We start from the raw sequence: 111,217 nt of genomic DNA on the forward strand, positions 1-111,217 counted from the left end.
GTAGCTTAAAAACTATCTTACAAGCTGACTGGAAAGATAGAATTTAATTGCCATTTTCATTTTTGCTACTTTGTTTATGAAAGACTTAGTCACTGTTTAAATATTTAATGTCACTCAGTACTGTACTGTATTTAGGCTGTGTTCTTCCAACCAAACGGGATTTTTTGTTACAATTGATAGAATTCCGTTTTACTCAGCTAGTCTGGTGTTTGAACTGCTGAGAGTTCATGTACTGTTGGAAAAAATCTTGAGCATAGTATAATATAAGTGCAAGTGATATAAAACAATGAAGGCACAGTCCCTGTAGGGGGGATCCAGAGGCAAAATGGCACAGAAAAATTGAACAATAAACACTAGAACATGCCCTGCTTAGCCAGTGATGTGTTTAACTCTTGCTTATCTAAAGGGTGTTCTATACAGCTTAACTGCTATCTAAAAAATATTGCTAAGAACTTTGCGAGAGACTTCTGCTTTCTGCTATGAAGCAGGAGTTGAGGTTAACCTTTTGTAGTAGCAGAAGACTGCAATTGGAGACAGACCTGTGCAGTAACCAAAATATTTTTTTCTTTTTTTGTATGTTTTGTATTCCTCTTTATAGCTAAGGAAACCTTATTGGTCTCCAGTGTCATTTTAGCAGCTGGATTAGTTCCAAAGGGTTTAGGCTCAGACAATCAGCATTTTAGACTCTCAGTGAAACTCTGCTGACAGCCACAAAATGTATGTGTCTCTGTCTCTCCAAACCACGATGTCATTCAACCCAGTATTTGGCCAGTGTTGGGTTGCTTGTTTCCTTCATTGTTTGTGCAACTTTTCCATTATAATTTCTGTCAGTGGTGAGGTCAGATGGCAATGATGACATTCTTGGCATAGCTTCTTTTTTTCATATCCTTAGAAAAAATAATCCCATAGTAGCACTTAATTCAGTTTCAGTATTGCCTTATTTGTCCTATTGGCTTGATGACTTGTACGCCACATCCAGCTACTGTGACTAAAGCCAGGCAAATGTCACAGGGTGGTATTTGGTGTTACTTGAATAAAGTTATCCTAGACCTCTCATATTCACTTTCTGTTGAAGATTTTATAAGCAAATTCTTGTTCCTGGTAAGGGAAGAAGTGGTGGGAGCATGGAATTGCACAAATGCATGTATCAGCAAAATAGTAAGTGTGCCAATTAGTGCAACTAGAGACAGAAACAATTACTACCAGAACTTAAGACAATCACACAGCACAGACCTGAACAACAACTGTTCTAAGTAACAGGCAGTTGTAAGGATTAATGTCTTAGGAGCAAGCACACAGTGTACGTGTTGAATTAATGGCAGTTAAACTGGAAATCTGCACACCTGCTGTTTCTGATTTCTAAATGGTTGCACCTTTATTATGATGCATTTCTTACAATGCCAGACCTTAAACTAAAACATAATTCATTAAATCATAGAAAACGAGTGCTTTGGAGCAGGCTGTGCAGCAGCTTTGAAGGCACTTGTTCAAATGACAGAAGATTGGAAAAAATCTGTTCTTGCATCATACTCACAGAATTTCCTACTTGAAAACAGTGACTGATTTCTAAAAGTTTGTCTTGTCCTTTTCCAACACATTGTAAGAAAGTCTTGGCTGGTGGACACACCAGGGAGTTCATGGATTATTTACAAACAGATCCTTTTATTGCAATGAGGAAAAATTTATCATGCATGCAAGAGAACTGGGAGAACGCTCAGCTATTCTGTGTTGTATATATTGCTTGCAGTGTTGCTGCTTGGCAGAGAGAATCCACCACACCTTTTGTACCAAGCTGTATTAAATTTAGGAAGGCAACTCTGATCTTTCATGCCTTGTTCTAAAAAAAATGCTCAATACCAGACTAAATCCTGAAAGCTGATGTTAGTGTTAAAGCCAGCGCTATGCTAGCTTTACTCTTGCTACTTGCAGAAGACCTAGTATGTTAAGAAGTTTGGCTTAGGAACTTGCATGTTTGGTACTAGATGCTACAGTTGTTAAGGTGTAGAGGTGCTTATTGTTTTTTAAACTACCTGTTTTCTCAGAAACACTGGCCTTACCAAGATTTTCAACAGTCTGCTTCCTTGTCTTCTCTGCTCTTTATTAAAAGAAAGACCTTTCCAAGTCATCAGTCATTTCTCATTCCACTGACACAAGAACTTGTAAAAGTAGTTGCTCCCTTTTCCCTCCAACTTATTTCATGTGATGCCATTGATTATCCAACACTGCATTCCCAAGCGGTATTTTCATGAATGTCTGAGTCCTTGTTAGGTGCATTACTTTTCTTTGAAAATTATGACACATTGATCAAAAATTACACAAAAGAACAGACTGACAGTAGCTTTTCTCATGTATTAGAGGTCAGGTGGATAGGAAAGAGTATGACTGCATGGGAGGATGGAACTGCATTGATACTAGAAACAGAAGCGGCGTCTGATATTAAGACTGGTGGAAAAAAAAACCAAAAAGCAAACACCCAACAAACAGCATCTGGGGTGCAAATACTCACTGTCAATTATTTGCAATATGAACTATCAGAGAGTTTTCTGTTGGCATTGAACTTCTTGATGCAAGGGGCAAGACCTCTCTGATCAGAACTGCTCTTTATTATTTTCAGACTGTCTTGCCTATATCATTTTCAGGCCCTTTAGCCCATGCTCCCCTCCCTCTGACCTAGAGAATCAGTCTGTCCAACCTTCAGGAATTTTCCATGCTGTACATCTTTTTGATTTCTTCCAGAACCAACTTTTTATACTTTCATTGGTTCCCTTTTATCTTTATGGATAGATAACACAGCTCCTACATGCAGAAGTGTTTATCATAAGTATATTTTCCTTTTTTATTGGCTTTGTCATGGTGAATCTTTCTGTAAGAAAGTTGAATGGCAACGTTGTCTTTTGAAATAAATCTGCAAGGACTGAGGCCCTCAGGCATCAAATGGCTGATTTGAGAAAGATCTATATGTGTGTTTTCTCGATGTCACAAAAACTACTTTGATTGATCTTGCACCAAAGCATGGCCTTGCTGAAAAAACAGTGACTCTCTAAGATTTTTTTGTTCTTTGCTTATTTGCTCTCCCAGTTTTATTACTCTCCTTTTAAATGCTTGTGTTTCATTATCACCATGTATATGCGATTGGGTTTCTGGGAGATGTTCCAAATGTTTCTTTATGGAAGGTTTAACTCTTTCTGCGGTGTATTAAGAGGTCAGGACTAAATTACTAAATGTGCACAGAAGTTAACATAGCTTGCTAACAGGCTAAGCTATGCACAGGCAGCTTGATGTGACTTCTGTCTGGCTTATTTAGGCATGAGCTATTGAAGTTTTCTTGTGTCTATGATCGTATGTATTTCTCTGTGATATACATCAATTGCACCAGCACTTAGCTAGGTATTTTTATGAGTAAAGGTGTCAAATGAGAAATGTCGTAGAATGACTCTCTTTTTTGAGGGACAGCGCTTGTAATAGGTGTAAGCACAGACTACACTCTTCCAGCTCTTACCAGCAGATGTCACAACAATGACAGTAAGGAACTGTCAGATAAGTACTTTTTTTTCTTTTTCCAGTTTCCAGACAATATTTGAAGATGATAAATAATAATAAACCAACAAAAACTTCACTCTAAATTTGCAGAAGCAGCTCGGTGAACTTGCATAGCTTGACTTCTCTAGTAGATCAATCTTTTCTAAAACAAAATTCATAGTACATACAAGCCTTTGCAAAGCAAGTGTCCTATTTTTATTGCTTCTTTAGCTTAAAGTCTCGTTAATTTTTTTCCTTCTGTTCTTTTACATGTAGCAGATGTTACAGGTAACAGAGGTAACAGTAGGTTATTGTAAAAATAATTCGTTTCTTAGAGAATGTCGGCAAATGACAAGGCTTTTTGCGTGTTAAGAATGACTGATAAACATTATCCTGTTTAGTAGGCAGAATAAAGTTCAGTGTTAACTTCCATTACCAGAGAAGTCTGTATGCAAAACTATGCATGAATTTAAATATATTAGAAATCCTTTTTCTTTTCCATGTTGGACTGAGTACGTACACTCTTAATGGCCTTTCACATACCTTAATACTTTAATCACTACAGCTGTTGCTAGTTCCTGAATATTATTCTTGTAAATTAATTAAAGCCAAGGCGGGGGGGGAAAAGGTGGGGGGACCATTTGGAAAAGATCTCAATCCTCACCTAATTCACTACAGTGGAGTAAGCGTTGGATTCAAAGCATACAGTGGTATTGAGTTCGGGTGGTAGAGATGGCAGGGAGAGGGATAGAGGTCTGTAAATAAGCAGAGGAAAGCAGATAGCACATGTATCGCTGTGGAATATTGTGAGGAAATACTAGCTACAATAAGAAAATTAAAAGGCCTTGATTTCTGCCAGCACTTCCTTTGGGTTTGGGTCCTAAGTGAAAAGAAACTTCCGAATACTTTTCTAAAGGCGCTGACTTTAACAGGACATTCCTTCCCTCTGCTTAGCTGAAATAAAAACCAGTATTTTGCAAGGTAAAAGTGATGTTTTCACAATGCCTGGAATAAAGTCTCCTCTCTGCAATACAGCACATATGGGTGTCAGTGTGAACGAGCGCTCGGGGTTAGCCATGCTCAGATTTAAATGCCCTGGCGTGACTGCATATCCTCTCATCTCTCCTATCCTATCAATCTTAGTGAATCAGCCTCCAGCCTATTTGCATCTGAAAGGAGACTTGAATTGACAGTGAAGTATATGCAGTCAATCCATGGATTATTAATAGTGTTGGTATATGCTAATTATATACTGGGTAATCATACTAGAAAACATGTGGAACAGCTTTCAAACTCCTTGTACTATTTTTAGTAAAACTCAGATATAATTACTTTGCATTCAGTTACTGGCACTGTAGCTACCCCTTTCTGCTATATTTATAGATAAAAAACATTGGTGAAGGTAATCGGTCAGGACATGCACTCTAAATAAAGAGGCTAATCCTAAACTGGCCCATGTTCTCACCATGCAATACGAGTACGAGATCGCTGTGTGATCTCTGCTCCTTTTCGCTCTTGGGCATGTGTTTATTGCTAACCAAAGGCAAGACCTTTTGCTTCCATGTTGAATTTGGAACACCTGCATACCTTAATACACCCAGGGATTCCACAGGTAAGTAAAAGACCCTGTAACAAAACTGCAAGGGAGATAAAAATCTTGCAGTAGCACTAATTCCACTGAGATGAGATGTAGATTTTAAGTACCATTCCCAAAGGCATTTCCCTCAGAACTGCTTGAGCAGCCAAGATTTGGCAACTAATTTAGACTTTGTAGGAATTTTACATCTATTTCTGAAACAGTTTAACTGCATCTTGCCCTTTGTGATAATACCCTTTCAAGAATGGAAAGTAGTATTTATGATGCGGTCCCTGAATAATAATTTCTGGAATAATTTCTCAAAATGATCTTGTGATCACCCAATTGAAGCAATGATACTTGCAAATAGGAAATCACTCGTTACCGTGTAAACTGATACTCTGTCAGCACTGCTGATCATTCATTACATATGCAGAGGCTCACTGTTATTGGCTCTAAGTTGAGCCCCAAACTCTTATCACATTGCTTCAAAATCACCACTCTTCTAGGGGGAATATTAAGTGTCCCTCATTTAATACGTCACAACTGAGCACAACTGTTTACCACTGCATCGCAAATAGGGGGTTTCTTCCCACTCTGCATTTGGGTCTGCATTTTAAATAAATGACAACTCATTTGCATTCTTTTTATTTATTTGAACACTATGATTTAAGAGCCTAAATGCAAGTTTTTCCCTTTATTTCTGCAAGTAGCACTGCAATCATAACTTACAAAAATGTTTAAAATACAAAATGTACATGAAATTACAATACAAGGCTCTGTAAACATCTAGAACTTAATCTTTATTGTCCCACATTTTAAAATATAAAACTTCAATTTGAACGATTTCCGAACCTCAAGGAATGACATCCATTATGAGTATCAAAAATAGAGTTTCAAAGCTTTGTTTGTATCAGAACAAAACTGTCATGTTATTTTCATTCTTTGGTTTAAAAAGGATGGCAGTTCCCCTGATAACATGAAAGTTTTACTACAGAAATTCAGATTGCTAGTTTATGGTAATCTCAGCAATCACCCCCTCCTCCCCCCCACATTAATATACTACCCCTTAATTTTTTTAACATTGATGTTTGACCCTCCTTATAGAAAAGCTACCTCATCATTAAGGCTTTCCTTCAGGGTAATCTAAATGATTAAAAGTTTGGGAAACTCAGGGAGAAGAAAGGACTTAAGGGCAAGGAAGTGGATGCCAACAAAAGATCAACAGTTGCTGCGTTCTGTTGTTTAATTAAATTTGCATAGTCCAATAGAGATTGTGTGCTTTTTATATCACTAAAATTATACAAGATTAACAGTCTTTACCTACGTTATCACACAAGCTAAAATAAAATTAAGACCCTTGTATTGAAGCTTTTACAAGGCGAATACAAAACTGCTTTAGTATCCAAAGCTATATTTTTTTTATTTCATTTTTAAATAGGAAAGCGTCTCTATGTCTACAGGCATCAAGGTATTTAAAGGCATCAGAAAATTTAGTGCATAGCAACTCCGGATTGTTTGGGCTCCTATATTTTAGGTACAGTGTGAATTCCAGCTACTTGGAGAACTTGCAAGGAGAGTCTGTACCAGCAGGATAAAGGAGCATAAATCCCATACAGTATAAAAAGCTTTTAAGTTAGAATTCTCCTACAAACAATGGTTAATGCAAAAGACCCAATACATGAATGAAAACTGGAACATGCCTTGCCACCAGCACACGCTCTGAAGACAATTACATAGTTTACAGTGTTGTGGGTTGTTTTGGGTTTTTTTTAAATATTTAAAAATGTAAGTAGATGTATTTCTGAGCATGTGAATCCTTTTCTAGGATCTTTAACGTAAATGAGTAGAGGACAGAGTAAAGCACCATCGCTGAGGGACAATTACAACATCACACTTTTCAGATTACAGCCCTGCCAATTTTTTTTCTGCAAATTTTAAGATTTGCACCATTGAACAATACATTCACAAAAAAAAGATGCTTAAGATTCCCAGCATGCACATAATGGCCTTGCATTAAGTTGTTTGAAATAACTATGAAACATCAAGATAGTAGCTTAGGCTGCACTCTTAAAAGAAGTACATGATAAAGAATTGTAATTTCACCTGCTTAATGTATGGTCCTGTTAAAAGTTCATGATTCAGCTATTACAAAAATGCGAGTATAGCTACTTTAATGGTATTGCTTGGGTGCCAACTTAAATTTAGGTGTAATTTTGCCTGCAAAAGGCTCAATGGAAAGTTTTCCCCATGACTGCCAAAATGCAACATCAGTAGAATCTGTGTTTACTCTTAGAGGTAATTCAGTAATGGTATCCACTTTAAGACCATTTTACTTAATTTTCTACAGAAAGAGGCATGTGCTCCACATGTGTTAAACCAGTAAAAATGTCCACAATTGCCTGAACAAGTTTCAATGCAAATAATACACTTTCTGTATTTCAAAATTTTTAGATGTATTTGCTCTTAATTTTTGTCAGAGCATCATGGCTCACCCAAATGAGGAACTAAAACTAACATCTTAAATGTTTTCAGGTTCAGTGTATTTCTGATCTTACTTTGCTGTGATTGTTGTACCCTGTATTTTCCATATCAGAAAGCTTTGTAAACGACAGTGTCTTCTGGGGGAGGGAAATGTTTGTGGCCTAGGCGGGCAGTTTCAGATCCTCTCCTAGGTTTCTAATCATAGATGCCTGAGATTTTTAATAACTGTGTAAACAGATGGTTTCAAATGTATCAGATTATGCGGGTAAGGGAAATGCATCCTTTGAGCACAGCACAAAGTCTACTGCGTCTATGAATCTTGTGTATTTCTTTGGTAGTTTCTGCTTCACACGTTTACAATTAAACATGGGCAAAGTATACTACCTAATCACTAATGCACAGTAAATTCCTTTTTAGCAAACTGACATTTATAAACAGCTTAAATTTAAGGAACTGTAATTGTCATCTCTTGATTGGACTTCCAAGTGGCATGGTCAGGCATACAGCATATAAAAGATACAGATGTGATCAAATGATTTATTGCATGGAAAACTTGAATGCCACTGAATTGATGATTTCCGTATTCTGTAGGGATAACAGAAACACTTAGATCCTTAGCAAATATTAAAATTTCTCCTGTATCTAACATGGCTTTGATGTTGCTGTTCTTTAATCTAAAATCCTACTGCTCAAATTTGATTACAAATGTAACTTTCTAAGAAAAAGCTATTTCAAGAAGGAGCCTGTGCTAATAAAGAACAGGAAGATTATCCACAAAGTTATAAAAGTTAAATTTTGGAATGTCATTTCTATCCCAACACTTTCATGATGGAATGGTCTTTTTGCAGCCTATCAAGTAACATTTTCAGTTTATAAACAAGTGCAGATCTACATTTGGCTTTGCTTCCTATGAATCTAAGAAAGAAAAAACTACAGTATTTGTATACACAATGGCTTCCATGGCACTGGCTTCAGATGACAGGTATGATTTGCCACTGGAAGATTGTATTAAAAAAAAAAAAATTAAACAATAGAAGCTTTAAAGGCTTTCCAAAATGACCAAAAGGTGTTACAAATCATCAGTTACAAACTATACTATCTCTAAGGGAAAGCAGCACACTGAAGATGTGTATTAAATCTTTTTCCACATTCAGTACTGTGAATATTATAAGAGCAAACTAACATCTCCACACATTTGAAGCACTTACAATATAAAAGTATTCTATTTAAATGCAAAAAGCAAAGCTTGTTTGTAACTTTAAAACAGTTAAAATATCTGGTGTAGGTTCTGTGTGTCCATTTTAAGAAGTCTCTTTACAGCATCTGAGGAACTATAATTAAAATGCTCTGTCTCTACGTCAAAAATGTAACCCACTAAAAGGGCTTTGCAAGGATCCACTGTTCCAGTTCATAAAGGCCACAGAGTTGGAAGCACAGTAAGTCTAAAGAGGAAGAGGACGAAGAAATAGTCAGAGAAACTGTTAAGTTTTCATGGATGTTTAGTTGCAAGCTTATCCGTTACTGGATTCCATCAGATATTCTCGTCTCCAGAGATCCAGGACACGTACGCGCAGACTGGCTGGCCACTGTTGTTCCATGTGACACTGAGATCTGTGACATATCTCTTCCTATGATCTCATTCACTACAAAAAAAAAAATTAAAAAGTGACTGTTTTTATGCTTTCCAAAAGGCAGAACTCATCAGTGTATCCCTTTTAGAAAGAAATATTCCAGTGCTAAGCCTTGATGCAGTTAAGTAACAGAGGATGAATGAGGAGCCTAACTTCAGTAACAGCTGAGCAAGGGGGTTGGGGGGAAAGTCCTAGTTTCTCTTAATATTACGCTTTGTACTTACCATAATCCATGTTGGAGAATTCCTAAAATACTTGAAGGAAATAAGGACATACATATTCATGACAACCAGGTAACTGAAAGGCACAGCATAGGTCAGTTTAGTACAGATTTCGCCAAAGAACTCCTGTTCAAGAGTGTTACAGGTACAGCAAATAACTCAAATAACTCTTGGCTTTTTCAAGCTATTTACAGAACTTCCTCAGGACTTGGATTTGGGTTAATAGAATATTATTTTTAATACTATATACCTATTTAATCGGCCAGTTTTCTGAATACTTGCATTTCTGAAACTGCAGTAACAAAATCTTCCTTAGTTATCCGTCAACTTTTCTATAGTGAAGAATTAAGATTGACTAATATGCAGGTCACATCAATTTGTGTGCGTCTGTGTGCGTCAAATTCAGCAAAGATTAGTCAACTAGTACTATTTACAAGTGAGGGACACCACTGTGAATATGATGAAGTAGCACTTAAGATATCAACAAACGACAATTTTGGAGCGTTACTTTACTATAAAGCCTAGATAATTGATTGCAGTACAAATGAGTTTGTAAGATGACAAAAAAGATTATTTTAATGGATAAGTGTATATAAATGCAGTGATATAAATGTCCATTTTACAAAATGGGTAATAGTAAATTTAACTAAGAAAACTGAATAATATTTTAAGTGGAGATGAAAAATATCACATTAAATAGTAACGACAAATTTTAGATAAATATTAGATGATAACCAAAATATAAATTATTATTTAATAGTTAGAAGACGCAGTCAATCATGTTGTTTCCCATGATTGAGTGGCAGTAGGTATACAGTATGTCTTATTCAGCAAGACTTTGAATATGCTGAATTATAGTAATAAAAGAAAAGCCTCTGACATGAGTTTGTTTGGACTTTCTATAAACAGGCATTTAATGGGATCCTTTTGTCAAGTAAGGACCATGCCTAGTAAAAACAAGAACTTTTTGTTTTGCTAGTAAGCTGCTTCTATTGAAAATCTTCCAAATCAACAGATTTGGAAGCTAGGCTTTTGCTCTTTTGTTCTCCATTGGGTAACTTTACAGAACAATATTGAGATACTTCATCACCCTTCTTAATGCTTCCTTAATTTTCCATAGCAAGACTTAGCTTCCTACTAACCACTTCTGTCTGGTAGAAGCATAACAAAATCAATCTACAGGTGGTGTAAATTGCTCTTTATTTTTATAGAGTGTTCAATAGCCTGAACATTGCCTTTTGCTGCAGCAGTAGCAAAAGTGGGTCTGAAAGAAAATGTAGTAATATTGTGAATGCTCTGAAGTATGTCTAATGCATATAAAATCCAACTCTGAAAACAAGTTTTGTCCACATTCTTTTAGTTTATTTAGGAAAGCTTTAAAACCACCTTATGTCATATACCCGTATGTAACCACGGAGGAGGAATTTGTTATCTAAAAGTCAATCAATGGCAATGGTATTTCTCTTGCATGAATGCAAGGACAGCTTGTTAAAAATACACATTATGGCAGCCCAAAGGTTAAAACAGTTCAGATGAGCTATGTAATAACCAATTCCCTCGAGCATTACAAGACTTGCAATTTATTGGGCTTCAAAAAAATCTTTCATTCAATGAACTTAACTGGCACTATGACACTTTAAATTGCGTGATTGCAGGTAGGGTATTTTTTCAAGTATTTTTATTATGCCAACACAATGCATAAGTAAACAGCTGTTAAAAAACAAGACTTTTTTTCTTTGTTTTTTTTAACAAAATTTAGATGTTCACTTACAAGAACTATGTTCCACCAGTTTCTGTCATTAGCTTGCTTTAACTATGGGACCTCTAACAGCTATTATCTACTGTATGCTACTGAACAGTTGCTTCGTGCAAATCAAATATTGCAGCTGTTCAGTACTACTAAAACTTTGATGAGCGGTACAATAAAAAGCAACTAACTAAATACCTTGTATATTTTGAAATTATTAGATGGTTACTTCCTTTAAGTTTTGATAGATGATATATATCTGTACTGGCAACATCAGAACAAACTGGTCTATACTGTTGCAACGTTTTGTAGTTCCCACAGGCAAAGGTGTTAAACTGAACAGCATGTAGCCATGTGGCATTAAGTTTTCCTTAAATCACATTACACTGTGAATACAATAGCTGGTCATATGATGTTTTATTTGCCAAAGTTCTGCATAATTCATTACATACAGTATTACATTAAAGTTACAGGTTAGTTTGTGTTGTGTGTGTGGTTTTTTTTTTAAATAATCATCGATTTGTTTACAAGAACCTGTTCTATAGCTCAGTGCGATAGCTCTGTCATATCTTTCGTTTTGCTGTTGGAGAACCTTTTTTGGCAACATTTTTAGCACGTGGCCTATACAGATTTTTCTAGTTTATACGGATTTACATTAGAAACATCCACCAATTCTAAGGGAAATGCAGTGCCTTGTCTTCTTCCCAACATAAAATTCTACAGGAGTTGTTTTACTTGCCACAGTGGTTTTGTTAGGATTGCTAATTTTTAAACCCAATCAGTATTCAAGTGAGTGTGGTGGGGTTTTTTTTGGTTTGTTTTGCTTAAATAAGAAGTATCTAAATTGGTGTTTCATCAGAGCACCATGCAGGCCGAAATAAAAGGCCAGAATCCTTTTTCAGCTGTGTCTGGCAAAGGTGCTTTTTCACTTTTTCACAGGCCATAGCCTCCTGACTAACACATCTTCCTATTTGATACTTTCCAAGAGTGCCCATTTCAGCTGTCAGGAGATCTGTAAGCAACAAATGGATGGGGGAAGCCTGCAGACTCCGGAAGACTATACATTGATTTAGATTATGTACAGATGATGGTAAAAATGCTTCAAAGAAAGCACAGCCTGCAGAAGCCAGCAGCTGACATCAAAGCGCTCTAACCTTTCGCGGTGCAGCAGTCTGGCTGCCAGGTTTGAGACAACGGGGCAGGGCGGTACCGGGCTAAGAGAGGCATGGGCCGGCAGCCTGACTGGCTGTGCCCAGCAGGTGAGCGGTGGAAGGGATGAATGGGGACAGTGGGAGTACCCATCTAGCATGCAGGCTAGCAGATGGAGAAATGGGCATTTAAACCAGGAAAGCAGCTCTTCTACAGAAGGCTGGTCAATTAAAGACTGAAAAAAATATTGTAAAGAAGCCATCATGAGTATTTACCAAAATTAGGCAGCCTGGAAGTCCTTTGGAACAGCTCACTGAAGAGGTGTACAACTTAACTTTAAGGCAGCACATAGTGAGATGCCTGCATATATCTAAATTGGGAAGCATTTGGCTTTATGTGAAGGTGGAGTGGTATAAATTAAAGAAGTTTAAAATGTAAATCATGTAGTTGGTAAGAAGAGTTAAAATCCTGCATGGAAATGTACAAGACTGAAGGTGAAATCATATGGCATTTTCCTTTTTGTATTAATTTGTGATGGAGAAAATCATACTCGTTTAAAGACTAAAATAGAAATCCAAAGGTTAGTATTTGAATGCATGACACATTACCTTCCTCCCCACAGGATCAATCACAGAACATTTAGTGGTCTGTGATTAAAACTGAAAACTTAATTCATGAGCATAAACACAGGTTTTCTACGATGTTGTCTAGCAAAACCCAAGTTCTTAGGTGACAAAGTGGGAGAGGAAGTCAATTTCAACAGTCCTGAGACAGGCCAGAGCTCAGCCTATACTGATGATGCTTTACAAACAAAAGAAAACTTCTCTTCTGTACTTTCAGAAGAACACTTTATCCCACCTTTCCTACTTTCAACTATGGGGTGCATCAGTTACGCTGTCCTAGAAATATAGCTAGGAAGATTTCATATGCCCTTTTGCTTAAACTTAAAAGCCACCCAGTTAGCAACTAGATATTGGGAAACCAAGATGCATCCTTTTTTTTAATACGTGCACTTATTTTTTCATACAATTTCCTTTCCTTCTTCAGCAAAAGTTTCTAGGGGAAGGCTGCATAGCTTGTTCAGGATTCAGTAATACAGATCTCGAGTATGTTGTTAAGGTTCTCTATGGTACGTCTGCCAGGTTCATTTGTGTTGTGTAGTTTATACTTCTGTTGCCTCTTTAAGTGAGCCAATCTCTTGAGGCTTAAGATGGCAGTGAACAGTTACGTTAGTAGGACCTTGACTCAGCCTATTGCCTTCTTCCCCGCCCCCCCATATTAAATCACTGCCTGTTTGGTGCCAGGTGTTCTGACTGCTAATCCCATACCCTGGACCTCTACTGTCAAGAGACGAGGAACCAGAAATATTTTACATACTAAACAATTACAGAGATCTAGCTAATATTTAGTACTCATTTAGTACCTACTGATCACCTAAAATTGTTTTGGATGATCTGCTGAGTCAACTGAGTGGATAACATCAAAAGTGTTATCAAATGTTTTATGTGCTAACAATCCAGGTTGCTACTCTTGAAATAACGAAATAACGACTGGATCAGATCAAAAGAGAGAGGGGTGGGACACACTGTATAGAAATGTGGCAGATTCCTCCACTACAAAAGTGATAACTGCATTTTGAAAACTTGCTTGTCAGATATGGCATGGATCAAAATACAATACAGCTTTTTTTTTTTTTTTTTAAAATTAGGCTGTGAAATGGAAATGATTTTAACAACTTTCCTATGTCTATTTAATTGACCTCTTTGGCAGTTATCCCAGATTTCAGAATTTCAGCTGTTACTTTATTTGCAATAGTTTCATCTTTTTCTTCCCTAGTATTTATACATAGTGTAAGCTGGCTGGTAAATTTATACTAACAGTTAAAAATAGATTGTGCAGAGCAGAATTTAACATGGTGGAGAGAAAACCTTCTGCTACAGACAGATTAGATTCAACCTGTCAATACTGGTGATACTGTAGTATTCTATTGCAAAGATTTTTGTGGGTTTTTGTTGGTTTTTTTCTTCCTCCTCTGTGCTGCATTGAAAAAGCATGAACATGCTGCATTGAAAAAGCACTGAAAGTCATCTGGAGGCTCAAGCCCCTATAACTTTTCAAAAAAATGACGCAGCATACTAGCATCAATACCAGCGGAACAGAGTAGAAGATAACTAGCTCTGACTTCTGGATCTACTGTCAAGCTTGTAAAACAAGAGCAACCACATATTCTGTTTTACGGGGTTGTTCCCACTGTTTTGATTTCACATAGTGTTCTGTTTGCTTTTTTAAGTCCCTACTGACTGCACACATAAAAGACAGCGAGCCACTGAGATTGACAGAAAACTGGGCCACAGCTCCTTGGAGGCCTCCTCCCCCCTCCCCCTGCCCTTATCTTTTAGGCCGAGGGCTTTGCCTCTTGGTCACTGAAGCCTTGCACTAGGACAGCTGATAAAGTTATTGCTCCAGCTGTTTGCTGCGTGAACAGCCAGACTGTTCACAAAGATCTCTTAAACTGTTGCAATTCGTAATCCAGAGTTTTAAGATAGATAAACTAAAATTAGGCTGAACAGCTCAGCCATTTGTACAGTGAGTGACACATACAGCTAGGGGTAGTAACCTTATCAGCGGTTCCAACAGAGAGGCGTCCTGCGAGCAGTACTGACCAACCTTGCCGGAGAAATTCTCACCTACAAAAAGTTATCCCTGTTAGCTGATTTGAACAGAACAAAGCTCTTGTGTTAACGAAGCATGACAACATCATGAAAGCTGGTGTTTTTAATAGTAAGTTGCTGAGTGTTTTGGATAAATTTAAAAAAATTTACAAATTTAGAGTAACAAGTTCTTAAAAGAGGAACTGGTGCTTTGATATGTTTGTAATATCTATGCTTTTTTCACACTGGTTTGCTTAATCAATTCTACAATGTCACCGTAATTTATTCTCTTAATGTGAGACCAATTCATAATTTGTCAGTCAACTTGTATATCTGTACCACCTTACTGAATATTTTATATTAGAATGAAAACACATTCAGATGTAGCATGATCTCCAAGATAGGTGTTTGAAGTTCTAACATCAGAAGTAAAGGCAGTATCTTTTTAAATCAAATGCCAACCAAAGACTAGCATGCTTCTAAACTGCTCTGTACTTAATTCCTCCTATCTCTGTGAATGCTAAGAGACAAATATTTTGTACTGGAGCACAAAGGAAAATATAAACAATTCCTGAACCTAAAGGCCTTTCTGGGAATAGTGCAAGTGACCTCTTTTCCCTTTCTGGAAGCTGATGATCTATAATCAGCAGCTATACTTTCTACAGGGCAAGAGAATCTCTCTAACAGGCAGTTATCAAGAATTTTGGGGTTTTGTAGGTCAAAAATACTGCCTGAAAACCTCCATGGAGAACTACAAGCAAACCAGTTCAGATTACAAACCATTAGGTATGTAATAGGCAATAGTAGAGACCTAGGGAAAACACATCGTGATGCTTCCCCAGGATGTTCTACCAGCCTCCAAAATGTCTTTGTCCTAGGGACTTCCCAAGCCAGAGACAGTATCTTTTGTGCTAAATGGTCCCAACTCTACAACTGCCTGAAAGGAGGTTGTAGTGAGGTGGGGGTCGGTCTCTTCTGCCAAGTAACAAGTGATAGGACAAGAGGAAATGGCCTCAAGTTGCGCCAAGGGAGGTTTAGACTGGACATTAGGAGAAATTTCTTCACTGAAAGAGCGGTCAGGCCTTGGAACAGGCTGCCCAGGGAAGTGGTGGAGTCACCATCCCTGGAAGTATTTAAAAGACGTGTAGATAAGGCCCTTAGGGACATGGTTTAGTGGACATGGTGCGTTGGGTTGACGGTTGGACACGATGATCTTAGAGGTCTTTTCCAACCTGTACGATTCTATGATTCTATTCTATGATTCTATGATTTGGACTTTTTTCCCCGGGTCTTTAAGGTCTGTGCAAAATTCTGTCATCCGCAACATTCTGAGACAGTAAGTTCCAAAGCTTAACTACGTATAGCTGTAATGATGCTTTTTATATGTGTTGAACTTGCTGCGTGATTACTTGGTGAACACTTTTATTATTTTGTCTCCCAAGAAGTATTTTCCGTTACTTTTTCCATGCCACCCATTCATTTTATTATCCTTAGCATATTCTCCTCATTCATTTTTCTGGCTGGAGAGTCCTAGCTGATTCAACATAACTTCTATTCCAAACCTTTGGTCATGCTAGCTGTCCTTAACCAAAACACCCCACAAAACAACATGTATGCATCTAATTCTTTTGTGACATCAGGGACAGGATGTGGGCACATAACAGATCTATATAGTAGCATTTGTTCATTCTCTGCTTGTTTCCTAAATATTCCTAGCATTTATTCACCCTTTCAAGACTACTTTTTACGCTACTGAGCAAATTTTCACAGAATTGTCCATTTAAATTCGACAGCTTTAAATGAGCATAGTTCAGAGAGCTTGTCACTGTATGTATGGAATTAGGGCGGGTTTTTTTTCCTTCCCTTACCCTAATTTCCACTCCTTTTCTTTATTCACAAGGTCTTCCTGTAGAGGAGTCTAGACGGTTTTTGTTTTTCACTACTCTGAACAGCTGAGCAGCAGCAGTGTCACATTTACCAACTTCCAGTCCCCTGGCTCCAAATCAGATTTAAGCAAAAGGTTATACATTACAGTTAATAGTTCAACTGTTGCTTACTCTTTCAGAGCTGTTGTCTGGCATGTCATCTGTCTGTTTATCTCTTCTGAAAACTTTTTACTGACACTTCAATTTGAGACAGGTCCTGTGACATGTCCCTTTTTCAAAGGACTTTGGCATGAGAATCTCTAGTTCCTCAACTGTGAGCATCAATACAAAAAATTTTCTAAATTCATTTATCTAATTTTAACTGAATTCCTGATTTGTCATCTGTTGGCCAGGTTTCACATTTAACCTAGTAATTTTCATGCTCTTTTCTGTTTTCTGCATTTGGAAGCAGCTTGTAGTCCTCTCACTGCAGAGCAGTTGTACACTTAATTAGAACCTTCATAAATAGTTCGCAGACTGCTTGCAACCGTTTTACCCTTTTGACCACCTATTTTTCCTTAAGTTTTATTGTTTTCCCATAGTTCCGCTTCTGAAGTTTGTCACAGCCTGTAACGCTGAAACTGCTACAAAACAAAGGAAGATTTTTAAAATTTTTATATTTTTTGAAGCAGTTCCTGTACGCTCCTTTGGACCAAATAGAGAGATGTTTCCCCTTGTGGGTTCTTCTCATGACTTAGTGCTCCATGAAGCAGTCATCACACTTACCCATGCTATAAAGGATGACTCAAGTATTCCATTAGTGTATTTCCTGCCTTTGCAGATTGTCCGATCTCCTGCAGCACGCTATAGTTACGGTTGCTCTCCTGTTCAGCAGTATAATTTAGAAGCTATACTCTTCCTAACTTAAGCCTGAAAGTTAAATCTGTAAGCATTCTGTACTACTAACTGATAGTTAGCTTGTCTGATTTGACACTAAGCATTCTTCAAGGTGCAGAACCATTTTACTAACTTTCCTGTGAAAACACCTCTTGCATTAGTACCACGCTATTCTTCTTACAGCGAATACCTAAAATACCCATTATTTTAATTTTAAAAAATGCCATGTTTCTCAGTTGTATTTCTCAGATGCTAGCATCTGTGTGTAAGCATATTTCTCTCTGGGTTTGGTTTTCTGTTTGTGTGCGCTTTTTAAAAGGGACCTGTTGGCATACATTTCTTAATTCTAAGTTTGGGGTTTGCCAACCTGTGTGTCACTCTTTAGTTGATGATACTGGTATTTGGGGGTTATTTTATTATTAAATTGAGTTTTCATTTTTCAAGAACTCCTGCTCTTCAGCAATTATTCTGTACCTACCAGATTCTGAGTTGCACAGGATATAGTCTAGAACACAGAAATAATTAAGCCATATCTGGTATTTTACTAATTGATTTGCTGTTTCAAGATACAGAAATGTCAACTTTGTGTACAGAGTCCTTTCCCTAGTTTTGCCATTCTGAATAGTAGCTACTTACCTTACGAATAACATTTTGATATGTAAGGAAAGCAGAACTAAGTCAGTTTTTTGAAAGATGGTAAAAGACCAACATCGTGATTTATTTTAGTTTCATGGGCAAACTTAAGATGAGCCTACATACTAATTGTGTGAGAGTTTTATTAAGGCTACACACAGAGCTTGGTTACTTTACTGTTAACAATCCCAAACCTACTGTACACTTACAGGTATTCCCCTTTAAAAAATCTATAATGTGTTATATGTGTTTATACATATGTGTGTGTATATATGTAAAAAAAAAAGGGACAGTATTGTTCTTTGGCATTTTAGGCACGTTTGTAATAAAGTGAAAAACACTTAAGAAGAATGAGTATAAACACAAACACGACCAATATACCATCCGTCAATTTCTAGTATTGTTACTATTTTAAAGTCACAGTGCATAATTATCTTGTTTATATGTGAAATAAAGAAGCTGAAAGCATCTTAAAATAAATCCAGACAATCTTTCCCAATTATAGTGCACATTCAACTAGAAATCTATTTATGAATCTGTATTCCTAATACTTAGATTGGTAGTGCATGCCATATTCCATCTATTTAAATTGACATTGCTTAATCTTTTTAAAAAAGGAGAAACATGCTAAATTTCTCATAGTTAACTGATTCGGCCACTCTACAACCTTGCCCGTATTTGGCTTAAGATTTTCATATCCCCTTCTGTTTACTAGATCCTACAGCACTCGGGAAGTTCTGTGGCAGCTATATATACTTTAAGTGGAGGTTTTTACTGAACGAGTGTACACCTGCTTCACAACTTCTGAATTTCCAACTATTTCAGAATACACAGGTGTCCAATTGTAGCAATACTTAAGTATTACATAGCACTTTTCACTTGTAGATGTTAAGACTATTAAAACACTTTCCCCTTTCCTTCATGCTCCAATTTCAAACATTGAAGCATTTCAGTAAGCAGACTCACCCTCTAGATTTTCCACATAGGAGTTGGACATGAGTGCTGAATGTTGAGTCCATTTCTCTGTTGAACCTGATGGCTGGTATTCCAGGTCAGAGATAAAACTGTCTGTGTCAGAGAAGAAGACAGACATAACTACTGACTGGACTAAACCAAGAAGTTACAGTTCACTCAACCAGGAAGTGACTTTCAATTTTCTTTTAATAGCACTAACTTTAAATACCCAGTTTCATTCACAACTACTACATATGTTGACATAAGTAACTATTTATAAATTATCAGAGTACCTATTAAAAACAATATCACTTATCTTGTATATTTAGTTACTTTTCAGTTAGCAGCCAGAGCCATAAAGGTAATGGTTAATATTTTTGGATGTCTGCCTAGTTGTATCATCATGAATTTTATAGTACATAAATTTCATTTTAGTATTTGTGTTAGTTTAGAACATTCCTCCTGCAATTTTCTCAATCTGCTTTACTTACTGTGGTCAAATTAAAAGTGCTAATGCCCCTTGACAGCACCTCCACTGAACAAGGTAGGCAAAAGGGTACTAGTAAATAAACCCTTTATTTTTATTTTCCCTATCCTTTAAACAAAGGAAACTGTTGCTGTAAACAGCTGTTAGCGTCCCCTTTACTTGTCACACTATCTGAACGTTTTGCCCAAGGTACTGATCTGCAGTCAGGCCACAGACAGTTTGACGTGTCGGAAAACCAGGTATTATCTTGGTATAGGCGGCTCTATCAGACCAAGGCAACGTGAGAAACCAAGGAGGAAGTGGAGAACTGTATTCTACTGAACTGTTTTTCCTGGAGGAAAAATGAATGTAGAACAGTGTATTTATTACTTTAACCAACAAGTGCGTGTTTATTCAGTTGGGATTAGTGACTATGCAGAGCTCACAACAATATACCGGGTTGGGTTTGGTTTTTTTTTCCCCTGCCCCAGACAGAGCTGCAAGTTTAGTAAATTAGGCTTTAATACAATTAACAACATTACTCTGGAAACTGGCTAATTTGTGCCGTCTGGATAGAGCCACACATTTGCTTTGCCAGCATGATTTCGAAGCCCTGCTTAGGGATGACTCCTGGGAGAATGAAAGAGTCTATTCTTACTTCCTCCGGAAATTCAAGCAGTTCAAATTGATAGCATTCAAATGGATGACTTCTTATGCTTAATTGTTTGAAGTGTAAAGTTACATGTATTTGAACAGGAAATGGAAAGCATTATCTGGGTTTCAATGAAAATGTCCACTGCCATTTTGAAGGAAAGGAGTAGATGAAGGACAAATTCTTGTCAAATAATAGATGAAGAAAAGAACATTTTCCCCACCAACTATGGTAGAACCAGCAAGAAAGTCACATTTAAATAAAGATCTAATGAATCCAGGGAGATGGGCAGAAAACTACCTTGGGATGAAACAAATTAACTTTTACAGGCAATCTTCTTTAAAGCTCAGGCTTTCAAAGAACCAGACAACAAACACTCTGACAAAAAGCCTCCAGAGAGAACGGTGGAGTTAATTAGCTCTTTTAAGCAAGTCTCTGCACCGTATGAGGATTATCTGTCACTTTAGCTGAGAAATATGATTCTGAGCAATTTTTCTAATTAATTTCATACAGAGAGGGATTCTGAGGTTCTTGCATGTCCTAACAAAGCTGCTAACAGTATTGAGTTTTTGCTTTTATAAATCCTTGACAAAATGTGTTATTTGTAGCACATGTAACATGTCTCCAGCCAGCACCTTCTGGAATGAAGCATGCACTTGCCTCGGGCACACAATATTTGTTGTTTGTGAAACGTGGTAAATAAAGCAACAGCCTTTTCAAGTGTGTAATATAGCACAAAGATTTTGTTCAACGCACACTGAAGTTAGATAGAACTTGAAGTACCAGATAAACATACATTAAAAATACCTTTCTACCTCATAATTTCATAAACATTTGAGAAAGGTTTTTACTTCCTTAAGCAATACTACAATGTGTTTTGTACCCAAAGAATATAATGCTAACATGAAAACTATTAAATTAAATAGAAATCAAGAAAACTGACATCCTCTAGATCTGTTTAACTGACCAAAAAGTCATACTTTTATGAACCACCTCTTTGTCTTGGCTCCTCCCTTAAATAAAGAAAGGTTAAGAAGAACCCTCAATTATCTGCACCAGATTTGGGTCATAGCAGTAAGTCAACTTAAAATTAGAGTTCTAATACGGATACAGGCAGACCAAAAAAGGTACTGGAGTTATACCATTTGGTTTTCAGGATCTCTTCCTACAGGAGTCAAGCAACTTCATTTTTTGTAGCACTATCTGATTAAAAGTTTAGTCTGTGTATCCTTTACTGCTACTGAACCGAAGTAGGATGTGTGGGCGATGGGACTTAAACTAGAAGATGTACTGTTTTTAGAACAGTAGATCCCAAAAAATATTCTAGAATGCATGATTTTTTGCAGCGTTGCTAGAGTAATAGGCAGAGAGTGGGCTTTTTTAATACGCTTTGCAAAAATAAGTTCGATATAATTGTATGGCAGATCATATCAACTGTTTAGGTTTGGTAGTATTGCTACATGCACCTAGGAATTCACATGTTTTAGAGGACAGATAAGTGAATTGCTGTATTTACAGAGGTAATGAGGATCAGTAAACCTCAAAGAACATTATGGATAGACTGCAGCACACGCTTCCTTGGATATAGGCCTTCTTTTGTCAACTCCATCAGCTGCATTTATGTGAAGAATCCCTGCAGCTACATCACATTGGTTAGTGTGGTATATTTAGCCTGGTTTTGACTCCACATGACCAGCAAGTAGTACAGTGTCAACTTTCCCTTAAAAAAAAAAAAAAAAAAAGCTGCCAGGCTATAATTAACCCTCAGTCTTCTGTGCTGTGGAGCAGCCAGCTGATTCCATTGCTTTGTGATCAAGAACAGTCATATGGCAGGCCATGTCTGCAATGGGAAACTATCCAGGACATGGTGGGTTGCCTTGCAAGTTACCATCTCAAGCCATAAGACAGGCTTACTTTTAGTAATTTCAGGTTCAATGCCACCTTTACTAAGAAGTACTTTTTTTTTTTAATTGATAAAATAAGGCTGTATGAAATGTTAGGAGGATTATAGTTTTCCTGTGTACATTATGTTTATAGCTATATAGACAGACTGAATGTGCCTGCAGAGTCACAGCACAAGCTCTGCAGTTATTTGGTACAGTAACAAATATCCCTGTTCATGTCATGGCTATGATGTCATACTCCGCATTTACGTATCGTAGTGAAACCAACTCATTTAAGTCATATGTTTACCCCTTTCTCTCACGCAAGAGGATAGAGGAGTCTAACATAGTAAGCATTAAGCGTGAACATTGGAGCTAGAGGACACATGCTGCGCAGTGGAAAGCAGTGCGAAAGTGTCTAAGCGTATTTTTGCCAGCGTCGCAAGGGAATGCCTAGCTCCTTCTAGTTCCGCTACTATCGCGAGCGTCTGCAGCATGATTTTGTTAAATTTAGCATTATTATTTTGTCAAAATATTCCATTTTTCATGAAAACCTAAATCTGAGTAATTGAAGAAGTAGCTGATAAAAACATTGAAATAAAATCTACTTGCATTCACAGAATCAATTCTCTTCTAATAACCTCTTCCAATTCTTAAACGGGAATCTTTTTGCGATGGTGCAACTAGTTGAGCTTACTTTGAATTAGTTACAAGGTGTTGTGTGGCTCTGAGGCAAATAGGAAGTTTCATACATTAGCTGGTCAGAGATACCTGAGGATTTATCTGAAGTTCTTTACACATCAGCAGTCTATAACTGGTCTTCTCAACAGATGCCTTGCTGGCACAGATTTTATGAACAGAGTGAATGAATCCACTAGAAGATATGGTCATAGCATCCTGTAACTGTTGACAACCTCAGATAGAGAACATTCTCTTCACCTTTCCTCACTGTTCCAAGCTTTTCCTTTTAATCTACTGCTCAGTCTGGATCTTTCTCTTATTTCATTCATAACTCTCATTTCTGAAAGTAGATTCCCGTTCTCTTCCAATACATTTCAGGTTCTGCCTTATCACCTTACTCAACCTCAACATTCCACTGCAGGAGCCCATAAGCTTATGAGAAGAATTAGAATTGTAAGCTGCTTTTTATGGCTATCTCCATACTGCTTGACAACATGTATTTAATATACAGAAAACTAAGAAAGGAGGAGTTTGAACACAACCTTACTGAACAATTTATACTAGTATAATTTTCGGAATGCCTTTTATCAACAGGAATATTCTGAGAGTTCCGTGTACAGTGTAGGCTAGAATTCTCGTCACACAAATCCATGTCAGGCATGCTGCAAGATGCAACATTTTGTTCTGTGCTTAGGAGACAGTAAAAAACCCTTGAGTTTTGAGATGTACATCTCAGGAACATCTCAAGTTTGAGTTGTACCGGCAAGACGACAGGCTTTTGAGCCGCTCTCCTCCATACTAAGCTAGACTTTGGCATTCAGTATTTTTTGTTTCTGTAGACCTTCAATACTCTGTTTGGCAGGATGCTGCCTTAATTATGAATGACTTGTTAATGCGTAAGTTTTAAATATAGAGAGAATTACAAAGTACAGTCATTCTTCAATACTTTCTTATTAGTTATTACTGTGATTCTCCAGAAGTTTCTACAGAAAAGCCACCTGCAAAGACGTACAAATTTTCTAGCAAAGTTCAGAATAATCTCTGCGCTCCCGAGCAAGAGAATTTATCAACTAGAGAGTTATCACAGAACTATTAAAATGAATGAATGCAAATGGCTTAGAATTCTACATGGAATGTGTCTGACAAAGCAGACTTATTGCTTTATGTACACAAAACGGTTAGAGGATTTCTAGTAATGATTTATAGTAAATCCACACACTGGATTTTCTAATCTCCAGCTTTATGTAATGGAGATGCAATGAGTAACAAAATGTAAGAGGATTAGTAGAAGGTCATCCTGATTTGCTGAATACAGCCTAACATAATACCTTAAAAATGGTTAAATACACTTGTACATGTTAGAAATCTCATCACTGTAGAAAGCCAAGAAATCCAAGGTAAACTCACTCCTAAACTGCAAACCACAAGAGATTAAATTTTAGATCAACAGTATTGGAATAGATTTAATCTAAAACTTGACAGTGGGATAGGTAAACCACCACACTAGGAGCACTTTTTAAAAACGGAGTGGGGAAAAAAAATTGTCAAGGCTTCATCATATAACTAGACTGAGTCTAACTTTGACTAGCTTTTTTTTCAAGTGGGGAAGAAATGGGACCTTTATTAGATGAGTATACGACAGAGCACTATATGGATGATGGATACGGGAAAGGACAGAGAGGACCAACTGCCTGTTTCTTGTCATTTCAGCTGCCTTGTTTACACCTGTTTGCAGCCCTAAATATTCTGCTGTCTATACAGGGAAATGTTAGCCTGGGGAGTTGGGCAGAGGGCAGACTTGCTGAAAAATGTTAAGAGAAAAAAAAGGTCCAACATACCGGGGGGGGGGGGGGGGTAAGGGGTAGGAAAAGCAGAGAGGACAAATAAAGAGCAAGAACCTGCTTTTACATAGTTCCAGTCCAAAAGTTTACCAGCTTGTGCAGATTGACTAGTGCAAAGACCTAAGCAGAGAAAAGTACTGCTTTTCAGAACACCTTTTAAGTAGAAGCACAGTACAAATTACTTCGAAATTGTGTTATGTTTCAAATGTTTTCTGTAATATCATTTGAATTTCCTATCTAGGTGTCCTTATGCATTTTGATCCCTTGTTTCTTCAAGTGAATTAGAAAGTGTCTCCTGTAGGAAGCAAGGATGGGAAGAGGGGAAGCCAAACAAAAGAGCAAATTCAAGGTGGAGATTAGAAAAGCCTAAATCGGATCCTGTTGAAAAAACAAGAAAACAAAGAGCCACACAAACCTCAGTAGGGGGAAAAAAAAGGGGTGTGGGGGAGTGTACTGCAGGTAGACAGTCTGCCTTTAAATTGTGTAATGCTTTTTCACTCGTAGTCTGAACAGAGCCCAGCTTGCTCTAACGGGTAAAGGGGAAAGAGATACAACAGAATTTAAAAAGATATTCCATTTTGGTCATTGGCAAGCACATTTGACTTCGCAGAGAAGCTATAAATGGTGAATCCAGATGTGTTACACATTCCAGCAGATGCTGGATCAAGACTAATCCAGATGCTCTTGGCTTGAGCATCGACGGATGAAGGAGCTTGGTAACCTTTGTAGTTCTGTATTAAGTACTGGATTTGGGTTTTTTTTGAAGAAAAAGCCTGAATGTTGGCTGAAGAGGCAATAAGATTTGCTCTTAGGAGTCTTGCTTAAAGGAATTTATGTAACTACTATCCAGACTGCCACTTCTGTAGGTGGGGTGGTTTTGTGGGGTGGGGGTTTTTTTGTTGGTTGGTTGGTTGGGTTTTTTTAACTTTTATTTTAAAGAATTTTAAATCATACTCTGTCAAGGTAAACAGCTTAGTAATTCCAGGACTAATTTTGTCATGAGGTAGCACTTCCATACTACACTCAAATTTTGTTAAAATTTCTTAAAGTATCTACTATGCTAATTTTGAAATAGTTACTTAAAGAAGATTATTTATGCTGTCAGGGTTTTTTGAGTTTTTTGTTTACTTTTTTTAAGACTACTGACTTAAATATTTAAGGTCAGTAATTCAGACATGATTTATAAAATTCTCAGTTGGCTTTGCCTTAGTGTTTTATTTTGAGATGTTTATTCACCTTAGTTGGTAACCCTTAAAAACCTATTTTCCAACTAAATATAACTTTCAGGTTGGATATATTAGCTAGAAGAACATACTGTATCAACATTAATTTATGTATGCAATTATGTTTGGATTTTTTCCCTTAATTGTTATAACATAAAAGTAGAATAACTGATTTGCTATTTGTATCTAGCTCTATTTGTCCAGAAACTAAAATTCAACTATACACAAAAGAAAAATTTTGAAATTATTTTTTAAACCACAGTAATGCATTAGATACATTATACAAAAAGTGTTCCTGTCTAAACATGTTTTTTATTTAAAGCTGATTAAGCAGAGGAAGCATTTACTCATGTTGAGAGAATTGAGCAGCTTGTTTCTTGTCACTATGCCCTTCAAGATTTTTGGAACAGCAGGTTTCAGGCTAGACATCTGATTTGTATTTGCAGATTGGAAATGAAAAAAAAACCCGAACCCAACTCCCCAAGCAATCACTGAATGGCAGTAACATGAAACTGAATTGAAGGTAATCTCTATGCTTGCAAACGCATTGTTGCTGCCGAGTGCTAGTTTAGCATTTAAAACCATATTCAATTTTCCATATAGGAAGTGCATAGTTTAATCATCAGTTATCAAAGCTTCTTTAAACTTCTATAGCAAGCATTATTTAAAAAAAAGAAATTAATAAAGCTGTGGCCATTTGACTCATACGTATATTGGTTATACTTCTCTGAACTATGAGCAAGTGGCCACACTTTAAGTGTGGCTCTTGCAGCTTTTCCTGTGATTCGATGTCTTTGTCAGCACAGGAACAACTCAGTAATTTCACTGTGTTAAGCAATGGAAATAGTTTCTAAAAGCAACTAATACTTGTGATATAGGGCAAAAAAACTGGCCTTCTTTTTGCTGTCCATTTGTTTTAATTTCTGAACAAGCATAAACAAACTGCCAAGATGCTCATAAATGCTAAACACTCCTGCTTATATTGTGAAAAGTTAACTACAGTATTTAGTTGTAGTTTATTTATTTCTACATCTTTTTTGTGGGTGTGGCGGGAAGAAGGATGAGAAAAAGTAGGTTCTCATAACACTTCCTGAAACATTAGATTTCCTTCTCACTCCTCTAGTACCGAAGTAGAAAATGACCGTTTTTTTGTTGCATTCTGTTTCATAAAGCCTTGCTCTTCTCCCCTCAGCAAGTCCTTGATAGAATCAGTCTGTTCCTTCCTTTCTAAATAAAGTTGATCAGTGTTTCTAAAAAGAGAGCTTTGTTTAATTAGGGTAGCCATTTAACTGAAAGCCCAACTATATTATCAGTTTCTCTCATTTTCTTCCTAGTATGCTGTGTCTTTAAAGGCACTTCTTACTAAATTTTCGTACTACTGACAGGAGGTAACAATAGCAAAGCTCCATTTATGCAAGGAACTGGGACTGACATGGGTATTTAACAGATGGCCTACACTTAAGTCTTTACACTACTGCTGATGCAATTAAGTAATTACTAGGGATGACTTTAAAAAAAAACCAAAACACCAAACTAAAACCACAACAGTTAAGGCTATTGCTCAAGAGAGATACTAGTAAGATTCCCATCATCAATACCCAACACTTTTTACATACCTTTTAAGGCCAGGCCTTCCGTTTTTCCAGTCTTACTAACATGACATGTTCTTTAAATTGCTTTGCATCTATGCCTCAAATAGTCTGACGTTTAGGATCTGATATCTCTTTCTTTTCACTTGGTTGGACAAGTTTTGTAAATTAACACTGTCCAAGTATTTAGAGAACTTTATAGCCTGGCCTTTAGCACTAGAATGTCCTTGTTCTGTTTATGTTGAACAAGTGAATTTCTCAAAAAGGTAGCCAGAGTGGTAAGGAGAAAGCAAACAGCTACTGTGAGCAGAGGTGCTGAATGATGACAGCGTATCTATAGAATGTCTGTGAAGAGACTAAGACAGTGCCAAAACGCATGCGATGTATTTTCAGAAAAACTAGCCTGCCCTTCAAAACTGGGACAACTCTAAGAAGCAAGACTCCAAACTACATTTATGCAACTTAGATATACTATTATGACTTTCACTGAAACGTACCAACAAGACAATTGGAAAAGGCTTCGAATTAATTCCTTGTATATAAGGTGTCAATGTGTAATCCTGTAATCCTCAAGTCCTGTTTTATGACAAAAACAAAGTCTATGGGCAAATTAGACTAAAGTACTTGAAATGTGTAACTACAAATTTACAGCTGGTATCATTAGTTTTAAATAAGTCGTTGCTTTGGACACAAAAATACGACTCCATTTTAATGATACAAATTTACTTCTGTGAAGAGGAGTGTGTCCTAAAACAACCCTCCCACACCCACTTTGTAGTTTAATGTCGATTATATCCCAGTATTAAAATATTATCTCCACTTACCGTCATCTAGTGTGATGTCTTGTAGTCCTATTGTTTGAAAATTCAATTCTCGATCTTCAGGTTCTGGTTTAATGTTAATAGCTGCCCCATCTGGTGAAAATGGAGATGAATCGCATACGGTATGGTGTACTAGGGATGACGCTGCATTGAGACCTCCCAATGCTGGACTATGTGCTTGAGGGGAGTGCTGTCCCGAGTGACTTACAGTGGTTGGCGGGGAAGATGAGGCAGGTCCTGAGCTAGGAGATTGATAAGGCATAGGTTGTAGCTGGGGTGAAGAAGGTCCAGACAGCGGTGAATGGACCAAAGGGTGGGAAGCTGTTGGGGATGGGGATGAAGCGGATGCTGGATTTGTAGAATGGTATGGGACTTGCTGCAGCTGGGGAGAAGACTGCCCAAGGGACCGACCCATTGCAGAAGGGATGGAGCCCTGCCCAGCGCTTGGGCAGTGGTATCCCATCGACGGTAGGTGAGAAGATGACTGTCCTGAATGAGCTGGGTGTGCTAGCGGGTGCCCTGCTGTACTTGATGTTGACACAGAACCTGGATTTGAAGAATGAAACTGCATTGGTGGTAGAGCTTGGCAGCTAAGATTTATCAAATGAGGTACAGCTGTGTCTTGCTGAAACGAAATAGTATCAAATCCTTGGCTGGAGGCAGAGTTCATAGGAAGACCAGACTGTCCATTGAATACATCGTTAGACTGCATAGGCTGGTAAGAAGGCCTCACAGGAGGTGCTGATGTTACCTGAAAAGACTGAACCACAGCAGGAGGCAAAACATGACACTCTTCACTTGGACTAAGGTTTCTACCTTGCATATGTGGCAGGTGCGATACTGCTGAGGTCACCATTGCTGTGTATGGTGGTTGAACTGGACACACAAGGCTCCGGGGTGACGTAGACAGTAAATTGTCATGTGGATGCCCTTGCTCTGGTGAAGGCAATTGAGTTCGGATAGAATGCAGGCCCTGGACGTTGCTTGTGTGAGGCAGGGCCAAAGATGGAACAGCAGACAAATCCACCTCATCTCTGTGCTCTTGCTTCATTATAACTAGAAAAAGTAAAACACTGATTACAATTCCAACCTATTTGTATCCTGTGATAAATACACACTAATTGCTGTTTAACAGCCACAACAGTATTGTTAATGTCCTTGCTCTAATTTCCCTTCTTTTGCTCTGCTTTCTTTTATTTTTTTTTTAACTTTATGCCTGCTATATTAACCCTTAAAAGCCAGAAGAACTCTCCTAGCATTTATTCAAAGGCAGTTGTCTTCCCTTCTAAAATACCCTCCTATGCAATGTATCTTTTCAAAGACATTTGCAGCCCAGCCACAGAAAGTCCAGCACACCTAAAGGATACAGCTCACCAGAGGGGTGTGTGCTGGGGGGGCTGCTGCTGGGCTCCACTGAAAATAGGCAGACAAGAGTTCGGTATCGGGCACTAGGAAAAGGGGAATGAAGTTTTTAGCTGGCTTCAAACTTTCCTTAGCCTCTGATCAAGATGACAGCTGAACTTCGGCAGCACGGTTAAACTAGTTTGAGTAGTGTGTGTTGTTTTAATTTCGGCAGCTCTTTCAGCATGTCCCCCAATTTCAATGATGGCAACAATATAATACAGAGAGTTACAAATTGACACACTTTCAGTTACAGGATTTTTTTTTTTTTTAAGCTATTGGTAGGCTCATGAAGATACTGATTTTAAGTACAAATAGTAGAAAAATGCTAACGCTTTTAACTGTTCAATTACTACTTTATACAATATACTGTTAAAGAAACTGATATATGTATTTACAGATAAAGTGGATTTTAAAACGTTTGTGCAATAACAGCTGCAGATATAATATATGGATTTCTCAAACAAAAATATAGTTTAAGATGTGTCTTGTAACTATCTCAGGAGCTGATATTCTTAAGAATGGTTGAAAAAATACCACATAAATCTGATAACACAATTTATGTATACTTAGTGTACCAAATATCCAGGTAACAGTGCTTAGATTGTGCATGAAGGTATGAAGTAGGTAATTTTAGAGCACAAGTGAGCAATAGTGTAAACTAATGGTAGTTGGCTTTGTCAGCATACACATTAGCTTTAAGAAGTTTATATTAATATCCATATCTGACTTTAAAGACTCTTTCAGATACCTGACTTCAAGTCCTCGAAACAGTACTAAAGGGTCTAGTGCCGTCACTGGTACCTTGTGAATTCTGACTACTCTAAATGGGTATGAATTTCTTAAAAGAAAAGAAAGTAAGTGGCAGGCAAAAGAGTAGGCATTGCATATCTAATAGTAACCACTTCCTCATACCAAGTAGAAGGGATTAAGATGTTTTAACTACATGTACAGTTAACATGTACAGTTTTTGCTTCTGGCTAAGTTACAAACTATTTTCTCTCAACGTGCTGCAATGTGTCGGGGGGGGATATATTTTTTTTATCTTCCTTGTATCTAAACCTGGGGGTTTTTTTGACATTTGGGGGGGATGTGTGTGGAAAAAATGCATAAAACCTGTTCTTCTATGATCTCACTCTATGAAGAGCAGCTTCTGCTCTATGAAGAGCAGCTTCTGAGATTCACCATCATTCTCAAAGAAAAGTAGAATGGAAATTATTCTGTAAAGAGTGTAACGAAAAAATACCTGACTATAATCGTAGCACTATAGCTTGTTACTCTAAATTTCAGCTTTTTAATTAAACAAGCTTAAGTAAGCTATTTTACAAACAATTCAAAGCTAGTCTTATCTACCGGCCAAAGGTACAAGAGTGTCTGAATTACTTTCAAATGTCTACTTCAAAAAACAAAATAAAGTGCAACTGTTTTATTTTTTATTTAATACCTGGTGTATAAGTAAAACGTTGAGACTGGCTTTTTTTCCTCTTGCCATTGCAGAGATAAAACTGCACCTGAACTGCAGCTGTAATAGTTTTGTTATGGTATGGAGGAACTTCAAGTATGATGTTTGCCTATATGAAAGTTGAAACAAAAAAGTTTTACATACCAAATGCAAATGAAACTGTTCTTAATTACAGAAAAACTAAAACACTTATTGCAAAACTAAAGCAAACTGATATTTTGAAATTGGTAAACTTCAAGTTTATGCATATTGCATAGTAAAACAGTACTATAAGCAAACTTCTGTTTGGAGACTTTTTTCTTCTTTTAAACACAGGTGTTCTGAAGGTAATGCTTTTAATTAAATAGACACATCATCTAAAGGATGCTTTGTTTATCTGCCGGAGCATAAAAAAACTCTAGCAGTCAAAGAATTGCATTTTGGATCATTAAGTTTTTAAGAAAAATTTTAATGCACCGGAAATTATTTGTCATCTTAGCAAAATTATCTTCAGTTTTCTTTTTTCAATTTTCAATTTCTTTTTTCAGTGCTTTCTCAACAAGCATGCTATTTCCAGTTCCCTCAAAGCATCATCTTAATGGCTATTTTATAGTATTAAGCCAATTTAGAAGTCTCCAGTTGTCTGCCTGAATCAGCCAATGATCTACTTCCTTTACTAAATGAAGTCTAAATTTCAGAACAACAATGAAGATGTCTAGTTTCTCATTTTAAAACAGAAAGCTTTCTAAAGTAAGAAAAGTTGTTTCTCACCCCTTGACACTTCTCCCTAATTATTTTCCCTTCTACCTCCCACTGAGGTCGTCCATCTGTTGAGAGAAATTTACAAATAATTCAAGCAAAAAGCACTTTCTAAAACACTTACATACTTAATCTTAAAAATACTTAAATACTTAATATAAAACTGCATTTCTTTTCAGTCATGCTTTAGGAGTTTCAAGACTACAGACATTGTCAAGTTGACTGTTGTGCAGGATTCTGCATTTTAACAGAACTTGCTGATTACATAGTTAGATTTAATTCCCAAGGAGGCAGTGTGTACTGTAGGTGTACAGAGGGATTTTCCCCTCATTTTTCTAAACACATTTTTGAAAGGTAGTTAAATTACTACTAACACTTGTGATTATTCAAACAAACATGCTGATGACTTAACCTGTAAGTCACCATGTGAGAGATAACATATGCCATATCTTCATGCACATACCCACAGGTTATACATTCAAAACAAACACCCTCCCCTGAACCGAAAGACACCGTAGTTCAAATACTGGGCAAATTGTCTGTGTGGTGAGGGAAGTAAATCACCTTGGTGAACCTCCCTCTGCTCTGGCCTAGCATAACCATTATCCGTAATCTAACACTCGATTCTCTCTGCTATTGGCTTTTGTACGGGTTAGCAGGGAACCTATTGTCTAGCAGCAGTACTTCTTTAAAAGGCGTTCAAGTTGTGTGTCAAAATACATTAGCACATAAACCCCCCTTTAGGTTGTATTTGCTAATAAAAAAAACCCCAACTCTTTTACTTAAATATTTAACGAAATAGTAAGATGTAGAATAATTGGACTTGGTTGCAAACTTTTATTTGTAATTATTTACTTTTGCTACTGTTTTCACAGAAGTTCAAATCAGGTATTCAAGTTGCAGCACTAATAATTTAAGTTGTTCAAACTTTATGCTCTTTGTATTAAACGGACAATCAGGGAAGAAAAGGAACTCTATGCATTAAGACAGCTAGTCCTAAGTTTTCAACTATTTTTCATGCATTTGAGTCTAAGTAAGAAATACTAAGATCAAGATATATATCCAGAAGAGCTACAGAGCCAGGAAGGAATGCTGAGAAACTGAACATCTTTGAGTAATATGTATATATGTATGTACCTCAGTGTGTGTGTATGCGCATCGATGTATGATACAAAAAAAAAACCAAAGAAAACTTGCAAAACATTCATTATATCTGGTTGTAGTAAACTAAAAATGAAAAGTATTTGATAGGGGATTTTTTGTGTTAAATTCTCTAGTTTATGGAGTTGCATCATTATGAAAGTGATAGAAGAGAACAAGAATATGGGTTTAGGGGGAAAAAAAAGCTTTCAAACCTGTACTTACATTTAAAGAAAGACGTTTTAGAAATATTCATGCAAAATCCGCAAGTTTCTTGCTTACTTGGAGATTTTATTTCCTACCTATTAGACTGAAAAATTTAATCTACTACTCTCCCAAAGAATAATTTGTTCATTTCAGGAGATCAGTAGGAAGCAGTTAAATTTTTCTACAGATTTCACTGCATGAAGGAAACACTGTGTCTTCAGTGTACCTAACTGAAATGCATGCCCGCAACACAATTTTTAACTCTACCTTGCTAATATACAAGTGTAAGCCTGCTGCAGTTCTCACCCATGACTAAGTGTTGCCTAGAAGACTGCACTTGGATTCTACAGAATGAGAATCATGTGATACAACTGACTGTAACATTTCTGATTTCTTGGCAATTAATACTTGACCGGCCTGTCAAGCACACAAATGTTTAATACACGGACAAAAGGTCGCTGCTGTTCATACCGCTGCTTATTGCCAGTATTTTACCTACATGCACACTTGCCTGTTTACAGATGCAAATTAGGTATAGACACAGCTGAAGCATACACACTGCACACCAAATCTGAGCCAGATCGCCACATCTTGACTTTTTAAAAAAATGCATCCCTTAATAGTAACTTCTATAGAAAATCTTATGCAAATATATGGGGAAAAAAAATCAGTAGTGTTTTCTAACTAATATTTATTTCATTAGCTTGGAGTAAGTCAGTTCCTATGCAATGGTTAAAACAGATGTAACATGACATCAATGCCAAATAGTACATTTCCATTAGTTCCCATTTTCATTTTTTTATAATAAGGAGAAAATACATGGTATGATCTGTCAACAGCATCTTTCAAATACACACAATTCAAAGTTAGTTAGCCTGCAAGTGTCTTCTGAATCAGAATTACTATTTCATTCATAATTGCCAACCAGCATATAGATCAGTGACCAAACTGAAGTTTCAGATTACTACTTGTGACTTAACCTTTTTTTTTTCTTTTTAAAACATCCTTACTTCCTAAAATCAAGCTCAGGTAGTGTTTTCGGTTTTGTTTTCAAGGAAAAAAAAAGTATTTACCTTGTCCTTTTTCAAAAAATATAATTTTGGATTCTGGAAGAAAATTGGATCCTGTCACCACCATTTCATGGCCTCCGTTTACTGAGCAACTATTGATGCTGTACTTCTCAATCTGAGGAAGTTCTTGAGCAGATCGCTGAGCTTTAAAAAAAAATTAAGGGAAAAATTATTATTCACAATTTTGATCATAGTGACATTTCTTTTATGATCCCAACTTGAAGAATCAGGGGTGAAACTAAAACTTATTTACATATATAAATCATATTTGTGTACAATTTATTTTTGTTTTTAAAATTACATTGAAATTATATAATTATAGAAAAGAAACACATAGAATCCTAACGGTCTCTATGTTAGAGCAAATGAAGTTTTTAGCTTAGGAATATTTGTTTAAAAATTACTTTAGTATTTTATAGACAAAAAGAATTCTAGGAGAAATTCAGATTGTTTAAGGTCACGTTTTGATTCCTTAGTGCCAGCATTTAACAAATCAACTCTCTAGAAGTTCAGCTGTTCATTAGATAATACTGTATAAAGGCAAATAATGGTATAGAGTCTTGTAAATGAAATGGTGTTAGTTCTTCCTGAAATGAGTATTTATTTTCACTGAGATACATCAGCTGCCTCTGCTCATACACAGGAACTACTGAAGCTGCTAGCTGTGTGACTGCAGTATTAGGTTTAAAGCCTAAAACACTGTTTTTCCTCCAAACCTTCAGGCTGCCACTTGGCAAATACCATCTTTAAATAAAGCTATATTAATTTTTGGTAAGTTAGCTCTTTACACACAATGCTTTTTACACACACTTGTTATATATAATTCTGACAATACTACCGACACATGCAGAAAACATGAGTATAAATTATGTATAGTTAAAGCAATCTTACAGCATTCAACAGGTATGGAAGCAGTCTGCAGAGATAAGACTTTTCCACTAGGTTGTGGGATGTGAACACGAAACACAAGTCGCACTCTGGTATTCTTTCTTCCAATATCTGTCTCTCCTTTACGGAGCTCTATATCTGAATTGCGAAGTTTCAAAATACCAGCACAATCGATACTAGAGATAGGACGGATGGATCAGAAGAGAAATGGAAGAAAATGAATCAAACTATTGCCAAAGTATACTCTGTAAGCCTTTCTTTTGTTAAAGAATGAAGAGCGTTCTATTTTTTCCCCATGTTACACTATTTTAAATGTTATTTTGAATGTCCGAGATTAAAAGATCTGTTAGTGTCAAAAACGGCAGCACGTACTCTGTTGAAACATTTTGTCTTGTAAATGTCTAGCTGCTGCTTTTTTTAACCTTTAAAAGATTATGTGTTATTGCACATTGTTTAACCTTCGAAGTAAGTTATTTAACATAGTAAACATCATTTACAAGGAGCAAGAGACCTCTATTTAATTCTGCCTTAGGAAGGACTAGAGAATGACAAAAGTGTGGCCATCAAATCCCAGCTACCATTCCACATAATTATCGATTATCCATACGAGACACACGTACTTCAATCAAGTAACACATATACATAAACTTGTGAGGAGTGTTACCTTGCACATCATCGTGGGTTCATAGCATTCAATGGAACTAGCATGAAGTCTACAACTAGGAAAATTTAAGCTGACTTCAGAAGTTTACATAAGAAATAAATGTGCTACATAAGCAAATAATTGTGCTTTACTCTGTTCACTGACCCTCCAGCTAGAGCAAAGCAGTTTAACTGTTGCTATAACTAACCACTGAACTATTATTTAGCACATTCTATCTGGCAAGACCTGAAAAGTCAGAATAACGCAACTGCTAAAAACAGAAAAAATAATTAAAACAAGGAAAAGGCCTACCAAGATACCAGAAATTAAATCACTGCATTCAATCAAGAAACACACAACTAAAGCGTATGACTGTATTTTCATAGAAAAAAGTCTTATGTCTTTGTAAAATCAAACAAAAACTCTAACGGCCAGTAACCCACATGCAATTTTACAAACATTGAGTCATATTCATATGTGGATTGTATGAGGAAGTATAATCCCAGAAGCACTCATCTATCTCGCCGTCAATCTTATGAGCTTCCCTGTCTCGCTACTCCTTTACTTCTGACTACCTAAACATTGGCATGTTTAAAGAGATGTATCTCTCCTAATCATGAGCCACATTTGTGGAAAATATGCTATTCTGCAAGATTTTTCTTTCACCTTTGCACAAATGGGGAAGAAAAAAAAAAACACAACAAACAGATAGCAACTAAACAGCTAACTTAGCTGTTGCTAAGTACCTGGCTGACATGTTATTTTCAGGAAGAAGTGGTATTTCCAAAACTTTTGTGCTGGCAATTATTATCTCTTGACTAGCTGTTGCAACTGTTTTTCCAGTGATTCGGTGCACCTGGTAGAATGCATGAGGTCTTAAGTAGCGATCATCTGCTGTTCCGATGAACATTTGTAGGTTTACTGGCTTTTCACTGTAGCCCAGGAGCTGATGAAAAAGTAGATGTGATATTAAAACATTAGTTGACTTTTACTGCATTTGTGTATGCATAATATAAATACACAACTAGTTCAAAGACGTAAGAGTCATAGCGTAGTATTTAATTACAAGCTTCTTCAATCTCTTCAGAAATCAGAAAACTGAGTACAGATATCTGTCCCCCAATACAAGTATCAGTAACATTTACCAGAACAAATAATATCAAAATATATTTATATATCTTTTTTACTTTTTAATCTCTCAAAGAGAAAAGAATTGTTTTATCTACAGAATTTCTACATCAAGCTATGCTATGTTATAGGTGCGTTTCTGATATTTTCTGATATTGTTTTTAATCAAAGCCAAATTATCAATTTCACTGAGATGCACATAGTTTCTAGAAATCCTAAAAATATTTTGAAGTTTAGTTTTTTTACTACGGAATGCAATAGTGAGTTTTGTGAATGCAAATGTATTATGTTAGGACAAAGAAAATTTAATTCATAGCTAGAAGATCAAGTATGGTTTATTTTTGGCAAAGAAAATGTTTTAAAAACCGAAGTTTGATAACTGTTAATTCATGCATCTTTCATTTTCTTAAATATAAGACTAACCACCAATGCACTCAGTTGTCATAAAACCACCTGTTGCTTGAGTTAACAGTAGTAATTCTAGGGACAAAACATGTTGAAACTTCAAAAAAAAAACCCCAAACAACAAACTCTAAAAGAAAAAGCTAGTAGTTTAAAGGAAACAAATTTAACCAACAGTAACATGCAAGTTTCCTTTAGCCACTGCAATTTTAAATCCGAAGGCTATAAAATATGTCTCTTAAATCCATGAAGTTTATTTCACTTCCCTGCAATTGCCAGACTGATGCATTCTGCAAGTTATATAATTTCTAAAAAGCAATGCAGCAAATTTACATTTCATCGACTTTGACATCAACTTATGTTCAAACTGGAGGGAGGGCCAGACAGTCATTCTTTAAATGTGGTTTTGTCATGTCAATATTTTTGTCTCTAGGGAGAGTTATTTGGTCACACAACAATATTATCCAAGCTCTTTACAGAACTAACACTTAAAAAACAAACAAAACCATGTCAATTTAACCTACTTACAAGAGTAATTTAATGCCAGTAGTCAGCAGCACAAAACCCCGAAGCACACCCACACCCAGAAATCAGAAGCACCGCTGTAGATTCCTTGCATCTTGATGCACTACTATTGGCAGTCAGTTTTATGTACACCAAATGAACGCCTGTTTTCTATGTTCAAGTTACAGCTATGGCAGCACCTACCAGTGTTGTCACTTTTATTAGAGCTTTCTCAATCAAGAACAGAAATTTGGTTTCCGACAGAAGTCTGGAACTTTATAGAGCCATTCTCAAAGCTTTCAGCCTTACATGAATGCTTTTGTCCAAGAGGTAATACTCATTAATTAATCCATCTACATACAACAGCATGGTTATATTTCCTTTCATTAATTTTAGTTTGTTCTTCCCATTTGTCCAACGAGGTTAAATGTGATAGGGAAGCAGAACAGCCAAAATCTAAACCACCTAAGACAAATAAAACTGACTTACTCAAATAAACCCAGAACAAAAACTGAGGCTTGTTCTCCTCTTCGTATCCAGCACACACATGCAATCTAAAATAATTCCTGAGACATACTGCAGACAAGAATCTACAAACAAGCTACAGCATATAACTGTTATTGAGCAACAACATACATATCTTGAGCAGCTGACACAAAAGCTCGATAGATCGAATACATTATTTGTTACAATCACAGCATTATGAGATTGCTCTCACAGACAATGCCCATTCTACTCTTTTTTTTTTTTTTTTTTTTTTTTTTTTTTTTTTTTAAGTGAATGGAGGAAAGAAAGGAAACAGTTCAGAATTACTGCTGTTACTGGTTTTCTGGGCTGGGAGATCTCTGGACGATTACCGCAGTAAGGAGACTGTGCTGCTTTTCATGGTTGTAGACAAAGAATTCTGAATTCTGTTGTCCTCAACTCTCCTAGCACCTTTCTTGGGATATGTACAGCATCTCCTAGCTGTCATGCCTTTAAGACGCCAGTCCAGTTCAACTTTTACCATAAAATGTAGACTACCTTTGTACTGCATTGTACATAGACTACAAATGAGGTTGCGCTAAAGCAGACTGGTTTCTGTCCTTAAACTCAATGAATTCTTCTGTCTCCCCATCTGATTCCAGCTACCGTTGAGAATTCATGCATGCACAGGCAAGCAGAACAAACCGACTTAATAACGTTAAATCAAAAAGTCAGATCTCCTCATGGGTTTAACAATCCTTACCCCTTCAGACCCTCATTATAATGAAGGAAAAATATCTGCCACAAAGAGCCAAGCAATCTTTAAAAGTCATGGTAGCTCTTAGCACATAGACGTCCTGTCCTATAATTGATGTATTTCCAACTTATTTCTTACATAATCTTATTTATTTGCATTTATATATGTATGTCTATTATTTGTAGGCTTTTGTTCCGTCAAATATGTAAGATCTTTTTGTTCCCCCGGAGTTCTCTGTACAAACAGAGCTAAATCCATCAAAAAAACCCCAACAAACCAAACCAAACCAAACCAACCCCTCAGCCATTGAGTGCAGACAGGCTAGATACCTGAGTTGATTCCCATGTAAATAAATGTGATATTCAAGCATTTACAAAAGTTGCAGTGGAGACAAAGAACCTCCTGTGACCATCAGTGTACTGACAGGTTTCCCTCCCTTTATCTGTCAGAAGTCACTTGTAAACTACAGGAACACGACTGGACCACAACAAACTTTACTCTTAGTTATTGTCACGTTGATAGTGGAGCACAGGGACTCTTACCTCAATTAAATACGTAACCACATAAGTTCCTTTTTAGACTTGATGCAGGACTCCAACATCTTTCCAAAAGATTTTTTTTTTTAAATACCAAATGAATATTGTCATATTTTCTATGTGTCTGAATTATTTTAGGAGTTTAAAGAAAATTTAAGGACATGTATTAGTTTAGCACTTACAGCAGCCATCTTGTCCCAAGTTCTCAACACTGACTCCACCATCCATTTTCCTCAGAGTTAAAATTAAATCTTAACACAATGGAATACAGCCTAAAGTGACGTTCGTTAAATGTGTTCACTCTAATACTGGGAATTATATAAATTACAAGCCAGACCTATGCAAAAATTTGAATAACTTCCAAATGGGGTCACTGTGACAAAGCTAATTTCCAATTAAAGCTATCTTCCCCTTCCTTAACAATGGACATGTACACAACAGTTCTAGAGATACCAGTGATATGAGAGAGAGAAGGAGGGGTGAGGGGGAGGGATACTCCTAAAACTAAGCTGGTCTGTCCAGAGTCAGTGGAGAAACTGTCCTCTGCTGAAGCCTACACAGAGCAGGAGCTTAATTTAGCATAGCAAAATATACCCCATGCCAGCAGTTGCAATGGTATTGCCTGTGAGACTCTACGGCCACATACTACATTTGAATTGCTCAAAGCCGTGTCTGACACTAGTTTTGCTTCCATTATTCCTGAGCAAAGTTCACCCTCTATGCTTGCCCAGAGAGGCTATTATGGAAGACATATAGGGCCTGGTTTTTGCAAAGCATGTTGTGGGAGGGGAAAGTGGTGGGAAAGTGACAAAAAATGCCCACCCCACCAACAGGTTAGTTGTGTATCAATAGGTTATCAAGTGCATTTTCTGTATGAGGCTCTTGAGATAAAAGCTTGCGTGCTTGTTGACTGTCTCACATCACTAAGGACATTAGCTATACCAAAGTAGAAATTTGAAACTATGTTACTACAGCTTCAGAAGAAATAATAAAAACCCCACAACAAGACCCCACACAGTAGTACCACCTTTAGTCGCTTTCCTTCTGGTTTATATATTAAATTAAATGAAAACAAACAAGACATCCAATGTCCCAAGGAAACTACAAGGAAAAATATTAAAATGCAACAGAATACACTTTTATAGTAATTTAGAAGAAACCTACGCATGTTATAATATAGAAACATTATATATAAGGCATCTCAATTAAAAATGATCTGTAATAACATCAGGACAAAACCCTGAAAATTTCTTGCATACTTAAAAGCCATGCTCCTGTAAACCAGTTTCCAAACAAACCAACCAACCAACAAGGCACCCCCACCTCCTCGCCCCGAACTATGTCAATCGGATGCTTACACTGTAGCTTTGTCGCAAATGAATTGCTGTAAAGGATCTGCAATGAAGTCATGTTAAAGGTACTGGAATACACATATATGGTTAGGCAGAGTAGTAACATATTGGCAAGGTAGCAGAGACTTCATAAATTTATAGTTTGCGTTACAGATGATTTATTGCATTTATTCAAGGTCTAAAATAAAAAGAGAACAGCATAAAAGAAAAACAATTTAAGCCATAAATATAACCAATGGGTGCAAGTAAGTGTGGCAATTAAGTAAGCTGGCGGGTGAGGAAGAAAAGAATAACCTGTCTCCCACATTACAGAGTGTAATTCAGGGCCTGATCACAGTAACAGTGGCCACATAAAAAGGAAACGTATCAGTCTTGAGCAAGCAATGAGCAGGTTGCACAGTGTCCTGGTGTTTCCAACAGCCGTATTTACAGCAAAAAAGACAGTAAGCTTAGTAGGCTATGGACACTAATGAGACAGCCTTATGTGCTAGCTAAAACTTCAAGGCAGCTGGAGAGATTGTCAAAAACCACATGTTGATTAAAAAAAAACCCAAACAACCAACCAAAAACCCCAACCTTTATTATACAAATTTGTGCTTTAGAATTGACATTTTCTCCTTAAATCTTGTCTAATAAGTGAGCTGACAACTCTAGGCACAACATGGATTCTGCAAGAGTAAAACGGAAAATTTACAGTGTCTGTAATCAAAGAGAAGAGTCTGTGGGGGCCAGTGAGCCAAGGGGTAGGTAGCAAACGATCCGGCAGCTTGTGGAGAGGATGCCTGCACATCCCACGTAATTTCTATTACATAATCATTCAAAGCCTTCAGTGAAACCAACACGCTGTGCCTAGCACCACACAACTAAAGACAGCCCGTGTCATACCATTCCTGAGAACAGAGGACAATACTGGATTACTTTGTAAATTCACCTTTAAGTACTCCGACCTTATTTAACTGCAGGTGCATTCAACAGTTTGCTGAAGAGTATGAAAGTATTCTGAAGTCCATTATATGAATTATCCTGGTGAGAGCAAGCCTTGGATGTCTCTCCCTACACAAAACCTTTACACAGGAAGCGAAGCAGAACTTTCTGCCCACCACACTTGGTCCCCGCTGGAGACTGAATTATCACAGAATCTGAACTACCTTCCGTCTCCTAAGAATGGTGTCATCCCTCCCCCAAAAAAAGGTGGTATTTGGAGCCTGAAGTGCCATTATTGATGCAATACCTGTCTTGTGAATAAGAAGGAGACTTAGTACGCCAAATCAACTTCAAATCAGGAAAAATGACATATTTTGGAATTTAAAATGCATTCCTTTTAAACAGTTTTGTTCTCCTTCAAAAAAATGTTTATCGTTCTTAGTTTCATTGACAGCGGGGTGACGCTTTCTTATTACCTCATCTGCTTTATGCACAATTCTGTACGTTGAACAGCTTGGACATTTAAGTCAATTAAAAAAAAATTGCCAATTGTTCTTCAATGAAAATACCTACATAATTAACTTGAAAGAACAGATACTACGTTTTGTTCAAATACCTAATGAAGCCATGGTATCTGTACCTTTATTCATATTCATATATTCATCTTAATAAAGAATACAGAATATATACAAATAAGAACATAGTGTCTCTCTACAGACCATAGGTATTTAAATTAACAGCATTTTACAACCTACTGGTAAGTGCTGCAGAATCACCACGATGAAGATGCATTACAATAAATTGCTACAATATCAGCCTGCCCAAAATTTAGTCACAGGTCACTTACAGAAAGAGAGTAACTTAAACTACTGGTTGAGCACTAGGTCTATTTTCAAGTATACCTTCCAGCATTTACTCTATTAATGTGCAACCCTACAGCTGCACACTACAAAAAAAAAGTTACTAATTTTACTTTAAAACAAGATATACCACTTTCCCAGGAGTAGCGAACAGTGTGCTGTAGACAACTAGTAAGTTACTGCACACTGTCACTACTGACCTCTAGAAACCCTCCTCTGTAACAGAATACTGATACACCACCCACTGCTTTGCCGAGGAAACTCAGCCAAGTTGTTTTTGTGTTTCTATATCGTTTCCATAGCAAAGGTCAGTGCCTGCGTAAGTTAAACTAAAGCTGGAAGGCTAAAGACTGAAGGTCACTACAGGATAAGCCAGAAGAGCTTCACGCCAAAGCAGTTCCAGCCCTATTACTATACCGCATACAGTAAACTCATGCATGCATGGCAATACTTAATTTACAATTTTTACCAAGTAACTACAAAGACAGTAAGTAAATGAAAGAATTTTTGGATCATCAAGAAGTTGTATTTTATATTACAAAAACATTCATAATGTTCTTAACGCACATATGGAAAATCCTTAAAAAAAAATGTGTAACACTAGAGACTATATAGATTAATTTGATCACCGAAGACAGCAGCATTTAAACTTGGGATTTTGTGGCAGTAGTGAGAACCTTTTCCTTGCTGAGGAAAGCAAATAGGTCACATTAAACAAGAGGCATCAACCTGGGAAAAAGAAGTTAGCATTTTTCCAGATTACATGCAGATTATATTAGGGCCACATCTGGCTCCCATGTCACCAATTCCATGCTCTGATCTAAAGGAAAGCCTGCAACACTCAACAAACTTGCAAGAAAACTTTTTTTAGTCTCTAATATTCAGAAGTTTTACCTCCCCTCCCCACCTTTTTTTAAATTAAGAAGGTTCTGTCTATGTTTTTCCATTTACTGTTGCAGGCCAAGTATTACCAATCTCTATTCAAATGTAAGTATTATTTATCCACAAGATGTGATTTCTTAAGACCTCTAACAAGACTTGAGAAAAATATCCAAAAGAAAATATGAACTTCACAGTAAACAGGTACTTATCACACAATACTAGTATACTTTCCAATAGTCGGTTTTTCTGAACCAAAATCCCCTTTGTTTATTTACAGAAAACCCAATATCTAATAGCATCACTGAATCCAGAAGTGATGTCAGGGTTTCACGTGCCTACTCTTTCAGACTAAAAACTAAAGAAAAAAAATGGAACTAAAATTTGGGCGGTGGGCAGAGGTTAGAAAAATCATTTCATTAGCTAAGTTTTATGCTCAGCAATCAAGCAATACTATGATACTAATGACATTCAGACAGTGCCAAAAACCCATTTGATTGTATTTTTAAAGCAATTTTCCTGCAAAACTTTCCAGCATTTATTAGGAAATTGACATGTTTAACCAAACTTTCACTGGGGTTTAATACTCATGTTTTATCTTTTATGTGCCTTTTCTTTCCTTGCTAATTGAAGATGAAGATTCTATCAACACTTTAGCACTCCTTCGCCTTTGCACAATTAATTCGCTGCTTATGGCATTACTGGATTGGTAAAGTAGACTGATTAGAAAGAAAGCTTTTACATACAAATAGGCCTCCCTAAAAATAAGGCATAGTCTTGAAATACAAGACATGTCAGGGTAAAAATCTGGGATAACTTCAGTAAACAAAAGACTTGATTAACAACTCTAGCTCCACCAAATGCAGCAGTACCCATACAAAAATCCTCAGTTCAAACATGAAGAATGGGGAAGGAAATACACGGCTGTGTAAAGAACTATAAGCACTTACTAAGCATTTACTTCAGATAGAGATTTCCGGGGCTTTTCAACACCTCGCTATGAAAAAAGCATGTTGTAACTAGTTATGTCCTCCTTGATAGTCTCATGGCAGCTGGATGTATTTCAGTGACCTCTGTATTCCTTAGAACAGTCCCCAAAGTTAAGGGTGTAAGGTAAGGAAGGCAAAAGAGGAGAATGAAGGCCCCATTACATGGAGGTGAAAGGAAAGATTCTCTTGAAATAGGTGTTTTTACTTTTACTTTGGAAGACTGTATGAGTAAAGATATGGTATAATTCACCATGAAGCCTAAGCAATCCTAAGGGAAAAGAACTTTCACGGATTAAATTTTAGTCCACTTCTAAAGTAAAATAGTATTTTTTTTTTTAAATTTCATTTGAAGAAAAAAAGCAAACTACGCCTTTGAAATGTTTTGCCCTCTGAGACAACGGAGATGTGACCCACAAGCTTGGAATCTTTTGGACAGCAATATCAAAGAGGCACCGGTGCATGGCTCTGAAGAACCAAACTTTTTTCCTCAGGTATTTCTCCACAAGAATTTCACTTTCGAGTGCTGCACGGCTACCTTCCTAAAGAACTGTAAAGACTGCTGGTTTAAAAGCTGAAGGCCTAACTCTGCCAAGCTGAACAGCACACCTATTAACAACGACCTGGGAATAAAAGCAGGGGATGACAAAGATCCAAAGGCATGAAGACGAACTTATTTGAAACAAAAGACACACCATGACTAACACCAGTGGTACAATTTATCATGAATTTACAATTGCATTTTGAAAAGCTTGAAACAAACCATATATATAAACCCAAGAAATTAGAGTTCGGGGAAGTTATTGAAAGTCTGACTGGCCACAGTCATCCCTTGCGGCCTTGCAGAGGTGCGATGAGAGCTGACCTATAATCTTCAATGGACTGTTTAAAAGAAACTGGAGAAATTCATGGAGGAGAACTCCATTCAGATCTATTCGGCAATACGCCAACCACTGGCTCAGAAAGTCTTAACTGCACATGGGAATTTTTTTGTTTATTTCATTCTGATTCTGCAAAGATTGTAATGTTACAAAAAGTTCAATTTCTGATTTTAAAATTAAATATGTTAAACCAAAACACATCTATGTCCCCTTCCTGAAGTGCAGTACTATTTTCTGTCACTTGATTAGTTGATGTACCTTTCCATCAAGCGAGAAGGAAAAGCATGCACATCAAAAAAGCATCCTCCTTCCTCTTTTGCTAAATAAACTTATCAAGTAGACTGACTTGAAGACTTTAAAATAGTACAGACCTTTGCAATTCTGAAAAAAATAGTGAGACATAAAAGGAACAAAACTTTAATAAACTATTAGATAGTGGCACAAGTCCAATTTTAAAAACATTTTAAAGGTCATCACAAAGACAAACGGGTCCTACAAAGGACTAAAAGCAAACAAGTAATTGCAAATATCAGTGCATTACTGGTCATGATACCGTACATTTACACAACGTACAGAATATCCTTCAAGGTTTAAAAAATTTCTATTTCTGAAATCTCGCACTCTTACACACTCACTCACTGCTTGCAGACAGGATTGAAAGTGTTATAAATACTAATTTCAGGCATATTTTGAAGAGTGTTTTAGCTCAGAGCCCTGTCCCATTCTACGCTATCCAAAAAAGGAGATCAATTCATAGCTAAAATAGTGTTAGACTAATAGCACAACTTCACACAGCGCAGAACTGCCAGTCACATCTAACTAGCCATCACAATACACTATCCATCTGCAGTTTGCTCTACACTCTTGAAAAAATGCGCTAATCCCAAAATACCAACTCCCAATGCCAAATTATGCTACGGACAGTTTTTGGACAAGCATTTCCAGGATAGAAATATTCCCACATAACCTATAGAAAAAAGACATAAATTGGTTTTACTTTGGAAAAAAATGACTACTCTTCCACATTTTAGTAAACATATGATACAAAAAGCAGACGACTGTGTTGTCCAGTGTGCCATTTTAAATGTTTTTCACATTAATTACTGCATTTTCTAGGTTGAGTACTCAAACATACAGCAGACGCATCAATGTGGCTTTTACTATCTATTTTGGGAATTCTGGAGCAGGAGACACCGATATAGTCATCAAACAGTTCCTGAGAGACACGTATTTTTAGAATCTCATCCAAAGATCAATGGTTTTCCCACTACAGCCCACTACATGGTTCACACAGGCTGAGACTTACCTTCTGCCTTCTAGATTTATTTGCGGGTTGTTATCACCAAACAACAATAGGCAATTAGAGCTGGGATACAGCCTGCCTTCTGGTGATGTACAAAATAGGGAAGAATTCAAGACAAAAATAAAAATTGAAAAGTAAAAGGCAGGAAGAATGGGCAGGGTCATGAAACACAGAAAAAGCGTGCTGTTTATTGGGCTTAGAGAACAGGGTAAACTCTGATATTATACCTGTTATTCAAGTGGTTACATGAATTGGCCACACAGAACACCTGCAAAAAGTCGACAGCCACAGAATTAGAGGCCAGGACACATACACTCATTTAGACAACCCTTTGTTCATTTATTTTTATCGGATCATCTCTGACATGGCTCGGTTAGATCCTCTCTTGTAGGTTATAGTTTCTTCCACCAGAAGTCAGGCAGAGTTTGACAGGCTTTTTGAGGACACGTTCCCATTTCAGAATTTTCAAAGCAGTTCAAAGTTAGTTTACTTTAGCTCAGTTAGTTTACTTTTTCTTCCATTGCAGCTTTTCAGTCACAACTTCAAGCTCTGCAATCACTTTAAACAAAGCTGACATTCAGTCCCTCTTTCACAGGTCTCCATTAAACCTCATACAGAAGGTTACTGTTTGCTTGTCAGTGACTAGAAGTGTATAACCATTTAAATAAACTAGTTTTTTTGTAGTATTTTTGATCTTACACCTTTCTTCAGCTGTAATAGTGCTGAGTTGTCCATATGGATTACACGATTACTTCTCTGTTACTGCAGAATCAACTACAGTAAGAATTTTGCTTACGGCAGAGGAATTCATGAATGATTCTATCCTTAAACCCCTCGTAGTATGGCAAAAAGACACTTCTAGTATAGGAAAATTCTTAATAGCTACCACTGTCCCAAATCTATCTTGCATGCATGGGGCACAAGTGGATTCTATACACCATCTGTTGCAGATACGTCCTCATGTATTTTTAGAATAAATTACCCTTATCATAGTTCACATCTAGAACCGATGTCCACTGCGGTAAACGGCCACAGAACAGATACTGCTTCTTGCATAGGGAATGGTGCTAACAAGTAGCTGTTAGCTCAACAGTCCCTCAGTACATCACATTGTATGGTTATCAAGAAGAATATCGTGTAGATCACCTTCTTCACTAGTAACAGGACAAAAGATAAAAACAAAATACTTCTTGTTGAGCACACCACAGCTTATGGAATTTACTACCAAAAGATATCATTAAATTTAAAATACTACAGAAAACTCAGAAAACTGCAGAAGTTGACATGAACAGCAGGAACACAGTATAAAAAACAAGTTTGTTTGTTTGTTTGTTTCAAAAAGAAAAAAGTAATTTTAGATCAGAAAGCTAAAATAATAAAAAAAAAGTCCCCGCAAAATCCTTATCATGTGCCCACCTGCTCTAAAATGCTTATATATTTTTGATCATAAGCATTATCCAAGTGAAGTCCCATGAAGAACCCTAACCATTTGAGATAACAGTAAAATCTCATTCTAGCAAATTGTAAGTGTAAACATTATTTTTATTATGTACAATTTGACCTATGGGAAGGGTGGGAATTGCAAACAATGATGATCACTCATTTAGAGTCAGAAGAAATGTGGCAGCTATTTGTTTAAAAGGCTTCGTAGATGGGTAAAGTAAGTACTCCAACCTACTGAATTAGAATGGTAAAGGTAGACAGTGCTCAGAGGCTTTCTATGTCTTCTGATAATGCAGAACAAAATTTCCACATAATTTGGATAATAAAAGTTCAACATGCCACCCTTCTTCTTGCTAACCATTCTGCCAAGCTATTTATTCCTGTGAAAACTGTCAGCATTATCTTGCTGATTCTTTACCAAGGTAAAATAAACTGTTCCAGATGACATGGATTAGCTGGAACACACTCCCAAGAAAGCAGAGATTAAAAGGACAGGTATCTGCTATTTAGAACATTCTGCATTAAAAAAAGCTGAAAACAAGAGAATTTCATTACAGAATTTGCTTCCATAAAGTCAATGGACTTACAAAGCAAAGCATGATGCTCCACTCATTTCATTTCCTCACATTTGGAAATAAGCTGATTAAACGTACTCACAACAGATGATGCCAAATTTGTCAGAAGCTTAGTCTCCTAGCAACAGGTATGGTACAGTATTAGTAATAGGTTAATGACATGCACTAATAGATTAATGGCTTGAAGCTATGTACTGTCTTAAAATCTTTATTTTAAATCATAAATACATCAATTGCACATGCAGAACTACAGAGGTTTCACAGTTTGGAAATTAAGTACTCTAGCTTTCTATAAAATAACGTTCAAGAGCAAAACAAATTGTGTAGCAAGCAAAAGCACACAGGCCTTTGGGCACCTAAAGACATTGCAGTTGGACTTGATGATCGTTGTAGGTCCCTTCCCACTGAAATATTCTATTCTATTCACCCACCTCCTTTCTCGTCTCTGACGCTGGTTAACACACAGTTATTTCACACAAGAAAATGCTGAGTGCTATACTGCAATGATCACACACATGGAAGTGACTGGTGTAAAGCTAAGAGCACCAAAAAGAAAAGTTAAGTCAGAAATAAACAGTAATGCATATTGTGAAATGGATTTGCATAATAAGCTTCCAGAAATGCTGGAAAAGATTTCACTTTTGTTTTTAAATAAAGTAATTTTCGTCTACTCACAGCTATTTAGTATTTACCTTTCACTAAACTTGGCCCTCAGCATACTGTTTTTCCCAGCAGTGAGTAAAAAGTTAATACAAATCGATGTTTTGTTTCATAACAACTTCCTCTCTCCCATCAAGCACAACAATTAATTTCTAATCCAGCTGGAAGAGACCAAATTGCAAAATAGAATATTGATTTGCATTTGTATTCATTTTAATTTAGAGAGGCATAGTACAATCCATGTGCTGAAGCATGAGACTGTCAGACACATAAATACTATCCCCATTTTTAAAACAGCATTCTTGTCATAGCAAGGTATTTCACAATTCTAATGCAAATAAATAGCTTTTAAAATCATTGGTGTAAGTCACATAGCTTACAGATCTGTTTTTTCTAACTTGCATCTAGTACTGTAGCTTAGAAGCGTCTGGTTCTGGAAGCAAAAGAAAGCCTACATATATTTGTCAAATCTTGTAAACATCAACAAAACAAGTTCCTTTGATGCAAATATTAGTGCAAGACACAAGAACCCAGGGCAAAAAAAAAAAAAAAAAAAAATTGAATGCAGTTCACAAAAGCTCAGCAGAGACTTATTTTGTCAGCTAACATCTCTCAAGTTTCTGTCCTCATTAATGATGTGTTAAATTCCAGTGCCAGCACCTTGGCATGTGAAAGTTGTGTTTACTTGTTCTCCACTGACTAAAGCAACACAATGCTCCACATGAAGAAATGTGCCCGGCTGACTTTCAGATTCCAGCCTAGTTCAGGCATCCTCAATTTAGTTTGCAGCATAGACTTCCCCGGTAAGTACCCAACCCTTGCCTCTACTGTGCTAAGAAATCTAGTAGGTCTGACAATAGGAGAAAGTTGGAGCTGGTTAGGCCATGGTACTGTGATGAGAAGGAAAACATTAAGCAACTTTGGAGGGAACCTGAAAGTTGGATGAAGAGCTCAGAAGGATACGGAAAGACACTCAAGGAAGAAGACAGGATGAAGATAACCAGTCCTTTTTTGGAGGAAGAGAAAGGAAAGATACCAAGACTGAAGAAGAAAAAAGAAGGAATGAAAAAGTTCAAGGTAAGCCATCAGAGAAGAAACAGAGTTTGATAAATAGTCCAAAGAATATGACTAGGAGTCAGGTTGAGAGAAGAACTTCATCAGATGAAGAGCTTGGAGGGAGGAGATTGCTTAGGCAAGGAAAAAGGAGCAGATAGTCCAAGACATTTAAATTCTGCTGGTACATCTTTACTTATGTAGGTATAACATTACAGCTGTTCCAAAACTAATGTAATTACAAAGCATGACAGAATTCGCTTGTCAGAGAGGAGGAATAAACTATAAGGAGAAAAAGCAGTAACATGTTTATACTACAGTCTGAGTAGAAGAAAGAGAATGGGGACTGATTATGTGAATCCTATTAGCACTTTGCATCTGGTCCCAAATAGTAATGAGTTACTTCCAACTATTGGAATAGGATAAATATATCAAATACATTTTTAACGTATAGACTGCTATAGTGAAAGACTAAGGACTGACCCTGACTGCCATTTTGCTGGAAAAGAACAGTAAATATCCTGGATTTGGGGGAAAAGATAAACCCTGCTTAATGTAACCAGATTAATTCCCCCCTCCTCCCCCATTTGTCTTATAAAGATTTTATAATTGTTGTCTGACTTGACTTATAAATGAACAATTAAATTTTATCTTAACCTGGCCTGGGATTATATGCTTTAGATGCCGTTAGCATTTGGAGTATTTCACACTAGTGAAAGATGCAGCCAAAGCAACTGTTAACGGCAGGTACCAGTTATCAAAACCGTCAGTATATCACCACCCTTGCTAGCCAGATGAGGACTGTTGCCTGCACTACTGCATTTTCTTGAAATCGATCAAAACCGTTCTAAGAGACAATAAAGCTTGCATGATTCTGTTAAGACAATGGAAATGATATCAAAAAAAGAAAGGAAGAAACAAGTCTTACTTGCCCTTACAAATAACCACTCCAAATCTAATGAAACTAGGTAATGCCTTACTTTTTAAGGAGATAGCTACCATTACACTGTGAGTAATAACCTTTGGTTCATGCTGAAGAAAGAGAATAGTCAAGTTTAATTTACTCCAAACATTTAAGTAAAAGTTAACAGAATTTATGGGTACCATTTGAGAGAAATAACTTAACAAAAACATGAACAAGAGGCATTTATAGTGTTCAGAAGCTGTCTCTACACCAAAAGAAAGATGATTTCCGATTCAATGAATCTACATCATATTCAGTATAGCTCCAACTAACCTATTATCACGACTTTTCTTACCTGCCCCCATGCACACTCCTTCCTCCTTAAAGCTCATGTTGAATACACTAATACACTATTGCACTGTGAATCCATTCACAAGCATAAAACTGCATACAGCATAAAATTGTGACATGCGCTGTAACTGTAGCAAACTGTAAATTTTTAAACACCTAAAACTAACTTTTGTATCGAACAAGTTACATTTAAGGGAGAAAACCTTTCCCAGGAAGGACTGTAAGCTTCACACAAGGTAACAATTCACAGCATTGTAAATACCAATAATTGTAGTTAAAAAATTATCTTCTATTCAAGAAAGCCAGACTTCCTACCTTCACTACAGGGTGTCCTCCAGTAGATGCTTTTACTGCTCCTCTGCTTCCTTCTGTTTCATAGTGAGCTCTGTGATGAGTTTTAGGCTGGACTTCTATTTTCAGTTCACACTGCCCGTAATGACTTGGTAAAGGCCAGTCAAGCGGTGGCAATGAAGATGTGCTGCAATCAAGACGAGCGCACTATGGTTAAATGAACCATGCCATTTGGCCACAGTACAAAGTAACTTCACTGTAAAATACAGATAATGATGTCGCTTTCCTAACAAATTATGACCAAATAGGAATAGCTATTAGCCTAAACCTGTTACTTGAAAATTCCAAAATTTTGCTGGTGCATTAAAATCTTCAATTAAGTATTTCTTTTGGGTTGTTACGAATGGAATTTCTTCCTTCCAATACCTGATTAAAAGAAAGGTACTGTATGGCCCCCCTCCCCCTCTGCCCCACATTACCAGTGCTATTCTATAATGCCTTTATATTAATTTTTTATCCTCAAGTATATAAGCAAGCAAGGTCAAATGTTGTTTAGAGGGAACAGTCTAAGTTCAATCTGTTATCTTCCAGCTTGTTCTTTTTGTTTTTCTAAGATTGGTAAGCACTGCACTTTGTTAAATATCATTAAAATGAACACTATATGATGATCCAAAATTTTAAAGCTAGTAGTCCTATCTAAGCATAAAGACTTACTGCAACAAAGACACCTGAAGTACATGCTTAGCTTATCCACAGATTATATATATCCTTACATACAATAGCAAAGTCACTTCAGGGAAGGAGAACAAAATGCCGTAATAGAAGTAATATGGAAGAACCTCAAAGGGAAATAAGCCACATGATATCACCAATGTTTTCAAACCTACCCTTTTACCTGCATAGATTTATAGACTTATGATCTTCTAAGATGAACAGTCAGATTCAAGTCAGTAATTACCTGGTAGAGCAAATTAATTTATGAACATTTAAAAGTGAATGTTTATAGCATTGTGTACTAAACAAGAACATTTACAATAAAAATAAGCTTCCATTAAAGTAGTTTTGTACTACCTTATTCTGACCAACAGGGAAAGCAAATTAGGTTTTAAAGAGATGGGTTAAACATTGGTTTGTATCATCATCTGAGAAAGCTCAATTCCATTTCTTTCTGCTTTACAGGAAATCAGGAAAAAAACCCACCACCAATCCAAAGCCATGCAAATTTCCACAAACATGAATAGCCACAGGTCCAAGAAAGATAAATCATACCTTCTGGATAATTTAGCTAAGATATATAAAACATATCCACAGTTGAGAAAGAAGACAATGTTTGGACTGGACAAAGAAGAAAAGAAAGCTCTGTCTTTAGCAAGTATCTGGACGGACTTGGGCTCAGCCTGCAGCACCATATATCTACCTTTTACTACAAAAATCATTGTCACTAAGCATGGAAAAGAGGGAGAAGAAATGGCACCACTGGCTGGCCTCCTCCTACAGGAGAACAACCTCCGAGCCTGTTGACCTGCTGCTCCATGGAGTACCTCTACTGTGCACTTCAGGAGAGAGCTAACATTATAATGTATGCCTTATCTCCTGAAGCACCCTTCTGAGAGCAATGGGAGCAACAAGAGTACTTCCCTTTCTTCTTACTGAAAGGAAGAAATGTGAGCAATAGATCATCTCCACAAGCATTCAGTGTACAGCAAAGACTCTTCTTCTCCCAGTAAGGAGGTCTGATGGCTGGTCCTTCCGCAGCAATAGTACTTACTGGGTAGGAGAGGACTGGTGACGTCAGCAATAAAAGAGGAAACTGGCAGGAATGCAGTATAAGCCCAATCCTTCCAGATACTTACCACAGGCCAAGACGTACTGCCTAAACGCTACTATTGGCTATCAACTAGACCTTGCCATTCACTTTTATAGCTACTGAAGGAGAAGAGGACTCAAGTCTTCAGTCTGAAAAAGGAAAGAAAACGTCAGGATTAGAAGATACTAAAAAGAGCTTAAAAAGAAATGTAGCACGCGAGAAATTTTTCTTTAGTATTCCTGGAAACGTTTTTCGCCCCCCATATACCCAAATATTCTATGTCAAAATAGTTGGTATACACAGTGGACAGATATGGTCCCTAAGAGAACTTGGTATAACACGTACACCGCAGACTATATACCAATTACTGGGAGGTATTACTGAAAGTTTAATAATAAACTCAGTCAACAAAAAAGTATTTGTTGCTTGTGACCACTCTCCATATAGCCTCTCGGAGAAGTTTACTCCTTCTGCAATTAACTAATAAAAATGTGGCACAAGCTGTATCAGCTCCCATTATCTCCTGAAAAAATATTTGGAATACTAGAACAAACCGGAGACAGGAAAATAACCAAGTCTCAAGATTTTGTCATTCTTTGAAAACAAATAGAAAATATCAGCATGAGAGAGCAAGCAAGCACACAACACATGCGCAGATGCCCAAAACATCAAAAAATTGGAAAGCTTTCAAAACACATTTTTCCAAATAAATTACATAGCCTTTGAGGCTGTGCTGCATCAAACTGATGTTTTCTAGATATAGCAGGCTAGAGAGTTACAGCTGCTTCCCTTTGGAGTTTGATGTTGGATAGCAAAACAGTTGTTTCTCCCGGAATATTTTTCTTGCTGTCTCCATCATCCTCAACTTCTCAGCAGCAGTGGAATCTTAAAAAGTTTTAGGGTACACTGTCATGCATCTTTCTGCCCTGTGAGGATATCAGTTTAATGTATTTCTGCTTCCACATCACCCTTTCACTTTTTTTTGAGACAAATGCTGTAGAGATAAACTTTAAATTGGATCAGTGATCTAACTTTATTTCATTTTGAAAGATAAATTTTTGAATCCTATTAATTTACCAGAGTCCCAGTTGTCTATACAGCTTCTTCAAACAGAACTAGTGGGAGAAAGGCAGAGTGGGAACTTCCTAGCCAGCACTGTCACCTTCTGAAAGTCACATGAACTCACAAGCTTGGATGCTAAATAAATGAAAAAAATCTCAGAATACAGTCTACAAACTCTTGGGTTTTCTCCACACTATGTAAAAATCAGTATCAAAACAGAAGATTCCTGTCAGTGTTTGGGGGGCAAGAGGTAACAAGTCTGCATATATTTTGAACACTTTTCAATATGAAGCGATGCTATTTTCGTACCAGATGTTACATATGGGAAAGTAAGTCTAAAGCTGCTAGCTTTGCTGCATTTAAGGATCTGTTCTCAAGAAAATATTGCTCAGTCTACACTATTAGGTGAGGACCAGCAGTAAAACTGTTAGACTTTTAACTCACCACAGTTATTTTATCAGTTGTAAACTGTGCATTGAACTCCAATGATCTCTGATAGTTCGGAACTTATGTAAGTTCAAAATTTAGTGCTGCATTACTCTTAAAATACCTGGAACATGTTTAAGAATAAGCAGCTCAGCTGCTTCAGAAATGAGCAAAAATCTGGTGTTACAAGAAGATTTCTGTCTCCCTCAGCTTACACACAGCACGACAGCATTTTCATAATTGATACAGCCACCTAACTTTGCATTTAGAACCCAGAATCCAGATCAACTGCTCACTGTGGGGTTTTTTCAAGTCATTTCAGCTCAAAAGATTAAAAGAAATAAGAATCTTTGTTATTTAAAACCCCTCACTTTTCAGACTTGATGGGGGAGGAACACATTTGTAGACACTTCCACACGTTTCATACAAAATTCTACTCGCTTCATCACCAAATTACTGTTACGATAGCTTGTGACTTACTCTTTTACAGACATTTCTCTGATTTTTTTTTTCTTTAAATGAGTAAAAAACCTTATTAACAATGCAGTAACCTACTAGTAAAGCACCAAATCACGTCAGGAAACAGAAATAGTGAGTGACAGTCATTCCAAAACTTTCATTAAATCAAATCTTAGCATGTTGTTGAAACAGCACCAATCTGTAAATCTACAGATGTTCTTCCAGTAATACCACGAGAGTTTTATAACTTGATTAATGCAAGCCTCCAAAAGCTCATACTCCTATCATATCAAGATTAAAGGCTTCAGAGAACAGCAGCTATTAAAGGAAACTCAGAAGTAAAGAAGGAACCCCTCAGTAGCATCTTCAGCAGAAGCCACTGCATTTAAAATTATCACTGAAGTGATAATTTTATCAATATTAATTTAATAGGTACCTTCTTCCTCTGCAACTATCACCTCTAAACCAGAACTGATTCAAGCTGCACAAATTGATAAAGAAACACCTAACGTTCAGCATAAGAACAGCGAAACGTGTCCATATGGACTTCAGTATTCAGACCTGTAGAAGTCAGGGCCCAGCTCACAGGCTGACTATGCCTCTCTCGCACAGGAAGAAACAAACCCCAGAAACAAGACTGCTTGTTTGCATTTGGCCGTGGCCCCACAGAAGTACATGTGGGACAGAAGGAAGAACAAAGCTTATGAGAGCCACTAAAAATAATCCAGTTAAAAACTTAAAACAGTTACCTTCCATTTGTAGCACTCTTCCTGGGTAATTCATTGGACAAATATCCGGGGCTCTGTGCAGACAAACTGCTAACGTTGGTACCTCAGCTGAAGCACATGTGCAATTAGCTCAGTTTTAGTCTAATGCTCTCCTGGACTCCTTGCTTAGAAAGTTTTTGATCACAGGTGGAACTGATACAAAATTCATTTTAGTCACTCTATGAAATGTTCCTGCCTCTTTGTTGTCACTAATTCTAGCAATAACCTTTTAAAGATATCCACTAGGATCTCAAGATGCTTGTGGAAGCTCCTATTTCCTTCGTCGGTTGAGATTCACAGATCTCCTAAAGTGATTTTTTTATTATTTCTTAGTTGCAACAAAAATAACATTTTCCACTTACAGCTCCTCCCAACACATCAAAATCTGTCACTGTGGAAAAAAACTCACTGACCATACAATGGATATTCCACATCTTTTCCTCATCCCAAGTTTTTGCAGAGATTAATCAACAGCGTATCCTGTGACAAGTCAATGTTGTAACACAGCAAACCCCCAAGAATCTCAAATCGTAACTATGATCCAATATTACTGTCCTTTTCCAGAATGCTTGTAGAGCCAAAATACGGCTGTGGTTTCTCTCCACTACATAGAACAAAGCAACATTTTCCCTGGTGGAGTAATTTTGGAGTTTTGGGACTATTCCAGCTGCCACACTGGCTTATCAACAGACTTTTAAAGTACTGTTTACATGCAAAATATCACTGTTCTACTAGTAGCAGACCCACAGTTAACTATGCTTTCAGAGTATTGATACAGTACATTGCCAAGTAAAATCTATACTCTGTCATTTCAGAACAAAGTAGACAGCTGAATCACATGTACAGCACAAAGGTCCCATATTAAACACTACCTGAATTTCTTTGGATTCATTAATGGTGTGTAAACATTACAGCAATAGCCTAGCTTATTAAAAAAAAAAATCTAAGAGGTTCAAAGTTCTCTTGCTTGTCTCACTTAAGTGTGTCCTTATCTTCAAAGTCAGCAATTTGCAAATATTTTCACTTTAAAGTTTTGCTAATGTAGCATAGCTGGTGTTATTTCTATTTGTCAAAATAAGATGATAACCACTTAGCAGAGTAAGTTTCCCTATAGTCCACTCACATTGAAAGATTTATTCTTCTTAAAATTAAGACCAAAGTCCCAATAGTTATGTTAAAAACAGAACATAATTCTGTTCCTCTCTACTCAAGAGAAGGATTCAGATAAAAGAAGCAACTTTTCCAAGTATTTGGCCATCTACCACTATACTTAAACTATTTTTTTCTGAGAGAGTAAGCAACATTGTCAGCAATCCTAGTTTCCAGCGGTAACTGCCAGATAACTGCAGGTAAAATACTCACAAGCTGCCAATAAGTATCCATCACTACAGAGATTCCTGAACTGTAAATACACCTATCAAAGCCTGTTTGTTCATCACCACTGGAACAAAGAAAACTACTTGATATCCCACCACTTCTCAGTGCTCTACATTACATTTGTCCAAAGACAAACATCAGTTTATATAGGGGTTTTTAAATCAATATATAAGTCTCTAAGAATTCCATGAGGGAAGACACAGTAAAAGAAACTCGGTTGTATTTCAAGATTTTTGCCCATTAATGAATATTGCCTGGTTATCCACCAGACACCAACGCACCATCTGTTCCCATCAAATACTTCAGGGGTTAAAGAAAATGAATGACTCATTAAGTTCACTACCCTACAAAGTGCCTATTTGCTTGAGATACAAATTAGATTCTCAAGATCTACTTTACAGAACCTAAAACTTACTGTTCCACTAGCCATTCATGTTAAAAGTCATAAGTTTAAAGCAAAAGAAAACAAAACAACAAATCTAAAAGCAAAAATAACAGAACCCCCACCATTTTCAATTGCATCATCATTGACCACTCTTCTAACAAAATGCCCCACGCTGCCTACATCGGTGCTGGCCATCTCTGTGATGGTTTTTAACTCCAGAACACTGTAACCACCGTTGTTAACACATAAATGTTGCTGATCTCTTATGAACTGTACTTTTAGTGACCAGTCGTTGCCAAAAGTATTATATTATATCATACTATACTGTTTGCTCAGTAGAGGTTTCTCGGTCATCCCTATACAATTTTTATACCCCTTGAAGTTTAAAAAAAGTATTGTAAAACAGACTTTCTAATTTTTTTTTTCCACTTTCTGGAAATTTTACAACTGTGAACCTGTTTCAGGGGAGATGGATCAGACACAGAAGAGCTATATACATTGTAAATGAGAACATCAATTTCTGTAAAACAAGTATACGTATCACTTCAAAATACTGTTTGCTACTCATCTTTCTAATACAGCAGCTGTGTACTCAAGGAGGCTGACTGGAATCTAACCAAGAAAATTTTAATAAAAAGGATCAGTCTTGAAGAACTTCCCAATATTACATGGTTTCATAAATATTTACTAAATACCTACTAAATAGAAATTTCACAAAGTTTCAAAGACTTAAGAATGCACTTAAGATATAATTCACCAACCCCTTTCAGATGGTGCCTCAGTGTGAGCAAGCAGATCAAATTTAGGTATTTGAATATGAATAGGCTCTAGCAAGAAAACGCTTTCTCTGGTATTCTAGACTATTTATAACCTATAGTGACATAGGCTATCTAAATAAGAAAGTGAACTTGAAGCACCTATGGTTCTCTTCTGACAGCCAATACAGAATTTGGGTAAGGAGTGAAAGAAAAAGAGAATCCAGTTAATCAAAGAATCTGAAATAACTTTATTCAAAGGCCTAGTAATAGGTCTTTTAAAGAGATTTAGTGAAAAAAAAACACTTGAGTTTTTTCTGCAAGTAAAACTCAAGCCTCTAACAGTAGATGTGCAAGCAAAAGTCGTAAAACCAGCATCGTCATGAAATATTGGGGTAATAAGCAAACGGGGTGGTCAGATCTACTATCACTACATTAAGATCCCAAAAAGAAAGAGGTTTTCCAAGTGGAGGGGAGGGAAACATGAGACACACAGATAAAGCCATTTCTTATCCATCATCCTGGGGGGAGGCAGGGGGGTGGAAGAAACAGGTATTTTAAACAACAGTAACAGGAGTAACAGTGTAATAAATAAAATTACCAAGTAACTTCATTGCTGAATATTCTGTAAAATGACCAATTTAATCTGCCATCGAAAGAGCACTCATCTGCCAAGGTACTCGGTTAATGACATCATCGACAGATACTTCCACTATTCCTAGATACAGAAGACACTACCTCCTGAAAGGAATTGTTGCACTGGTTCTGTCCATTGTCACTTGTCTAGACTTATCTTTGACAAGGAAGCAGAAACGTGACTCAGGGCACATAATACACATACATTTTTCATATGCTACACACTGGCAAATTGTGGGTTTCTGTGACCAAATAACAAGCTGTCATCTAACAAAATCTTTTGGATGGCATCTGAAATACGACTAAAATGCTCAAAAGCGTGTTACACATTTTAAAATTTTGTTAAGTATTGCACACTTACTTCTATTGAACATAGAAGAAAGAAGGAAAACATGGTCAGGACTTGATAGCTAAACCAGATTACAGATTTACGAAACTTTAGATAGCAATCAGAGGAGAAGGTGCTATCTGCACATTTCACACCATGTCACACGTGAGGCAAGTTTATTGCAGCTGAGTGCGCATACTTGTCAGAGTCACTTCATATGCTTGAAATCAATACTCTAGTTTACTTCATGCACTACTTTGTACTTGACAATACAATTAAGACATTTAAAAAGCATATTAATTGTAATATATATTGTAATTTATATTACAATTAATATATTACTATATATAATATGTAATAAAGACATAAATTGCAATTAATATCTAACTCTTTATGACAACTGAGGTGCTCACTTTTGGTCACTGTCATAAACTATTTAAGAAACAGTGGATCTTCTTGCAGAAGAAGATCCATTTTTATTCATAAAACTAAGAGTAAACTTAGTTCCCCTACTTTATAACCATCAAAATTATAAAATATTATATGACAGAATGACAGTTTTAACATACTGAAGATGCATACTCTCACAGCACCTGTGGAACAGGCTACAACTGCTAAGTGATTCAACATTTCACTGAGGATACAGCCGCCAATGCAGCCATTTCCACTAATTCAATAGTCAGACTACATTTTTGGCAGCAAATGGATACAGCTTAACAGTTTTATTTAGTCTACTTGTGAATAGGTGTAGTCTTTATTGTCTTCTGCATGTTTGCCCATTTTCTATTTAGAGAAGTTCTTCAGTGCCAGCTTCTAAATAAATTCTGACATCTAAAAAAATATTTTTACTTCTTAATGAAAGCAGTAAAAATGATTTTTATTCAGTTCTGCTCAGTTCTCCCCACTACAAGAGGAAGCAAGTTTAACTGAATATCTATTTGTGTAACTATTTTGGTCATCCCACAAAAGAACCATAGATCCACACCCCATCTTGCCACGTGCCTATATGTTCCTGTGCTTTTACCTTTCAGTAGTGCTCACCTTTTATGAACTATGTTAGTCTGTGAGCTAACTAAAATGCCAGGTTAGGACTGCTGAGTATCCTAAATAAATATAACACAATTCCAAAATACACAATTAAGGAAAAATAGTTATCGTTGTTTTAGTTAGAATGAAAAGATTCTAGTAACAGACTGAACACCTTTTATTAGCAGATGAGCAGACTACAACAGAATTTAAAAAAAAAAAAAAAACACAAATACAACTTCAAAACAGTTAACGTATGTGTCAACACAGTAGTTTCGGATCTGGTAAAACAGAATTTTCCAGCTGCCAGTTTTGCATCTTTACTGTTAAACTACATAGTCATAAACAGTTATGCGGAAGGACATTAAAAAAAAGAAAAAAATCACTTCTACTCACTAAAATCAATATCTTTCTGAGGAGAGGAGAAATTAAAATCTGTGGTTATACAATTATGCAAAAGTGACAAAATGGCTGAATGAGCATAGTTTAAATATATTTAGATATTAACAATCTAAACTAGTTGACAACTTCTAAAGAATTTATACAAAACGTAGTTTTAAAATTAACAGAAGTTTTGTATTAGTAAAAATGAGCCTTCTGTGTGACATTGATCTATCAACACATAGGAACATGTTCAGCAGTAAAACTGAAAAGTTCATTGATAGAACTCAGATGAACACTGAAGTCTATTTGATAGTACCCATTAGAAGTTACCCTTCAGGAAGCTCTTAAAGCTATAATACACTTATCTTCCATTTGTTTTAAGGATGTTTCACTGCACACTGAAAGTACTGGTTTATATTTCACCCATTTGTGTTTATAGCTTCCTTCTTAGGTACTCAATAGTAAGAGTTACAGCTGAATTTTCTCCACTAGTTCTCTGCCTAAAATGCGCGTGGGAAGGGTCAGCTATAGCAATCTTTAAAAGATGACTGAGCGCTTTTATATTCCACAAAATGGACACCCTCGAGAATATTGATGTACCCAACAGAGAATGAGAACAGGTATTCTAAAACATTTTTTCAACAGACTTGTTCATCTGACAAGTCATCAGGAAATAATACATCAAGACATTAAAATGATGCAAGAATGGTAGCTGAATTTGGAAAAAGCCACTAGAAAGGGGAGTTACATAAAAACTAGCATGTTGCCATGAAAGCCAGCATCCACTTTTCAACAAGTTGTGCTTTTGAGGGAGGTCCCCGAAAAGAATACCTCTTCAATAAGCTTGGCTTACTGGGCAATAGGTAATTCTAGTTTTCTGCTAAGAATTTAAAACTCTGAGAGCCAGGGGAAAAAAGTCTCCTATAGGGCACCTCTGAAGATTGGTCAGAAACATTTCTTCCTTTATTTTGCTTCATTTACTTTGGGGGAGGAGGTGGTAGGGGGGAGGAAAATGTTAAAGCCATGAATATTTTCTAATCCATTCTTTCTAAAAATAAAAATACAGTGTGAAGTGTTTTGCAAAGATAACTTTGCAATGAGAACACCACTATATTTTGTCATTAACTTTTAGGATTTAAGCTTTGCCTTTTTCAAAATAAAGCATATATGTGGAGAATCCTACCCTATCTTCCCCCCTCCTCCCCCCTCTAAGAAAGAGGAATTGCTTCATCCACTACATCCTTGAAGAGCAAATCTTAAGCATTGCTTGTGGACAGAATGATACTATTTTAATCAAAGTTAGTTTAAAATCAACACAAACTAGCATGGAAGCACTGACATTTAAACCTATAATATGGCTTTTATACAGATAATTGTGCTTAAAAAATATTAATCTAATGTACCTTTCTCACAAAACATCCACACAAAAAATGTCCGCAGATCCTTCCTCCCAGTACCTCCCTACCCCTTATTTTTAAAACCTAGTAGAGCAAGGCGGCAGCTCAGGAATCAAATGGATAACTTGAGCTGAGTAATTACAGTATCTGTCCATTCAGCAGCAATGCTGCTTAAGGAGTTCTCATTTCTACTCCACCCACTGCATTGTGCTGGTGAAGTGATTCCAGAAGCTGTATGGTTGGAAAGATCACAGAACTGCTCCATCTAAAAAGTAACAGAATGGGATGGAGGGTGAACTTTTCCCCCAACTGAACTAGTTCCCTCTTCTGAGCCTCCACAAATCATCCTGCTAGCACATGACAGGACTTCAAAAGGAAAAGAGCTAGTTAACTCAGCACCACGATGGTGGAAATAACCTTGGAAGTACAGCCCAGAAATCAATTCTTTCTGGATGATTTTCAGTATGGCATGCAAATTTATTTTCTCCATTCTATTTCTAGAGTTCTATCAGCCCAAAAAAGTGAGTAAAACAAAAAGCAAATAAACTCCCCACCTCTTTTGTGGTCTCACAGTTTTATAAAATCATCTAAGTCAGGTTTCTTTAGCTATATTAAAACGTTAACTGCTTAGATTAGCTGGAACTGCAAAGTGTGCCCAAAATCTGCAGTCATTTGATTCAGCTGGACTCCGTGTATGTATGCAAACAAACTTTATTTAAATAAAACTAATTCTATATTACAATGTATCTACTGTATTTTTAAAAGAAGAAAAAGATGGGTATTTGGTGACTCAACTTGTTTTTTCCTACCTGCCTACAAGAAGTTTTCTTTAAGAAGTCTTAATGCATCACTGAAATATAAGCACACACATATATATATATCTATTTAAGATGCATAGGAGGGGAAGAAAGGGAGGGAAGCCTTCTGAAGGACTTTCTAATCACCTACCGAAATATAGGAGTATGACCAGGCTTTGGTTTGTTCCAAGTAAAGTGCGAAGGAACAGAAAGAAATTGGTCTCCGGGCAAATCTTTTTTCAAGGTGTGTTGAGATCCAGAGCAGTCATCTACTGCAGTTTCAAGGGATGTCGATAAGTTACCCTGTTCTTCAGGACAGATATCTATTTTTCCAGATAAAGTGGCAGTCTGATCCTCTGAGGTCTTTCTTGTTTTTAGAGGAATATCAGTCTCTGTACAACATTGAAATGGTGAAAGGCCAGAATTAAGGCCTTGTACGTTATGGATGGAAGTGTTTAGCCATGTGTCTTCTGTTATGCTTCCTCTGGGAGAATGGCCAGGTGATGGGGTTGGAGAATGGTGAGGAGAGAGAGAACCAGCATAGCAAATCTCAGCACTGGAGTGTCGTCGTTTCCCACAGGGGGATGTAGGTCTTGATGAGGGCCTTGATGTTGGTCTAGGGCTTAGCCAATTTTCATCCGTAATACTAGTTCTAGGAGAATGACAGGGAGACTGTCTAGGTGACAAGGCATGCCCAAATCCATAAGGCTGCTGCCAAGATTCATCACTGGGACCTCTCGGAGAACCACCAGGAGATGCCAACGGAGAGCCAAGGGTAAATCGAGCAGCTGCTTCATTTAGCTCTGAGTCTACATCATCATAAACATGGGAAATGGATTCACAAGAGGAAGCATCTGAAAACCAACTTCTGGACGAAATGCTGCTGGCAGGGCTTGGACTAAGGGATGATTCCCTGTATGATGGCTCAAGAGGAAGATAGAGATGGTCCCGTGAAGGCCTTTCCATATACTCATTTTCTGTGCCATTTGTGTTCAATTCATCTTCATTGGCTTCAATCCCTTGATGACAGTTAGGTGAAATAGATGTAATTTGAATACTAGGGCACTCAAAGGGTTTGGGTCCACCTAGTGGACTATATTTGGATTCCGGTACCTCACAAGTTCCCTCATAGTTCTTATGACTCTGAAGTCTGGTAGGTGGTGACAGAGGAGAGGAGTGAGACTGCAATCCATGGCGAGGAATACAAATTGGCTGATTTACAGAGGATGATGGTTGGTCTACATTAAAGATGTATATGGATGCACAGTCATCGGACTCAAGATCTGAAAACAAAATTAAAAAAAAAGAGGAACAGAGTCAGAATGCAATACTTGGAAAATGCCATAAACAAAATCCTTTTGTTTCCCAGGTATGGCCTATTTTCAACATCCTAGACATTTCCCATTATACTAGCCACACAAAATAAAGCTCATTCTTCATTTTAAATTTTCCTCAGCCATATTTACAGCTAAATATGACTACAGCATAGTTTTCTGTCATAAATCTTGTTTCCTGCCAGATTCCACAGTTTATACACATCTTCAGTGGTTGAAAATATAATGCACACAAAGAATGAGTTTAAAATCTTGAAAGGATCTAAGCTGGAACACTCAATTCAAACTACCTTTCAAACTACATTCCACTCATAATTAAACATTGTTAATCATAATCCATTAAAAATTAATCTTTTTGACATGAATAGGACTATCATACTTTCTGCAAGCCCACTAGTCAATACTTACAAGCACCAGAATACCACATACATAATATTTATCTCCTTTAACACCAGAAAACATCTTATAGTGATTCAAACTTCAATGAAGATTAAAAACAACTAAAAACATTCAATCAAAAAGAGGCCTAACAAAGAACATTATTAAAGATATTATGAAGAATCTTATTCCAAGGATCTTTTTTGGTTGCTTAGAAAACTCTCAAGTGCTCATCCCACAGAATAGCATTTTTCAAGTGCAGTCTCACGAAGTTTGAGCACAAGTTGTTCAGCATAAAAAAGGCAAAACAAAATATTCTCAGATCTCACTAACTTATCCAAAACACAGGAAATATTCCAAAGAAAAACAAGCAATTGAGAGGGAGTGCAAGTCCAATTAACAAAATCAGCAGCTTCGTCTCACAGAACTGAAGCAGATTTTCTTGCCCCGCTTCTCAATATTGAATTAACTGCCAGTATGAGACATTTGTCTTAAACAAGAGTAGAAAGCACAGCCTTTTTCTTGTTTTGTAACAACTATGCTTCTACTCTTGTTTCTTTCCCCTTGTAAAATAGAGCCTTCCCTCTATAATTATGGAAAGTAAGTATGCAGGAGACCTCAGGTAGTTCTCTAGTCTATCATCTCCTAGCAGATGAAATTAAATGTACTTGGACCATCCCCATTAGACACTGAAACTAGTCTCAAAATCTGTTAACAATATTGTCTCTACAACCCAAGTAATTTGTTTTAATGCTGAATCACTTTGTGAGCTTTTGACCCATCACTAACATTTAACACCACCATTAAAATTATACAGTTTCTAGTGCTTTGCGTGTGGGCTTTTTTTAAACTATTTTTTTCAATAGTAGGGGAATATTATGCAAAAGCATAAACGTTTCTGCAAACTAAAATGCTCCTGTGTCAAATGTGACGATGAGACATCACATTCATACAATTATTTTCCATAAATCCAGGCAGGATGACATTAATTGCATCTCTGGGTATTAGCTCTTTTTTTTTTTTTAATGGTTTTTGTCCTGAGTATCAGTAGAATATTAATACTTGTTTTAAAATAAATTTAGTCTCTTTCACAGTCAGATAAAATATTCAGATAGGAAGCCATGTATTTTAAGCCTTTCCATGATGAAAAATGTTAGTATGTTAATGAAGTCATTCTATTATCAGTTTCACTAACAGCAATCAGCTTAAAAATTAACTAAAACAGAAATAAAACAAAACAGCATCTCCTCAGAGACAACAAGGAAGCATTTTCAAATGGAGAGAAAGCATACTGTTACCAAGGAACTGACTATGTTCTTCAGACTTTTTTTTTTTTAAAAAAAAAAAAAAGGCTGAAGGTTCATGGGCAGGGAGGAGTTCTGTTAGTAATCTACCTATTAAAGGAGGCACAAAACTGCATTTAAGACTAGTACTAAGTAGTTTTATAAGCATTGTGTGATTTTCTATAATTACATATTTTCTATAATTACATATAGTCATATATATAGTCATATATAACAATTATCCATATTATATAATTATACCATTAACTACTATTAATGTAATTATTATGTCTTAAGAGCACAAAAAAAGCAGTATAGGTTAATTTCTAAATATGCATACACTAAAAGGATCAGGATACTCAGGAAGGACTATTTTGTATATCATACAAATAATTAACACAAGCTCACTACATTGAACACTGTCAAAACTGCATTTCCCTATCCTTTCACTAGGATAACAAACATTGTTTAAAACTTTAATTGGGGGTCTTTCTTTTTGCTGTGTCCCATCAAAAAACATGAAATGCAGATAGTAGTTAGTTACAGGTTTTCCACATCTATCGGTATATTCATGTGCAAGATCACAGATGTCCTTGTTTCCTAACTCAGTATTAGTATTAGAAGCGTAGGTCAAGGAAGGAAAAAGGCAATCCTAATAAAAGCAATTATCCAGCTACTCAAAACTTAAAAATAAAACAGTTACAGGTATAGAAATTTTGAAATAATAATAAAAGTGTTACAGGAAAACAACAGTTGGAAGTCTTCAAGTCCTGTGCGTGACCATTTACTGTCATTAATGGCTTTAGGAACAGTAGCAGCACTTTGTTTGCAATGGTGAGAGTTTTAGCACAAAGAGCCTTATTTCTCTTGCAGCAATAATCAAGAAAACTTAAAATATTTAAGGCAAGTTGTCCACTTTCAGTGTCACTGGGATTTACAAAAAGCAGATGTACATTCAAAATTTAAGTTTCATGGAGCTGAGGTGGAGAGATCAGACTAGCACAGAATTATCAACACCAGCTGGGAAGAACTGGGGAAGAGATGGAGAAGGCAGGAGAGCACTCTTCTAACTCAGGCTTCTTTGGTCCCTCTCCACGATAAACAACTCCTAATGAGTTTGGCACCGTACTTTCCCATTACCCCTCCCCAGCAGCATACATGCACACATGCAAAAAACAGGAAGCTAGAAACCTAGAGTAAGAACTATGCATCTAATGAATACCAAATCCCAAAAGCATGCTTAAGACTGTGGAAACAACGTATTTTGAAGTCTAAATCACCCAAACCATTTTCAGACACGATCAATCAACAGGTAGATTTATTTTAGTTTGCGCACACAAACCTTCCCCCTTACAGTCATGTGTTAAAATAACCTGTTAGTTGCTCATACAAAGGACAACACTAGCTACTAAGATCTTTACAAATCATGTCATTAATTCCACTAGACTTTTTACCAATAATCATTTTTGTCCTATTAAAGACTGTAGAGAGAATCCAATCTGGAAGAGCCCTCTAACCAATGTGAAGGAACTAATAAACATACAAAGATCAATATAACTTGGGTGAAAGAAATGGGAAAAAAAGAAAGAAAAAACCCCCAGCTGACAACCCTTAAGATGGAAAGGAGTGAGAATAGCTCAAAAAAAATCCAACACAGGGCTTCAAGAAAGCAGAGGGTAAACAAACTCAGGGAATTTTCACAATAGCCAAGTGCAAGGCAAAAAAGAGTTATGGAGAAGCCCAAGGCAAAAAATGGAGTTATGGAAATCTGATTACTTAATAGGAGAGCTATTACATCCAAACAATCCTATTGGGGGAGAAAAGACAGTAAAGAAGTGAAGTTGGCCAAGTCATGAGGCCTTCACTGACCATAAAATATAAGAAAGAAGTTCAAGAAACAGAAACTAGGTCAGATTACTAAGGTAGAGCATAAAAACTACCACAAGTACACGGGGGCAAGATGCTAGATAGGATAGACACAACAAAATACAAAGACCAAGAGAAGCAGTGCCATTCACATCAAAAGCCTGCCATGACCCTGAAAAAGCAGGTGTGTTAAATGCTTTTTCTTTAGTAAAGTCAACTGAATGAACTGCTAACAAAGTTAATAGCAATGCAGAGTAAAGAAAACTGGACTAAATAAAAGGTTTAAAAGTATTGAAGAATTATGGGCCAATAAGTTTAACTTCAGTTTTAGAAGTAATATTAATAGTTTATTCGTTCCAGTAAGCATTTAAAAGGAGGCAGGGAAACAAAACAAGAAGTCAATGTTTGCTAAGAACAAACCCGCGTCAAACAAATTTTGTTTTACAATCAAAGGAGGAGGTCTTCTGGATAGCTAGCATAGAAAGAAACTCAGCTTTGTTTTAACTTATTAAGACTTTTAACACTACCATGCATGGAGAAGCCACTGAGCCTTTAGAAATTTTAGCGAAGCCTTCTTCCTCACCCTGCTGAGATCAGGTTTACTACTGAGGGATCACAAGAGTTAGCAGATGCCCTATATTCACATGGTGCATATAAGCTATATAAAGCTGCAGACTTCCATTGCAATCTTACATCAGGCATCTGTATCATCCTTTATCCATGAGAACCAGAAGGTCTGTTGTTTTGAATGTACATTTGCTACTGTCTGGAAACAGACTAGTTTACAGAAGCTCCTGTTCAGTATTAAAGTAACGCTGGCTCATCCCTTACTAAGCTGCTAACTACACTTTAACATAAGCTGTCTAACTGGAGAATATAATTAAATAATATCCAGAACAACTGCTCGTAAAGTACATTTTGCTTGCTATTTGCTGTATCAGACTGCACATTCAGGACTAGTAATACTTGCCCACCAGCTGTTCACTCCTCAGCGATGTACTGGCACATGTATATGTGCAGCTGTGCAGTGAACCAGGTTTCTCCACAGAAGGAAGGTCAATTACTATCAAATGTCTGAACACAAGCCCTGTGCCAAAATTATCCAAACCACTTTATTATTCTAGGTTTGTAAGCCCATAAACAAACAGGTTCAGACAATAGGAGTTGTTATAAGGTACTAGGAAAGTGCAACACGACCTAGGTCTTATAAAAATACTACTGCGAAAACAGGATCAGTAATCAAGTCCTTTAAATAGCATGAGGAGAGACTCGAGCATTACCACAGACATCATGTGTGTTCTCAGGCAAGTCATATAATCTATCTCCACTCCCAAACTTTAAAAAGAACGACAACCTCTTCTGTTTTTCAGTTCTGTCATGACAGGTACCATTATCTCTTTCTGAACATGACGGTATTATAAAGAATCCCACAAAAATATTTGTAAATAAGAACAAAAAGCATATGCAGCTCCATTTTTTAATTTCATTATCCTACTGATTTGCAGCAGTTCATATATTTCTTGGGATGAAAGAGAAGTCTTAATCTTCACAAAAAAACCCAAAATACCCAACAGCCATAGTTTTCCTTTTGTGCACTTAAAAAGACAATGATCAGAGTTCTTGTTGGTACGCTACCACACTAAAGCTCTGTAATTGGATATTTAACTCCAGTTTTCCATCGCAAGCTATAAGTTCTCCAGAGACACGTCCTACAAGCTTAAACATAAACTTAAAAACCACAACCCAAAAAAAACCTAAAAACCACAGCAATGCATTAGTTTATAAGGAGTATAACTGACTAGTAAGCCACCAAACTCGGTACTAAAAAAGTATAAATTGTGAGAACAATTAGGGTAGCAAGGTGGAGCAGGGGGAAGACACATCCTTACAGACCAAGTTTAGCAACACACAAAACAGTAGTGCAATTTAAGCTTTCAGGAAAGGATGATTTACAACAACTGTCATTTTATGAAGCAGTTCTCCCTCTTCAATGATTTTGTGCTCTGTTTCATGGTCATATCAGGTTACTCAAAAAGAATAAAAATAAATTTTACTTCAGTAAAATGTCAGTCGTACGCTAGAGGCAGCTCTGTCGTGCCCATCAGAATTTCACTCGTTTTCTTATGTTAAGCAAGAATACTGGAAATGTACAAGAAAAACATTCTTCTCAACAGTGGGAGGTCGTCAGTGAGTCTTTTCGAAATTCTAGTCTGGATGAGAATTCATTATCCTCGGTAGAAATGGAGAATAATGAAGCTGCACTAGTTTAAGCAGTTTAAGCAAGAGAATAACACAGCATATAAAATGTTTACAACTGACATTCTGACACTGAATAAAAGAGGAATATACTGGCTCTCAGGGTGTAACTACATGTTATGTTTTTTTCAGCGGCAACTACCCTCCCACACACACTCACACACAAAGGGGGAGGGGAAATGAGAAGAGAGGTGTTTTTAACCCAGATAATTTTGGCAATTAGATTTGCAGTGCACTAACATAAACACCTGTACATATACAACTGACAGGATGGCAAGCTTTAGGACATGGGGAGAAATGAGCAACCAAGACAGGAACTGCAGGTGTTTTCACTATCAAATAAAAAGGTAACATGCAACTAAGCCCTGAGGCGTAGTGAAGCCCTCTAGCTTCACCTGAAGTAAGGGTGAATTAAGTTCCAAAGAGGGAAATAATAGGCATGAAATTTTATTTGGAGTGTAAGAAAAACAGACTAAATAAACATGAAAATCAAATGCATCTGCTTAAGCCATAAGCACGTTTCATAAAATTATGTACTTCTGTTGCAGCAAATGGAGTTAATCTCAGTTGAAGTTTTTTTCCTTTTTTTAAAAAAACGTAAGTTCTCATAATCTTTCATAGCAGAGTGCTTTGAGATACGTTGATAAAAAGTGATGTACAAAGCAGGTTAAGAATCCAGCTTGTAACTGTAAGGTTCAACAAGAATTAGTCATTCTAAGTTCAGTTACAAGAACAGAAAATAGCAGCCGGAAGTGCTAGGCAGCGTTCATACCTGTGCCTTCTCCAGCTCTCCTGGTATTTCTGGTTGATTATGAACCACGTCTTCAAATGAAAACTTTATAGAGCTTGTGGCTCAGTATGTAAGGATAATACTCACAACAGGTTAAAAAAGAAAAATATTTACTTCTTTGTTTAAAAAATCTCGAAGTTCTACGGGCTCCTCTTTGCTTCCTTTTTTTCCTCTGTGGGTACGTCATTCAAGAGGGCACAGTATTTTACTGCGTAATACCCTTGTAGACAGAACAGAAGCTGTTGCCCTCCAGTTTGATGAAGCCTCATTTGTCATTCAGTGTTAGACAGAAAGTCAGCTTAACACGACCTAGTAGTTCAGAGATATTAACAAATACACTATGGCCTTTGGGGAGATTCTTAAAACAACACAAAACATCTGAGCAGCAGTTACTAACATACAGTATTAACAGCCTATTTGTCACTGCTATTCTGAAGATGAAGTACATTATTCTATATGATCAATTGTTAGAATTTGTGAAAGGACTGCAGCCCTGCAATCCTAGAGCATCTGGTATGTGTGGACATGGGAACTGAGAGAAGACTGAGCACTCCAAAACTGGTGTGTTGTGCCTGACCCACAGGAAGAAGACTGATTGTAAAGATAAGTGAGGACATTAAGCAAATACTGACTGAAGAGAATAAAGGAATTATGTGCTGTCGTTGCCAGCCGAAGGTTTGTCTAGATTCTTGGTATTGCAGGCCAATTTATCATCCACAACATAACTCCTCCGTTGTGGGGGCAAAACTAATGGACTCCATAAAAGCTCTCCACTTATTCAAAGTTCTGGTTTATGCTGTACCTATAAACTGAAATCCTCACCTAGCTACCTACATGGATGCCTTTACCACTGATCAACTTCTAACACCAATGAGCTTGCTGATAGCAACCTGCTGCTATATACAGAGACACCTCCAGGTTTAGTGTCTGCTCCAGTCCTGAACGAAGCACTGAGCAGAACGCAAGTTTCCAAGATCAGAATGTGTAAGTAGGGCCATAGCAAACAAAACAAGACAGGAATGCGTAAGAAAATGGGCATCTTAGTTTATAGGAGAGTATGGTGACATAGGCTAGGGTCTTTGCGAAAATTGGTAGAAAAGGAATGCGATAAGCCGAGGCAAGACGTTTGAGTGGGAAGAGGTTACACAGTAAGAGGAGGGGAGACCAAAATGGGGGCATGCCTCTTTCTGTTTATCAAACAGAGCGTGACACAGAGACTGAGAACTGGTATTGATAGTATCTGTACAAACTAGTCTGGGAACTCTTCACACTTCAGCAAAATTACACTGTACTTCTGCAGCTGTCCTACAACATGGCAGAGGGCAAACCATTCCACAGCAGGCAATCATACCATATAGTTAACTCAGTATTTCAAATGATTAATATTACAGCTTTTCACCAATATATTCTATAATACAGCTTTAATGTAGACTTCAGGTGCACGAAACTCAAAGGCTCTTACATCAAAGGACTGAAATGAGCCAGAACAATAATCTGAAACTTTCCTGTTTTCCCAGCTGCTCACATGAATGTAGAATCAGAAACACCTTGAATTCACTTTGCTAAGATTGACACAGTTAGCCTAACAGGCAGAAACAGGAATCAAACAGCCAAATGAGAAAGGGGAGGCCGAAGCTGAGCACAAACACCATTTTTTTCAGCAACTTTCAGAATGATCCCCCAAGATACAAGGGAGACTATATTAGCATGCCTCACGACCGTGCCACATGCAAGTCCTGAAACTTCGCATCTCTTCACAGAGTCTTAAATAGCTTGTGTTTATTCCAGCCGGAGTGGAGGTTTCAGCACATGCTGTACCTAATCAGCCTAACCTCCTGCCCCCAACCAAAAAAGCTAGGCAATTTGAAAGACAATAGCATTTGCTCTCAAAAGCCTAAAGCTGACAAATTACACTGATGAAAGACAGAGACTCCGACCTAATTTAAAGAAGCTATGCAAAATTCAAAATGTTGACAGATTTTCTTAGTGGTTCTTTGAATTAAACCACACACTCTCTTGTGGCCTTGTCACTTGAGTACAGTTATCCCAAATGACACCGTTAAAGCCTTTTGTAATCATACAGTTACTCCATCGCCTCATCTCCTTTGTGTTCTTGATTTAGAGAACAACTACTAGAAAGCATCTAAGGTACACGAGTAGCTATAAATCACTGTAGACATTATTACAGCCCGTTATGCAGCCATCAAAAGCAGTGAATCATTGTCACTAACGGTTAATAAATGCACCGTGACTGTGTTATCAGCTCATCATTCTGTTTCTAGAGTATGCTTTCATTTTGGGTATGAATATACAAAGGGTTATTCTGTAAAACAACTTTATTGAGAAGGTAACAGTTTGTGCCCTGTCCCAACTACAGACAGTCACAATTCCATTCCCTCTCCAGCACAGTACAAATGCTGCTTATCACTGAATTTATGTTTAAGTGGTCTTCCCATTTTTTCTATTTACCAAAACCATTAAAAAAAATCTGGGATTAAAAAAACACTTCTCCCAAAATTTGTTCCTAAAAAGCAAAGTTAGCAGCCACTAAAACATGAAGACCCTCATTAAGCAGTGAATTCAAAGTTATTTGCCTCCTATTCAATCTTGAATAACCTCGTACATAAGAAAATGGAAAGATCTCAGTTTGAAAGGACCTAAGAGTAAGTCCAAAGAGGAATATTTACAAGATTTTGAAAATAAACCTCTCCACCAACCTGTTAAAAAACAAACAGAAAAATCCAACTCCTCCAACAATTTTGCTATATTAAAAATGTTTCTTATTTTTACAAGTGATGACTAATCTTCAAAACGCAGTCTGAGAAGCCATTTTTTAAACAAGCAATTGCTATTAATCTAAATATTAATACGAACAATATGATTCTACATTTCTGGGAGTAATAAATTAGCTGTAAGTACCTGCCCATGTTTCTACCTACAAATGTCTTTTATGCAGCCTCAAATTAAGTTTTTGTTTCTGCTTTAAAAAAAAAAACAAAAACGCCACACAACACAAACCCAAACCAAACCCAGAATTCTATTTTCATTAATTTATTGCTGGAAGATCATAGGGTTTGTAGTCAGATCCCCAGAAAGTTGATTCTTCTCTCCTTCCCCCAGGTACATAAAAATGAGGACTGGGCCTCCCAAAGAAAACTGACAAAAGTATCTTCTCTTCTATCACACCTATCATCCTTTGTCTGAAAAGTAACCATAAGAATTCAATGCCACTGAGAGATTTAATCGGAAGAGCCACGTAACTGATCAAGTTCAGCTGTTCAGTTAACTCATGAGATGGGCAGGCCACAACATAGCCTGGAAGCCTGCTTATCAACCAGTTCTGCAGTTCTTCAGACTTAAACTGATCTTCTCTGAATGACTGTGAACAGTTCCACGATTTTTTTTTATGTTCTATTTTGCCAGTACTTCACAAGAATACTCACAGATGCGTGTACTAAAGGTAGAAGAGAATGTTGGCTTGTTAATAAGCTTGCTCCTGCTTTGTAATTTAACTTAGCCTTACTGATCATTTCACTGATCTTAAATTCCACTGTCATTCGAACCCCACATGGCATGCCTGGACAAATGCAAGGACTTGGATGTTGTTTTACAGGCTGGGCTTACTGCCAAGTCTGCTCCACGTACTACCCTGGCCCACTAGGGCAGCTTTAGGCAACAACTCCCATATTTACGTGAACAGCCAAACTGCTGCTTACTATTGTCCCAGGCCCAATCTCCTCTCATTTCTCACTCATTCACAGCAACCTGACTTATTTGGCTACTCTTCAGGTGGGATGTGATAAACTGCTTGTGTACAACACAAACAAAAGGAAAAAGACCGTCATGTTTTAAGCCGAGAAAAACAGCTTATTTCTAATTTTCAGAAATATGTAAGATAAAAGCATTAGTACAAATGCTTTTGTACCCTGCCCATCTCCCACATCCCAACTCTCAGGATTTGTTTTCATTTGCACTGTGCCCATAATTCAGATGGGAGGGAAGGGGACAGAGGGTGAGGTGCGACGATGAATTTGCACACAAAATAAGCGACATTTTGCCAAACTAGGGATCTTTTTCAAATCCCTGCACTACATAGTGACTCACTACATAGTGATTCTCAATGCACTATGTAGTGATCCAAGAACCATATGCCAAACCACAAAAGTTATGAAACTAGATCAGGTGCAACTACAACTGCTTCCCAACAGCACACAAGAGAGTTCGGTATTTTTCCAAACGGTCTCGTCCTGGTCAAACTTTATCCAAATAGGCAAGACTTCATTTAGCCAGCATACTGTGAAAAAACACAACATATTCAAACATGTCAGCGTCCCAGGATTACCACCTTAACCTGTTATTCTTAACAGCCTGGCAACTCTAACTCCATGGATACCAGATTTGACTTTAATACACATTTTCCTTTGGTTCTTCCTCAGTGTCTCTCTAAGTTTTCTTGAAGTCACAAGGTTCTTGTCATAGACCCTCTATTTTTGGTCAGATGCAGCTGTTTGGTTTTCCCTCCTCCCCTCCATCAGCAGATTATATAACCACAGCCTATGACTGATTTGCATTGTGTCCCTGCGTGTCAATCTTTTACGTGCACAGATACCAGCACCCACTAGCTTGTAAAATAAAATGTAGTAACTAAATTTCCCTCAAGTGGTGGTTCCTATCATAATATATTTAATGCTCAATATCTAATAAATAAACAAGCAAACACTTCCGTTAAAAAGTAACATTTATGTCTAAAGGAGAAAAAAAAGAAACGGACTCGAGCAACTTGTCCATTCATTCCTTTCTTAAAGTTGCACCAGTTGATCCTAGTCTTAATCCACATGAGCACTCTTTTGTATAACAAATGTTTACAGACCAGCACAGACAGCTGTATTTATATGGATGGCTCAAATTATACATATTAATCACAGAGTTACCATCTTGTGCAAAGTCTTTCTCTCCTACCCATTCATATAGGCAACCAAATCTAAACAGAATAAAATTCTTTAAAAAGGAATAAAACTTCCCGTGAACCGTACAAGTGTGCAAGATGGTCTCTTCAAAAGACTTCAGAAGATCATGTCTCACGAGTTTCTCTTACTCAGCTAAGGAAAGCAAACGTTGTAGCAGTTCTGGATCAGAAGTATGTGATCACAAAAACGAATTTCACCATGAGCAACCCTCAGTCAGCTCACAATTATTGCCAGCACCCAGCCCTTAATTTTCCACTCAGTCTACTGAGAGTCAGAGACTACTCTCTTTCCTACCACAACTTGTCTTTCTTAGTATTGCTTACCTTAATCACCATCTATGGGGAAAAGAACAAAAAGTTCAAGCACGCTGCAAAGTTCTGTAAACAGCTTAGGCTGTTTTCTACTCTCTGCCAATAATCCCTGACAGCAATACCTGTCATGAATACATATTTAAGTGAAGAAGAATATTTTACACATTAATGATCAAGGCAAAGCTATAAAGACTAGTATTGTGGTGATGTTTCAGTACAAATCATTGCTTGTAAGACTTATACTACATATCTAAATTAAATGACACATATATAGGGCCAGTTTTTGCTACAGAGAACTCTGCCTAGCTACTGAGGAAAAATTCAGCGCCCGTCATCACTTCAGAGCGCTTAACACATGGGCAGGAGGTAACTGCTGAGCAGCCCAAGCAGCTCACAGATGCTCATAGAGAAAGAAGGTCAGACACGGAAACCTTCAAAACAAAAGAGCAGGTATTACTTTGACAGTCACAATGGCAAAATGTGTATTTCAGTCTTGATATTCAGTAACAGCCTCAAACCAGTAAGCTAATGGCTCTAAGTTAGAGGAAAAAACTCAAGGGAGAACAAGAGTACACACGTTTTCAAATAAACTAAAGATCCAAATCCAGATATACTGTCCTTGTCCACAGCAAGGCTCCAGCTCGCAAAGGTGTTTTGAATTGTCACTAACTTCATCACAGAACCGGGATATTTTTCATACTTTTCATACCATACTTTCCAGGAGAAAAGTAAGAGAGATTGTGAGATTCATCTGTAACAGGATTATTGAATAGTATTACTTAACCAAATATTAAGTCACAGGAAATATGGAGAATCTCTTTTCAGCTTGTTTCATAGTTTCCAAAAAAATAAACCAGATACCATAAATCAAAAGTCCAAGGAGGGTACTTTTATCAGCACTTTTAAAGCACTCATATTTTAGGAGAATAAACAAAATCAACCAAGGATGATTACTTATGTTGAAAGATAATACGAATTTCTCCTCCTCTACTTCATAATCCAAGAACAAAAAGAGGGTGTTAGGGTGGAATTCCACATATTACTCTGTTTCACTGGGTAACAAAATCTTAGCCCGTCTTTCGCTCTTAGAAGACTGCATCAGAAATAATAGGAACATTTTAGACAGGATTCTAAACAGCAGTATTAATAACTCATCTGTCAGAATTTCCTAAGTAATTAAATAATTAATCTTCTGGATATTAAAGAGTTTGCAGCCCCTAATTTTAAGTCAGTCCCCATTTCACATACCAACAAGAAATAATTTTGGATGTTACAGAACCTTACAAGATCCTGAATTCCCAGCTCAGTACTACATACCCCAATTTCTTTAAAGGCCCTTACCTTGTAAAAAGTCGTTCTTTAAAATAGAAGATGAACCCTTAAAATAAAAATTCAGCTAAAGAAACAATCATGGCAACTTGTATTTGCTCCCCTTTTGCGGAGTTTGCCATTTAAACAGTATACCTCATCCGAGTTTTTAACAGTATTGTGAAGACCTTAATGCAGTTTATTTGCTTAATGCTCAATAAATTCTAGGCAAACTTCTCAAAATTATACTATTGCAAAACTGAGGGGGTGAAGGGGATGGGGGTATCAGAAGAAAAGTATTCAAGTTAAATCCAGTTATTCAAGTGTCACATACTACATCTCAAAAATCTCTTCATTAAAAAGACCAAATATGGTGGCACCTCAAATACATTAATTGACAAAGTTAGTTACATGACAATCTATTTTAGTAGACTGTACAGGACCTGAACGATACTGTAATTCACATGCCTACTCAGGCATTTCAAATGCAACCGATATAAGGTGGCAAGATGCAACTAACCCAAACAGTTTCGCAAGAAAAGAGTATACCAAAGAGATCTGGTTCATTTCAGGGCATTGGAGGCCTGAATTATTTTGTCAGAAAAAGGTGAAGCTCATTAGTACCTAGAACTGTACCACCTGTTTTGAACACGGAACACTACAAAATCAAAGTGATAATTTCTTTCTTCTTTGGGACAAGGACACTAAACTATTAGAGAAAAAGAGAGCAAGATTTTGCAGAAGGTGCTTAGTACCTGACTTCCACTTAAAAGTATCTGAAGAGCTATTGACAATCTCTTATTTACAACCACCTGAGCAAATTTTTACTTCAGTTCACAAGCTATATGAAATGGGCTATCCCTTTGATTTCAAGTCAAGTATGCTGCAAAGATTGCAGTGTTAGACTACAGACTTTCAAGCATCTTCAAACCATCTTTCATGGATTCCCCCCTGCAGCAGGAACTACAATTTTCAGATCAAGCACGCAAGCACTACTGCAGAATATTAGTCTCAATTCCTGCCATTTAGCACAAAACTAAGTATGTTAGTTCTACTATCCTGCAACCCACTGAAATTATTCTGTAAAATAACTCAGAATCCCAGTTGATTTAATTTCTCTTATTGTCCTTTTAATGTAATAAAAAGGGTAATCTACTGCTGGGACTAGCATTTTCTTAGTAGTTCAGAAGTCAAAAGTATATAAAATTAAATTAAAGAATAGCTCACTTTTTCTTGTTTTTGATTAAAAATAGTTAAAGATAAAATATATAAATATATATATACTTATATATGTGCATACATAAAAGAATAAAATCCTCACAACACTACAGTAGTCTCAGCATAAAAGAAAGCATTAACATAGATTTCCATGTTATTTACGCAAGAACTTAGTACTAGACACTTCTTACACAAGGATGCCAATCCCAAACTTCTAGAGATACAGCATGAAGCATGAGAATGTGTTTTCACGTCTTCTCCATGATCATGGAAGACTTAGTAATTTTAATATTATTTATTTCAAATTAAGCAACTTTCCCTGTGACCTACATGTTTTATTATTAGCATACATTAGGGAAAAAAAACACCTTTTCGCTTACTTTGCTGCACAATGGACAACACCATTGAAGCAAGTGATACGGGATTATGAAATATATGCTTTAGGGAGATCTAAGAACTTGCGTTCATCTAACTAATATACTTGGAAGAGGGGGAAGGGAAAAACATAAGATTTCCAATATGGGTCCTCTCTTATATGAAATCTAGTTCTTCATATGTAAAATGCATGGGCAGAATTAACAGCTAAACTCTGGCAATCCTTTTAGCAGAATACTTGAAGACTTTCCCCTGAAGACCACATCTGTGCACAGCAGGTGAGATCATCTCCAGTATTCCACAAAACAGTGAAATTACTGAGTCACAGATGCAAACGCAGGATTTCTTACTGAAAGCTACAGCAACAAATCAGTTCATGGTCTGAATACCACATCTTCAAATTTGCCTTAAAAATAGTTTTAATTTATCAAGCATGGAAAATTCTCTATATTCAGAGTAATATATGAACAGCTTGTTAAGGAATGCTACCAAAATACAAATACTATAAAAGTCAATTGAGTACCACTAGTATTTCCAGTTTTCTGAGAAACTTGTTTTCTCATTCTCATCTATCATTGACAGAGGAACATAGTTTAGACTACTAGTTTTATGTGAAAAGAATAGAAATAGGGGTGTCATAATTATTTTTGTTGTAATTTGTTAACATTCCCCCTTGTTTTCATATGGTACCGGAATGCATTTATTTGGCTAGCAGAACTTGGGCCCGCTTCCCAAAAGCACCATCTGCTATTCCACTAAGTTGGAAAATAGGCAAAGAAAATCTGAAGGAATCTGTAAACTAAATCTTAGCATCAAGAAAGTTAGAGATTTTGTAAGAAATTAATCCTGAGTGTTCACACTGGATTATATACAGACTCTATCAAACAATTTTTTTTCTAATCAACTTATGCAGACAATTGAGTCAGAGAACAAAACAACATGGCTGCATCATTTAGCCTGGATACAATCGTGTTTCAGAGCTATCTTATCATCTAACCAGTTCGACTTAAGACAGTGCATTACCAATTAATACTTATTTCAAGTAGGTCAGAAAAAAAGCATGCAGCCATCAAACTCTGGTACAGCTACACGCTGCACAGCTGGCTTTTATTGTTTTCCACATCACAATTTACAGGGAATACTATTCTATGATTCTATACTTCATTTTCTGCGGTTTAAAGAAATGTGAGGTTTTTGAACAGCATTTTCAGGCTCGAATACTACAAAACAGAATATGACGGAAGCACTCTGAAATGTGCGTATATGTCTGTACATACGGACCCAAACAGCCATCACATCTCAACACGCAGTTTTGCCCATCCACACATATATACACGCACGAAGTTTAGAGGAACACACCGGAGTAACTATGATGCTTTAAATACGGGGAACAGTTAGGTTGAAACTTTCCATCGCAAGAGCCCCAAGCCCCAGCAGTATTTTGCTGCTCGCTGCCCTGTGCCAAATCTAAGGGCACGCCGTACCTCACCGGGACCCCCCGCCGACCGCCCTCCCCCGCGCCCTGCGACGCGAGCCCACCTAGGCGCCGGCAGCGAAGGGGATCGCCCGCGGGTGCCCCCGCCGCGACCTGCGCCAGAGGCGGCGGCGGGATGCGGGGCCGCCCCGGCCCGGGGAGGGGGACAGGCCCACCACATCCAAACCGCCCCTGCCTCCGCGAGAGCCGGGGCCTCCCCCCGCGAAGACACCGCGCCCCAGGGGAGGCTCCTCCCGCACGACGCGAGGTCTTGGGTTTCTGTTCCCAGAGAAAGTTGTAACGGCGGCGAGAGGCCCGGCGAGCCCCGGCCCGGCCCCGCGGGCGGCATTGCCCCCCTCAGCCCCCGGGCCGCCTCCACAGCGCCCGGGTCCCACGAGTGAGGGGAGGGGAGCGGCGCCGTGCAGCGGCCGCAGGCTGAGGGAGGAGGGACGGCGCCGCTCCCCCCCGCCTCCCGGTCTCCCGCCTCCCGCGGCGGCGGGGCAGGCGGCAGCCCCCCCTCCCCGCCCTCGCCTCACTCGGAGGAAAACAGGAAGCCGACCCCCCCCGGCCCGGCCCCGGCCCGGCGCAGCGGGAGGGGAGCGGCCGCGACCGTGCGGAGGAGCGCACCTGCAGGCCCCAGCGGCGGCCCGGGGCCGGGCTGCCCGTCCTCCCCGAAGATCAGCCTGAAGTCGAACTCGTCGGTGGCGCCGCAGTTTGCCGTAGTCATGGGTTTGGCCGGCGAGGCGAAGCGAGACCCCGTCGCCCTGCCGGGCCGCGCCGGGCTCCTGCCGGGCTGCGCTCCCCGCCGCCGCCCCTCAGGGCCGCCTCATAACACCGGATGGCGCCGCGGCCGGAGCGGAGGGGGCGGGCGGGGGAGGGGAGCGCGCAGGGAGGCGGCGGCGCGAGCGGCGGCTCCGGCCCCAGCGCGAGCTCCCGTGCCCGGGCGCCTTCTGTCACTCAGGGGGGAGGGCGCCTACTACGGGCCGCGGCTGGCGCCGCCCCCGCGCCGCACCGCCCCGGCCCCGCGCGCCCGCCGGCCCCGCCCCCGCGCCGTGCCCCCGGGCAGCCCCCCCCGCCTCGCCGGGCTGCCCCGCCCCTCGCCGGCGTTTCCCACAGTTGGTCTCTCTCACGCGGTGACGTCGGCGACACCGACGGCGCCTCGTGACCCGCACCGATGCCGCCGAGGGAGGAGGGACGCCTCGCGGCAGGTCACGCGGCGCGGAGAGACCCCTCCCCCCGCGCGCGCCGCGAGGTCTGCCGGGGCTTGTAGTTGGTTGGTCGGCTCGGAGCCGGCGCCCAATCCGATGGAGCCAGCTGAGCACAAAGGGGCGGGGCAGCCGCGCGGGGTGCGGGTGCCACGTGTCGCCCCGCTGCCGCGCAGGAGCCGGGAGCTGCGCGGGGCCCGCTCTCAGGCAGGCGGCTGCCGTGGGCCGCCGGCAGCGCCCGGGCACGGCACGCGTGAGCCCTCCTGCAAGGCGCGAAGTGCCGCGTGTGAGAGCAAAGGAGCAAAATCCTTTGGGGGACGCGGATTTCACGTTAGAGTCTCCTGAAAAATGGCATGTCAGTAGGTGCTGCTCTTGGCACCCATTAACGACTCGGGTAATTAGGTAGGTTGGCGTAAGCCGAGGAATGTAGCTTGGGTAACAAATGCTGGCTGGAGGACGCTAAGCTGTTAGCCACTTACCTTCCAGGCTCCTTGGAAACGGTGGAGATGAAGCAACTGCAAGGAGACTAATTAAAATACCTTTTAGCAATGTATGCCATTAGTAAAGGCAGCCAAGCAGTCATTAGGAAGAGCAGTGAAATTTCAGAGTACTCTGCCTGCACAATAATATACTGTCACCTATTGTTTTGCCTTGCATTAAGGTTGAAAGACAAACAAAAGGGCAAAAGAAAATGTAGAATTTACATTGTTCCTATAGCAGAAGCATCTGTTCCCAGCAGTGGATGGCAGTGTAGAAACCATAACTGGCCTGATGTGTTTGGGATTTGCAGTCTTAAGAAATCCCAGAGCAACTTAATGAAACAGGCACTGGGTGGTATTAGTACAGGATCAATCCTCAGTATATGTGATTTAGGAAGATTTTAGGTTTGTGCTGAAACTTGGGCATTGCTGAGAATTAAACTCTTACTCAACAGCCAGTCATGTTTGCTTATAGATAGTTATGTGATATTTACAGTTTTATTTATGTTATGAACTCTGAAACTTGTATTAACCAAAAATACCATTGCTATATCTTTTAAACATTAAAGGACCAAGCTTCATTACTTAGTTGAAAAATTAACTGAACTAGAGTTAGTGTGTCATGACTCTATGGCCATGTGGAAATTATAGGTTTATCTGTTAATACCGTATTAATCATATTGTTTGATTCATAAATAACTAATTCAAATCTCTATGCGCAGGGTCTTTTTGTGTTTGCTGCTTAGATGGATCCAAACAGGGGTAACGTAATCCCATGCATGCATTTGTATCTAGATGTTCTCTGTAGACTGTGAATGGAAGTGAGAAAAGAAGGCTACTGTGAAGATAAATGGGCTACAGTGCAAAATTCTCAGTCCAGCAGGCTTTTAAGAGTTCAGTTCATTCCATCTATCTCTGCACTCATAAGGAAGATCAGCAATCTATGCTGAAGAAAGCAATCCTAAATGAAAAACTATTTTGTGACCTTGCAATTGTAATGGAAATAGAAAGCATCATACTAAAAAAATACTATGTAGAACTTGGGACAGGAGGAGTTTGCCCCAGTGAAAACGGGAAGCTGCTTCTAGTGCCCAGAATAGAAAGCAGCCGTATGTTTATCTTTTACTTAATCTTCTAATGCACTGTCCTTTTTATTGCCACTTCCCATACACCACCAGCTATTTCTTTACCTAAAATACATGAGTAACTACAGCTACTGTTCCTACAATACTTAAACCAAAGGTTGACGCTCTTGTTAGGGTAGCGAACTCCTTCGCCTGAAGGAAGCCCGAACCTTTATAAGAAGCTCACACCCAGTTGGCCTGTAGCCTCTTTTTACCTCTAAATACAAGGTCACATAGCAAGACAAGCTGCAAAAGAATGTGTAATTGGATTAACCATGGTTAAGAAAAACCCTCATGCGTTCTTGAATGAAAACAGGTCTACGATGAACACTTCAGTAAAACATACTATCTATAAAATGGCTCTTAGCTAATTTTTGTTGGAAAACTTTTGGGTGATCTTTCATATTTTTCAAAGCAGATATATTAGAATTTGTCTTATTGTTAAATAATTGTTGTGTCAGATTACAGCACATGGAGTAACCATAGCAGTTTCCTGTTCTGCTGTACCAGTATACTATCCATTATGCATGTCCCTGGAGAAAAATACAACCAAACTTGTTCTCTCCGTAAGGGGAAATTTGAACACCAGCACGTATTTGATCCAAGTTCTTCGATAAGATGCTCAGAGTCTATTTCTAATGAGTATACTAAATTTAAAAAATAATTGTCTTTTTCCTTTCCCTTAACTGTAAAACAAATCTTTTCTGACGTGTTTCAGTGACAGACAGTATTCATTCAGAAAACTATGATACATGCAGGTCATTAGGCAGTGCTTTTAGTCCTACCTACAGCTGTCAGTTAAAAAGGACTATATACCCTAAAATAAAATAAGAGTATTGGTTATGTCACGACCATCTAGCTAACAAGATAAGAATTTACGGAATATGTAGAAGGTAAGGTGGCATTGTAAGCAGTTAATAGTTATTTACAGTAATTTTATAAAGCTTTCTACATCAAAATCAGATACATCTGTCTTTCAGTTCAGAACTTCCTTTTCTTGCCAGCAATATCCTTTCTTTTCATCTTGTCTTCACCATATTTTTCATTTTGCTGTCTCTGACCTACTGCACCAAAATGTGCATCCTTTCTGTAGTTGAATTTGTAAAAAGAAAAACACCTTCAAACCACTTCTATACAGCTAAAGGGTATCTGGGGCATGACTGAGAGTGAGCTGGCAGAAGCCCTGAAACGACTGACGTGGGCTTACATCAATTTCCAGGGACTTATGTCAACCTTTGTGCGTGAGGTCCGTGGCATGGATGGCTGATTTGGCTTTTGCTTGCTATTGAGAGATGAAACGGTGGCAGTAACGAGGGCAACTTTATTTCACTTGTGGTTTTGTGAGCAGGGGGTACTTTTATTTATTCATTTATTTAATATGCATAGGTGGTTTCTGTCCTTGCTGCTTTTAGGCTGTGTTATTGCATCCAGATGGGGATACACCTTGATCTGGTCAGAAGCTGGAGTTATTGCATGTGCCTTGAGAAGGAAGGAACGCGCTTCCTGTGGTATTTGAATCCTTTCCAAACTGGGGCTATTTTCTAGGCGTGTTGTGACTTTCGGCTCCAAAAACCTGAGGGCTACATTGCACTGTGTTTTATTTTCCACACATCATCCTATGCTGGATAGCTAGGAATTGTGGATCTGCAGCCACATCCCAGATCTGTATTTGTCTTGGAGTAATAGGGATTCCTCCCCCCTTCCTATGGGCAGCAAATCAAACCCAGCTGTGCAATTGTAGCCAGAATAGGCTTTGGAAGAAGCATGGTCAGGCATTCGTTCTGCATGATTCAATAAACCAAACAGCCTCGAATTAAGAATATAACGCATAAGGTTGTATTTCATGTGCTTGATCTCGTTCCCGTTTGTGGTTGAATCTGGACCTGTTTAGAAGCCACACACACCAGCGTGGCACAGAAAGGGCAGATGAGAAAGCACAGAGAAAGACTCCTGGAATCGGCAGATAGTGTTCCTTGGCTGCATCTATGGTTATGCCTTTTACAGCTACTATTGAAAAAAGCACGAGTACAACAAGGGAAATTTTTTGACCAGTGTGAATGTATCCCTACACACTTAAATTCATTTGCAAATGGCATACAAACAAAATTATCACAGCCTTTATGTCTCTTACAGCTAACAAGGCACATCCGTTTTTTAAGCATGCAGAATGGTGTTATGTAGGAGAAAGATACTATTTCAGTATAGAGGCTACGTTCAAGAAATTTAAATTCAGCAGTCATATAGGAAAGGGGCTTGCATTCTGCACACAAGGTCATAGGTTATTTATATTTAATATGTGACATCTGGCATTTAAAATAATTTCCTTGGCTAATTACCAGTGCCTGGGTGAAATGTGAAACTTCTGCCATTGGGGAATTAAAAGGAAAATAAAAACAAAAGTAGATTTACGCATAGCATTGGAAAGTTTTGTAGGAAAATTAGGATTTGTCCTAATTCAGGCATTAAAATACATGGTAACAGAAGATAAAGTAAAAGGGAGTAATTTGACTGAACTTGGATAAATTTTAAGTTTTCAATGAAAATCTGCAGTCATCCTTTTAAGACTCCCTATGCCATGACTTAATTACAACACTCCTATCTAGATCTTACGCATAGCTCTTGATCAATAGAGCATTTGTAATAGCAAGATTACAAAGTTTAAAAAAAACCAGATTGCCTACAAGCTGTATGTTGACAAAACATACCTACATAAAAACTTAATGACGTCACAGTCTCATATAACCATTTTACAGTTTTCCCCAAGAAGTTTCATCGCTCCCCTAAACTTACTGCAGTCATATTAGTACAGTTTAATGTATTTTTCTTCAATATATTTTTACATTAAAGAATCATTTATTTGCTTTATTGTTTGTTTAACATTCTGCCATGCAAAGCAGACATTACTTCATAAAGTTTGCTGCTGCTTTATATTTCTGTAGTTTTATGGAGCAGGTTGGAATCCTCCCATTTGGAGGTTACCATCACACGTTAAGAAGACTAGAGGGTCTAGAAGTCTGGCACTTGACTGTGTGGCTCTCTTCACAGACTTTATATTCATAGTATTTTGCTTTGAGATCATCAAGTGAAAGCAAAGTAAAATTATCAGCTGCGTTATTACTGATATCAATATATAAGGACACTCCAGGCACGAGTATTTGCTTCTGAAATGATTGCTTTTACATATACCTTAGAGTCTTATTACAAAGCCTAAAGTGGTTTGTGAGTGAAATCAGATGACAACTGAGATTGCTACCGGAACAAGAACAAACTCCTTTAATGCACAGTGATGTTTGCATAAGATAAATATTTGTGGAAACTCAAATGAGGTTTCATAAAAGCTCTTAGGCTTGATACAAAGACTAAGGTGGCATTTTACTTACTTTTCCATATTTTAACTTTCATTTTTGACTGTTTGTTAGCCAGCAGACAGTCGTCTTGTACAGAACTGGGATATAGAAAATACAAGTTCTGTTCCAAGCTTCCAATTTGTTGTAGTCTAATTTTCAGACTTTCTCAAAGCGGCACAAGTAATATGCTATTTATATAGACACTTAAAACACTGCCTTAGTTTCCCTCTGAGGTGAGGATAATACAACTTCTGTTGTCCCTCTTTTTACTTAGATTGCAAATGCCTCTGAGTAAGGACTCTCAAGTCTGGAGTATTTCTTATACACTGTGTTTGAACAGTCAAGCAGCCTGGCTAGATGATTTGGGCTAATATTTCTCTTTGTACTGGAAAAGGAGAAGCATCACACAACTGTTACAGCAAAATGGAACCCCAGTCTCTGAGCCTTTAGCTATTTTATTCTATTTATTCTATGATACTCCTATGATACGGTTCTGTTTTGTTCAAGTGTAATGCATGTGCAGTTCAAGGTGCACCAGTTTTTATGTATTCCTCATATACACTTGATGTCCTTTGATTAGCTTAGATATAACCACAATCTCATGTGCTTAAGTCATTCCTCCTTATATACTGTAATTTAATAAATGATACATAGCCTTTGCTTATCAGTAAATTAAGGTTTCTTTATCAGTATATTAATTGTCTTAAGGGGTAGCATAATAATATTTTCCCTCGTTACAGCTTTTCATCATAATTCATAATAAGCAACCAGAATAAATGCATTACTAATCTTTTCTTGATATGCATATTCCCAGGTTTCTGTATGAAGCCTGATGGGCTCACTCTTCAGTGAGAAGGACTGTCAGCCTTGTGCAAATCACTCTTTTGTCCTTAACTCAGGTCAGACTAAGCCAACGTAAAACAGTAGGTTCTAACGCTGCGGAAAACTTTGAAGGCTCCCTGGTAGTTTGGATCTTGGACTTCTACCTTTTCTCTTTGTGGAACTGGATCCATTTTGCAGTCGTTAGATCACATATGCTCACACCACTTGCTTAGTCTGTGCCTAATGAGCTTTCTGACCCAAGGTCTTAATTTGGATACATCAGGTTTGAGCCGAGAGGCAACAGGTGTTGAACACGATTGCCATATCCCAGCTGTGGCAGGTGCTTGTGTGTCTTTTTTGCTGTCATCCATTCCAGTATAAAGTCAAACAGGCCGGCCAGGTGGTTTACATTTATTTTTTCCTTTGCATTGGAATAGAGGCAGTAGTTTTCATTAGCAGCTCTTGCCTCTCGGTTTTAGTTAATTGAGTTTCTGCCTGGCTTGCTGTCCAGATTGCATGTAAGAGGGTTGATTCTTCTTTGACAGAGCAAGGGCTGGGAGGTTTAACTATTTGATTCGGTCACAGAATCAATCCTCACTACACTCAGTCATCTCATATTATGCTGCTGGTCCTTACCTTTCTACCCTAACCCTTTCCCAGGAATAGGCTTAGCTGCGTCCTCTGGCTCCTTTTATGTCAGACTGGATTGGCATAAAGGTACTGCTATATATTAAAAATTTATGGAAAGTAGAAAAGACAAAACACAGAAAGCAATAACTGATTAAATACTATCTCAGAAGTCCTCCGAGCTGGAGAATGAGCTATTCAATTAATGAACTGATCCCAGTCAGCTCTGGAAGAATATTACTCAGTAAAGGTTCACCCATTTAAAATTAATTTATTTTTGCTGTATTTCCAGATCCTATGTATTAATTCATCAGATATGTATAAAGAATGGTTTAGCTGTTAATTTATATTGAACAAAACAACAGTTTAAATGAATGCTCACAGAAAATGGATTTTTAACATGTATTCAAACTAGAAATCTTATCCAAAGGATTCATATCATCTAGTTGGTGAGCAAAAAGAAACAATATGATCAGTCCTTTTGCTTTCATTATCAAAAAAGCCACAGATGTCTGAATATGCATAAATCATCTATGCAAAATAAAATGTTTGACCTGCTGCTTACTCCTTTGGAGACCAGGGCCTGGTGTTCCCATATGTTAAGAAGAAATAATACCAATAAGCCACAAGGAGGTAACTAATGATAAGCTACAGAACAAATATTTTCAGATTAAGAAAACTGGTAAGAGAAAAGGCTAAACTTGTTAAATTCAACATTATGACATTATTTGATCAGTAAATAATTCTGTGAGGTCCTTACCAAACCTAAATAGATTATCTTCCCATTAAAAAATGAAATTTGTCTGAAACAATTGTATAAACCATGACATTAACAGTGATTCATGTTAAAATAAAGAATACATCCATTCTAAAGCATGATACAGACCTTTGAGTGGTAAAAATCTTTTTTCTCATGTACTTCATTGCATAATGTCCTTTGGAGGCATTAAAATTGCTTGGGTTTGACAGACTGAAGATATGATTATGTGTACAATATGTTATGTGCCTTTATCAGTTAAAATGTTATCTAGTTTACATTTAAAACGTTCAAGACTGCACTGGTTACTGGTGAAAAATTTAACTCTCTTCATTTTTATTGTTACTCGGTTTGATTTTTTTATAAAGCATTTGCTGATACCAAGGTTCACAATCTGTTGATTGATCAGAAAGCAGCCAACAATTGCAAAATGTATCTTTAGAAAATTGCTCAGCATGCAGGCTACTCTCTAATCTTGTAAATTCCATCTAGTTTCTGTTGTTGTTAGGCAAAAATGTCATAGTAGTTACATCCAGAATGGTAGTAACAATTGGGAGGCAAAGAACATAAGGTAATGGAAACTGGTCACCTCCATGATAAAGTTAAGTGATTGGTAACAAGTAGTTTAATATCCATAAATGAAAGGCACTATATCAAAGTTAAAAGCTATTTAAGGAGAAAGTAGAATGGAAGACAAAAAAAAAAAATTAGAAGACCTCTATATACTATATATGTAACATCCACAAGGTAGCAGAAACACAGCGAAATGATGTTTTGTCCTTGAAAAATTAAGTTCCTTAAACAAAACCAAGAGGGAGACAAGGTTTGTAAAAGACACTGGGCTGACAACACCAAAGGAAAGTAATTAGCACAAAACCCACAGTTTAGGCAGCAAATTATAAATGAACCTGTGCCTTACATTGTGAACTCCAGTGAGTACACATCAGTGATCTTCACTCCGTAGTAGGAAGACTGACATTTGCAATAATGATACCAGAGATGGAAATGTCTTTGTTATATTGACACCTGCAGACTAACACTGCTAAACTATTGGTTGGAAACAGATTCTGGTCAGAACTGATTTGGTATGGCTTCAACCGATATCCTGAAGATTAAAAGATGCCATATATTTCTGCAAACCATCTTCAAGGCCTTTTCCACAGATGGAAGACTAAAACAAACCAGAGTTTTAGCAATGACTGCTATGAAACAAATATCTGGATGAAAAAGAATGCAAAACCCCTGAAGATCTAAAAGAAGTCAGAACTATTGCATGGCACAGGGTAAAGTGTTCTCTCATAAGGACATAATGAGGTTTTAAACATACGTTTTTGATAAAGATAATACAATGGGGGAAAATTCAGAAAAAGAGTTTGATGACCATTTGAGAAAGAAAAAAAAAATCAAGAAAACAGCAAGAAAGATATTCCAATTGGGAATTCATCTAATTACAAGGAAAAAAAGCTTGAAGACTATTGTTTTGCCTATTTTGTCTCCCTTTACTGTTTCTATTTTTATAGACTAAAAGCCAAGCAAAACATTATCAAAAAGATGGATAATTTTTCCACGTAAAATATCTACTGCTGATACGACATCTAACTTTTATCCTATTACAAAGAAAATAGGGAGACAGTAGATATAAGGGTTTTAATGTAAAACATCTAGAAGAGGAAGGTGTTACAAGAGGAGAGTAATGTAAAGAGATGAGTAAATACATTTACATGTAGGCACCACTGCAGTGCCCTCCACAGAACCACTGCAAATAAACTAATGGAAATAGGTGCCAGACCCTTACCTGGTCAGCCACTGAGACAGCAGGAATAGAGGGTACCAGACTGAAGTCCAAGGCAGGACAACAGAGGATGCATTTTCAAAAGACTACAGTAATATGACTGCAACACTGTCACTGTAAATGGATGTTCATGGCACACTAGTTGGTGATAATAGATATCAGGATGATATCAGCCTATTTCCTATCTGAATAAAAACAAACATGCCTCTTTTCCAAGTCTTGTTCAGTCTGCAACTGAACAGTCCAAAATGTTTTCTGAAACATATAAAGAAAAAGATTTTAATCAAGGGGAGGATCCTGAGGAATAACGTGTTTTAGCAGTAGTGTGCATACTAGTAATACGCATTTGGTTAAGTTCCTTTTAGAGCAGGAGGTTATGGGTTGAAGCAGTTAAAGTTAAAATACCTCATAAATACAGCTGGAAAAAAGGAATGAATTAACCCATCAAACCAGCAAAAGGATGGAACTAAGTTTTTTTTTTTGAAAAAATATTTTAATATTTTTTATTTAAACTAACATAACATTATAAAATACAGGGAGGTGCTAGTACTTTCATGAAAATTTCTTCATTAAGTTAATAAACCGTTTTGCTGAACTCAATGTACTCACAGACAAGAAAAGGCGAGGTCTCTGGAATCTGCTACTTAGTTTTCCATTTGAATTAAAACATATACATCTTCTCCAGTTTTGCTCAATTAAAAAAGAAGAAACAATCAATCAGCCATGAAGTGGTTTCTGCTGGGCAGGGATTCAGCAGGAAGTAGTCAGCAGGACTGTATGTACCCACAATCACTATAATGCATGATTTTTTTAGCATGTAGTAGCATTAAGCTGTCCTGATGGCTTTGACATGCTTTTGCTCAGCAAAAAAATGCTGAAGAGAACAACAGCTGCCCTTCTTGGTTGCTCTTCTGCAGGCAGACTCTAATCCTCTGGGTTTATACAGTTGTTCAAGAAACATTAAAAGGAAAAGCCTTCTAAAGCACCAGAGGCACCAAATGGGAAACGGCTTGCTCAAAGTTTTACCTATATTAAGAAAAAGTGTATTTTATGCTTTTAAAATTTTTACAGTAGCACCTTCCAAAAACAGTCAATATATTAAAGATCCGTATCACAGAATACTGTTTCATATTTATTATCACAAAGGGAGGGGTGTGTCTGCTACAGTATGACCATAAACTGGAAATGAATGTTTTCCAGTCAAGACAGTACATGAAAGTTATTCGTCTAGCAGCTTCCAAAGTTGTAAACCCAGTTCAACTGGCTACCAGGCTCTGACTGTGCTTGGTACAAAACAATTGGTATGTACCAGTAAATCAGACAAAAGATCAAACTAAAAATAGTTTCAACATCGGTATTTATATACCTTCAGAGTATTAAAAACAGTCTTACTGGATTTCTTGGACTTTTTCTCATTGGGAATGCCCTAACAAATTATACTGAGGCTGTTATAAAATTGATTGTAAAAGTTTAAAATTAAGCCTTAAAATTAGAGTAGAAAACAATTGTAAGCCAAGAAATGTTAGAGTAAAGCTTGAAAGAAATCCAAACTTGTTCAGGCATAGAACTTCATATAGTATATCCAAGCAATGTTAACTCTTTCCTATACCAGTCCTTTAATTGAAAAATAAATTTGATCCATCTTTTAATATGATTTTAATCTGGGATTACAATCTCTTATTACAGTAATGATGTCAAACATTTGGTATTTACGTACAGTGTTCTAGGTGTCAATAACTTTGTGAAATATCTAAAACTCTTCCGTTAATTAAATGTAACATCAATTCACTGTGTGAGGCTTCATGTTAGGAAATAGTAGCTATATGTGGTTTATATTGCTAAGAGAATCACAAATAAGAAAGATCCTAAAAGGAAAGGAATGGTTGCCAGTAAACTGTACAAGACCAAAGGTTAAGTAACTCTCAGAACACGAGGTTATGGGTTGAAGTAGTTAAAGGGAAAATATCCCAGAAATACATTTCAGAAAATGAACTAATTAACCCATAAAATCACCAGTATGACAGGTATTTAAACAAAAGGGTGGGAATAATTCCTTTTTGGGAAATCTTCTTCAATATTTATAACATAACTGGCCCAAATATGACTCAAAATTAAAAATTAAATTAGAATTGTGTAGGATTTAAATTCCTTTGTACTTAGTATCTCTGCATTTCTCAGCAGTGGCTCAATCACTGAAGAAAAACAGTATTCATAAAGGGAAGTTTTTATATTTTTTCTGCTTCAGTTTAGGGTGTATTTCTAGAACACCTTAAGCCAACCTAATTTACAGTCGCCATTGCCTGGCCCTCCACCCTGCCCTTAGCTGCTCAGTGATTTGTGCTGATGTGAGCGCTGTGCAGTAAGACAGCTCAGGGATTTGAGCCAGTTAAAAACTAGCTCTCCAAAGAAAGCAACTTTTTGTCTCAGTTCCCTGAACTGGCTCATTATATGGTAGCATGAGTGGCACAAGGGAGGGACCTCAGCTAGCTCAGTTTCGTGCATGTTTGATACAAGGTCCTAGAGAACCGCTGGGACCATCAGCTGTCCAACAGTCAGTGGCTAACCATCTTTATATGAGCCCCATAGTTCACAGTCTAAATAGTGATTTAAACTATAATTACCTTTAGGTTCCACTAATATGGCTGCTAGTAATTAAACAGATGAAACTTCACTAAATCTGATACTTTGACAAGGGAACAGGAACATCTTTCAGCAGAAAGTCACAAATCACCCAGCATGACTTGTTATAAATTGTTAGCTAGAACCAAGAGAGTAAAGGCGCAGTGAGGTAGCCGCACCAGTCTCACACTTCCCTGGTACGGAAAGGAGGGTTTCTGCATGCTTTTTCTCATATGACCCTCAGAACTGACTTAACTCACTAAACCAGATGGAAACGTCTCACTCACTTTTGCTGTGTTAATTTTCTGCCTGGGGCAGTATAAGGTGGGAAAACTTTCTTTTGGAAGCAGCAGTTTTTTTCAGCTCAGCTCAGCTCAGCCTGCCGCCTTTGCCTCTGAGGCTATGGATGCATGTCCAGGTCTGACTGCTGCTGGGTTCGGTGAAGAGGTTACCTCTCTCAGCCACCTACACAGTGAAGGAGTGAACACTCCCTTTTCAATTACAGTTAAACTAAGCCACGTTAGCCCACACAGCTTAAACAGCAGATCTTCCTTAACTCCCTTTGCAGATCAGGATGGAACCTGTATCTTGGTCATAACTTTATCACCTTAGTTTTCTTCACCAACAACCCACCCGCCTATGCCCCAGAGCCAGTTCTCTGAGGTATCTTATAGGTGTGTATCAGAGCTCTCTCATTATGCACCTATTTTGCAATGAGGCCACAACAGACATGTGAAAGACAGGGCTTTGCATATAGCCCTTACTTGTTCCTCTGTTATTGTGCCTTCTACACACCTTCTCTATAAAATAAAAAATAATAATAATAATAAAGAGTAATTTGTACCAACTGAACATACCCAGTTTCAAAAAAATAAGGTACTGATAAGGATGAACTTGCTACTTCAACATAAATTGTCGATTGCTTGCCTTGTGCCACAGTGTACAGAGAAGGAAAAAAAAAAGCTTTTAAAACATGGGGTATCGGCAGGTTGGATCAAAGAACAATCTATGGAGAATGAATGCAGGGCAGCAAATGCACGATCACAGGTTTCTGACCTACAAGACTTTCAAGTCAGGTACAGTACAGAAATCACTGGAATCGGCTCAATTTGACTGAATGCCAGAGCACACTCTAATCTAGGGAACAGAGCCAGACCTGAGCCCATTTGCAGGACCTTTGATGATGTTTTAAATATGTATCTTTACTGTGCCAGATAACAAACCAAAGATGATATTAACTTAGCAATTAAAGAATAATTAGCAAAAGAAGCAATGCTTTGATCCGCACCAGTTAGTCAGACTGCCATTAATGCCAACTGGGTATATTAAGTATAGATCTTTCTCTGACAACATTTCAATCAATTTGAATAAATAAATAAATTCAGGCTACATGATAAATTGTAACAGCTAAGTCTCAAAACCTCCTCCTTTACTCATTTATACTTAAAATCAGCAACCTAGCCATTAAGGTAAATTGCAATTTTAACAACAAGCACTAGGAAATAAATTTAATATTTACATCTGTTTATACTTTGAGACTAATAAGAATACGGTGTTAGGCAATACCAGCTTAATGGTTTCTTCCTTCCCTGTGTACCGTAGAAGCATGCCATCTGCCCAGCTGTGTTGGCACAACCATTTGTGAGACCACCCTGTGAGCCAGACCAAGGGAACTGACCCAGCTTCATTCTGTATTTGGGGGGAGTGGGGGAGGATTGTTCAGGTCAGGTAAGTTCCCCGATCTGATCCACAGTGTGGCCCCACAAAACGCTGTGTCAGCACAACTGTTCAGGGATGGTGCAGTGGCAGATAAGCAACGCAGACCAAGGGTATCTTAAGTTAGTACTGCTGCCAAATGCTTTGTGCCATGAAATAAAAGTGCAAGAGAGTAGTAGTCACTGTGCATGTGACATTACATAGCTCAAGAGAAACACTCTAACACACTGCTGTTGTATCAGTGTTCTTTACAAATGCCAGTAAAAGAACTGTGAACAACTATATAAATGAACAGATGGTATCTCAAGGATAAATGCTGTGAATACATTCCTGTAGAGTGATTTGAGAAGAAAACCTGTGATGAGGCTGATCAATAGTGAAACTGGGAGAAAGTAAGTCTGAAAAATAAATAATGAGGTTTATTGCAAGTGATAAAGATAGGGGTATTGAATTATTTGCTCTTGTTATCCTTAGTTTTAGAGATACATTTTGCATTCAGTAAAGAGAAGGATAATCACGTCAAAGGATCATTATCAGAAATAAGTGATATGCAACAGTAAATCAGCAGGAAAAAACGGACAGAAACTTACTTCAAGTAAGAGAGAATCTTTAAAGTACTTAGACAACAATTCATCAATTTATCCCCCTCTCCACAATTCATACTAGTAACTCTGAAAACAAACAATCTATCCTCTAGGGATGATTGTTGTTCTAAGCCATGGCCCTGATGAATATAATTTTTAGTCTCAGATATAAGTGAGAGCTACAAAAGGTTAAAAAATGTGGGTATAGTTCAGATAAACATCTAAGAGTTTGGAAATCCATCTGAACGCTTTCTGTCAGAAAAAAATGTGCTGTAACTCTTGTGAGAAAAAGGCTTATTTGTGATGTTGCTGGCACTTTTATTTCTGTTCTCAGCTGGAATATGAGAGTAGTCAACTTCTCACATGGTGTTTTGTCTTCAAGAGTTGTGGGGAAAAAGTTCAGTTCTAAGAATAGAAGATTATGGTGAGACTCATCCTATGTAAACTGACCTTGCCTTTTATTACTAAAAGAGACAATGGGACGATAAAGTAAAATCTTGGTGAAAACTGAAAAGTTGCATACAGTTAAAGAAGAAATCATTGTTTTCATTTTACAAGTTAAAAAAATCCCCACATATTCATCTTGAAACAAAACTTCTGATTTTTAGTCACATAGCACTAAATCAAAAATGCCTCTCTTAATTAACCTGAATAATAACTTTGACAACCACCAAGTTCTTATGGCAGTGCCTTGAAATGAAGCTTGACTATAGACAACAGTAGGACCAGGGTCTTAGCTATGGATGGAGTAAATTGTCTACAGTAGATAAGTTACTTCCAAAAACTAAATTTCATTTCCCAAATGCCTTAGAAATTTATCAGTCTTTCATTATAAGTCAGTGGGATGTAGTATCCAATATTAGTTCTGAAAATGGAACTAGAATTTTAAAATTACTTAGACTTGTTGAAATTTTTTTACCAACAGCTTTATGTGACAAATACATGTATTTGCAGGGACAGGCTATGGTGTACACATGCACATAAATTCTCATGCTGTAGCTCCAGCAGACTGGTCTACCTCATCAAGGGCAGCTAGAAAAACAGCTCATCACTTCCATAACCGCAATTCTTGCTTTTGACAGATCAGAGATTTTTTTTTGCTGAAACAAATCGGCATGGTTTATACTTCCTTGGACTAGCTCCACTAGGAAGTCTTTAACAGATTTCTAATGTCACAGACATCCAAATCAACCAGGTAGCTAATATCTACGGGACATAGTCTGATAAATACTGCTTTTGTCAGCAGTGCTGACTTAAACCACCCTTGCCTCCAGGCTCCTTGTTCCCTGCCTTTCTTCCTTGCTGCCTCCGACCAACTTTTTGGAGGGTTGTTGGAAGGGGTGTGGAGAGGAGGTTGGTTTTAACCTGTATCGATTCCCGAATCTGTTTTACCACAAAATCCCATGAACAATTGTACTGCCACAACTGAGACAGTGACAAAGATGTGGGAAATTAACAGTTGGGCATTGAGGAGAACTGAGACGAGAAAAGGCATTCATCAAACTACAGCAGCCATCCTGTCTGAGTATAAGATGTTTCTGCTACTTATCTAGGCAGCTAACTAAAGGAGAATTCTTGGAAAGCAAAAAGGCGTCAGTTAAAGATGGCAACAAAACTTGTCCTTTAAATAATAAAACTCTCTTTTAAACTGAAACCATAGGGGTGCCATTTAAATAGTCTGAGTAGAATTCAGTGACTTCCTTGCAAATATGCACTTTTGGCTGCTTCTTTGCAAATCCATATTATAGCACATTCACTAAATGTGCAAAACTGGCCTTGTTTACACAGGGCTTGTGTGATAGAGACAGTTCTTATTAAAACTTCGAAATTTTTAAAGGGTCGTATCTCTCGATGTTATGTATTCAGAACTCATTGTTCAACTGGCATTTTGTGCACAAACTACCTGATGTTGCCCTTTTCTTCCAAAAAAGAACATCCACCTATAATTCAGACTTGTGTTATGAGGACCAGGGAGATACCCGTTTAAAAAGGATCACACACAGTTAAGATCACATTATAATAACCTCACTCTGCTTAGTCTTCAAGGGGGTCTCTCTTTCTCCCTCCCACCCCAGATACTGTTGCAGTTGCATACTGCTTTTGTATGAACAAGCTTGTTGTTACTGACTCTTGCAGTTTATTGGAAAATTAAAAATTAAAATATGCAGACTATTTTATAACCACACATAAATTTACAAACTTCCAAGATCCAGTATGTTTGCCTATCCCCAAACCAGATTACACAATACAAGCATTTGTAGGGAAAAATTCATAGACAGACTTTTAAAGGCTCTGTAAGACTCAGAAAAGAACTGTTAAGCAGCTGCTCATTCCCCACTTTTATGAATACAGGGCTGAGTTATTACTCCATATAATACAGTACTTGTTTTGGCATAAAGCAGGAGGTAATCCCTAACGCTTAGTCTGTTTACAGGTCATATCTGCCTCCCCAGTGATACTGCCAGAACCTGGTAAATTTTCTGAAGGGGAGTGGGACTAGACTGAGTACCTTTCACATACTCACCACTGTATATGGTCCCTATATAGAATCTCTATAAAGAGATTCCAAAGAATATGCTTTTGTTTTAGGGAACAGAGGGACTTTTTTGTTTTGCTCCTCCCCTCCCAAATCTTTCCCTTTAGAAATGACTCTTGGTAATCCTGCACTTTTGGGGTTTTTTAATCTATAGACAGAAATATGCAGCCAGGAGTCAGATGAAAACAAAAATGCATAAATCCTTTTAAAGGAATTTCTGTCTTATCTAGGCTTATTTAGATGTGGTAGGAACATGGAAACTGGAGCCAACTTAAAGTTCAAGAGTGAATAATGTCAAAAAGTTTGTATGTTTTCCCAGATATATGTTATATGGTTCACAGATAACAATGTCTAGTTTGTCTGTCACCTATCTCAGCAGCTGTAAGAAGTACCTGGATTCATCAGGAAGACATACTGTAGAAGATGTCATCACCTCGTTAGCTTAGAAAATAATAGATTCTCAGGAGCAGCATCAAAGACTACTGAAAAAAGGTTAGTGTGGATCCTGGAACAAGTTTTCTTTCAATTCTTTCCCCTGAACCTTTGCCTTCTCCTTACATTTTTCCATCCCTTATGCACTTTGGGACCAGTCCAGTATGGAGGATCTCTCTGCAAACCTTGGCTTCACTCATAGCCAAGTAAAGCAAAGGATCAGGCTCATAGGCCTCTCTAGAGCAATCAGAACTTCAAGTTTATCATTCAGAAATCATATGGACCATAAACTGAGCATTTATTTGGCCTCTTTTGTTTTGAAGGAAGAACTGGTATCACAAGTCACCTTGAGAATGGAGTTTCCCTCTTCCCTGTCTTTATCTTAGAGGGAGCATTACTGAACTTGAGGACATGGTCAGAGTTGTGCAGATGATCTGTATTAAGAGGTGAACTCCTTCACACTGCCTGTAGTTGCCAGTCCTCTCAGATCTGCCAATCTGCCTACACATGGAGCCACTCCCTAACCTGGTTCTGTCAAAATAATCTGGTTTTTGTGGCAAATGATCAGAGAACCATAGGAAAGGAATGAAAGAAAAATGTTCCTTTTTGTTGGCTCCTGTTACTCTAAGGACTGGACAAGGTTCTCACTGGCAGTTGGTTACCATAGCTATTAATACCCTGAAACAAAGTGAATGAATACCATGATTTAGAAGAAGGAGCGAAATATCACTAGGAAGCCCTAGGAATATCCTAGGAGTAGGCAATTGCATAGCAGTTTCTTTAAAGAGAGAAACTGATGACAATTTGGAAAAAAGTCTTTATATTTTAATGATCTGTAAAGTTTAGCCTCTGGCAGTTCTATTTTTAAAATAATCTTTTACAATTAAAACCAGTTAACTCAGAAACTGCTGCAAGATGAAATATATTTGATCTCTTGTCCACGTTTTGAATTGTCACAAAGTTTGTTTGCTGCAGACTAACCCCCTCCAAATATTAAATGCTGATATCTTATGTGCATACAGAAGAGGCACAGCATCTGTTACACAGTCAGGAAACAACTCTGAGCGCCTTACTGCCAGGAAAGACAACTCACTTTGTACAAGAATGCTATTTGTCTGTTAGCCATGCAAGAATCCACTTAGCTTCCATTTCAACTCATTTGTAGTTGCCAGTATCTACCCTTTAAATACTTACAGCTGCCACTTCTGTGTTGAAAAAGTATCTATTTTCATCTTTGGTTTAGGAGTGAGACACCGTCCAAAGCATCTGGTAATGTGAACTGTGGGGCCCTGGATAGCCCAGGAACCATATAGCCTGGTTCAAAGTCATCATAGATGAGAATAAGATTGTTTCATGAGCAGTTCTTCTGGCGGCAGTGGCCCTTGGTTATCAAAAAATTCCACCCAACAAAAACACTCTATTTTGCTGGCTCATTTTTACCCTGCATCAGTTCCCCAGTCTAGTTAGCCAAATAGTTGTACACAGAGATGTATTTGCAGAACCGAGAGGGCGATGCAGAGTCAGTAAGAGATGTCCAGGGTTACTTTTCTAGAACTGACTTCACAAGACATGCTCGTAAAACTGACTTGACCACACTGTATCTGAATCACAGGCAGAGAACTTCAGCCTATACAGACACTAATCCAAACCTTTTCCAAAGCACTAATTCCCTAGACAAACATTTGGATGTGTGCTGTGGATTCCAATAATTATTTCAAAATATTTTTCGTTTTTAGGAAACAATAGTGGGAAGGCAAAAGAGATAAAACAAGGTATTTAATTTTAGATTCTACACTTGATTGATTATCAGCTGCCATGATCCCCATTGTGGACTAGCAAAATGCCTAGGGTTTAAAAGATATGGTCTTCTCTAAAATCAGATCAGGGAATTGATTCACTTGAAAAATAAAAGCAACCATAAGCAAGTGTCTGTGCTGGCACAATGGAGGAGGTAATAAGCAATGGAGACTGCAACAAGAAGCAGGAGGCAAGGACTTGATAACTTGGTTTGAATCGCAGCCTATTATGTGAGCCTTGATAACATACAATGTCTCTATGCTAACAGATGAACTAGAACTGTAAAGGGATGAAATTACTGATTAGTCTGAACAGCTCAATGAGGAGAACTCAGAATAGATGTCAAGTCAGCTTTCATAGTCCCTTGCCTTAGTTATGCCTCCATACTTCTCTTTTCAAAAAAGAAAGTGTTTGATATGTTAGAATTGAATGCTACGGTAGTTTATTTAGTAGCTTTGACTGTCTCTGAAAATTGTGTGTTACTTGTTTTGGGAATAATTAGTCCCAAGAATATACTGGGAACATAGTTCAAACACAGTGTCATTCTAATACACCTATGAGACTCAAGGAGAGGGAGCAACTTCCTTAACTGATGGTCATTCAATACCCCTTTTCACCATTCAGTTCACCTCCCATCTCAGTAAAACATAATATGTTTTACGAAAAATCTCATGCAGTCCCCATGAAGTACTGGATACCAGTTCCTTCTTTTTAAGCACATGATTTAAAAATTTCAAACAGAGAAGGGCTTGAGGCAAAATTCCTTGCCTAATAGCTTTTAAGTTTGTGAGAACTTAGATCCAAAATATGTTACTTTAATCCATCTGATCTACCCAGCATTTCATCCTTTAAGTAATTCAGTCTAAAGCTTTATAGTCAACTAGCGAAAACTTGAAACAATGCTGATCTCCATTTTAAATAATCTCCTGTTAAAAATCATATATAAGAAAGTATGTCACTATTTCCCATATTTGTAGTGGGTAGATCTGAATTCAGGACATTATCCAGCATCTCAGAACCATATCTAAATCACCAATAAAAGCACTCAGGGAGATGATAAATCATTTTACTCTATGACATTGATATGGCTTCATGTAACCCCAGTTCCAAATCCCTGACTATTTTAACTTTCTTCTCACCGATTCATCCAACAACAGGTTCTTTAAGCTGCTTTATATGAAGTTTTTCTTTCTCCCATGTCTTGTTAATGACATGAGTCCACTTTGAGTCCCTCAGCTTCCTCCTCCTTTACCATATCCATCTTCTTCTGTCACAGAGGGCACAAAAAGCACAGAAAGATGTACCCCAACCTCTCCTCTACTCTCGTGAAAAATGGGTCAGTCAGCTTTGTGCTCCTCCCTACCTTTCACCCTTTGTATAGTTATATCCTGTCTGCCCTTTCATGTTTGTTCTCTTAAACGGTAAATTCTTCATAGCAAATGCTCCATATACTCTTAACACTTGGCCTATTTTGGATGTTGCTATAATATAGATAATAAAACTATATTCCACACAGACCTGAACTTCATCTCACAACAAAAAAGCCCCAAACCCTGTGCATACTTGCTAATGTTTTTAAGTCATAAAAGTAATGTTGGAGTCTATTTTTAGACATTGTGTTAAGTTTCACTAACTTTTGATAATCTGCATTTTCCTTTTGTGGAGTTATGTTTTGTTTATAGTTTAGAAATTGTGTGTTAGATCTCACATGATGACCTTTAAAATAAACCGAGCTTAACATCTTGATATCCACAATGGCGTGGGAGTCTAAAGATGTGGTTGAAGATACTTGTTTCTCGTTAGGAGGAAACTAATGACAGATCATGCCACTTCCTCACTTATCAAGGAAGATCCTCTGGGTGCTAGTTTTATGTTAAACTACAGCAGTTCATGATACACTGTGGGTGTATTTATAATATATATATATACACACACACACCGAGGTTGCTGACAGAGCTTAATACTGTATGTCGTTCATTGACTATCTGTACAAATTGACAGAATAAATTTGATAGCTTTATCTGCTATGCAAAGGTAATGAACTTGTCCACAAAATACTGAGAAGTCAATAGATGGGAAGTATACTGGATAGAAATATTCCAGACATTTCCCAGTTCCATTTCTTGAATCACAAGGAAGCATATCAGACAACTGTACATCCAGTTGGTCTGTACCTTCTCGTCTTGCTAATATCTGTGCTAATTTGCATAGAAGTGTCAAAAAATGAAAATTATTACATTCTTTTAGGAGATCAGCTGCATCATAGACAGTAACAGCACAAACTCCACAGAAGCCCTTATCACTGACCCTGAGTCCTGATCTGGAGATACTGTACTAGAAAGGACTAAAAAAAAATTTTAATTGCTCTTTTCTTTTTCTGCCACTGATGTTTGTACTGAGGTTGTCAACAGGATGTTTCATGCTAAGAACTGGACTGTAACCAGCAGCTCATTCCACTTTAGTTAAAACATCCTTTCTGCCTGCATAGGTATTATCGTGACTGCAGGTACTATCCAGTTGTGTTTTCCACCTTCATAATTCATCTGAAGTATTCTTGCTACATTGCTGTTCTAGCCAGCATGTCAAGCAAGGCACTTCAGGTGTTGACTGACATTTGGTGGCAGATTTTGTTGGGGCCAGCAAAGGTGGTGGCCACTTTCCGCTGTCTGCTCTGCCCGGGTGCTAGATGCCCCTGCTGAAGGAGTATGCGCATGCTCTTGAAGACCCCAGTTAGAGCATGAGGAAGTAACATAACAAAAAACAACACTGACACCAGTTGAATGCTACCAGCTGTGCACTACAGAAGACAAGGAAGAAGTATCTGTGCTGTTTAGTGATCTCTACCTACAGAGGCAATCATTGCCAAGCAAAGATAGGAAGACAACAGATATTCTTTTTTGTCATCCCAGCTAAATGCCTTCTTGAATGGAAGTCAACACCTGTACAATACTGTTCTAGTAACTCAGGTGTAACAGCTGAATCCAAATTCATTTTGGTTCACCCAGGGATGCAAGAAAGGCTTGCAATGGAAATTCAGGGGTTAACAAGGTGACTATTTATGTTCAGATAAAAAGACTGGTCAGCTTAACATGCCTACTCTAAATATTGAGGTGGAAGAAAAGAATGGTATTTACAAAAGCTAACTTTAGCTTAGTGAGGCTAAGAAAACAACTGAGCAGAAACTATTCTGAATTACCATTTGAAAACCCTCTCTTCCCCACCCACATTGACCTGAGTGAAAAGTAGCCTCAATAAGCTAAGATTAGCTTTTGTCAGTATCCCAAAATCTGTTAAAAAGTTACAGACAACTACTTCTGTAAAGGCAGAGCTGTATTTAGTGAAAATCAGTTTAAATCACAGTTAAAGCCAACCAAACTTAACTAATCCAAGAAGGAATACAGTTAGCTGCTTTCCATGAGTCTAGGATCCTAGAACTGTAAAAAAAAACTATCACTGCATATTAAACTAGGAATATCCCTCCTATTTGCTGATAGGCGCTTTTATTTTTGCAACCAGCAGGAATAAACTACACACCTAGGTGACAGTTCTGGCCTTGGAAGAGAAGCATTTTCCATTGGCTCCAGGTACCTAGTTTGGAAGGATATTAGCGGATTAGAATGTCCTAAAACACTCAGCTACTACGTTACCTCTCTCATTTTCCCAGAGGGGAAGTTTTCATGGCATGAGCATCAGGTTTGGCTCCCATAAACACTGTAAAATTTGTAAAGAAGAATGTTCGCTTTTCGTACATGCATTCACACAGAAACATCGTCGTCTGTTTTGTTGGGCCATATAGGACATCAGTATGATGACAGCGTGCATGTGGGGTTCTAAAGTACAGGGGAAGTGAGAAGAGTGAACTGTGTGGGCGAAATGTTCTCTCCGACCAGGTGATCTGGTGAATTCACAGGCTGGGCTGAGGGGGAAATAGTACGCAAAATGGCAGTCTAGCAGCGATAGGTGAAGATGCGAGATGTTTTTTAACAGGATGAGGTTAGCTCTTCCTTTCATGGAAATACATCAACCCTTTCTGGAAAATCTCCTTTTCATCTAAATAACTTTTTTTTTTTTAAATTAAGATGTATAAAGAAAAACAAAGTAGGGGTGGAACAAATCTGTTTGTCTTCAGTGTGTTTCTCTACAAGAAATGAAATGGAAACTCTGTCCTCCATCATACTTTGAGCTCCATTTGCTTCCGTAACGCAGTAGCGTAGGGCATCATTTTAAACAAATGGTGTGTTACAAATCTTGTCTCTAACAACGAATGGAGAACTCTTACTATGGAGTTACAAGAGTTTAAATACTGAATATGAACATGAGGAAAATGGGTTAATGCTGAATCTATGGGCAAATGTTGAACCAGTACTATTGTACAGAAAGACATCAGTGACTAGTTTTAATTTTTTTTTTTTGCTCTACTTATCCCTTCACCCCAGCATCACTGCCATTACAGGATATGCACACATCTGGGGTCACACTGCAGTCTTGCATGTTACCTATACTAGTGAGCAAACTACCACTGATTTTACAGTCTACATTGCAACATTTGGCATGCTGATAAAAGTTAATGGGAGAGAAGATAATTTATTAAATCTCTATTATTTCAGTATTCATAATGCAGTATTTATATAGCCTAAGGGCTATAAACATTGTAAGTACTACAACTGTTTTCCATGCTCAGGCAGAGCAAAATATGAACGCTGGTATTAGCTGTAATAAGAGAATGTCACAGGGCAGCAAGACAGTAAACTAGAATTACCGTGTCACTGATACGACAGGTAGGCATCATGCTCTAACTGTACAGTGATTTACTGGCTTAATCCTGTAGTCTCAATATTCCAGCCTTCTGAAATTGTATCATTCTGATACCCCTGCGAACACTCTATCTGCCGTTCCCTCTCACCTAAGGATCTGAACACTGAATGTTCAATTAACTTCTGAAAAAAAATTACAAGAAAAAAAAGCATTGTATGCCATACAGGGGAAATAAATGCACGCTTCTGCTGAAGCGAAACTGTCCCATATTGTTTTTAACACTCTTAAGATCTCATGGGTTTTGTGGTTCATATAGGTACCTCTACCCAGACATGTTTACTTGTGTTCTGTCTAGTGTCCAGGATTTCGCCCTATTTCAGCACAGTGAGAAGAAAACAACGACAATGGTTTCAAGCTTTTAAATTGTTTGTTGCCTGGGACTTACATGAGTATGTAACTAGAGCAGATACACAGATGGCCAAAAAATTTGCTTTAAATTTTATAATGATTCAGACAGCTAGTGAAACAGTAAAGTACTAAATGGCGTTCATGTCTTTGCTGCCTGAGAAACTTAAACAAAATTGCAGTAGTTAATTTCTTAAGTAAATAAGCATGCACTGAATCAAATCACATAAGTCACTGAAAAGCTTCCTAATGAAGTTTGATTAGAGCCTAATTTTTTTTTTCTAACTCAAAAGGAGAATGTTTTCCAACACTTGAAATTAAAAAAGGTAAAAAAGCATTAGCTTTTAGTTTAATATCTTTGTAACTCTCATTTTCCTCAGACCACAATGAGGGAAACCATTTTATCACTTTCTGTATAAGAAGTTTAACATAAAGACCTATGACCGAATGCTAACAATCCTTGCTAACACCTGTGCACAGAATAGACAGTGGCAAGTATACAGGCAGGCATGGCACATGCAGCATCCTAACACTGCACAGATAATTTTACAAATCAACAAAAAACCTTATTAGGAAAGGCAAAATGTTTATACAGTTTTAAAACAGCTAAAAAGTACAAATTGAAGATCTGTACTCAAATCCAGTTCTGTCAGCTCTATGCAATAGAACACTAATAAAAAAATCCATGTTCACAACTATAGATAGATTATAACCAATCACCAAGCAATAATTTTTAAAGGCAGTTAAACAGGAAGCTCATTTTCATATCAAACACAAGGACACACTGAAGCATTAACAAATGTATGGAGACTATCAAGGAAAATTAAGTTAAAATGAGTAAAGTGTCAGATTTGTACTACAGTGCTTTGCAAACTCTCAGAAAGGATCTCTCTCAGACAATAACTTTCTAAAAATGGAAAACAGAGACTCTCCCACCATGCCAGGGCAAGGGAAAAGTATTTATTTATTTATCTAATAGATATTTAACATCAGATTCACATTAACTCCTACAACAGAGTTTCATTTGGGAGCTAAGTGAACACCACAAATGTCTATTTTTTAAGCCTCCTCTCATAAAAACATTGAGGTTAATACTTCTTTGAGTAAGGATGACTGGACTAGACTCCCTCTGGAGCTCATCAATTCTTCTCCTTAACTGACCTAGGCAACTGCTGTTTAACAATACACGAGGCACTCCCTCCTCACCAAAGGCTTTGCGTCTTGCTTTTAATGTTTTTCATCAGCATTGTCATCAGAAACTCTGAATAAAAGCCTCAAACATCGACCTCCTGCACTGTGGTACAGTTGGAAACTTAAGCCTTACAGGCCGTCTCATCAACATAGCTTCTTGACTTGCAGTCCAAATATAAGCAGACTCCTGTTTAATAAGGCAACAGCTCTCAACTATGTTGAGCTTGTAGGTTTGATTAAAGAAGTGGCGATAAAATGCTTTTGTGAATGAAGACTTCTTTCTAGCTAACACCTGTTTGGGACCTCTTGCAATCTTGCCAGTTAACGTCTTTGAAAAGCATGCCCTTCTGCAGGTCATAACGGGTAAGTAAAAACCAAACCAAAACAAAAAACATCCTAGCTCCCCCTCCTCCCCCAGCAACCCAAGGCATGCTTACTCTTTGAATCAGAGAGCAGCTGAGCTGACATGTGGTTCACTTGCCAGCTTTCTGAAATTGCAGTACTGGGGAACTCTAGGATTTTGATATTCAAACTCTGTATTTGTACCGCCAACATTCAACCTCACATTCCAGGGCGGGGTTGGGCTCAGAGCCCGGGACATTCCAAAAAGCATTCCAACCAGCAAGGCCCTGGAGGTAGCCCCACAGTGAGCCCATCCATGCTAAAAGGCTAGTAAAAATATCTTTGCATTCCTGTTCACGTTTCTAATAAGCAGAGTACATGTAGGCTAAAGGGAGGACAAGTTATAGTTCTCCCCATACGCACGGATCACACTTTGGCAGGTATCGTTACGAATAGTTTCTGCAGCATCAATATCAAGAAACAAAACACAACTGCTTTTTTGTTTGCTTGCTGTAGCCTTGTGACAGAAAAAAAACCCAGTTGCTTCACTGAATTCTGTAAGATTAATAGTGAAACATTTTCACTAACCAAATACTTAAAACGGAGCACAGCTTTGGTTAGTATTGACCAAGTATCATATGCACACCACATTAAAATTAAAAAAAAAAAAAAGATTTCTGAAGAGTGAGGCTAAATATCCTCCAACCCTACTGTGGTCTCAATTGCCACCCTATGCAAGAATGCAGAAATGCAACGGCTGGATCATTAAATACTGCAGAAGTCAGCGTATTTTTCCGAAAAAAATAAAGCAATCTGCCACCTTCTGTTTATGAAAGGTACAGCAGAAAAGAGAAGCTTGTACAGACGACTCACCAGGGTAGTTTGCTCTTTAAAACTAATGTGAATGGAACATTTTCTAGAAGGAAAGCACTGGCCACTGAAGTAATTACTTTAAAACCAGTGCTGAGAAGGGAACATACATGGCAAATACAACTATCCAATCTGTAGAACTGGTTAGGATTAATTGAATGATCAAAGAAGGACAGTAAGTCACACATTAGTTGTAATAGAGTTAAGAGGAATGAAAGCATGTAACAAAGCCGTTAAACCAAAACATTCTGACATGTACACACGTGCATATATACAATTGCAGCTTTTCTTTAGTTTTTTTGAAACTGATCAAGGGTGCCAAACATGCTATGCTTTCTAGCCATTTGCCAGAATTTACAGCCCTTCTATATTTAGCATTGAAGGTTCATTCCAACAGAGTGACTCCTCACTCTCATTTTCACATGCTCTGTTTGGTCTAGCTATGGCTATCCATAATTACAGCACAGACAACCTCATTAATGTATACAACTATTACAATGAATTAAGAGGAGTAACTGAGCATTGGTGACCACATAATAATTTAAGTAAGGATTTGAAAACATGCACTTATTAGAAAACAGAAACACACCCCCCACAACTTTTAGCACCCATTTGATTTCATATAAATACAATACTTAACGTTCACAGAGTAGCATTAACATAGTACTTGTTTCAGCTCCTAAAGAACTATATATCCAGTATTATCACATTCTCTCCATCAACCAAACCAAGGCACATATTCTGTAACGTAAGATGACTAGTAAAGCATCTATATGCTAGGGTATTCATACAACCTCTGTTTAGGCATCTATCTTCAACTGCAGTTCCATGTGAATCTTTGACAGCATGCTGCAGAAATCTGCTCAGCTGTTCAACATAAACCCAAATTTTATACATTCTCAACTGCCATTGGAGTCACCTCTCTCTCACCATAAACATGTGCTCTGAATTGCACTTTAAGTCAATTGCTGGAAGGAAACTGTGAAAAGTCTACATAGGCTACACCTCACTAAGGAGGCAGGAAGGCTGCATGTTCACATCATGTGACAAAATATCAGGAGAAAAAAAGAAAAGGTACAAATACTGTTGTGAAGGCCTTGGCTCCTGTACTGAATGATCCTCTCTCCTTTCTGAAAGGGGTCCATATCAGCTGTGGCAGACCTTCTCCTGAGTGACTTTTCTTTGGGCTTTTCTATGAGCCAAGACAGAAATTACATGCTCCCCATGGCTGGCTTATCTATAAATTGGTCCCAATCCACTGTAATTTCCACCAACTTATAGTAATTGCTGCCATACAAGTCTGCACTGTATTTAGGCACCACCACCTATAATAAGCGGGGTTTATCCAAAGATTCAATTTTAATTTTAGACAGACAATGATGACAAGAAATGAAGCCAGATTCTTCCAAGTGGCAGAAGAAGAGACAATGGGCACAAATTGAAATACAGGATATTCCATGTAGACTCAAGAAGAAAAACAACCCGCTTGTTTTTACCGTAAGGGTGATCAAACACTGGAACAGGTTGCCAAGAAAAGTCATGGAGTCTCAATCCTTGGAGACACACGAAACCCAGCTAGACACAGTCCTAGGAAACTTGCTTTCATTGACCCTGCTTTGAGCAGGGCAGCTGGACCAGAAGATCTCCAGAGGTCTCTTCCAAGCTCAAACATTCTATGCTATTAGACCTTGCAAGCCACACTGCTAGCAGGACCTAAGAACGACTTTTTCTCTATTATTCTATGATGGCTCCAAATAGTCCTGGCAAAAACAAGATACTCAGATAGCACTCACAATAGGAAAATACCTACTTCTGAAATTTCTGATTAATACTGCAAACTCTTTTGCTGCTTAGGAGTAAAATTCTAGCACTAAAGTTATATCAAATGTAACTATATTTAACTGCATGTACTGCAATGTACAAAATGAACAAGAAAAACTTTCTTCTTCTTAGACCATATAGATTTACTACAAATTACTCCGATGTAAACAGCAGACATTTTAAATATGAATACACATCTATTTAATTTCACAAGTCTGAACATTATCTGGTGAGATATTGTTCTCCTGTTGTAAAAGAAAGGTTTAATGCTGGCACTATCACTTGAGGAAAAAGATTCAAATTTTTAAACAGGAAGACTATTTATGAACTACATCCAAATGAATTATATTTTGTATGTTCTTTATATAAAATACTTTCGAGATCATGGCATGATATCCCTGTCATTTTGTTTTCAGACCAGAACTGATAATCTGAAGATCCCTCACCGTGTTGAGGGAAACTAAACCACCATTTCAATAAACTGTTAATAACTGAAATCCCTGAATTCTCTTAATCCATGAAGACATTCTTGTGGGGATTCAAA

The 111,217-nt window shown here is 37.7% G+C and overlaps 1 protein-coding gene across 3 annotated transcripts; it reads right to left on the reverse strand.

Moving 5' to 3' along the window:
* Nucleotides 1-5,777: 5,777 nt before the first annotated feature.
* NFATC3 (nuclear factor of activated T cells 3) lies at nt 5,778-82,399 on the reverse strand. Of its 3 annotated transcripts, XM_075161071.1 has the most exons (12): nt 82,080-82,397; nt 64,044-65,175; nt 52,311-52,473; nt 36,779-36,978; nt 35,393-35,565; nt 34,505-34,645; nt 32,097-32,152; nt 31,329-31,455; nt 29,300-29,539; nt 28,487-28,576; nt 19,340-19,441; nt 5,778-9,222 (listed from the first exon to the last, which is right to left on the reverse strand). In XM_075161071.1, the coding sequence occupies exons 1-12, from the start codon at nt 82,177-82,179 to the stop codon at nt 9,098-9,100; spliced, it is 2,649 nt and encodes an 882-aa protein (XP_075017172.1). In that variant the 5' UTR covers nt 82,180-82,397; the 3' UTR covers nt 5,778-9,097. The 3 variants fall into 3 exon arrangements, with proteins under 3 accessions (XP_075017172.1, XP_075017170.1, XP_075017171.1); XM_075161069.1 differs by having other exon boundaries at nt 28,487-29,539; nt 82,080-82,398; XM_075161070.1 differs by lacking the exon at nt 19,340-19,441 and having other exon boundaries at nt 28,487-29,539; nt 82,080-82,399.
* Nucleotides 82,400-111,217: the final 28,818 nt, after the last annotated feature.

The sequence above is a fragment of the Calonectris borealis genome, chromosome 12 (genome assembly GCF_964195595.1).
Source record: "Calonectris borealis chromosome 12, bCalBor7.hap1.2, whole genome shotgun sequence".
In the NCBI taxonomy this organism is placed as follows: domain Eukaryota; kingdom Metazoa; phylum Chordata; class Aves; order Procellariiformes; family Procellariidae; genus Calonectris; species Calonectris borealis.

What these genes read in the sequence shown, in the direction of transcription:
- NFATC3 (XM_075161069.1), bottom strand. Translation starts at nt 82,179, where the DNA reads ATGACTACGGCAAACTGCGGCGCCACCGACGAGTTCGACTTCAGGCTG. An exon ending in GGTCATACTCCTATATTTCG is followed by an intron (nt 52,474 to 64,043) that starts GTAGGTGATTAG and finishes TCTTGATTGCAG; the next exon opens with CACATCTTCATTGCCACCGC. An exon ending in ACGTTTTACTTATACACCAG is followed by an intron (nt 29,540 to 31,328) that starts GTATTAAATAAA and finishes TACTTTTTCTAG; the next exon opens with TTATAATGAAGCAAGAGCAC.